Source organism: Sciurus carolinensis, chromosome 18 (assembly GCF_902686445.1).
Source record: "Sciurus carolinensis chromosome 18, mSciCar1.2, whole genome shotgun sequence".
Lineage (NCBI taxonomy): Eukaryota > Metazoa > Chordata > Mammalia > Rodentia > Sciuridae > Sciurus > Sciurus carolinensis.
In genome coordinates, this window is record NC_062230.1 from 5,311,772 (window position 1) to 5,446,871 (window position 135,100).

Consider the following 135,100-nt stretch of genomic DNA (forward strand, 5'->3'; position numbering starts at 1 on the left):
TTTCAAAATTGGGCTCTCCCAAGGCAGCCCCGGGTGAAGGCCCGAGAGCGGTGCCATGCGGAGGAAGGACGAGCCCTCCGCACGCAGGACCCTGCTCAGGGCGGGGGCCCCAGGCGGCGCCGGCTCCTGACCCTGCCGGGCTGGGGCTCCAGGCCTCCAGATGTGCGGCCAGCATTCCGGCGCGGAGACGGGGCGGAGCGGCAGCGGGGCCAGATGGGCCGCGTTAACCCAGCAACGGCACTTCGGGGTCCAGATGCTCTGTGTTCTGCCGACCAGCCAGCTTTGGTCTCCAGATGTGGGCCTGGGCCGGGGTGGACATGCTCCAGATGTGTGCAGTGAGTAGCTGCAGGCCCAGCTGCCGTGCCCGGGCGCCCGCTGGGCTCAGACTGGGGGCCCTCTCCCGCACACCCAGATCCCAGCCCACTGGCCCTGGGCCAAGAGGTTTTCAGGATTCACAGGAGCTCAGACTCAGAAGTCAGTGGAAGCCAAAGGGACCCGAACTGTGGGAGAAGGGACAGAGGTCAGGAACCTGCCCAGGTCCACGCAAACCAGAGATAGGCGGGAGACCCCAGAGAAGCAGAGGATCGGGTCCCTCAGACCACAAGCGACTTCAGATGGGCAGATGCCTCCCTCCCCCAACCCACGGGCACAGGGACTCACACGATCAAGTGACCTAGGTGTCCATGGTCCAGCAGTGGGAGGAGCCACTGGCCTGGCCTTGAGGGGTCAAGGGCACAGTCCTGTCCCGAGGGATCCAAGAGGATACGGCCCTGGCCTGGCCCTCGCCTCCTCGTTCTCCCCCTGCCTCGCCCAAGAAGCAGGCCCCCAGCCCAGCCCCAGGTGCTCACTGGACAAGCTGAGGCGAGAAGGGAGGCCAAGGAGGCCTGCCCGGGACCTGGCCCTTGTCCCCCATAAGCACATAGGTCCCAGCTAGGGTTGGAGAGCATGGCAGGCCCAGGGACACCAGCACGGGCCCTGGGCAGAGTCTGAGACCTACAGCAGTCCCTCCCACTGCCCAGAGGGCCTCCCAGCCCCCTCCTCAATAGAAGCTGCCAAGATCAGCCACTCCCTGTTGCCCACACTGCCAACCCCAGAAGGGCAGGGCAGGGCAGGACCGTAAGAAAGTCCCCTCCTCCACTCAGTCTCCACATCTGCACAGTGGACCCAGCTCTGCCTGGACTCTGATCAGGAGGCAAAGTGCAGCAGGCAGAGGGCAGAGGTCAAGCCCACCTGACCACAGGGCCACTGCCAGCAGGACAGGCCCAGCAGAGGCCTCCGGACAGATGGCAGCCCCTGGACCCGTGGAGGGTGAGCAGGCAGAGCTCCCCCGGGGGCTCTTGGGGTCCTGTCGGCTCCCTCTAACCCCGACCTGGCCGAGCAGCCGGCAGCAGGACAGCAGGCCCAGCAGAGTCTGGCTGGGTGGGGAGGCTGGGGGAGGGGGCTGAGGCCAGAGGCGCTAATAGGTTATGTCAGGCGAGCGCTCTGGGGAGGGGTGCGCCTCAGCCCTGGCAGCCCCACCTGGGGCCCGAGCCCAGAGCCGGAGCGGGGAGAGAGGCTGGCTGAGTTCTGAGCGAGCGGAGGGCCCAGGAGGGGGGCGGGGGACAGGGCGGAGCCCCCAGCCCGTCGGGCCCGTGGAGGGGTGGTGGGAAGGCAGACCCCTCTCGAGGGCTGGGGGCAACCCAGGGGGAGAAGCTGCCCGAGATGATAAGGGATGGGCCTGGTGGGGAGCCGAGCCCCAGGGACCACCCCCATCCTCAGGAAGGTGCTCGTGTCCCCTCCCCCCCCAGGGCCAGGATCCCATCCCTGCACCAGGGGACCCTGATAGCTACCCCCCAGAGTCCCACACTCTGTCCGGGGCTCCCATCCTCCAATCTGCCCAATGTCATTGCCCAATGACCCCCAGTGTCACTGCCTTCATGGGGGGTCGATGGGGTCAGGAGCTGGGGGACACGGAGGCCTGAACACCAGCCCCTCTCCCAGGCTGTGGGCTCAGGAGCCAGGCAGGAGCTCAGGAGGGAGGAGGGGAGCTCAGAACGAGGGGGTCAGTGAAGGGCCAGGGACCCGGGCAGACTGAGGAGGGGCAGCCAGGGACCTGTGTGTCTTGGCCGAGCGGGACCCCTGGGCCGCCAGGTATGTAACCATCCAGCCATTTCCTGCCCTATTAATGAGAAAGGGGCTGATATAAATATACACTCGCATAAATAAATACAGGCCAGGCCCAGGGCCGCATAGCAGACGGATTGCGTGGAGCTGCTGGCCAGACCTCCCGCCAGCCCCCCACCCCACCCACGGCCCCCCCACCGCCCCCCACTTGTTTTCTGCTGGCGGGCCAGGGCCCTCCACGCTCACAGGCCTGAGCAGGACAGACTGACTGCCCTCGCCCTCCGCCTGGGCTGCAGAACGCCCTCCCTGCGGCCCCTGGGAAGGAGGCAGGCCCGAGAGCCGGAGCGAGGACACGGGGTCCTGAGAGAAAGCCCCCGTGCCAGTCGGGGTGCTGGAACCGAGCCTCGGTGACCGAGCCCAGAAACTGAGGCTCGGGGACTAAGTAACTTGCCCCAGTCGCACAACTGAGCCTGTGGATCCAGGATCCTCACCCAAGGCCTCTGCTCTGACGGTTGTCACAAGAGGTGGCGAGGACAGTTCCGGTTTTCCCTCCCGAGGACACCTGGGTCCTTAAGAGGCCCAGAGGACTTTTCAAAGCCTAGAAGCATAAGCAGTGCTTCAGGGATGGGCAGGGGTGGGGACTCAAGGAACCAGACCTGGGCTATGTGAGGGCCTGTCATGCAGCTGTGGACACAGGAGGCCTGGCCTCCCCCGCCCAAGTCCACCTCCCTCCAGAGGCGTTCAGGAGCAACGCCTGAGCCTGGCGTGGCGGTGCACGCTCATAATCCCAGCCGTTCAGGAGGCTGAGGCAGGAGGATCACAAGTTCAGAGCCAGCCTCAGCAACTTAGTGAGGCCCTAAGCAACTCAGCAAGACCCTGTCTCTAAAGAAAATATAAAAAGAGCTGGGGATGTGGCTCAGTGGTTAAACACCCCTGGTTTCAATCCCTGATACCAAAAAACAAAATAAAATAAAAATAAGCAAGTCCTGGGCACTGGGTCCCCACAAATGCTGACTCTTATGAGATCACCTCACACACACACGGAAACTGAGATCCAAAGTAGGGTCTCCTATGTACCACCTGGAAGCAGGGACAGAACCATAGGACCCAAGCAACTGTCCCCTAGCCCAGGCCTTCTTGGGACTGGACCCAACTCAGAAAGGGCTATCTCCTTCCACAAGGGCCCCTGGCTCAGGGGGCCACTTCAAGCTGGACTCCTGAAGTTGGCCTGTGTCCCAGAACCCAGCTGGGTACCCAGCCTGGGGCACAGATCAGCAACAGTAGCCAAGAGCCCTGGATCCAGAGTGGCCACGAACCTGACAACACTCCCCCACACCCCAGAACATTCCTCTGCCCCAGGACCCCATCTTCAGGAAGTCCTCCCAGTGCCCCCAAGGAAGGGTTCCAGTCTGCTCTCAGTCCTTGAGCAACCACCGGTGAAGATTGCCCTGACCCTGTGCCCACTGAAGTCTTCTCGAGTCAGTGTCTTATACGCGGACGCATCACCCCAAGCTCAACCATACTGGCCATTTCCCTGCAGACCCACAGAACACAGGGGCCGCCTTTACCAAGTTGCGTGCCCATCACCACTAACCGCCATCAATTTAGGAGCCACCTTGTGGCCAGGTAAGCAGGTGGGCACTCTCCTCCGGTGCCAGCTGGGTCTGTAGGCACAGAAGCAGCCTCTTTACCCTCCAACCTTAGGGACAACCCTAGAGCCTCCTGCATGGGCTCACTCCAGCTGGGATCCCCAGGAAGTGACCAGAGGGGTGACTGCAGCCTGAGGAGGGTCAGAGGGGAGCTCCCTGGGGCACGGACCCCTCCCGCCAGCACCCCAGATGCCCCCCAGTCTAGAGCTGAGCTGATGACCTCCACGCAGCCATGAAAACAAGGAGGTCTGGCCGCCAGGATCAACTTGCCACAGGCAAGTGCCAGACTGTCAGAGGCAAACAAGCAACTGGCCTAAGGACCTGCCCAGAATTTCATCAGCACAGTGTGGGCTTATCCCGTGGGACCAGCCAGGTTTGCAATATGCAGAGAATCCTGCCTGCCACAGTGCAGGTGGCACATGGGTTGACACTGTTCCCAAGCCTAGAACCAGAGCGGAGACATTACCTTTACACTTCTGCATTTGGGGTCATTTTTAGGCAAAGGAAACAAGCCAAAGTCACATATGCAATCTCACCTCCAGCCCCTACGCAGGCTGGTGTGAGCCTCCAGCCTGTCGCCAGCCGCCTCCTCCGGCATTGCCCTCTCCTGCCCCGCCCAGACACTGGCCACAGGCCTTCCTCTCCCCTCCGGGCCTTTGAGCCCCTCTGTCTTCCCCTCCCCCACCAAGCCCCAGGCTCAGCCCTGCCAGCACCTCCTGGCCCCAGTCAGCTCAAGAGACTTCAGAGGCCCCTGCGCTCAGGTTCACTGCAGGCTGCGTGTGCTGTGGAATCGGGTCCTGTTTCCCCTTCACCAGGATCTTGTAGGTCCCTCCCGAGCCTTCTCCCTCGAGGGTCAGCGGGGACCCCTGGGAGACTCTCCCAGGGCAGACCAAGCTTGCTTCTGGAACTTAGAGGAAGGGCCTGGACCTTCCCCAACCTGGGCCAGTTGCAGGCCCTGGTTGCCTTGGGAACCAGAATGGAGAAGGGGAGAGCAGGAGGAACTGTCTGGAACCTTTGCCCATGCACTTCACCCTCTGGCCTAGACATGGGTGAGGAGTGATGTCTGTCACAAACCAGCCCGTCCCTTCCTCTCAGGGGAATCACCTAAGGGCTGGGTCTGGGGTCCGACCCCTGCATCCTGAGCTCCCCTCGCTGCACCAGCCACCCGCAGAGCAGGACCTTGTCCTCACTCCCAGGTAAGGAGGAGTACAGAGATATTGGAAAGCTTCCCCACTCCCCAGGGAGACGGTGATCCTTCAACACATGGTGTGCTGTTGAGTGGGTGAATTTGTGGATGGATGGATGAATGGATGGACAGATGAATGGATGGATAGGTGAATATGTAGATAGGTGATTGTATGGGTGGATGGATGGATGGATGGACTGATGAATGGATGGATAGATGAATTTGTAGATAGGTGAATGGGTCGTGGATGGATGGATGGGTACATGGATGGCCAGAAGAATAGATGTGTGGGTTTGTAGGTAGGTGGATGGACGGATGAATGGACAGATGAATGTATGGATAGGTGAATATATAGACAGGTGATTGGGTGAATGGATGGAAGGATGGATGGATCAGTGGATGGATGGATGAATGGATGGATGGATGGATGGATGGATGGATGGATGGATGGGTGGGTGGACTGACAGACAGATGGATTTGTAGGTAGGTAAATTGGTGGGTGGATGGATGGATTGACGGATCTGTGAGCAGGTGAATGGATGGATGAATGGTACTGTGGTTGAATTTGGGGATGAGTGGACAGGCAGATGGATGAACAGCTATGAAGGAATGGGTGATGGATTCGCTGCAGAAAGGCTTAAGAGTAACCACTCAAAAAGATGTTTTTTGCATCTCTGAAATGTGAGGCCCTGGCACCCCCCAGAGGCCACAGCCTCTAACTGCCCATCTCCCCTACACAGGGTCCTGAGAACCAGGGGCAGGGAATTAGACAAAGTTAGGGGTTCTGGAAAACAAAAATAATCTAGAGTCCAGTGTTGTCTCTGCCCTTGAGTTGCTCTGTGACCCGGGGAAAGCTGAAGTCCTTATCCATTTTCTCATCAAGCCAGATGCCTGTGTTGCTAGATTTAAATCAGATTCTGTGTAAAGTGTCTAAGATGTTTATCTGACAGCTGAAAGGTACTCGCAGAATGTGGTTCCTTCCCAGGGCAGCCCTGGGTGCACGTCCTGTGACAACAGACACGTACACACACTCACGTGCAGCCTCGGGTACAGGGAAGATCCCTCCAACCCAGTGGGAGGAGAGGCAGTGAGAACCTAGGCCAGGCCAGAGAAGGAGAGGCAGATGGGGGTCACATTTATTCTCCAGGGGTTCCAGGCTCTGGCAGGACGGACCCCGCCTTGGGGGTGGAGGGCTCATGGAACCAGGACCCAGACAAGGGTCCTGGGGCCTCCTGCGGTTCAGCCCCCTGAGCTTCCGCCAGCTGGGCTGTGTGCTCAAAGGCAGCCTGCAGCAGGCAGGAGGCGAGGCAGGTGGTCCAGGTGACAAGATAGGCCAGGTGCCAGGAGGCGAGGGCCACGGTGCTCTCCACCCACCCGTACAGGCGCCTCAGCTTCAGCACGGCCTGGTTCTCCAGGAGGGCCTGGGGCAAGCAAGCAGGTGGCCCCGGGAGACTCACAGTGCGCTGCCTGGCCACGGGCCCCTTCCCAGCCCTGGCCACGCCCAGAACCCCTGGCCTGCCCTCTGCAGCCCAGCCATCCCAGCCCACCCACCTGGCTGGGCAGCCAGCCCAGGCTGAAGCGGTGAGCCTTCTGGAACAGCCTCCAGGTCAGCAGCAGCAACAGCAGGGCTGCCAGCATGAGGCTGTGCAGGCAGGACAGCAGCAGCTCCCCCGAGGCGGCCAGAGACAGCCCCAGCCACGTGCAGGCCCCCAGGCGCTGCAGGGCCAGCCCCAGGGCCCGGGCACAGTCCAGCACTGCCTCACGCGCCAGCCTCGGTGCCCACAGCAGCAGCCACACCGGGACCCACAGCAGAGCCCACCCTGCCCGCAGAGCCCGGCCCAGGGGGCAGGGGGCAACTTCCGTGGGCCGGCGGGCCTGCCTGCTGCAGGAGCCCTGGGCCTCCTGGGTCAGTCCTGACACCCAGTGCCGGAAGAGGCTGATCTTCAGCAGAAGGAAGCTGTACAGGTGAACACGGTTCTGGACCAGCTGCAGGAGGAGGAGGACACCAGAGGCACCAGTCACCTGGGGTGGACCCAACCTGTGCTTAGATGTGGAGACCCCAGTCACGGGGGGGCTGGGTCCTCCCCATCCCCAGGCCTAAGGGTGATCTTTGTCCACTTGAAAAGTGTCTCGTGTTAGGACTGGGGTGTGGCTCAGTGGTAGAGCACTTGCCTAGCCTGTTCGATCCCCCAGCGTGGCAAATCGTTCTCAAGTGCCTTGTGTTATATTCGCTTCCTTCCTGTTGTATTTGAATGATCACTTACAATGCTCCAGGTGAAGCAGAGGACGTTGTTAGGATGACTGTTATTGTAACACAGTGTGACCCACCCCCCTCCCATCCCACAGGATTTGAACCCGGGTCAGTTGTCTTTCCCCAACACCTGGGCCTGCCTGGGCACCAGTGGCCTCTGGGATCACAAGGGCAGCAGGGTAGCTAGGGTCTCAGGGACAGAATTAATGATGGATCTAGAGAGTGGGGTGCAGGAGAGGGAGGAACCCAAGATTTCCAGATTGCTGGCATGAGTGGCAGATTGGACGAGAGTGTCCCCCATCCACTGAGGAGTGGGGTTGGCTGGGGAAAAACCCCTCAATAGAGCCCAAAAGTCCCCAACTCCACCAACCTGGGTACCCCAGATCCTGAGACCAGCAGAGCCCGGGTCCTGCAGGCTCTGGAGACCAGGGTGGCGGAGCCACTGGGGGTCAGCTGCACATGCCCCTCATGGGCTGGTCTAGCAGAGCCAAGAGGTGGAGCTTTGGTGGGGAAGGAAGGGTGCCTGAGGTGTCTCTCCAGACAAGAGGAGGTGCAGGTAGAAGAATCAGGGTGCAGGTAGGAAGTCGGGGTTCCCCCCGGCCCATGATGCTGAGGTGAGCAGGAGGGAAGCGTGTGAGAGTCTATATGATCCTATGAGATTCGTCCTATAGGAGAGGAAACAGAGCTCAGAGAGGTAAGGCAATTTGCCCAAAGTCACACAGTTAAAGGTTGGAGCAGCTGAGATTCCAATTCACTTGTCTCTTTCTCCTGTGCCCTAGTCTCTCCCCCTTCTGTGGCACAGAAACAGACCCAGACTGACCACCCAGCCCTCTGAGGGGTTGTAATTTGGAGGTGTGGTCCCAAATGCAAGTATCTGCATATTTTTTAAAAAATGGGTGTGGGGTGCCATGCTTAGCCCACTAGGGTGACCCTCCATAGAGAAATCCTGGCACTGCAGTGCAGGGTGCTGCTTCCGGAAGCAGTCGGATTATTCCCCAAGGCAGGCGGTGGCCTGGTTCCCCTGGTGGGACAGGCTGGCGATCAGCAGCTCAGAGGTGGCTGGGGAGGGTCAGTGTGCAGCCCCCTCCCCCACCCCTCTCACCAGCACTGTCAGCCTCACGACCTGCAGCAGAATCCCCAAGAGGCTGGATCTGACTGGAGGGGCAGCCTCCATGTCTGGTCTCCCTTCCCTCCTCCAGCTGGGAGAAGTGGGATGACCTCACAGATGCCTCAGGGTGGGGACCAAGTTACCACGGGGACCCGGTTGCCACAAGAGATCCCCTTTCCCTGGTTTCTGCCCGTCCCTGCTCCTTCTGGGTCCTCAGTCCAGGTCTGGCCATGCCACGGTTGGGGAGGAGGACCTGAGTCCCCTGGAGCTCAGTTTTGTTTGCCAGAAGGAGACCCTGAGTTAATTTGGGAGAGGGTTTCTGCAGGCATCCAGAAGGGAGTAAGAAATGGAGGCGGGGGCGGAAGGAAGCCCGTAGCAGCTCTGTTAAGGAGCCGGGCAGACTCTGGGCAGCCCCAGCCCAGCTGGGGACCACAGTGTGCAGGGCCAGCACACTTGAGAACCGCCCCACCCGAGGAGTAGGGAAACTGGGGTGCTGGCCTCCAAGTGCCGGGTGCTTCCAGCGGCCCCCTGCCCAGCACCAGGGCTGGAGAAGCCCAGGGGCCACAGCCTCAGGCAGAAGGTCAGTCAGGGTCTCCGGCTGAAATGCCCACGCGCAGGGAGACAGGCGGAGGGTGGAGTGGGGGCACCTTCCACACCTTCGCACATCCCAAAGCAGCCAAGGCCTGGGAAACAGAACCTCCGTCCCCAGGGCCACAGGGCAGAACGTTCTCAGGCAGCAGGTGGCTCGGCCGCCCAACCAGCAGCCCTGCCTGTGGTTATTTTTGCAAAAGTTGGTTTTTGCTTTGCCAAAAAGCAAAACGAAGGGAAGAGACAGCAACCTCTACTCCAAGAGCTCAGGGACACCGCAGAGGGCTCTGGGAACATGCTGGGGAGGACGGGAAGAGGAAGTGAGTGGCAGTAGAGGCCTATGGGTACCTGGAAGAGCTGGGTAGGGCAGCAAGGGGGATCCCTGAGCCACCCCAGCCCTAGGGCCACAAGAGGCTCCCAGGAGGCCACTGGCAGCTGAGCCTCTCAGATACGTGGCCAGACTGTGCAGAAGGGGCAAAGGTTTGGAATTCTGGGAGAATCCAGAACTCCAAATGGTGTTTCTTTTCTTTTTTCAGGGCTAGAGATGGTGCCCAGGGCCCCACCCGTGCTGAGTACCAGCTCTACACTGAGCCTCACCAGCTGTAGGGAAGGGTTAATTTTGCTCTTCTGAAGTTTCGTGGATTTTCTTCTTTGACATCAACTGACAAGAGACACGCTGACGGGAAATACCATAGAAAAGTTATTACCCGTCCCAACGTTGCAGCCACGCATGCAGCGTGGGGCACGGCCCCCGAGTTCCCCACACTGGGAAAGGGTTGTTCCAGGGGCAGTGAGGATGGGGGACAGACCCAAAAAGGAAGGAGGGTGAGGCGGGGACAGCAGCCAGGGGAAGAGGACACAAGCACCCCCCCCCCCAGGCTGCAGGACCAACACCCACATTTACATTTTAAAACAGGTGCTCCAGTCCAGTGCAGGTGCGCATGCCTGGGAACTCACAGCTCTGCGGGGGGAGGGTCCCTTTGGGAGGTTCAGCAGAGCGGGTGCCACTCTAACCCTGGCACACAGCATGGTTTCAGCCCCACTCACCCCTCAACCAGGAATCCTTGTGCAGGACACACCTCGCCCAACAGGACATGGCCAACTGCCTTAAGGAGTCCCCGGAATATCCACCCACGCTGGCTTCTCCCAGGGTGGTCCTGCTCACCAGCTCAGTCCTCCCAGGAAGGGAGTTGGAAAGAGAAGCCCCTCTTCCCCATGCTCAGCCCTGCTCCTCCTTCCACTCTTGCCCCAACACATGGCCCAGAGGAGCGCCTCCTTGAGCTGGGTCTGAAGGGTGGCTAGGTTCCCACAGATGCGGCGGGGAGGAGAGACCCGCGGGAAGGCGCTTTCCAACAGTCCACCAGAACATTAAGTGGGACTGGGGAGGGGAAGCAGGGGGAGCGAGGTCAGCAGGGACCACAGGTGCCAGGGAAGATCCATTAAGCCCTAGGGACCACTGTGGAGCAAGAGTGAGACCCCAGAGAGAGCTGGGGTCTTCCAGCTGCACAAGAGCCGGACCAGGGTAGAGGAGGAAGGGTCTCTAGGAGACCTCGGGACTCTGCAGGGCCAGCTGCCTGTCTGTCCGTCGGCTGGTGGTATCCAAGCACTGACAGAAAAGAATCCAGAGCAGTACGTCCCTCAGGCACAGTCGCTGGGAGACCCGGCAGGGCTGTAGGGAGCAGAGGACCTGCTGCAGGAATTAGAGAAGGTGGGCTTTATGGTTTGGATGGGGTGTGTCCCCTCCAAAACTCACATCAAGGGACCGTGGGTACAGCCAATGGTAGAGCACTGGCCTAGCAAGCACGAGGCCCTGGACTCCATTGCTAGGACAGGAAGAAGAAAAAACTCATGTTGAAATTTGGTCCCCAGTGTAACAATGGTCTTGGGACCTTTAAGAAGGGATTAGGTCACGGCTGCACAGGCTCACGAGTGAATCAACACTGCTTTCTCAGGACTGGGTTAATTCTTGCAGAAATGAGTGGGTTCTTTTGGTGTTTTTAATTTTATTTATTTCACAGTGCTGGGGATTGGACCTAATAAGTGAGTTCTTACAACCCACGGAGGCTGCTTCTGTTTTGTCTCTTCTGCACATGCCCGTTTGCTTTTCTGCCATGAGCTCAATCAGCATAAGGCCCTCTCCAGATGATGCCACCAGATCTTGAACTTTCAACTCCAGAACTGTAAGCTTAAATAAACTTCTTTCCTCTCTAAAGTTCTCAGTCTTAGATATTCTGTCATAGCAACAGAAAACGGACTAAGGAGGACCGACAGCATTGAAGGAATCGAGACATCCTGACATGTTACCTTAGTTGCCAGCCAAGAACTCAGCCTCCACAGAGGCTGGGAGAGGGCACGAGACTTCAGGGTCAGAGACAAAGGATGATTTGCTACTGACAGCAATAGCAGGGGACTACGGTGTGAGCATCATGCATTCCTTCCTTGAGTCCAAATCCCACAGGGTCATGAAGAGGATCAGATGGCACCCATGTGCCATCTAGTGACAGAGGTCAGGGGCCCCACCTGAACTGTGATCCACTGAGGACTTTGCCCTACGCGACCCCAGCCCTGCAGTCCTGCCAGCCCAAACCTCATTGTATTGTCACCATGGTACACACAGCGGGTGTGGTTCAGGAAAGGAGGTCAAACCTTAATAATGAGCAGAAAACAAGTGTGTTCTTTGTCCCAGGAGGAGACTCCCTTCCAAGGTTATTTGATAGACAAAGTCCAGGACAAAGGGCCATTAATTATGCTTCACTTGCAAGATGTGTAAAACCAAAAGACAGAGAATTGGGTTCCAGCCGAGGAATGACTAGGAAGAACACAGAGCGAGGCAGGGATCCCCCGGAAGGCTAGGTGAGGGGTGATGGTGGTGCTGTCCACTGAGATGGGGCAGAAGGGAGGAGTGGGGCGGGAAGAGGGGCGCAGGGGATGCTGGGAGTATGAAGGTGGTGGCTGAAATCAGGATTTGAACTACTCCCTCTCTCTCCTCCCTGCTCCCCTTGTTGGCCTGCCCCCCACTATCGCCCAGCGTCCTCCTACCCAGAATTCCACCACACCTCTTATGTAGAGATCAGTCTGCATGTGGTCAGGGCAGGAGCCCCCAGGGGTGTCCCATCTGGTCTCAGTCTCAGCTCTGCTCACACGCTGCCTTCTGCGGCCCCTCACCCAGCCCCAGAGCCCTCGTCTTGGTCCCCAAGCAAGATTCCAGCAAGGCTTCTCTGTGGCTCTGTGGCTACCCAGACCACAGAAAGGAGGGACAGGAGGGGTCACAAGACCTGGGCATCTAGTGACAGAGGTCAGGGGCCCCACCTGAACTGTGACCCACTGAGGACTTTGCCCTACCAGCGACCAGGAACTGCGACCCCAGCCCTGCAGTCCTGCCAGCCCAAACCTCATGGTCACCCTGCCGACTCCTGCCTTCCCTTCCTGCAGGCCACCTCTGAAAGCAAGGACCATGCCCGGGATCGTGCCAGCTGCACAGAACGCTCCATAAATATGGTTGAGTTGAGAAACGAATGAAGGGCTTGACGGTGAGACCTGTGCACTGCTTGCAACAGGCCCTGGTTTCTGTCCCAAATGCCACAAAAAGGACAGTAAATTGAATGAATGAATGAATGAATGAACGAAGGGCCCTACCAGCAAGTGGGAGCCTGAGGGCAGCAGAAGCCCTCAATTTAGAGTCTCCCTCTGGGAGTCCCTCTGCCCTCAGTCCAAGTTCCCTCCCTGTCCCTTCTCTTTGCCACTCAGCACTGGGTTCAAGGCGGTCCATGCAGGATTGCACTGTGCGACCTTGGAGTTGCACCTTCGAGGTAACCTGCTGGACCGGCTGGGACAACCCAGTTATCAGCAGCCGCTGCCTTGCACACGCCAAGAAGTGCCATTCCCAGGTCCCTGTCCCGCGGGGTGTCCCAGTCCCGGACAGAGGACCTGCCTCGGATCTCCTGCCAACCCCGAAGCCCCGCGCCAGCTTTCAAGCGCGCTTCCCTGCGGGTGCAGGACGGCCGCGCGGCCGCGCGGGGGCAGCAGACACCCGGGCGCGGGCCCTGCGCGGGGCGCTTAGCTGGAGGTGGCCGGCAGTTTCCAGTTGTGTGTTTGGCTCCCATCCGCCCGCGAGGCCGGATTTCCAGCGACAGCAACATGGTGTCATCCCCAGGATCTCGCTTTGTGCCGGTCCCGTAACTCCTGGGTTGCAGGAGGCAAAACCACCGAGAAATGATCAGGATCCATATTCTTTCCTGTATCCCATGTCTCAATATTAAAAACTTAATTCCTTATCTTCACTTTTTCTTCAGGGGTACACAAAAATGATCCATGTGACACCATAGTGATGGGACTTGCACTTTTTGATGCTAAAAATGGCTTTATCCGAGCTGCACACATGTAAAAATGATGATTATAAACTATGGAAGTCTCGGAACCCTATTCTGGTTAGGAGAGCAGGTTTTGGATTTGGAAAGGCCTGGGTTGGAACTGACCTCTGCCGCCTGCTTACAAGCCCATGACCTTGAACACGCTGCCCAGAGTTTGCTTATCTATAAAACAGGTAATGTACTTAGAAGAAACTGCCAGAGAGGAGAAGGGAGGAGTCGGTGAATTAGGGTCTGTGATGTGCTTTGGGACAATGCTTGGGGCTTGGGGGGGGTCAGCCTCTGATAAAAAGGAACTCACGAAATCTTGGAAACTAAGCAAGCTCCACATTGGACAGAATTTCTTTAAAATGTGTGCAAGTTTACAAAAGGAAATTACCTGGGGTGCTCAAATTTTTGTTAGTTCACAAACTGAGATGTGAAAATAATCATTTTAACCAAACTGCTTTCAGGCAATTCACTTGGAGCCCAACATAATACTGAAATTTCAAAATAATTTTTTTTAAATCTGCAAAATACAAATTAGTATCACTGCAACCTTAAAATTAATGCAAAAAATTTAACATAAAAATGAAGGAAATGCTTTTTAAAGTTCTTTAAAGAGATATAAAGTAGCCATGCCTGATGGCCCACAGCTACTCAGGAGGCTGAGGCAGGAGGATGCAAGTTTGAGGCCAGTTTCAGCAATTTAGTGAACCTAAGCAACTTAGCAAGATCCTGTCTCAAAATTAGAATAAATAAGTAAATAAATAGGACTAAGGATGTAGCTCAGTGGTAAAGGGCCCCTGAGTTCAGTCCCCAGTGCCCACACACACACACAAAGTCATACTTAGTGTTAGCAGGTGTTCAGTACATATTTGTCAAATAAATGAATGACTTAATTGCTGAGTTAAAAAGAAAGTCAGCCAGGCAGAGTGGTGTACCTGTAATCCCAGTGACTTGGGAGGCTGAGGCAGGAGGATAGCAATTTCAAGGCCTACTTCAGCAACTCAGCAAGAACTTGTCTCAAAATAAAAAGGGCTGGGGATGTAGCTCAGTGGTAAAGGGCCCCTGGGTTCAATCCCCAGTACCACAAACTAATAACAATCATTATTATTGATTATGTTATTGTTGTTGTTATTATTATTATTATTATTATTATTATTATTATTAAAGGCCTGCCTGGAGGGACAGAGACACACACATGGGCCATGGAAGCCCTTTATCCATCAACAGGGAAATGGACATATAAACTCTGCGTGTCATTTGAGGGATGACTTAGGGGCAATTTAAGCAGGTGAGATCCAGGAGCATAGGGGTGGACAGGCCTCAGGGACAAGGCTAAGTGGAAAGGAGACCCGCAGGGTGGTAGCTTCGGCGCGATGGATTCACATCCGCTTCTCCAAACCCACTGAGGAATGTCCTGTGTGGTTCTAGATACCTAATGCACATAGTAAAAATAGAGAAACAAATCCTGGAAGGTTCCTGCCCATGCGTGGCAGTAACTGGGACAGCAGGTGGAAGCAGGAAAAGTCAAAAGAAAACCTTTTTCACTTCCTACTTTCAAATCCCTGGAGCAATGAGAACAAAATGCTCACATTTGTACATTCCGAGTGGTATGCCTGAAGGGTGAAAATAAGCCAGTGGAGCAAAGATCTCAAGAAAGAGTGGTCCAGAAAACAGAAGTGCAAAGGTCCTGGGGCATACCAGAAGGAGGAGAGCAGTGAGAGGGGAGAGGGTATGGAAATTGGACTTGGGGTTTTGAAGCAGGTGAACACACTTGCCAAATGTGTACTGTGAAAACATCCTTCTGGTTGGGCACAGTTTGTTAACTGCTGAAATTGAGTTTGAACAAATACAGGCAGAACAAGGGACATGATATCGCTTTGTTCTCTCATGTGTGTTTTGAAATTTAAGTCTGAAAACATTTTAAAATTATGACTTAGAGGCAGAGGTGTAGCTCAGTGGTACAGCACCTGCGTGGCACTCGATGCCCTGGGTTCACTCGCGGGCACCACACATAACGATAATCATCTGCCTCTGGCTATTGTGAAGAAAAGGCACTGTGGATGGGACAGAAGAGGCAGGGAGGCCAGGAAGGAGGCTGCCGCAGGGTCTGGGCAGGAGAGAGGGCAGATGGGACTGGAGTGGCCGAGGTGCAGAGAAGGAAAGGCGTGTTTCGCATTCACAAGATTTGCTGAGGGACAGAACGGGAGGGACAGGGCTTGGCTGAGCCTCAGCATGAAGATGGCTCTGGCCTCTGCTGAGATGGGACGGGTTGGGGGTGGAGGAAGAGCAGACCTGGGAGTGGAGAGAGGAGCCAGTCAGGCGTGGGCACGTCACTGGCCCAGGCCTGTGATCTCCAAAGAGGAGACATCAGGTACACAGCTGTGTAGAGCCCCGCTCAGGGGATCCTGGGGCAGTGAGCCCTCAGCAAGTTGGGAGTCAGTGGCATGTAAATCCTCAGGACTGGACGAGGTCACCCAGGAAAGGAGAGGAGAAGGGAGGCACAGGACAGCCCCTGCTCCGTGGGTGTAGAGGGGAGGAGAGGAGAGGAGAGGAGGAGCCAGACAGAAGGAGGGGACCCATCGCACCATCAGTCTGGACGCACACATGGGCACAGCCCAAGGAGTAGGTGCCATAGCCCCACTGAAGGCCACTGCCCTGTGCCACCCCCCTGGAGGCAGCGCTCACACCCGGGCCTGAGCCTTAAGGAGCCGGCTGTGAGCCCCTGGGATATCACCTCCCTCACAGAAAAAGAGAGAGGAGCCGGGTGCGGGCACACACATCTGTCATCCCAGCCACTCCGGAGGCTGAGGCAGGAGGATCAGAAGTTCAAAACCAGCCTCAGCAACATAGTGAGGCCCTAAGCGACTCAGTGAGACCCTTTAAATAAAATTCAAAAAAGGGCTGGGGATGTGGTTCAGAGATTGAGTGCCCCTGGGTTCAATCCTCAGTAGTCCCCCCAAAAAAAGGAAAGAAGGGAAAAACTCCCTACCCTCCCTGGTCAGCCTGCAGGCTCGGAAAGCAAGAACAGAAGGGAGGCTGCAGCTGTGGCCTCCTCCTCCTGACCAGAAGCATCAAGCAGTGCAAACACAGCAAGACACCCGAGAGCTGGAGCCTGGGGCCACCCACCCGGGACATGGCTTGGCAGCGAAGGCACCCTCCCACCTCCCGCCCACAGAGGAGCCCTCCGGACCCCCTGGGAGGGAGGTGGCCTAGAAGAACAGCCTGCGCATGGGCTTCGAGGACACAGCACGGACCCTGCCTGGGGAAGCCACCCCTCCCCCAGGCCCCCACTAGGCTGGGGTGGAGGCCGTCTCTGACTCACCTCTGTGACTCCAGCGCCCAGATGCTGGCCAGGAGTGGCCCGAGACCCAGTCTGGCCGTCAGGAGGAAGCAGAGGCCCAGGGCGGGGCTCCCTGTGTGCCTTTCATTTTTATCTGAAGGACCAGAGTCTACTGATGGCCTTTTAGCCTTTTGCCTTCTTCCCCTGGGGACAGTAGCAGCCAGGATGAGGTGACAGCCTGAGGACAGAGTCTGCATTGAAAAGGGGGCAGAGAGGAAGGGCGACAAGAACCCGGAGCCGATGGGTGGTGGGGCCCGGACCACGAGGGCAGCCTGGGCTTCTCCCAGCAGACTGGGGCGCCCTTCTCCATGGGCTGGGGAGCACAGGGTTCGCCACCTACCCCCGTGCCTCTGGGTGTGGATCTTGGCCCGTGTGGGGTCAGCTTTTTTTGCTGCTGTGACCAAAAGACAGGATGAGAATGATGAGAGGAGGAAAAGTTTATTTGGGGCTCACAATTTCAGAAGTCTCAGTCCATAGATGGCCAACTCCGCTGTCCTGGCCCAAGGTGAGGCAGCACATCATGGCGGAAGGGCATGGCAGAGGGGAGCAGCTCAGGACATGGCACCAGGCAGCAGAGAGTCTCCCTGCCATATAGATAGAGAGACTCCATAGCCACACCCGCAATGAACCCCCCTCTCCAGCCACACCCTCCCTCCCTGCCTCCAGTCACCACCCAGTTAACCTGTCGGGGTTAAAGCACTGATTAGGTTAAGGCTCTTGTAACCCAATCATTTCGTCACTGAACTCTCTTGTATTGTCTCACACGTGAGCTTTTGAGGAACCCCTCCTATCTAAACCAAGCAGCTGGTGACCTCTGAAATCTGGGCTTTCCCCACCGCCCCAGAACTGTTCCCACGACCAAGACTGTGCTTACCAAAATCGCCGTTTTGCTGTGGAAATCCGTACGGAGGTTCCTCAAAAGACAAGGCAGGGAACCACAGTACAACCCGGCAGTGACTCTCTGCAGTATTTATCCTAAAGAATTAAAGTCAACATACCATAGTGACCCAGGCACACTCATGTTGAGAGCAGCCCAGCTCGCTCTGGCTGAACCGCGGAACCAGTCCAGCTGTCCATCAGGGGATGAATGGGGTTAAAAATGTGTATACATACACAATAGAGTCTATGCAACAATAAACATGAAGAATGAAGGTATGTCATTTACAGGAAAATAGATGGAACTTGAGAGCATTTTGTTAGGAATAAGCCAAACTCAGAAAGTCAAGGGTCATTTGTTTTCTCTCCTACGTGGAAGCTAGAGAGGAAAAAGAGAATAAGAGTGGGGCCAGGCACGGTGGCGCATGCCTGGAATCCCAGCGGCTCAGGAGGCTGAGGCAGGAGGATCATGAGTTCAAAGCCAGCCTCAGCAACTTAATGAGGCCCTAAGCAACTCAGCGAGACCCTGACTCTAAATATGAAAAAGGGCTGGGGGTGTGGCTCAGTGGAAAGTGCCTCTGGGTTCAATCCCTGGTACCAAAAAATAAAATAAACCCTTCCAGGCATGTTCCCAGGGACCCATCTCCTCCAGCAGGGTCCTGCCCCAGGAGTCCCTTCAGTTGTCAAGGGTCAGAGTGCTCAGGGTCCAGCCATTGGCTGAAAGGGCTGGGGATGTGGCTCAGTGGTTCAGAGCCCCTGGGTTCAATCCCTGGTACCAAAAAAAAAAAAGAAAGAAAGAAAGAAAGAAAAGAAAAAAAGAGTGGGGGGATCTCATAGAAAATCAAAGCAGTAAAGCAGAGACAAGGGACCGGGGGAGGGAAGGGGAAAAACACTGCGAAATGACTGTAGCCAAACTGTGTTGTTACATTGTACAAATATATACATGTACAAATATGTAACAATGATCCTACCGTTATGAAAAACCACAAAGCACTGATAACAAAATGAAAAAATAAAAAGCCTATGTACTGTACCATTGCAACTCCGTGACTTTCTGGAAATGGGCAAACTATGGACACAGTAAGGTCACTGGGTTGATCTAGGGATGCGGGTCAGTGGGGAAGACTTGCCCAGCATGTGTGAGCCCTGGCTTCAATCCCTAGCATGGTATATAATAATAACAATAATAATAATCACAGTGCTAATCAAGGCAAATGATGTGATCTTCGGTATTAAACAAATCCTCAAATCTCAGCATCTTAACACAATAAAAGTTTATTTCTTGTTCCCGCTAAGGTCCAGTGAAACTTGCTGGGAGGGCCCTGAGCTGGGCCATCATCCCGGGTCTCAGGCACCTCATCTTGCAGCCCAGTCTCCTCCTCTGGTGGCTAGAGCCCTCTCCAGGGAGGATCCCACAGGGGATCAGTATGGTCTGGGTCTGCAGATGAAGCATCCCATTTCCAGCCACTTCCTGTTGACCCAGGGTCCCCCATGTGGCCGTGCCACATGCTAGGAAGACCTCCCTGGCTCAGTTCTTAGTTCTCGTTTTCTTCCACCTCTCTGCAATGCCAGGCAGTGTGGGCCTCCCCTGTTTTGTTGAGAAGCTGTTCTTGGGGCCTCCTTCCTGACTTCTCTGGTTTTCTCCAACACTCCTCTCCCCACAACTTCCCTGAAGGGCTAGGAGTCCCCTCCTCCTTCTCACCCTTTCTACTCTGCACAATCTCGCCTTTGCCAGCTGCCTTGATGACAAATACACTCAGGACCCTCAATCTGTCCCAAGCCTAACCTCTCTCCTGACCTTAAGGTCTGGCACCAAAGAACATCTTGGAGGTCTTCAGCTGCGCACATCACGGAAACATCCCCACACTGTTAACATCCTCGTCGTCCTAACCCTGCTCCTCCTCCAGGGTTTCCTGATGTGAATGGAGCCACCATCAATCCAGGGACTGAAGCAGAACGTGGGACACCATTTCTTATATCTTGTTTCAGGGTTCCACATTCATTGAAGCCCCCCCCACCACCACTTTTTTTTAACTGTGAATTTAACCTGGGGTGCTCTACCACTGAGCTACATCCCCAGCCCTTTCATTTTTTATTTTGAGACAGAGACTCACTAAATTGCTTAGGGCCTCTCTAAGTTGCTGAGGCTGGCCTTGAACTTGCAGTCCTCCTGTGGCAGCCGCTGGGATTACAGGCCCCTTTGTTTCAGGTCCTGAAGACCTCTGAAATTCATCCACTCCTCTCCCAGACATGACTTTGACCCAAGTCCATGCTGCCATTGCCTCCCACCCAGAAACTTGGGACAGCCTTCCAACCTCTGTAAGCCTAAACCTTGATCCCTACACGGGTCCTCTAGACCAGGGCTTCTTTTGACCATTTCGCTGAATAGGAACCACCGGAAGAGTTTGGTTGAGATCCAGAAATTCTGGGTCCCGTCGTCCCAGCAACCTGACGCTGATTCAGAAAGAGGGCCAGGAGCCAACTGAGAACTTACATTTCTAACAGTCTGCCCTAAGCGACTCCTGGAGGAACCCAAGCTGCCACGGGGGTAAATACTTGCAAATCTGTGAACCAAACTGAGCGGTAAGACTTCCTGCGCTGTCCAGTGCGGCAGGCACTGACCACGTTTGGCTGTTTAAATTTTGAAAACAAACTAAAAGATGAAGTTCAGTTCCTCGGACGCGCTAGCCACGTCAAGTGCTCAGCGGTCACAGGTGACCAGTAGCTACCCCACTGAGCAGGGCAGATTACAGAATAATTCCATCCTCGCCGGTGGCCTTGAAAACGTCCGGGCAGAGTCTGGGATCTCCGCAGGCTGGAGGACGGCTAAGAGCCTTGAGCTCATTGGCTGGGGAAGTGGGCGGGGTGCCAGCGCTTTCTTTTGATTGGGTATTTTGTCTTAGCGGAAACCCAATCATCAAAGGCGGTGGGGGCGTAGCCAGGCTCGCCGTCCGTACCTGCCCAAAGCTCCCGAGCCCTCCCGACAGGTCAGATTAGAGGTGAGTTCTGACCCTCTCGCTCCATTCTGACCCTTCTGTTCTGGGTGCTTCTCCACCCCACGATCGGGGGACGGGGTGAGAGGCACGTCCCCGCTCCCGCGCGCCCCCAGCCCTGCAGTCCCAAGGTGTAACAGGTTCAGTCTCACCCTCTGCGCTCAGAGACCATGCCTGTGAAAGGGCATGGCCCTGGCGATTTGACAGACTCCTCTGCTGGGGAGTGCGAGGGGGAACGAGAGCCTGAGGTGGGATCGTGTCCTCACAGGAGAATGGCTCAGGAGAGCAGTGGGAACCTGTCCGAGGTGCGGGCGCGGATCGGGGCCTCCCACAGCATCACCGACCTGGCCCGCAAGCTTCAGTTCTATGACGGCTGGGCTCAGGACTACGACCAGGTAAACCCATCTGGATCCTCGCCTCCACTTGCCCGGTCTGATTTTTCTATCAGTAAAGTGGGAATACCCTTTCATCCTAGGAAAGCTGTAGAAATAGAGACACAGGTGAGAACTCCGCAGTCCTGTCCTCTCACTGACCCCTGCTTTCTCTGACCCATGACTGCATCCCTAACCTCTGAGACGCCCCACCCAACCCCCTGAAGTGCCACTGTGGGTTAAGCACAGAGGGGCCTCTGCCAGCTGAGTCGGAGAGGTGGAACCCCAGTCCTGGTCCCTTGGAGGTAGAAGGCACCTCATGCTTGGGATTCCTCTCATTCTAGTCCCAGTAGGACCCCAGCACACACAAGCTTAGCCTGGCAGGCTCCTGGACCACCCTACACGAGGGTCCCCCGAACACCAGCGCGCCTTGTTGTTAGGCCCAGCACTCTCTCTGCAGGATGTCGCTGCCCTGCAGTACCGAGCCCCGAGACTCGCAGTGAACTGTCTCACCCAGGCCCTTCCAGGCCCACCCCATGCTGCGCTAATCCTGGACGTGGCCTGTGGCACCGGCCTGGTCGCTGCCGAGGTGAGACCTCCCTCAGATCCCCTCCATTTCCTCAAGCGCCCCAACTGCTCAAATTTCCTGCCACCACCAGACCTAGAACTCTGGGTCACTGGCCTCAAACATATCTACGGCCTCAAACATATCTAGAGGCAGGACATGAGCAGTGACTCATCTCCCGGGCTCCAGCTGCAGGCTCGGGGCTTCCTCCAGCTGCATGGAGTGGATGGGAGCCCAGGGATGCTGGAACAGGCCCAGGCCCGCCGCCTCTACCAGCACCTCAGCCTCTGCACCCTGGGTCAGGAGCCTCTGCCCAGCCCCACAGGTACCACCCCTCCTGCCCCAACACCCCCAGATCTACCCACTCATCTGCCTCCAAAAGAAGAGAGCTCCCTTCTCTTGTTGAACCTCCATCCCCCTTACTGAGGTCTCCAGTAGCCCTTCTCACTGGGTCCTCCACCCCAGGAGCTGATGTCAACCCCACACTGGGCCATACCCCCTCCCCATGGGATCCGGGTCCTGCCTGGTGTCAGGCCTGGTCCCTCATCAAGCCCCACTGCCTCCAGGGTTGTCTAAGGTCATGCCATGGACAAAGCACCCCACCTCATCCCCACCCCACGCTCCCCCGATGCAGGGACCTTTGACGCGGTGCTGATGGTAGGTGCCCTGAGTGACGGCCAGGTGCCCTGCAGTGCCATACCTGAGCTCCTGCGAGTCACTAAGCCAGGTGAGCCCTGCCAGCCCACCTCCATGCGCCCACCTTCCTGTCTGCATACCACACACACAGGCCTCAGCACCCCTTAGGTCAAGTGAGAGCAGGTCCTGCTCAGGAGCCCAGATGACACGCCAGCCCCCAGCGGCCAGCCCGGGGTTCCACTCGTTGCCGCTGACACACACAGGTGCACAGGTAGGGCTGGCAGTGGGTCAGCTGGCCTCAAGTTTGTGCAACCAGGAGCGACTCCACCCTCCTCTCTGGCTCTGTGCCCTCGCCTTGGGGAGGGTGGCATGCTCCCACTGATCCCTTCTCCCTCAGATTTTAGTGCTGATTGGGTGAAATCAGGCCCCTAAGGCCTTTGCCTCAGTCCTGGCACAGGGGAGAGGCTCTGCAGGTCCCTTGTGGTCCAGCTTCCTGGTCACTCCTAGATGCCCTCAGGTGCGTCCCTGGCCTGGTCTGTTTCCTCCTCTGGGAGACGAGTCTGCTTGGGCAAGGTGAGAGGTGACTGTGAGCACTTCTTATAAACTCTGCACTCTGGGAAGATGCACCAAGAGAGTTGTCAGTGCTCCTACTGTGTGCTCCTACTGTGCGCTCCTCTGCTCTGGGCAGAAGATACAAGCCCTGCCCTCTGGGCCTCCACCACCAACGCACAGAACCTGGGAAGGGGCCAGAGGGGGCCCCAGGAGGGCTCAGCTCTCCCAGGGTTGAGGGGAGAAGCATTCCAGGGGCTAGGAGGAGGCGTCGCACCGGGAAGCAGTCTGCAAGAGGTCACGAGGAGAACGGCATGCGTGCAGGCCAGCGCCTAGCATGAGGACCAGGAGGCTCTGGCTGGCCACAGGACAGAATCAGGAAGTAAGGAAGCAAAAATGCTTCCTCTCCCTCTGCCCTCCACAGCTGGGCCTCAGGACCCTGCAGTGACTGTGGTTAGCCCTGGGCAGGTCTGGGCAGACCTCAGCTTCAGGAAGTCCCCAGCCCGACCCAAGAAGGAACATCAGTAGAGTCATGGGGGAGAGGTGGAGATTGGGCTCAAGAGGACAGGAAATTCCCATCGCATGAACCAGCAAGGACTGGGCCTCCTAGTTTAGCCTGGGACTGCCAGGCTGCTCAGTCAGTGGAGCCCTGTCCACTGGCCCAAGGTGGCAGACACCCTGCCCCAGGGCCTTTCCTCTCCTGTGCCCCACCAGCAGCTCCCCGCTCCTCCCCAGCCCCTCCTCCAGGAACTGTTCCCAGACATGGCCACTGGGTCTTCCGCTTCTCCCCTTCCAAGTGCATCCAAGGACACACTGGGCACCCAAAGGTATCTGGACCGAGGGGACAAGATCCCTTGTCCCTTCAGCCAGCACTTACTGACTACTGGGTATTTTGTACACACACTTCCTGTGAAGCCAAATAGCCAGCCTTTCTCCACCCGCTGGACTCTGAGGCTCAGAGAGGTGAAGGGACCTGCCCAAGGTCCAAACCCATGTGCTTCTTTCCTGAGCAACCTGACACAGCTGTGTCCCCAGCAGAGGCGCTGGGTGAGCAGCAAGCAGAGGCGCCCCTTGATCCAAGGATGAGGTCAAGAATTCCTACTCTAAAGGACGCTTGGGCCGGGAGGGGTGCGTGGGAGGCTATCTAGATGAGGAAGCTCAAGGGCATACCTGGAGGAGGGACACCAAAGCCATGGAAGGGGGCAAAGCCTGGCCTAGGAAGAAGCCAGAAGAGCTTACAGGCTTGCAGAGGCCAGAGGGGAGGGATGGGCCTCCCTGGCAAGGACAGGCCCGGAGTGTGGCCACGGTACTGACCCAGCTCGCCTCCCTCTCCCTGCCCTTCCACAGGTGGGCTGGTGTGTCTGACCACCAGGACCAACCCATCCAACCTGCGATACAAGGAGGCACTGGAGGCCACCCTGGACAGGCTGGAGCAGGCTGGGGCCTGGGAACGCCTGGTGGCCCAGCCTGTGGACCGCTGGGAGCTGGCTACCTCTGCACTTGAGGTGGCACCTGGCACCTCTGCCAAGGATGCCTTCATCTCAGGCATCATCTACCTGTACCGGAAGCAGAGTCTCCCAGGTAGAGGGAGTGAGGCCCAGTCTCCGCTCCCAGCTGGCTTCCAGCCTTCCAAGTGACCTTAGCCAGGCCCACCTTTGTCCCATGTATAAAATAGGACCATTGTACCAGACCTGCCCCTTAGGAATGTTCTGCCTATTAAATGAACTCCCAGAAGTAGCAAAAAGACTCGTGGTTCCGCCCCAGGTCCAGCCCCCAGGACAGGGGGATCTCTGTTGCTGGGTTACAGAACCACGGACCTTTTGCACCCAGAAGGCCAATCCCTCAGTGGCCAAATAGGAGGAGGCAGAGCCTCTGGACTTGTCTGCCTCCCCTGGACCAGGTGTAGAGATATTGATGGAATGAAAAAGAAAACAAGCCCAGCTGTGTGAGCTGCCAGGCAAGGTGACTATTGGAAAGCAAAGTGGCACCGCTGTGGGGGGGTGCGGTCTCGGCAGGTGTAACCAGATGTCACAGGTTTTGTTGTTGTTTTGAAGCACCCAGGGTGCTCTGCCACGGAGCCACATCTCCAGCCCTTTCTATTTTTTATATTGAGACAGAGTCCCCCTGAGTTGAGGAGTCTGGCCTTGATCTTCGATCCTCCTGCCTCAGCTTCCTGAGCAGCTGGGATGACAGGTGTGCGACACCACACCTGGCCGTCATGGGTCTTGATAAGACACCCGATTGGGCAACAGCAGCCTTAGCGTCATCTGAGGGTGGGGTTTGGGTACTTTAGCATCAAAAGGTCACCTGTGGAACACTTTCGCAGGTAAACCGAAGGGTTCTGTGGCTTCAGCCACTTTGAGTCAGACAAGGCAAACTCCAAAAGCCTAAAAAACAACCAACCTAAAACAATGGTCGCCAAGGTGACCGTGCTAACCGGTCCATTCCGGTTTCCTCTGAGTTTCAAAAGGAAGAACCGTGCTCTTTGATTTAAACTAAGAGACTCAGTTGAGATCTCATCCCCAGTTCTACAAAGTAATATGAATTATTATAATCATAATAATAAATGCTAACCAGTGACCAGCCTGGGCAACACAGTGAAACCCCACCTGAAAAAAAAAAATTAATTAGGGAAGGAAACGGACCAAACGCTGTTATAAGAAAAAAGTCTGTTCCTTTCTCCACCTTTCATCACCTGGGTCACACCCATGGGTTCAGGAAGAGAGAAGTGGCACAAAGGTCCCGTGTAGACCACCCCTGAGCCGGGTGTGGCGTGGAGACTTTTCCCGGGTTGCTGGGCCACCGGGAACTCACCCCTAACTCGCAGGCAGGGAAACTGAGGCCAGAAAACATCAGAATGTGCTGGAAGGATCCAAATCATGACCAAATAGCTGCTGAGCACTGGCCCTGTCCTGAGGTCCCCAGCTGTGGGCCTGGGGACTTTCACACACCTGGGGAAAGGGACTGGTATGCTAAACTCAGGGTGTGGCTTGGAGGCTGTGCTGAGCTGTGGTGGGTGAAAGGATTTGATGAGAGTCAACAGCCTGGGGACTTGAATAGGGCTAATGATGATCCCTCCATTCCCTGCCAGGCTGTGGGAAGGCTCCATCCGGGAGGATGCTTGAAGCTGGGCCGTGAGGACCAGCAGGATTCAGAGGGTGGAGAAAGAAAGAAGGATATTCCAGACCTTTGGTAGGGACTCTGCAGGTGGGCAGGGGTGGATTCTGCAGGGCAGCCCAAGGAGGACAGCAGACCAGCCCGGCTGCTCTAAGAGGGGACGAAGAGGGGAGGCAGGGCAGGTGGTGCTCCCACCCTCCTCCCTCCTGGAGTCCCCTTCTGTAGGGTCCTGGGTACACCGTGTGTCCTGTGGACGGGGCTTCCCCTCCCTCCAATGAAGGGCTTGAGCGAGGCAGGCCCGGGGTTGGGCCGGTTCGGGTTTCCCACAGTTCCCTGACACCGGGTCTAAAGTGCTCTGTGTTAGCCACAGCTCAGTGGTCCTGACCTTGCCCTCCGGCCCGCCCTGCCCACCTCCACAGCTGGAATCAGACAGTACAGTCTTCCTGTGCACAGGTCCCTTTTATTGTAGAAAATAATAATAACAGTGATGAATCATCTCTTAATTACAAAACAGAAACATCAAAGGAGGTAGGAGAAAGGCCAGGACTCCCTTGGGTGAGGCCATTCCCCTACCCTCCCCAGGCCGCCCAGTTCCTTGGCAGGGGCAGAGGACTCCCAGGGGCCAGTCTCGAGGGTCTTAGGGTCCTTCTACCGAGAGGGGTAGACAAAGAGCCGGAGGCAGCAAGGCGGGGCCGGAAGGGGTGAGGGCAGCCTGGGCCACCTGTCTGTCCCCCTCCCTGCCACTACCCAAACCAGTTTATTCCTCCTTCACCCGCCCCTCAAACCCGTCCATCCACTCTGTGTTCCACTCCGAGGGCAGGTGGGCAGGAGGCCCACGCTTCTCTACAAACCCTGGTTTCTGTGACACAGCCAAAGTGGCATTCCCGGGCCCACGCAGTCCCCCACCGTCCAACACACCAAGTCCTGGGCAGGGTCAGGGGTGCCGGGGAACACAGGAGACAGTGGCAAGAGAAGCGCTGGCGTGACAGAAGAGGCGGGCAGGGGAGCGAGGAGGGTAGAGAGGGACAGTGGGCAGTGCCCGCGTGGGCAGGGCACTGGCTCAGAGGCAGAGCCCAAGGTCAGGGCCGAGCTCTCCTGGCCAGCAGGAGCCCGCTCCCCGTTCCACCAGCACACCTGTGGCCTCTGCCAGCTCCGTAGCTAGGGTTCATGCAGAGGAGGGTGGCGTGAGATCCGTCCATCCTCACCAGTGAGAGGCCTCGGGAAGGAGCCCCAGTGGGCCAGAAGAGGCTGCCCGACGGCTCAGTCCTGCTTGCCCATCCCCGGCAGCCCACGGCAGGGCCGTCCTGGGGTCACGGGCCGCACTGAGCTCAGTCCAAGAAAAACCAAAGCCAACAGGGGCAGGGTGGGGGGGTGGCACCTCACACGTAGTTGCTGGCCGGGGCGGAGCGGGCGGCAGAGTACTTGGCGGAGTAGGGCTTGTCGGCCCGCGGCGGGCAGTTGCAGCAGAGCAGGGCCCCTCCGAGCAGCAGCAGGCCCGAGGCCGCCCAGCCGATGTAGAGCGCGGCGCCCATCTCCCGCTTCTGCCCGGCGGCCACCAACGGGTTGTAGAAGTCCCGGATGATGTTGTGGGCCGTCCAGGACACGGGCACCATCACCAGCAGGCCGGCCAGCAGGAACACCACGCCCGCCACGATCATGGTCTTGGCCTTGGTGGTCTCGTCCTCCACGCAGTTGGTGCACTTGCCCCCGACCACGGACAGCAGCATGCCCAGCGCGGCCACGATGATGCAGATGACGATGAGCGCGCGGGCCGCCTGCAGGTCCTGCGGTAGTGCCAGCAGGGAGTCGTACACCTTGCACTGCATCTGGCCGGTGCTCTGCACCACGCAGTTCATCCACAGGCCCTCCCAGCTGGTCTGCGCCGTCACGATGTTGCTGCCGATGAAGGCCGTCACCCGCCACATGGGCAGTGCGCAGCTCAGTATGGCCCCCAGCCAGCCCAGCACAGCCAGCGAGATGCCCAACACCTGCAGCCCCATCGAAGCCATGGCGCGGCTATTGCTGGGGTGGAGCACCTGGAAGACACCGGGATCCGAGTCTGCGAGCTGAGGATGGAGGATGGGTGGGGGAGGCAGACGGAGGCAAAGCCAGCAGACCCCCCTCCAGAAAGCCAGGTGCCCAAGCCTAGCGGTGTGACCAGACCAGTTCCTTCCTGCCGACGCAGGGCTCGGGCCCCAGGTGGAGCAGTTATATGACTCTGGCGGAGGGGCGGGGGCAGAAGGAGGGGTTTCAGCAGCTGGGGCCACCCCCTGACCAGTTTCTCTGGATTCCTGAGCCCTGGCCAACAGAGACACCCAGCCCTGGGCCCCTGAGTCACTCTCTAGTCTCAGAGGAAACTGCCCTCTCTCCCTGCCCCCAGGCCCATGCTGAGGTCAGCCTGGAGACAGACACTGAGTCACAGCCCAGGGACACCTGGACCTTCGCGGGGTGCAGGTGTGGGGGAGGAGTGGCAGCCAGACCCAGCCGGGTTCAGGGCCTGAAGACCAGGGTCCTCCTCACACCAGGCCTGGCTGGGAGGGGTGGGTGGAGACCAGACCCTGGGGTGGGGGGGAGAATCTGAGGTGGAGTCCCGGCCTCGTCCAAGAGGGACTCCACCTGGTTACTGTTGCTCCTGTCCTTATCACTTTCATTATCCTCGTCATCTCATCCTCGTGATGTGGCCTCAAGGCAAGCTCTGGGCATGGACCAGAGGAGGCTGCAGTTGGGGGAACAAGGAGCGGAGGGTGGGGACTCCTGGGTCCCCCGCGCCCTGTCCCCATTTCTCTCACCTGGCTGAGTCCGTGGAAATGACCTTGGAGGTGAAGCCCTTGTGGCCCTCTTCCCATCGGGGTTGAGCCTGCTCAGCCAGAAGTGGGTGGAAAAGGAGCCACAGGCCAGACCCTGGAGACATCACTGGCCCAGTAAATGGGCGTTGGCTCTGTGGAGACGCACCGGGGACATCGATAAAGCCAGTCGGTGCAAAGTCCCACGAGACTTCAAAGGGAAGGGAGTCACTCGGGCCGGATGGAGGCCGGTGCTAGGGAGCTGAGCAGTGGGGGGCTGCTGCTGGGCACAACCCAGGGGCCCTGTACCCCTGGGTTGCGCCACAGAGGGCACTAAGGGACACGAAACTCCCATGACCAGGAGTCGTATAAGGCCCCAGGACTGGGTGAAAGAGGACATTGCGGAGAGGGGACAGTGGGGAGGTGGGGAGGTGGGGACAGGCTCTTTCTGGGAAGTGAGGAATCCAGTCTGACCAGAGACGGGGCTGCTGGGGGAGGAGCCAGATGGAAAGGGCCAGAGAGCGCCAGCTGCTGCCCAAGCTCTGGCCTGGGCACAGAGGACCGAGATGAGCAGGGGTATCCCAGGCAGGCGGAGAGCCATCCACGCACCTTCCAAAGGTGCCTCTGGAAACAGGAAGGAGCCAGAGAGGAAGGGCAGGGTCCGGGATCAGGAAGGCCAGGCTTAGGGTAGGGTCAATGGGGACCTGAAAGAAGGGGTGTGTGCCTGGGGGTGAACGGGGGCTAGATCGAGGGACCTCAGCCTCTCGGAGGTGGCTTCCTGTCTCTCCCCCACCGTGCTGGGGAGGCGCCTCAGGAGCAGAGCCCCCACCTCTATCCAGCACCATGGCTGGAGTCCTGGGGTGACTGACCAGACAGTCCTTGAGCTTCCTGAGAGTACTCAGCTCCCCTAATGCACACGGGGGCTGGTAGGACTTCGTGGGGTCCACCCACATTACAGATGGAGAAGTCGAGGCCTCGAGGGGTGGCTAATAGTGCCCACCTCTGTGTCCCCACTGGCCTGGGGGCTGGCGGGACACAGCAATGGCTTATTTCACCTCAGCGCCCGCATGCGCCTCCCCACAGAGCAGGTGCACAGGGATGGAGCCACGGGACATCCGCTCTCCAGCCACCCCACACACCTCCTCGTCACCCACAGGAACACACACCAACACAAACAGGGACAGTTTCTGCCTGGACCACACCTCCCGGGGCTTTCCTTACAAGGCCCTGAGCAATCGCACCGAGGTCTGCGAGCTGAACAACAGCAGGGGCCAGCGCCCTGCCTCCTTGGCTTTCCTTCTGGCTCATGACCTCACGGTGGCCTCCCTGTCCGTGCACCCCACAGGGCAGAGACAGCAGACTGCTGGCCCTTTAGCCAGGCACCCCTTCCCTGCAGTATAGCCCCGACACTTTCTCAGGCTGAGCACAAAGAGGAGATGGCCAGATGGCCAGGCCTCCCCACACCCTCCCCAACTTCCTGCTGTCACCTCCTGGGACTCTGCCAAATGGCACTTAGAGAAGCTGGAGCGGGGGAGGGGAGCATGCAAGCTCTAGAACTTTCCACCTGTAGCCCAACAGAAGTGACGGAAGAAGCCGTCCTCTACTGGACCCAGCCGACCTCATCAGGAGCAGAATCGGGAGCCCAGAGGCCAGGGGAGCTCCAGGCAGAGGGCAGGGCAGCCCAGGGCAGCAGGGAGCAGGTGGGGCTGGGGTCCCCGCTGTCCTGGGGAGCACTGAGCAGCTCAGGGAGAGATTGACAGGTGCTTGATTGGTGCCCAGACAGAGGCTGGGCCCCACCCACCTGCTGCAAGGAAAGCACCTGCCGGGCCAGGTGGCTTCCCCAGCCCTAAGGTGGGGGAGGCAAGGAAATCGCCCCCTGCCCTGCGCCTGGCCCTCTCCCCAAAGCATGCACGACCTCTCACTGGGATGCTCTAGCATGCAGCTGCCATTGGTCACCTTTGTTTCCGGTCACGGAGGGCACAGCCGATGCTCACTTATTTTCTCTTTCCTCTTCATGTATAAACTTCTTCACAGGCAGCACACGGAGGGATCCGCCCGGCTGCTTTCCACCCAGGTGGCCCCTGCCAGATCAGCTCAGTCAACCCCGCGCATGTCACCCCACTACCAACCACCTCCCCCCTCCTGTGACTCTCCTCCAGTTTCCACTCCCCCCTTTATCACATAGGGCCCTCCCTGGAGGGAGGTGAGGATCTGCCAGTGCTCCCAAGCCAAAAGCTGACGGGCAACTGCACATACCTGACTGTCCTTCAACCTGCGTTCTTGGGAAATCGACTCCATCTCTGAGCTCCAATCCCCAAAAAGCGAGAACTCCCATTTCCCGGCCCCAGAGAGGTGCTAAAGCAAATGGATTGTGAGGAGCTTCCGGCCCTGAAATGCCTGGGACCTCGACCGGGAGAAAGGGAGGTTCCGGCACATGCCCAGCGCTCAGCTCTGGTCCCTGCCTGGGAGCTGGGACTTCTCAGAGCCCTGTCCCTGGAGCCCAGGGTCACAGCACCCCCTGCCCTGAGCCAGTACCCTCCCTGGCCATCCCAAGTAAGGGGCATGGACAGTCCCCCGCACCGCCCTGCCGCCCCGTCCAGAGGCTGGAAGGGCCTCCCTGAGCAAGCCCCCACAGCTCCTTTCGCCCTCTCCCTGTGTCTTCTGGGGACAGGAAGCCTAAAGCCAGGGAAACCGGGGTCAGCTTAAAATCATTCCTCCCACCGAGCACAGCATCTTGAGCCTCATAAAATCAAGCAGCTTTTTAAAAGGGTTTGGGAGACTTTCTCAGCTCAAAAACTTGGTCTAGTTTGGAAATTGGTTCAAAACTATTTATTTTTGTAGGAATTGGCGAAGTGCTCAACCCACGAACACCCCCAGCCACCGCAGACAGAAGTCTAAATCCTATTTCTTTTTTTAACCACAGACAACACCCTAAGTTATAAAAATTTTTAAAGTAAACGATGCTCGAAGGGATGTCACAAAACCTGTCACAGACACCCACCCAGTCACTTCAAAGCAACATCCCTGGATTGTTCCAGAAGGAGGTCAACATGGAGGGTGATAGCAAATAGGCCATCGCTTCCAGACACCAGCCAGGGTGGACTGGCCACTTTCTACGTGGCTCTGTGGGCAGCAGGGGGGATTTGCCGGAGGTGAACCCTGGGCTAGGAACTTTAAGAATCTGGGTGGCTCTCATGTGAAATGACCAGCCCTCCCCAGATGGAGCCCAAGTTCTGGTACTACCAGTAATGGACATTGGGCAATAAAATCAGACTCTCAACCAATTTCCTCATCTGGGACAGGAGGATGACAACTCCTTGCTCCATGTCACAGGAAGCTCGGGAAGGCATGAGGGAAGGTCTGGAAGCTGGCCCCTCACGGCCACTGAGATCCTTCCAGTCACCAGAAAGGGAGCTGGCAGGCCCACCAGAGCCCCTAAAAGCCACAGCACCTGAGCTTGCAAGTGAAGGCCCAGCCCAGGCTAGTGGGGAGCCCTGGCCCTCACCCTGGCAGCCTGCACCCCTGGGCCCTCCAGCCACCTGGGTTGGGGCCCAGCCTTGGATGCCCAGCCTGGCCATGCTGCCTGAGCAGGTGCTGCCCCAGACTGAGCCCCTCAGAGGCGGGGGAGGGACCCCACATCCCAGCTGCCTTCATGCAGGCAAGGAAAGGTCACCCAGCTGCCTCCTGGCTCAAGTCCCAGGGCCCAGGCACAGAAGGCACTTCAGAGGAAGAGGGAGAGGCAGGGGCTGAGAGAGGGGCCTGGGGCCTGGGAGGATCCAAAGACCGAACGGACGTTAGATTACTTTCCCCAAAGCAATTAGCACATCTGACTTCAGCTTCTACCTGCCAGTTTCATGAAGGCCCATGTTTGTGTGTGACCTTGGCCAGTTCCACGGTCCCACCCACCGTCCAATCCTTTAGAGCTCACTCCCTTATTTCACAAAGAGACCCATCAGGTTTCAGCAGGAGAACCCCCTCCCACTCTCTCTCCTGCTGCCCCAGAACCTAAAGCCCATGAGGTCCCAGAAGATCCGCCAATCAGATGCAGCAGTCCCTGCTGCCCAGCCTGGGGCCTTCCCAACCAGAGAGGCCAGCGAGGCAGCAAGTTCGTCAGAAAACCTCTTCTGAGCATCTGCTAGGCATGGGCCAGGCCTGGGCTGGGCGCCTTCTCATAACAGGAAATGGCCTTATCTCACCACAAAACAACACAGCATTAATCGTTGTTCTCAGCGTGGAGATGAGAAAACGCAGGCTCTGGGTGCTGATATGACATTCCAGGGCCACCCAGAATAATGACCAGAGCAGGATCCACGCCCAGCCTGACGTCTGATTCTGGGCCTCCCCTCCCCCACGCTCTCACGAGCTGCTCTTCCCTGATTGATTCTTCCATGAAGGGCCCAGCTGGGCAAGGGGCTCGAGGGGAGTCGGGCCAGCGCCTGCCCCCAGGGCCAACCCCAAATCTAAATAATGGTTCCCTGCACAAGGAAACCACAGGGCCAGCTTCCTGGAGGGGTGCCTGGGAAGGAGGACGGGGCGTCTCGGAAAAGTGGGCTTCAGAGGACCAGGGCTGGTGAGGCTGGGTCTGGAGAGCAAGCCGGCCCCTCGCCCGGGGTCACGGAGGGGTCTGCACAAGGACATGCCTGGCCAGCTGTGACTGGCAGAAGGGACTGGGCCAATGTGGCAGGTTGGTTTGTTGGAGGGCTGCCATGCTCGGGTGGGTGATGGGTCCTCAGGAGAGGGAAGGCAGGACTTGGCTGGGGCGTGTCCCCAACCGAGAACCAGCCCCGACCTCCAAGGAGTCCCCTAGCCCTGGGCCAGGACAGGTCCCATCTCCGGCGGAGGGGACAGGAAGCTGCTTCCTCTTGGAAGCAGGTAGGATGCGGGGACCCAGCACCCTGGGCAGGGCACACGCCTGATGATGAGCTTACAGAGACTCTGCTTCTGAGACACCCCCAAGAGCTGAGAGAAACCAGCAGCCGATCCCAGGACTCCCAGGTAAGTGGCGGTGAGTCAGTGGTGACAGGGCCAGGGACAAACCCCAGGAGTCCCGGGATCAGAGCACCAGCTGGCCTCAGCCCCAGGTGACTCAGAGATCACATTACCCATCCCTCCTCCAGGAGCAGAGGCCCGGGGACCTTCCTCCTGCTCCACACTCCCCCACCCCAGCTCCAGCCTGGATGGGCAGACGGCACCCCACACGGATCCTCCTGGGGGCCCCGGAAGTCCAGCAGCCGGGTCTTTGCCTTTCACCGGATGCACTGCTGTCCCCGCTGGCGGGCAGCCCTCATTCCCTGCCGGCTGGGAGAGCTGGAGCAGCTCGGGCCAGGGACGGGAACACCCTGCTCCGTGCCGCCCATCCCCGCAGGGCCAGGGGCAGCCACGCTGGTGGTTGGTTTTGAACTTTTTAATTGCGGAACGCTCTTTTTATATCAGGACCTGCAGGAAGCAGGCCAAGCGCACCTGCTCGGCCCCAGGCACGCCCTCACTGCGTCCCTCTTTCCAGTTGGAGGAGCGTGGTCGCCCAGGGGACTGGCCAGCTGCCAGCCGCCTCTCCCCGCCTCCCTCCATCCCCCAGCCCCACTGCCACCCGCCCGCACCTGGTCTGCAACCCACACCCCTGTCTCTGCATTTCCTCTCTTCCTGCTCCTCGGCCACCTCTGCAGGTGACAGGGGACTCAGGCCCAGTCCTCTCCTCTTCTTCCTCTCTGACCAGGGGTCCCTGGTCCCTTGTCCCATCAGCCACTGCCAGACCCTGGCAGCCCTAGAAACCTCCAGGACTTAGTGTCTCAGAGCCACACAGGAATCAGGACTCACTGGGAAGCCTGGCCCTGCCCGAGTCACGGTCTCCTGACCCGGGAGGGCAGGGGTCTCTGGTCCACGTGCACAGTGCCTGGCTCGTGCTGCGAGCTTCCTGGGACAAGGGACACAGCACCTCCGTCACTCCCTCCCCAGTAGAGGACCCTCTCCCTTTTCCTTTCTCTCTGTTGCCACTCGGGGACACTAAACGCCAAATTTTCTTTCTATTTTTGGGTACTGAGGATTGAACCCAGGGATGCCTAACCCCTGAGCCCTTTTTATTTTGAAATAGGGTCTTCCCAAGTTGCTTAGGGCCTCACTAAGTGACTGAGGCTGGCTTTGAAAGCATGATCCTCCTGCCTCAGCCTCCTGAGCCGCTGTGATCACAAGCGTGTGCCACCGCGCAAGGTGCCATCCCTTCCTGAGGTTGACTTGGACCTCAGGGTCAGGTGCAGGGAGAGCTTTTGCCCAGCCCATGCCAGGGCCAAACCCAGCCAGTGCCCGCTCCAGATGAGATGTGGCAAGAGGACGGGACCAACGGCAGGGCCAGCAGAAGCTCCCAGCCCCGCCCCAGCCCCTGCTTCCTCAGCTCCCAGTGCCCCCCGCTCCCCAGGACCCTGGTCACCCACACACCCTCCTTGCTCTCCCACAGAGGTGCTCCCAGGTGTCCAGGCGTGGACACTAAATCCCACCCAGGTGTGGCCGCTCTCCTCTCCCAGTGCTCAGGCTGGACACTGCACTCCCAGCCCCTGTCCCTGGCCACCACGCGCTGAGCACCCCTTGCACACGGAGGCCTCTGCAGACTGGCCGTAGCTCCGCCTCCAGGCAAGTCCCTTCCATCCTGCAGGTCCCAGCTCGCGGTCACGGAGGGCCCGTCCGGGCTCTCCCAGGTGGGGTGGCCCTTGTGGTCTCACCTGAGGCACTGAAGCTGCGATGCCCGTATGACCCTGCCCTGTCACTGCACCGAGTCCCTCCAGGGAGAGACGGTGACATTTTCCCCTGGCATCCCCAGGAACAGCCTGCTCGGATGACAGAATGCGCACTGGTGACCAGCTCTGGCATTTGATTGTCTGGATTATTATCACCATGACCAAACAGGGGTCAGAAAGAGAGGAGCTGCCGATATGCTGATAGGAATAAAGGTTTGAATGAACAAATGAAGAACTTCAAATAATCTGCAGTCCGGCCTCTCATCTCCGGCGATCAGCTCCAGAATCCCCCGGACGCCCCGACCAGGGGACGCCCAGGCGCCTTGCAGAACGTGGAGTAGAATCTGCACGGAACCCACAGGCACCCTCGGTAGTCTTCAGCCAGGTCTGGACCACTCGCGGACTTACCACAGTGTCAGTTCAAGGTCAATAGTCACGCGCTGTCTAGCGAAGAACCGCAAGAATCTGTACGTGTTCAGTAGAGGGGTCATTTTTTTCTGAATATTTCCAGCTGGAGGTTGGTTAGATCCACAGAAGTGGCACCATGGATGTGGGGTGCTGGCCACACGTGGCTGCTCCATCTTCACAGAGGCAGAACGTGGCACCCCTTTTTTCTATTATTATTATTATGATGATGATTTTGGTACTGAGATTCAATCTAGGGACACTTTACGACTGAGCTACCTCCCCAGCCCTTTCCATTTTAATTTTTTTGTTTTGAGACAAGAGCCTAAGTTGCCTAGGGCCTCACTAAGTTCCAAGGCTGGCCTTCACCTTACAATCCTCCTGCCTGGGCCTCCTGAGTCACTGGGATTACAGGAGTGTGCCACCATGCCAGGCTGTAACTGCCCATTTCTTAAGTGCAGGCTGCACGTGGTGACTTCCCTCCAGAGAAAGCAGTATGGGAAGAGGGAAAGCAGATTTTCGGTGGAGAACCAGACACACACAACCTCGTCCTGGGGATGGCGGTCAGCATCGGTCATCAGAGATCACGATGTAGTCTGTGCCCTCGACACCATGTGCAGGAAGGGGCGGCTGGCCTGTGGCCTCCCTCCCCAGACCCTCAACCCCAGGGACTCAGGGCAAAGCATTCCAACAGGAGAGCTCCCACAACACCCGCCCGGCACTCTCCAGTACTGTGACGGCTCGGGCTGGGGATGTGGCTCCAGGTTGAGCACCTGCACGTGCACACGCGGGTCCTGGGTTTGATCCCCAGCCTGGGGGCCGGCTGGAGGTGGGGCCGGAGTTCTGACAATGACCAAAATCAAGGAAAGTCTGAGAAACTGTCACAGACGAGAGGATCCCAGGAAGACGCGATGACATGTGCAGCGCCGTACACTGGGAAGAGCATGGGACAGAGAGGGCAGAACACAGAACACAGGCGGCCGGGAGATGTGCTGCTAGTGAGCCAGCATTGTCAGCGTGCCTTCCTCCAACTCTCAAATGGCTCCGGAAAATCCAAACTGTGAGTGAAGGGAGAGGAGTCTTTGCAAATGCAGCAAAAACGTGACTAATTGGTGAACCTGGGCAAAGGGTTTGCTGGACTCTTCTTGACACTCAAAATATAAAATTGAGGGAAAATTAAGAGATCACTCCAGTGAATGGGTAAAGGAACTTAGCTTCTAAGTGGGAGAATAGCATGTGCAAAGGCCCTGAGGCACAGGGGAGCTGTTGCAGGAGCAGAGGCCTGGGAGGCAGAGAGAAGGGAAGGGTGGCCAAGGAAAAGGTAGGGGCAGGAGAGGGTGGGATCCTCAGGGTAAGATGCAGAGGAGAGCTGAGCAGGCGCAGGAACCACAGGGGACAGCAGTGTGCAGCAGGCAATCTGTAAAACAAGACAGGAGCTCTTCAGACTGGCTTCTCAGCCAGCCCATCCTACCACCGTGCAAGCCAACCTGTCCTTGCCCAGACCCTGGACACAGACCTCCTCACAGGCACACTTGGCTCTCCTGGTTCCCATGTCCCCAGCCCCATGCCCATGGAAGCTTCGGTTCCCTGGTCTGTCCCCATCATCTGCCCCAGTGCCCTGCACGTTTATGGGGAAGCAGTTCCTCCTGCCACTCAAGACCCAAAGCCCCACTTTGAATGAGTCTGGTCAGAACGACCCTCCCGACTCTCCCTGGACGAACCCGGGAGCTCAGACCTCCTTATCTTGGAGGACACAGCCAGTGACGTTAATAACTTCTCACATGTTCATGGCAGGACTGTTCACCACAGCCAGAGGTTGGAAAAACCCAAACACCCATTTACCAACAAGTGGATATGCAGAGCATGCCCCAGCCATGTGACGGAGTAGTATTCTGCCGTAACAAAGATCAGCGCTGACCCACGCCACGGCCTGAGGAACCTGGAAAACATGCCGGGGTAGGGACACCAGACCAAAGCGCACTGTGTTCTGTGGTGCCATCTCCGTGACACGTCCCAGATAGGAATCCAGAGACCGGAGGCACACTCGGTTGAGGGGAAGGAGAGACGTGCGGTGTGGGGCAGAAAGTAGGAAAACGTGCAGAGCCGCCAGATGGTGCACTTTGGGAACTGTGTGCCTTAGCTCCACAAAGCTGCTCCGAGGTCCCCATCCTGGCACTTCTGGAACGCCTGCCCAGTGCCAGGCCCCATACACGGTCTCTGTCAATGCTCCAGGCACCAAGCTTGGAGGTTACTGTGACTTACTCACCTGGGGTCACAGAGCTGGAGGAGTTGGGATCCGAACCCAGGCCCGATGTAACCAAAGCAGGAGCACAAAGCCCTGAGGAACGCCTGGGTTGTTCCGACTCAGCTGCAGGACGTCACGGAGCCCCCAGGCTGCTCCAGCCCGGAGAAACTCAAAGCCCACAGGCCAGATGGCTGGGGCTCCTGTTGGAACGTGGACAACCTGTGAGACGGTGCAGGGCTGCAGGTGAAGGGCGGGGCGAGAGGGTGGTGGAACTCGCACGCCTGTCCTGGGAGCCTCAGCGGGAGGGCCGCAGCTCCTACCCCAGGCAAGCAGCCCCATCCCAGGGTGCCCTCCACCCCAGCCAGGACTCCCTGTGCAGAAGAGGCTGGGAGGCTGGCCCGCAGAGGCCAGGGAGGCTGGTGCCCTGGCTCTTGCTGGTGTCGCCCCCACCTGTCTGTTTGTGGGAACTGCAGTCTCCGGGTTCCCCACCAGGGAGCGCGGTTCCTCGGTGGAGGAGGGTGGAAGTCCCAACAGTCCGCTAAAAGGTCCCTTAACTGAGCCATTGGTTATTGCTGGGGTGGCACAGGGCCCAGTGCATGGTGAGCAGGTCGCTACCTCCAAGCTGCCTGCCCAGCCCTGAACTGGCTGATTCAACCTAGTTAGGATTCTTAAGTTTTCCTTACCAACTGCTCATCAGGATGCAAAGCAAGAGCCACCAGGGTCTGAGTCTGTCCTCTGTCACGCCCTGGGGTCCGGCGGGGCAGGCTTGATGGCTGCCAGCTCCTGGGCTGGGAGCAGTGGCCCTTGGATAGCTGCAGAGGGTGGTCACAGCAAGTGTGGTCAGGCTGTGACACAGAGGCCACAGAAGCCACCCCAGGAGGGACTGCAGGAACCTGGGAAGACCAAAGGGAAGCGGCTGCCCACCCTGGAGGGCAGCTGTGCCCCAGGAGCAGGCAGGACCTCCCCACGCGGGGCTGGCCCTCTCGCCCTGGAGGAAACCCCCCCACCCCAGGCATCCTGCTGGGGGCTCCAGACCTGAGGGCCAGAGCCTGGGCAGGAGGGGACTCCACTGAGCGGACCCTCCTGACCCTCCTGGAGTGGGGGGCAAGGGAGGGTGTGTGAGGAGGGAGCGAGAAGCAGGACAGGAGCTGTTCAGAGCTCCTGAGGTGGCTTCAAAGTCACAGTCCCCACCCTCGGCCATCCCCCTCCAGGGCGGAACCCCACTCATATACTCTCAATGGATTTGGAATGGACAACCTGCTGGCCCCAGATTGCCCTGGGCACCGCCCCCCGCACTGGGGATTGAACCCAGGGACCGTTAACCACCAAGCCACATCCCCAGCCCTTTTATTTTTATTTTGAGACAGGTTCTTGCTAAGCTGCTGAGGCTGGCCTCAAACTTGCAATCCTCCTGCCTCAGCCTCCTGAGCCACTGGAATTATAGGCGTGAGCCACCAGGCCAGGCTGGACCCCTTTCTGTCTCTTAAGCCCCCTCCCCAAGTCCCTGCTTATCTGTCCCCACCCACAGCCTCTCTGACGTGAGGAGGGAAGGTCCGGGGAGGGAGGGCGGGAGGAGAGGGCTCTCTGGAGGGGAGGGGGTCTCAGGGAGGACCAGGGACTCTAGGAGGGGTGGGGCCTCCAGGAAGGGCTTAGGGCCTAGCAGGTTCCCGGAGGGGAGGGGCTTGGGTGGGCACGGGCAAGCCCTTGGCTCAGCTCCCAGGCAGCCCCCAGGCTGGGTTTCAGCAGACCTGAGCCTGGGCGGGGCCTCTTTATGGCTACTGGTGAAACCTGGCCCTGGGGACAGGGAAGAAGTTTCTCCTGGGGGAAGGGGGTGACTCACTCCTTCCGTCCCAGCTCAGTGACACCTAAGAGCCTGGGAATTACCCGAAAGCAGTCAACCAGCCAACCAGGTTGCGGACAGAGAAAACAAGTCCACCCTCCCCTGGCCTCTCTCACCTCGCACCTTCCCACTGCCCCCGACAGGGAGGGACAGGCCACACCTCAAACTGGGGACACCCAGAAGAGAAACACACCTGTCACACAAGCACAAACCCACCTGTCAACACACACACGCCCACCCGCCCCCAGAGCCCTCTGGTCCCCCGCAGAGGACAGCCACAGGGAGACCTGCTCCCAGCCAGGGCCCACCCAGCCCTCCGGCTCCAACCTGTTTTGCTTCTCCCATGGCCCTTGGGGGCTGCGGGGGTGGGGGAGAGGGCAGGTGCCCTGGGACAGCAGACGGGGGGGGGGGGGGGGTAGATACCAGGCACCCCAGGGACACAAGGACCCGAGCTTCACCAGAAACCCCATCCCAGCTCCCCATACTCCTGCCTCTGCTGCCTCCTGCCCCCTCACTGCCCAACAACACAGAGATCTTGGCATCCCCAATGATGTAGGTATGGAAACACCGCATGGTCCCCATAAATATGTACAATTTCTCTCAGGAGGCTGAGGTAGGAGGATCAGGATTTGAGGCCAGCCTCAGTAACTTAGTGAGACCCAGTATGGAAATTTTTAAAAATGTTTTAAAAGGCTGTGGATGAAACTCGGTGGTAGAACACTGGCCTAGCATGTGTGAGGTCCTGGGTTCAAGACCCAGCACAGGAAAAAAAAGAAAAATTAAACTCTCAAAAAAAAAAAAAAAAAAAAAGGGACACCAGGTTTGACCCTTGCTCCCTAGCTTTACCCTGGAGAGGGCACTCAACTACCTTCTACTTCATTTTCCTCCTCTGCCACACAGAAGTTATGAGGACAGAGAAACCCATGAGCAGGAAGCGCCCCCAGCAGGCCGGGCCCTAGAAAGTCTCTTTCCGCACGAGGGCCAGCGATTCTCCAGTCTCTGGATCACGCGGACAAAAGGGCCAAGCAGCTGAAGAGTTCATACTAAACCCTCCAACAGCAGAAGCCAAATAAAAGTATCCTCCTACTTCTAAAGGAAGTCTAGGTATGCTGACCGGATGTCAGGATAACAAAAGCCAGCTGGAAAGTCCCCTCAAGAAGTCCCCAGAATCCGCAGCACCTGTCACACTGCCCAGGCCTGCGGGAGCAGCTGCTCCTGACCTGCAGGTGGCTTCCTGTATTGTGATTGCCTCTTACTTTCTGCCTCCAAGTAAGGCCTCACAGGGCGGGAACTGTCCCTCTTAGAAGGATCCATGGAAAGGCGCGGTCACATCCAAACAGCACCTGGCAGCCGTCAGCAGGTACACTTTCTATCTGCCAATTCAAAAATTAAATCTGGGCTGGGGAGAGAACTCAGTTGGTAGAACGCTTGCCTCGCACGCATGCACAAGGCCCTGGGTTCAATCCCCAGCACCAAAAAAAAAAAAAAAATCAATCAATTAATTTAAAAAAATAAATCCTAGCCAGGTGTGGTGGTGCACACCTGTAATCCCAGGGATCAGGAGCCTGAGGCAGGAGGATCACAAGTTTGAGGCCAGCTTCAGTAATTTTGCAAGGCCCTAAGCAACTCAGTGAGACCCTGTCTCAAAATTAAAAAAAAAAAAAATTTAAAGGGCTTGGGGATTAGCTCAGTGGTAAAGTGCTCCTGGGTTCAATTTCCAGCAAAAAGGAAAAAAAAAATCCTATGAATCAGTAACAAAAGGATGAAAAACCCAACAGAAGACAAGGCGAACTCCATCGCTAAGTAGCCTGTTGGAGAGACCATCCAAGTGACGGACGGATACACCTAGGAAGGATGTCCCGGGTCACTGATGGTCAGAGAAATGCAGACTAACACAGATGCCACTCGCCACCCACAGAATCAAAAACCACTCTCCGCAGGCCCGACAGAAGCTACCCAGCTAGGGACCCATGCGGTGCATCTGGCAAGGTGGAAGGTGAGCTCACCTTATGACCCAGCGATTTCACTTCCAGAGAAACTCGCGCCCAGGTATGTTTTGAAGACATAAAGCCAGCAAGTGGAAAAAAAAGAAAATTGCAGAACCACATTCAGAGGACAGGCGTTGGGGGACAATCTCAGACTCCCATTGTTCCTCGTAGAGTCCCCTCACATGGCAGGGCACTTCTGACCCCAGGTGTGTGCTGGGTTTACCCACACAGCAAGCCAGCAGCTTGTCCACAGTGGACACCAGCTGGGTGTCATCTACCCCAACTCAGGCCCCAGGACTCCCAGCTCCCACTTCAGATGCCTGTCGCCAGCCCTGCCAGGAGGGTTCCCAGAGGCCCTCACCCTGCAATCCCCGTTCCTCTGAAGACCGAGGCAGGAGGATCACAAGTTCAAGGTCAGACTCAGCAACTTAAAAAGACCCTGTCTCAAAAGAAAAAATGTAAAGGGCTGGGGATGTGGCTCGATGGTAGAGCACCCCTGGGTTCAATCCCCAGTACTAAAAAAAAGAGAAAAAAATGAGGGATCCCACGACCTTCCCAAATCTGATTAACTTGCTCAAGAAGTCACCGAACTCAGGAGACACTGACTTCTGTTGACCAGTTTGTTATAAAGGATATCACAAAGCGTGTGGATGACAAGTCGCCCGGGGAGACGGGGCGGGCAGGGATGCAGATCCCCCTTCCCCTCTCCTAGTGCGCTACCCTCCAGGACTCTCCGCCTGTTCAGCTGTCCCCCAGAGCGCTCTGAATCCTGCCTTTGGGGACGTCGTTGTGTAGGCATGATTGAAACATGGATGTCCTTAGAGAAGTGTGATCAGACAAGAGGGCATGTCCTCATGCTGAGAGACCCAGAGTGGAGACCCAGCAAGGCCTGTCTGTTCAGATTCTTCTTGACCTCTGTGCAGATTTCCTTCCTCCCAGGAATGGGGCAGGAGACCTCTGGAATGAGGGTCTGGGATTTCTTATCAGATGAGGCAGGTCAGAGAACCTCCTTATGGCCACCTCCAAGAAAGGCCGGGGAGACTGGAATTTCTATGACCTGCTTTGGGGAGGGTGTTATCAGTCAGAAAGCACGGACAAAAATCATAATGTCACAGATACGAAACTGTAAGACCATTTATGCAAAAAACTTTAAATGCACCACATGGTTCTCTGCCTTGTGAATGGATGTATATCTAAGTAGCATTAATATAAAACATGATGGGCTGGGGATATAGCTCAGTTGGTAGAGTGCTTGCCTCAAAAGCACAAGGCCCTGGGTTCAATCCCCAGCACTGCAAAAATAAAAAAAAAAAAAATAAAAAAAAAAATAAATAAATAAATATATAACATGAGACTGAGGGTGTAGCTCAGGGGTAGAGCACATCCTTAGCCTGAGCCAGGCCCTGGGTACAATCCCAATGCCACATATATTCGTGCAGGTAGTTGGCATGCCAACCGCAGGACAGTGTTACTTCCTGGAGGAAAAGGAAGTGAAGGGGCGGGAAAGGGTCCCGCAGGGGCTTCGCTAAATGTTAAGACTGGTTAAATCTGAGTGGCGGGGCCCATGGCTGTTTCTTATATTATCTTTGCACTTTCCTATGCATTTGAAATATCTCCTAATTTTAAAATATATTTTTAGAAGGGGGGAAAGGTCAATTTGGCGGCGAAGCTATCAGCAGCAGGCCGCCATCTTGGTTCCTGAATTGGTTCCACTTGGGCAAGCCCAGAGGGTCCTTGAGCTGCATACACACAGCCCAGACTGCTGTCCAGTCCCTCTGGCTTGATTTACGCTTCATGATCACTGCAGCGATTCCCTTTGTAATCCCTATGCTCTTATAATAGAGGCATAAGGAGCCCAAACGGGCCAAGAGGCCCCTCCTTCCCAAGGAGGACATCTGTTACCAGCAGTCCCCCTAGAGAGCACCCTTTCTTTGACAGCACTCTTAGAATCAGGAAGCAAAACTCTGAGGAGTGGGCCATTGGCTGGACACAGGGTCAAAAGGCTGTGATCCCAGGGGATTGGGAGGCTGAGACAGGAGGATCTCAACGTCATCCTGTACAACTGAGGGAGGCCCTGAACAACTTAGCAAGACTGTGTCAAAATAAAAAATAAAAAGGGCCGGAGATGTTCTTCTGTGGGAAAGCACCCCTGGGTTCAATCCTCAGTACGATTAAAAAAAACAAAGGCCATTAGCTCTCGCAGCCCCAATTTGGCCCCTCAGTTCCGGGATGAACAAGTAAATCCCACGATCTGGAGATCTAATTCAGGCTCCGTGTCACATTCACAAAGTACAGTCCAGCCGGGAAGATGGGATGAAAGGAATTCCCCACCCCACACTTACCTTTGAAAGATGTCAACATCCCAGACAACTGAAAAAATACATAAGTGTTTTTTTTAAAGGTGTCAAAAAGCTCCAGATATATAGTGCACTGCTGGTCCTCTCTTCTCCCTCATGCCATGACGGTTCTAAGCCACCTCCGATCTCTCCCGCCCCCAGCTGAAGACCCCCACCCTTCTCCACACCTCTGATGCAGATCCACGCTCTCCTGCCTCCCTCCCAGAGGTGTGGGGGAGGAGCCCAGTGCCATCGAGGACCCTCTGTAGCTGACCAGGGGAAGCGATGCACCTGTGTTCTGGCCACAGGCGAGGCAGCTCGCCACCAAAGATCTCCCGCAAGACTGCGGTGCCGCCTCCCAGGTAGAGCCACCACGGTCCTCAAAAGGGCCTTTCCTTGCCCCACAAGGCCCCGTGCCCCCAGCTGGTGCAGCTGGAGATAAGGGCAGTTTCTCCAGACATCACCCTGCAGTTCTTTTGCTATAAGGGGCCCGTAGCCCAGGAGTGACAACGGAGGTTCATGGGAGCGGCCAAAGGGGTTTCATGAGTCCAGGAACAGTGGTAGGAAAGAGGCATGAGAGGCAGGTAATGGGAGTCCAGACCTCCGCTAAACCCCTCTCTCTGGAAGAAGGTCGCCCACTGCTGGCTGGTTCCTGGGGAAGGCGGGTGCCATATTGGATTCTGGACTGCTGCTCTTTTGAGGGCAGTGGATTCTGGGGGCAGCCTTGGTAAGAGAAGTCTGCCTGATCAGACTTCAGTCAGGCCCCTGAGCCTTTTCCTAGGACCTCCTTGTGAAGGCTGTTTTAGCAAAGAACCTGTCTAGTCACTTGTGCCCTAGTCCCCATATCTGGTCACCCTCAGGAGCTGATCAGATTCCTGGTCCTCCGTCCTCAGGAATCCTGCCAGTCGGCTTAGCCAGGATCCCCTCGCCCCTGAGGCCCGCCCTGAGTCATTCCCCACCCGCTGCGCCCGCCTGCTCTTGGGCTGTGAAGTCCCACTCGCCTGGGCTGTAATGGAGTCGAGTCCAGTCCCTCCACAGCAAGGTCCCATTGCAAGTGCTTCCCATACCTATCATGGCAGTCCTGAATAAAGTCTTTCTTATTATGCCTTAATGAGTGTCATTGAATAATTTTTCTTTTTCCTTTTCCTTTTTCTTTCTTTCTTTTTTTTTTTTTTTTTTTTTTTTTTTTGTACCCAGATTGAACCAGGGGCACTTAACCTCTGAGCCACATCCCGAGCCCTTTTTTATATTTTATTTAGAGACAGGGTGTCTCCGGGTTGCTTAGGGCCTGGCTAAGTTGCTGAGTCTGGCTTTGAACTCTCAATCCTCCTGCCTTAGCCTCCAGAGCAGCTGGGATAACAGGTGTGCACCCCTGTGCCCAGCTCCTCCCTCCCTCCCTCCCTTCCTCCCTCCCTCCCTCCCTTCTTTCCTTTTTTCTTTCTTTCTTTCTCCCCAGGGCTGGAATGGAACCCAGGCCCCAGTACGCTAGGCAAGCGCTCCACCACTGAGCTCCACCCTCGCCTGAGTATTTTCTTTTAACAATTCCCTCTTGCCATTATGGCCACCATGGTCACAAATCCACAGAGCAGGTACTGGGCCAGCTAGAGAGGAGGCGGCTGCCAGCCCTCGGGGGGCTGCTCAGTGGCCCGCGAAGTCACTGGAGTCCCTTCAGCAGCCAGACCTGCCTTTGGGCTGGAGCACAAGAGTCAGGCCATGGTGCCGCCCTGCAGAGGGAGCGAGGCCTTGCCAGTGATAAGGCCCGAGCCGTGGCCCTTGAGTAAGCACTGATAGGCCCTATCTTAAATCAACTTCTCTCTCCTTGGGCCTCGGAAAGCGGCTGTGTTTAACTTTGTGCTGCTTGGATGAAGATATGATAAGGTCCCCAAGGTTTAAATAAACTTGAAAGTCAACAGAGTCCACCGTTTCCAATCCCGGAGGACGCTTAGGGACATGAGCGCAAGTGGCCCTGCAGAGGCTGGAACCCCAGAGGCCTCTGGTCTCCCCCTCCCCTGCCGGCGCTCCCCACCGCCAGCCCAGCCTCAATCCACACTGAGCTTCCCTCGCTCTCCTTCTTTAATCCTTTTTGTTTTTCTACCATTGCAAATAAAGGACCCGGGGCCAAACACCTAACTAGAAAGACAGGCCTGAGGTCTCAAACTGAAACAGTCACAGGAAGGGAATAGGGACCTTGAATGTGTCCCCTGAGACAGCTAGAAGTCAGTAGATGGGCATGGGATTGTCATATAATAAGAAACATATCTGGCCTCTGTCTTTGTCCCTGGTTCCTGAGACAGAGCTCCGAATACCTAACACCCTGCACCAACCTGCAGGTTAGGGTATAAGATGCCTCGTTCTGATATCTGGCTTTTGACCCCAGTTCCTAACACATCTCCTAAATTCCTTGGAAGTTCCTTGGCAACAGGAGATTGCTTTTTTTTTCTTTTCTTTTTTTTTGTATTCCAGCCCTTTTTATGTTTTATTTACAGACAGGGTCTCACTGAGTTGCTTAGGGCCTCACTAAGTTGCTGAGGCTCCTCTAAATTCACCATCCTCCTGCCTCAGCCTCCAGAGCCTCTGGGCTATAGGCCTGCGCCACCGCACCTGGCTGACAATCTTTGGTTGTAGTGAGGAGATTCTTGGTGGGATCCTGGGTAGCATCAGGATGAGGACCCCCCTCCCTCAAGATCAGAGGATTGGAGCTTTCAGTCCCAGCCCCTCAACCTCCCAGGAGAAGAGAGACTGAAGGTAGAGCTGAGGGCCACTGGCTGATGATGTGGTCAGTCATGGAGGCCCAAGTCATGAAGCCACCGCAGGACCCGGAAGCTCAGGGATCGGGGTCTCTGGGTTGCTGGTCCCCTGGCAGTGCCTGGAGGGGTGCACTCAGGGAGGCCTGGGGGTCACACGCCCCTTCCCACCCACCTCGCCCTGCGCGCCTCCTCCAGGGGATGTTCCTGCATCCTTCCTAATAAATAAGTGAATGTGAGCCAAATATTTCCCAGAATCCCTGGAGCCACTTCAGCGAATTAATCCAACTAGAACCGAGTTGGACTATAGTCAGCTGGTATCTGCAGAAATGACTGTTGGTGGGACACAATCCCCGCCCACCCTGGTGACCGCACGTGCAGGGCTGGGTGGCCGGTGCTGAGCACACAGTAGGAAACAGTTCGGTGCTCCCCATTTCAAGCGGCAGGGACTTCCAAATGTGAGAAGAGAGACAGACACGCGTCTCCCTCTTCCTCCTGCCAAATAAAACAGAACCCCTGGACTTCACAGATAAAACACGCCAGCAGACTGCAGCCGAGGCAAGAGCAGGTCGGCCGGGGACCTCTGGACCCAAAGACACGGGTCAGCCTTCCGCCGCAGCACGCGGGCGCAGACCAGCCAGGAGGGGATGGGGTGGACAGCGGGCGCAGACACTGGCCAGGTGCGGTGCATGGCATCCAGCTCGCCGCTGGACCTGCAGGCAGCCTGGTTGTCCTGGCCACCCTGTGGGCTGCCTGGACCTCCAACATCATGAGACTGTAACAGAGCCCCCAGTACCTCCAGCAAGGAAGGGTCAGGGCCCTGGGCCCCCTGCAGAGTCCACAAAGCCCACCTGGGGAACCTGGCCTTCTTCCTGTCCCAGGCAGTGGTGAGACATCAACCCCACTTCCCACTGAGTCCCGGTCAGCGGAGGCCACTCGAGAGCAGGAACCCCACCCAGGCCAACAGCAATCAGAAGCCACCTCTCCCACTGCCCCAGATGTCGTTCCAGACTGAACGGGGGAACCTGGACTTCCACCTCTCAGTAAGGAGGAAGCACCTTGACCTTCTCCTGCCGGAATGATGTCACAGTAAATCGCTACAACAAAAGCCTGGAAGAAGATCCAGAGGCTCCAAACACAAAAGGAAAGGATTCCACTGGAAATCACTCATCATACTAGAAGGAGGAGGGTCTCAAACTGAATGAAAAGAGAAAAAATAGACAATTATAGACGCCAACGCCAACATGATAGATGTTAGAATCACCTGACAAAGGCCAGACATGGTGGTGCACACCTGTGATCCTGGCTACTTGGGAGGCTGAGGCAGGAGGATCAAGGTTTTGAGGCCAGCCTCAGCAACTTGAAAAGGACCCACACAACATAGAGAGAACTTGTCTCATAATAATTTTTTTTTTTAAAGGCGGGGGCTAGGGATGTGGCAAAGTGGTAAAGCATCCCTGGATTCAATCCCCAGTATCCCCCCAAAAAAATTACCTGAAAGATCACTTTAACCACCATGATAAAACGATTCAATGGGCAACTATGAACAAATTTGAAACATGGAGGGGAAAAAAAACCCAGAATGCCTCAGCAAAGAAACTTCAGTAAAGAAGTAGGAGATATAAAGAGGAGCCAAATGGAAATTTATAACCGAAAAATACAATAACTGGAGGCTGAGGCTGCAGCTCAGGGGTAGATAGAGCTCCTGCCTAGCATGCTGAAGGCTCTGGGTTCAAATCCCGGCACTGAAAAAATTTTTTAAAAAAACAATAACTGAAATTAAAAGACTGAATGGACAGTTCAGTAGCAGAATGGAGGAGACAGGAGGAAAGAGCCAGTGAGGGGGAGATAGAACCACAGAATCTACCCAGGAGGAACACCAATGAGAAAACAGGCTGAAAAGAACCCAGAAAGAGAGGTTCAGAAGTACGGGACCAAAATGGGAGATGTAAACTTTTGTTTTTGTTTTCTGATTAGTTTTGTTAGTACCAGGGGTGATTGAACCCAGAGGCACTTACCACTGAGCCACACCCCCAGCCCCTTTTTCATATTTTATTAAGAGACAGGGTCTCGCTGAGTTGCTTAGGGCCTCACTAAGTTGCTGAGGCTGGCTTTGAACTCATGATCCTCCTGCCTCAGCCTCCTGCGCCGCTGGGATTACTAGGCGCGCACCACCGTACCTGGCGTGAAGTTTTGTGTCCTCAGAGTCAGGGAAGAAGAAAGAGAGCCAGGTTTGAAGAAAGGATGGCTGGAAACTCTCCACATTTTCCAAGAAACAAACCTACAGGGGCAAGAAGCTAAGAAAACCCCGAAGAGGAAAACCCCAAAGACAATCACGCCAAGATATGCCATAATTAAATTTCTGAAAACAGAAGTCTGAAGGGAAAACTTGAAAGTAACTGCGTTACCTAAAAAGGGGGAAGCAAAGCGGTCAGCAGAAATCACGATGGTCAGGAGAAAGTGACACAACACACTTCAAGTACCGAAAGAAAAAGACCCAGAAGGGCTGGGGAGATAGTTCAGCTGGTAGAGTGCTTGCCTCGCAAGCACAAGGCCCTGAGTTCGATCCCCAGTACTGCAAAAAAAAAAAAAAAAAAAGAAGAAGAAAAAGAAAAGGACCCGGAAAATCCTACATTCAAGGAAAACATCCTTCAGAAGGGAAGAAAGAAGACATTCTGAGATAAGGGAAAAGCAAGAGAATTTGTCGCAAGCAGACTACACCTAAAGGGGAGTCTCTAAGCAGAAGGAAATGATCAAACAAAACTTAGGACATCAGAAAAGAAAAATACATAAATTAGACCTGAATAGACAAAACAATTCTGAAGGACCAGAGTTGGAGGACTCGTACTTCCTGACCTCAAAACCCACCGCAAAGCTACAGTAATCCACACTGTGTGGTAGTGACATAAATACAGACATAGAGACCAGCAACACAACATGGACAGCCCAGAGGACTCGCGTAGGGAAGAGAACAGACATAACAGCCTTGGGACCAAATGATTGTCAATAAGAGCACCAAGTCCATTCAATGCAGAAAGGACAATCTTTAGCCAGACACGGTGGCACATGCCTGTAATCCCCGTGGTTTAGGAGGCTGAGGCAGGAGGATCTCTAGTTCAGAGCCAACCTTGGCAGCTTAGCAAGGACCTAAGCAACTCAGCAAGACCCTGTCTCTAAATAAAGCATATAAAGGACTGAGGATGTGGCTCAGCGGTTAAGGACCCCTGGGTTCAATCCCCAGTACCAAAAAAAAAAAAAAAAAGAGAGAGAGAGAGAGAACCATCTTTTCAACAAAGCAATAATGGGAAAAATGTAGATCCATTAGAGCCTTACCTAGTACCATGTATAAGAATTAATTCAAACTGGATGGAAGGGGCTGGGGAAATAGCTCAGTCAGTAGAGTGCTTGCCTTGCAAGCACAAGGCCCTGGGTTTGATCCCCGAAGACATAAATATACCAGGCCTGATGGTGCACACCTGCAATCTCAGTGACTCAGATGGGAGGCTGAGGCAGGAGGATCATAAGTTGAGACCAGCCTCAGCAACTTAGTGAGGCCCTGAACAACTCAGAAATCCCCTGTCTCAAAATAAAAAATAAAATGGGCTGGGGAGGTGGCTCAGAGGTGGAGGGCTCCTGGCCCCATTCCCTGTGCCCAGGCGTGACAGGGACGACAAGGAGGGAAAAAGCCGTCTAATTAGGACGGGAGCAAAAACATGAAGAGCCGTTTCAGTGAAGAAAATTCACAGAGGGCAAATGAGTACCTGCAAAGATATTTAACATCTTTAGCCACCGAGAAAATACAGATTAAACACGGTGAGAGGCCACCTCACAGCTATCAGAATGGCTGAAGAGAAAAATAGTGACAAACTAAATGCTGGTGAGAGTGTGGACAAACCACAGGCTTCACACCACTCACGAGGCCAAGTGGTCCAGGTCCTGGAAAACAGTTTGGAGCTTCCTAAAATGCGAAACACGCAACCACTATGCAACCCAGAAATGACATTTGGCATTTATCCCCTTAAAAGGAAGACTCATTTTCACACAAAACCCTGTGCATGGATGTTTACAGCCCTTTTTACTTATCATAGCCTCAGGAGACTGCCAGATGTCCCTAGAACAAAAGATGTCTACCCAGACCACGGAATACTACTCAGCCATGAAAAGGAATGAATTATTGATACAGGTAACAATCCAGATGACGCTCCAGAGGATCATGCTGAATGAACAAAGCCAGTCCCAAAAGGTACAGACAGATGATCCCATTCATGTTACATCCCTGAAATGACAGAAGTACAGAATTGGAAAACAGATTAGTGGCCCCAGGGGCCAAGAGGGGCTGAGGTTAGGGGACAGTAGGTGTGGCAGTGCCAACATCCCAACTGTGTACTATAATTTTGCAAACTGTTACCATTCAGGAAACTGGGCAAAGAGCAGTAGAACCTGTGGGATTTTTTTTTTTTTTTTTTTTTTTTTTTTCTTTCTTTCTCCTAGTGCTGGGATCAAACCCAGGGCTTCAAGCATGCAGGGCAAGCAAGCACTGTATGGCTGGGCTACACCCCCAGCCCTAGATGACTTTCAAATCGTATGTGACTCCATAATAATCTCAAAATAAAAAGTGTAATGAAAACAAAACAGTAGGTGTGCCGTACCAGCAGCCAGAGAGTATGCGCACCCCACTTACAATACTCTACTTCAATTTTTAAAAAATGTTTACTTGTTCTGTTTAGATACACAGGACAGTAGGATATATTTTGACATATTATACATACACGCAGTGTAACTTCTAATTAGATTCTCATTCTGGTGGCTGGACAGGATGTGGCGTTCCACTGGCAGCGAGTTCATATATGAACAAGGGAAAGTGACCTCCGATTGGTTCCACTGTCTCCTCTTCCCGTCCCCCTCCCTGCCCTTCAGTCCCCTGGTCCAATCCAGTGAGCTCTTCCTCCTCCCTCCAGGCACACTTCAAGTTTGAGAACAACCTGATCCTCTGCAAACAAGACTCCTGCAGGCTGAATTCCGCCCGGAGCTGCAAGTCACACCCGGTCCGAGCCCTGGAAGCACAGGAGTCGAGTGAGAGACACTCACGTTTGAAGTGCACACTGAGCGCCATGCACCCAGCACCTCGCCCCTCGGTCGCCGGCAGAGACCACCACAAAGGCCCTGTGCTGGGATGCCCGAATCCGGTCACGTCCCAGCCGCACCCACCTGCGGTCACGCACCCTGCAGTGCAGGCAGGGACACGCACACACAGCCCTGTGTTGACACCCAGGTGCTGCGGCCAGTTAAAAGGGAGCCAGCTTGAGGGCAGTGTGCGTGGGTGGTGCGCTGAGCTCCTCACCCCGGGGCTCCACACGGTCTGTCCCCGCAGCCGGGGGCCCCTGGAGCCCCCGACAGACCCAAGCCCCTCCCACCCTGCACCTCTGACCTCCTGCAGCCCTGGAGACCCAGGATTCTGACGCGGGTGGAGACGGCCTGCTGGGGAGACGGTGGACAGGCTGGGGCGGAGGAAAGGGGAGGCGTCCGGAGTCTGCCGTCTGGGGAGCAGGCAGTGGAGCCCAGGGGCTGCCTGTTGAGGAAGGACCCCAGGAGGGAGGGAGGGCGGACTGACCTCCTGGCTGACCTCTGGGTGCTATTCTCTCTCTTCCCTTTTCCAGCCCCCTCTCTCTAAGCGCATGCAGACCGGATGCCCTGGTCACCCCTTCTGCCAGCTCCTGCCCCAGGCTACAGGAAGCCCTCCTGAACCAGCCCAGCCCTGGAATGGCACTTGCCTGCAGTCACACAGGACCCGCCTCAGGGTCCATTCCTGAGGCAGCCATCACGCCTTGGGTCCCACTGCTGCTTTGGGACAGGAATATTGGGGGGGACACTGGGTGGGGTGTCCATTGTGCCTGAAGATTCCCAGCCTCACCCCCTTCCAGCCCTGACAGCATCTTCCATTCCTAGACACCCTGACCCCACCCTGGCGATACACCCACTCAGACAGACACACACCACCACCCCCAGCACTACAATGGCTTTTATTTCAGCAGCTTTATTGAGGTATAATTTACATACCATTGAGCTCACCAATTCAAATTGCACAACTCAATGGGTTTTGTTATGTCTCAAGGACTTAGGCAACCACAGCGCGATCAGTTGAGAAGATTTCCATTGCCCCAAAGAGAAAAACTATACCCTCATCCGTCACTGCCCACTTCCTGACCGTCCATACAGATTTCCCTCATTTCCATATTGTTTATAAATGGAATCATACAATAGGAGCTCTTTTGTGACGGGTTTCTTTCACTCACCATAATGCTTTTGAGGTCCATTCATATTGTAGTGTACGATATTCTTTTTTTGGTGACCACATCATATTCCATTGTATGGATATGCTCCATTTTTTTTATCCATAGTACATCTGTTTCTCCATTCAGCAGCCGATGGACATTGAGATTGTTTCTACTTCGGGGCTATTACGCAAAACACTGCTATGAACATTTATGTACAAGTTTTTCTATGTGACTCTACGTCTCCATTGCTCTGGGGTAAATACCTGGAGTGGAATTGCTGGGTCATATGCAAACTCTACATCCAAACTTTTGAGAATCTGCCAGACTGTTTTCAAGCACCATTTTACATTCCCACCTGCAGAGTCTGAGGGTTGCAATTTCTGCACATCTTTGTCAACACTTGATATTGTCAATGTTTTGACTACAGCCTTCCTAACAGGTGGGAAGTGGTATCTCTCTGAGGCTTTGGTTTGCGTGTCCCTAGTGGCTAATGGTGTTGAGCAACTTATTGTGTGTTTATTGGACACTTGTATATCTTCTTGTCTATTCTGAATATCTGTCCAGATGCTTTGTCCTTCTTTTTCTTTTCTTTTTTTAATTGACACACAAAAATTGCACATACCGGTAAGGTACCACATGTACGCCATACATGCATATATTGCGTAACATTCAAATCAAGGTAAGCCTATCCTCTTCCTCAAACACTTACCGCTTATGGTGAAAACATTCAAAAATCTTTTATTCCAGCATTTGAAAAATATATCCAATATATTATCATTGTCTATAGTCACCCTCCTGTATCATTGAACACAAGAACTTAGTTCTCCCATCTAATTATAATTCAGTAGCTACTGACCAACCTCCCCCCATTTTCCCCTATTCTCTGCAGCCTCTTTACTCTCAACTTTTATGAGATTGACATTTTTAGATTTCACATATAAGTAAAATCATGAGATATTTATCTTTCTATGACTAGCTTAATCATTGAACATAATGTCCACTAGTTCCACCCACACGGTCACAAATAACAGGAATTCATTCTTTTTTGTGACTGAATAATATTCCACTGTGTATGTACCACAGTTGCCTTTATCCAGTCATCAATTGATGGACACTTAGATTGTTTTCACTTTTTTTTTTTTTTTTTTTTTTTGTACCAGGGATTGAACCAGGGGCACTTAATCCCTGAGCCACATCCCCAGCCGTTTTAAATTTTGAGACAGGGTCTCCCTAAGTGGCTTAGGGACTCACTAAGTGCTGAGGCTGGCTTTGAACTAGAGATCCTCCTGCCTCAGCCTCCCGAGCAGGCGCTGGGATTACAGACCTGCACCACTGCGGCGGATCGTTTCCATTTCTTGGCTACTGTGAACAGTGCTGTAACAAACACAAGAATGCCAACGTCCCTTCCACATCTGCGTTCACTTCCCCCGGATGTACGCCCAGCGGTGGCGTTGCGGGTCCTAGGGCAGCTCTGGTTTCCATTTTTCTGAGGGGCCACCATGCTCTTTTCCGTCATGGCCGTACCAACACTCGCTCCCGCCAACAGTGCGCAAGGGTTCCCTTTCCCCACGACCTCATTGGCGCCTGTTATCTTTTGCCATTCCGATTGGAGCGAGGTCACCGCTGGTTGTGGTTTTGATTTCCTTTCCTCATTTTTCAATTGGGCCATTCGCGCTCCTATATTGAGCTGTAAGAACCCCGGGAGTTATCGAGCTCAAAGTTGATTGGAGCTCTGTTTGTCCAGAACCAAAGTCTTATTTGCAGAGTCCCTGAAGTTTGGCCCCTGGGCATGGAGCGCTGGTGCCGCTTGCCTCATCTCTCAGCAGCCCTGCCCAGCAGGTCTGTCTCACCCCGGCTCAAAAACAAGGCACTTCTTCCTGCCCATCCCCCCAACGCTAGCAGCACAGAGTAACCCCCTTCTCACGGAGGAGGAAGCTGAGCTCGGGATGGGACAGGCCAGTTCAAGGTCCCCTGACCCGTGAGACCGCAGCCAGGGCCCAGCTCGGATGGGTGTGACCCCACCCGCCCTCTGCCCATGCCATTTCCCTGGACTCGTGCGCACCCTGCGCTGGACGTTTTCTGTTTTGCAGTACGCTCAGGTCATTTCTATTGTCACTGCGATCCTGAGAGGTGAGTCACATGGACATCATTTTCCTCACTTTACAAGGGAGGAAACTGAGGGTAGGGGTGACATGACTCTCCTCAGCCAGGAAGTTAGCAAGCCATGGTTGCTAGCGCCGTCCAGGGAGGAACGTGCTATGGCCAAAAGCAAGCGCCCTCCACTCCCCACATGCTGCCTGGGGTGGAGGGGAGGGTCTACCATTTTTTCTGGTCCAAGTCCACCCCCACTAAAGAGGACCTCGGCTACATGAGGGCCACTTCCACCGAGCACCCAGCTGGGTCCTCTGGCACGCCCAGCCCTGCCCAACAGGCCCAGCCCAAGACCTTTGCCCTTGCAAGAAGAAGGACCCTGGTTTCTATGGGCCTCTGGCCCTGTTTACCTTAATCTTCTATTGCCCCAGGCTGGGGCTTTTAGGAGTGGAGAGGTGGGAAGCAACCCTGGAAACCCCTGTACCCAACTCAGTGGTCTTGCAGTTTGGTAGAGGAGTCCTTGGCCTCTGCCAGATTACACATCCCCACCACCACCTGCCCAGGGAACACAGTAGTGGGAGGGCCACAGCAGGCCAGGATGCAGGATCAGAGAAAGTGAGATCTTCTCTCACTGAAGTCGCTAGATCAACAATCAACTGAGGACAGTGCTGGGCTGCAAAAGAAAGGGGCTGTGGGGCTGTGGCTCAGGGGCAGAGTGCTTGCCTAGCATGTGTGAGAGACTGGGTTCAATCCTCAGCACTGCACGAAAACAAGGAAATAAAATAAAGACATTGTGTCCATCTACAACTAAAAATATTTTAAAAGTAAATAAATGAACCTGGCAAAAATTTTTGCCCCTCTTGAGACAGGCTGGGGAAGAGAAAAACAAATAATAATAATAATAATAATAATAATAATAATAATAAAAATAATAAAAATATAGAGCGTGTCAGAAGGTGTTCAATGCTAAAGAGACCAACAGGCACCTGATGTGAGCCTTAATCCTAGCAATTCAGGAGGCTGAGGCAGGAGGATGCAAGTTCCACACTGGGTGACTTAGTGAAATCCTGTCTCAATTAAAAACAACAACAACAACAACAATAGAAAGGGCTAGGGGTGTAGTTCAATGATAGAGCACCCCTGGGTTCGATCCCCAGTACTGCGACGTCAATAAATTCTAAATTTTTCTTAAATTCAAGGAGACCCTAAGATAGGAAAAGGGTCAGGCCATTGTGAGATAAGAAGCTGCAATTTAAATAGGGTGGTCAGAAAGATCTCATTGAGCACAAAAACCTAAAGGGGAAAAAGAGTAAGCCGAGTGGAGGACTGCCTGAGGGTCCATGCAGAGGGCGTGCAAGCAGAGGGACCCGCAAGGGTGGGGCCCTGAGGCAGGAGCCCTGCCACACCCGAGCCAAAGCCAGGAGACCCAAGCTCTGCAGCGAGGGGAAGATGCGGGGGTGGCAGACCCAGCAGGACCTCTGAGGCCCAGTCTGAGAGGCTCCCAGCCTGCGGGGAGTGCCCAGGGCTGGGAGCAGGGTCTGTGCGGGTGCCCTGACTTTTCGGTTTTGCCTGCATCAAATCTCTTTCACCACCACTTCAATAAAGTTCACCGTGGAACTCGCTCGAGGCCCAAAGGAGGAACGAGGACGCTCGGTAGGGGAGGGAGCTCGGTGGCGGAAGGTGGCCTCGAAGAGGGGAAAGGCATCCAGGCTCACCGCCAGCGGAGGCGCTGGACGGAGCTGGAGAACTGGAGTTCGGCAGGGGTCTTGGTGATCCGGGTGTGTCAACAGGCAGTCCCCGGCTCCTGAGACCACCTCCAGGGCTGGGTAACCCCACCGGCCACGACGAAGCGAGCAGGTGCAAGACTGGTGGGCTCCCCGGGCTGGAGGGACCCGGAGCAGGTGCGCAGCTCCAGCGACAGCCACCCATTCCAACCGGCAGCCTCGGCCACGCCCCCGCCAGGCCCTCCCAGGCGCAGCCCTCCGCGAGAGTTGGCCGCGCCCCTATCCCACGCCTCCCGCGCCAGAGGCGCGGAAAATGGCAGGGGTGGGTAGGGTGCGGGAAGTCAAGCCGTTTGTGATTTGCCCCCCAAATCCTTGAACCACCCCTTCCCCCGCCTGCCCCAGAGAATTCGTTTCTGAGCTTGAGGACAAAGAGCGAGGAGCCGGGGTGAGGGAGAACCCGCAGGTCCCGCCCTTGGCACCCCCCACCCGGGCGCACGCCGCTCCTGGCCAAGTCATCCCTCCCAGGGCACTCGGTGAAAGTGGGAGGGGGGCCACGTCACTGTCCCCGGGCCTGGGAGACCGCGGCTCCGCCTCCCCCCGCCCCCGCCGGAGCTCTGGGCACCAGGCTAAATGTAACCGGCCCCAGCCCAGGGCCAGCCCAGTCACCGCCGCCCGCCCACAAAGCCACAGGCAGGTGCAGGGGCAGCCGCGGCGCGAGCGCGCTGAGGAGCCGTTAGCGCGCGCCGTCGGTGAGTCGGTCAGTTCGTCCGTCGCTCCGGGCGTTGGTGTGTCAGCGCGCCCCGGCTCCAGCCCAGGTCCAGCGGCACGGAGCCTCTTGTTTCCCAGCACCTGGAGCCGCCGGCAAAGCCGGCTTTGGCGCAGCAGCCATGTCCATGGGCCTGGAGATCACCGGCACCTCGCTGGCCGTGCTGGGCTGGCTGTGCACCATCGTGTGCTGCGCGCTGCCCATGTGGCGCGTGTCGGCCTTCATCGGCAGCAGCATCATCACGGCGCAGATCACCTGGGAGGGCCTGTGGATGAACTGCGTGGTGCAGAGCACCGGCCAGATGCAGTGCAAGATGTACGACTCCCTGCTGGCGCTGCCGCAGGACCTGCAGGCGGCCCGCGCGCTCATCGTCGTGTCCATCCTGCTGGCCGCATTCGGGCTCCTGGTAGCACTTGTGGGCGCCCAGTGCACCAACTGCGTGCAGGACGAAACGGCCAAGGCCAAGATCACCATAGTGGGTGGTGTGCTCTTCCTGCTGGCCGCCCTGCTCACCCTCATACCAGTGTCCTGGTCCGCCAACACCATCATCCGGGACTTCTACAACCCGGTGGTGCCGGAGTCGCAGAAGCGGGAGATGGGTGCCGGCCTGTACGTGGGCTGGGCGGCCGCGGCGCTGCAGCTGCTGGGCGGCGCGCTGCTGTGCTGCTCGTGCCCGCCGCGCGAGAAGTACGCGTCCACCAAGGTTCTCTACTCCGCGCCGCGCTCCACCGGGCCGGGCACCGGCACCGGCACCGCCTACGACCGCAAGGACTACGTCTGAGGTGGCAAAAGCAGATTCCGCCGCCACCACCAGGAGCTGGAGCTCCCACCAGTCCAGCGTGCAGTCTTGCATTGGAGATCAGCCCACCCCCAGATGCCAGGCAGCCCTCTTGACCAACTGGGAGAGGCCGACCCGGTGCCCCCTCCTGCAGCTGCCACCCCTTTTCGGACCAGAGAGCCGGACTGCGGGACCCAAGGACCCGCCCGCTTGGACAAGGAAACCTCACCTTTCTGGAGCGCCGGGCGGGGGTGGGCGCCGCTACTTGCCAGCCCCATCGGGCGCGACCCCGAAGCCCGCGTTGGGCAGGACCGGCAGCCACGAAACGGGCCACTTGATATTTTTCAATAAAAGTCTTTCCTTTTGCAGTTGCTGGCGCCTCCTTGTCCTGAGCGCCGACGGTGTTCCACCTCCCTGCTGAGTACCCCTCCTGGGTCGCCCAAAGCTGGACACCCGCTCTCCCGCTGGATGAAGCCTAGAACGGGACAGAGGTTCAGTAACGCGGAAGTGGGGGTGTAAATTGAGCTTGGTGGTCCCTTGCCGAATCACTGGGGATTTGGGCGCTGAACCTACCAGACACAGCCTGTGCGGCCAAAGCCCAATCCAGAGTGGGGTGCGCAGCAGGCTTGACTGGGGGAGGTGAGGGGAAAGTGGCAGGGACCCTCCTCTCCAGGATGTGCCTGTTGGTTGTGCTTGGAGCTGGATCCTCCCCAGTGCCACTGTGTGAAAGAGCACATTTGATAATGTGATTTTATATTTGGAAAAATAAAACAAAAAGACCTATTGTTCGGATCCAACTCACCACCAAAAAGAAAGCTGGGCAAAATCTCACCTGGAGGAGAGAGGAGAGCGAGACCCCATCTTCTTGCTGGGACCCTCCAGAATGGGAAAGAGGGAGGACTCAGAATATACATCTCAAAGGGGCTAGAGGTCGCCAAGGTCGAGAAATACCTGTGTCTCTGAGGCAGTAAAGGGTTCAGGGCTCAGGCCCAGGGCTAGAAAAGAACCACTCAGAAAAGGTGGAGAGAGATGGTAAGGAGAACTTCTAAGAGAGTGGCAGTCATTCCTGTGAGATAGTGGGGGAGAAGTAACCCAGGGACAGGACAGGAAGTGCCCCAGGTACATGGTCTGCAAATGTCAGCGTGTTGTGTTTAATGTTAAAGAATTGGGGGGAACCAGGTATGGTGGCAAAAGTCTATAATCCCAGCAGCTTGGGAGGCTGAGGCAGGAGGATCTCAAGTTCAAGGCCAGCCTCAGCAACTTAGTGAGGCCCTAAGCAACTCAGTGAGACCCTGTCTCTAAATAAAATATTAAAAAGGGCTGGGGATGATGTGGCTCAGTGGTTAAGCACCCCTGGGGTCAATCCTGGTACCAAAAGTAAAGGATTTGGGGGGAAAGAACATGGATGGGGTGGAGGGGGCAAAACCTGAGTGGAGCTGTTAAGGAAGTAAGATTTTCAGGATTTGTGAGCCACTCAGATGTGCAGGAGGGTGGACAGAAAAGGACCTAGGATAACCCCCAATTTTCCACCTTAGACCAGTGACTGGATGGTGGTGCCATTTACCGAAAGAGGAGCCCAGGTTTCTGGGGGAAGCTGATGGGTTTCGTGTGGGGTTTGGTGAACCTCCTCCAGGACATTCAGGTAGAGACACCCAGGAAGCAGGAAGCAGGAGGGCGTAGGCCCAGATCTGGTAAACTGGGAATGGTTAACGTACGTACAGTTGGCAACCGAAACCAGGGGAATGCGTGAGGTCAGTCTGGAAACCAAAAAGAGAAAGGAAAAGAGTGTTTCCGGGAGGCGGGTGTTAGCAGCCATGTCCGAGGCTACCGGAGTGGTCAAGCAGATGAGGCCTGAGGAATAGCCATGGGATTAAAAGCTCCAAGGTGAGCATGGGTGGCCTTAGCAGAAGGTATCGGGGACAGAAGCAGCTGAGGGAAAAGGGAAGGAGCCATGAGAAGTCAAGGCGGAACATGTGGATGGTGTGTCCAAGAGGCCTGCTCAGTGGGACCCTCGGCAGGGCTGGCCACTTAAGGGGGAGCCAGGGTCGCACAGGTGTTTGGAGATTGGGGAGACTTGAAATGATTTCCAAACGATTGCACGTCAAACTTGTTTTAGCCACAGCAAAGCGCTAAAGCTAAATGAAATCCTCCAGGCCCACAGATTTCTAAGGAGTACACTTAACTGCAGAAATAGTCTCATCTTAGTTAAGGACAGCGCCAACATGTTGTCACCTCCATGACCCAAGGAAGAGGAAATGGGTTACTATTAATAGCAAGTGACCCTAGCTTAGGATCACTCCCAATAAGATCCTAGGAAAGGCCTGGATGGTTGGAAGACTGTCTACAGCAGATTCCACTTAGGGAACCACTGTTCCCGAGAGGGCGGCGCAGAGGAAGTGTGAAAGTGAACAGGAGGCTGATTGACAGAGATGGCTCCTGCAGAGGGGGGGTAAGGGCGGGGTAAGAGGTGCAGCTCAGTGTAAGGGAGGGCTCTGTGAGGAGGGGCTTAGAGATGGGAGGGGCTTGTGGGAGGGGTTCAGAGGTGGGCGGGGCTTAGGTAGGAGAGGCTTAGGGCTAGGGAGGCAAAAGGGAACTGAGGGGAGAGTTTTCTCTAGGCCTGTCTGGGATTTGGGACAGTGGACAGAGGGCCAAGGGGTTGCCCCTGCCTCCACCCCCAGCAAACCCCAGCCAAGGGAACCTGATTGCACCAAGCCAGAACTAAAGGACACTGAATGGTCTCTCTGTCCTGGTTACTCATTGACTATCAGCTTCAAGAGGGCAGCTGGGACATACCCCTGCCTGCCGCACTGAAGGCCAGGGCCAGCCTGTTGTGTAGCTCACTCAGTTCCCCCAGACCAAGGGGATATGACGGAGCAAGGAGACAGACACAGTCCTGTGTGGGGCGGGCAGGGATCGGGGCCTCAGACTCTCCCCTGGCTACCTGCCCGGTCTCCCCATGCCTAGGTGCCTGGGACCTCCTAAGGAATGGGGGAGGGGAGTAGCACAGTACCTTGCTCCATCCTCCTCCTCCCCCACCCGCACACGTATCCTTGCCTGCCTTCGGGATTTGTCCTAACTCAAGGCTTTTTAAACGTCTCTGGAGTCTAGGGCCCAAGTACACACAGACCCCAAGCTGAGGACAGTCCCGGGTGAGGGGTCTCAGGAAGCCTTCGGAGAAGAGACAGACGTTTGGTATCTAGGAACACACCCTGGATTGGGAGTTAAGAGACCTCATTTCTAGGTCCCACTGGCCACTCCTTTCCTGTGTGGTCCTGGCCATGCCTGTCCCCTCCTGGGGCTCGGTTTCCCTGTCATTTCAACAAGGGAGCTGGATGGGATGCTCCACGAGACTGCCATCTTTATTCTCTTCACCTCCCGCAGAGGAAAATTAGCCAGAACCAAACTAACCAGGTAAATGGGGCACTCCACTCCTCCAAATCCTCTTTCCTCATCTACAGAATGGGTATGATAGTAGCACTGAGTCGTGTTAAGGATTGGTGGAGCGACCCCCAGGGCGACCATTAGCCCCTCTCCCCCATCACACACATACTGCCCATTGCAGGTGTTCTGTTTGTCAGACTTCCCCACCAGAAGGTCATCTCCATGGTCAAGGGTCATGTCCTGAGCTTCTCTGACTGCAGCACTCAGCAGGTGGCCCAGGGAGGCTGGTCAGAGAAGTTTCTGGAATGAAGGCAGGCAGCCCGTGATACTAGGCATACAGTAGGAGCTTAATTAAAGTGTGCTCACATGGTTAATATTTTGGTGTACTCATCCAGGCAGGAGCTCGGGGACATGGGGGAGTTGGCGGGGTTTGTGGGAAAGTCCCTGGGTTTCTTGAGTCCGCAGCCCTGGAAGCCCCTGCCAGGCTGCCCAGGGTTCCGCCTCGCCCACTTCCCACTTGTGCCCTGGGCCATCCCAGTCTTGCCACACCTGTTTCAACTCTTCTTCCTGCTCAGAACAAAAGCCAAGCGCCTGGTCAAACAAACACAGCATTTACTGTGGCTCCCTCAAGGTCTGTGGCAGGCCTGGAAGGACAGGCAGCGCCTCCCTTCTCTCTTCCCTGCAGGTTCCAGCAAAGGTCACCCATGCCAAGAGGAGCCGCGGGGCTAGCCAGCAAGAGCACCGGCCTCGGAGCTCATGGAGGGGCCTGGGCAGGCCGCCAGCCCTCTCCAGTGCTCATCTGCGAACCGGTGATGTTGCCTGGCTGTTCTTATGCGAGCTCTACGATCTCAGTGTTACACCAAGGCTCCTGATGAAGGCCACCGAGGCTCCTGATGTGCCGGGGCGGGTCTTCAGGTCCTGCTGCCCACTGCAGATGACCTGCCAACCTTCTCGTAATTTCTACGTGAATCCACCTGTCTTCACTCGTATGGACACAGCTCCCGCCACAAGCCACCACTGTTTCTGTAGCAGCCCCAGAGGGTCTCCCACCTCCAGGTTCCCTCTCCACACCCCTGGCCCAGTTCTGCTCCTTTCCAAGCCGTTCACCACAGAACAACCCTGAATGTGACCGTGTTGCTCCTTTACTTAAAATCCTAGGGGCCCTCTTACCTCCAGATGGCTCTTGGGACCTACCCAGACTCTGGGGCACGCCTTCAGAGTCCCTACAGGGGCAGGCCACACCTGTCTCTCCATACTGTCCCACCTCCTGCCCACACTAGCCGAGAAGGCCGACCCCACGGCCATCCTCCCTTTCCTCCAAAGTCCTGTGTCCACTGCCCTGGGTCTCAGCACAGACTCTTCATTCTTGGTTTGGGCTCCCAGTCTTACTTCCTGTCACTTCATGTCTCAGTTGAGGGAAGGTTCCCTGATACCCCCGCATCCAGAACCACACCAAGCATGGGTCACACTGGTCCTTTATCACCTCTTAGCTTGTCTTCCTCCTGCGCCCGCACTCTCCATCTGTGGGGGGCCCTGGGCATCCTGTTGACCTTTGTATACCCCCTGGCCAACGCTGAGCTGGGGCTCAGTAAAGAGAAGCCAGGGGCGGTGGTGCCAGCAACTCAGGAGGCTGAGAAGGAGGATCGCAAGTTTGAGTCCAGCCTGGGCAACTTAGTGAGACCCTGGGTCTAAATGAAAAATTTGAAAAGCTCAGTGGTAGAGCACCCCTGGGTTCAATCCCTAGTACTGCAAAAATTTAATTAAAATATGATAATGATGATAATAATAATAGGGAAGCATTGCCACCCAGCCTAGAAAAGCACAGGAGAAACGGAGCCACAGGACCTGAACAGAGAGCTGGGGTGAGGGGAAAGGATATTCCACAGCAGCGACATCTCTACAGGGACACCACCTCTCCTGGAAGGGCAGAGCATAGAGTTAGGGACCTAACTAGTAACTTCTTTAAACATTTTTTTAGTTGTCAATGAACCTTTACTTATTTATTTTTATGCAGTGCTGAGAATTGAACCCAGGCTCTGCCCCTGAGCCCCAGCCCCAGCCCCAGAACTAGCATTTTGATGATATCCAGGAGGAGAGAAAATGATAATCCCTGACAACTGCTGGGTGCAAGGGTCGCATGAACTTTGACATCATCGCGTCTGACCCACTAGATCCCAAGTTCACGATCCACTCCACGCCCCTGCCTCTCGTCGACATCTGCCTGTTGGTGCAATACCTATCAGTGCAACAGTTCCAGAGGACAATTTGGCCACTTCCATAAAAAATAAAGCCCCTGAGGTCGGGGAGTATAGCTCAGTGGTAAAGCACTTGCCTGGCACAGCTGGAGGCCCTGGGATACATCCCCAGAGCCACCAGAATTTTTTTTAATTTTTAAAATAAACCCTTAAATATTCTGAGACCCTGCAATTTCCCTTCTAGAGAGGGCTGTCCAGAAGATACCACAAGCAAGATGGTAGCGATTCATTGTGTGCAACCAGTAATGAGAGGACCAGGGCCCCGATCCAGGCGTAACTCCAGATCAGACCAGGCCCTTCACGCCCGCACGTCCCTTTGCCTCAACAGTGATTTGCCTAGAGGGGGGTTGTGACAGTTCCAGTCAGACAGGAGGGAAGGTCTGCGGGGAATTAGGGTTCCTTCTAAAGAAGAGAGGGCCTCCTCCTCTTGCCCTGGGTGCTGTCTTGTCTGATGGGGACGCCTGAGTGCTAGGATCAGCTTGAACCCCAGAAGTAATGAGCCCAAGCACGAAGCCAGAGACACAGCCTGGAGAGGAGGAACCAGGAGCCCCAGAAACATTTTCCACCCAGTGACGGTGCTCTCCCTGGGACCTCGGCTTCCTCTAGATCTCTGCTTGTGGGAGAGGCAGCTCATGGCTCAAGCCCCAGATTGACTTGGGGTTTCAACCCAAGGGGTGAATACAAGTCAACCACCGTAAAAAGGATCAGGTACAACAAATCCTATGAAGTAGGCTTGCAAAAATAAATAAATAAAATGAAGCAAGCCTGAATCTTGGGGCTGGGGGTGTGGCTCAGTGGTAGAGCACCTGCTTAGCAAGGCGGAGGCCCTGCGTGCCATCCCCCAGCCCGGAATTTGATCCGTTTTCCAGATCCAGTATCAATTTATAAGATACAAGAAGGAGAAGGGAGCGCATTAGACAAAGAATTGGCGAAATGGAGAATATGAAGATTTCTGATGGGCAAACACCTTCAGACCCTCCTACCAGTTTTTTTTTTTTTTTCCAAGAAGAAAATGAGATGTAGGGGGACCCTCAGATCAAAAGCGCCCTTAGACACACACACACACACACACACACACACACACACATAAAATCTCAACAAACCACAGCTGCAAACCTTATTTGATTCCTAATTCAACTGATAACCGTTGCAGCATATGTGAAACAGCTGAAAATTTGAGTACTGGTGCATACCTGTCATCCCAGCGACTTTGGAGGCTAAGGCAGGCGGATAAAAATTGGAGGTCATCTTTGAAGGCCTAAGCAACTTATCGGGCTGGGGATGTGGCTTATCCTTGCTTTCGTTCAATCCCCAGCACAAAAAAAAAGAGTACCAAGTGGATAAATTGATAATATTAAGGAATTATTTCTTTGTAAAGTGTATAACGAATGATATGATGGTTTGTGAGGGTGTTTTTGTTTTTGTTTGTTTGTATTTCCTTTTATTTTTGTTTGGTTGGTACCAGGAATTGAACCCAGGGGACTTAACCACTGAGCCTCGTCTTCAGCCCTTCTTATTTTTATTTATTTATCTGAGTTGCTTAGGGCCTTGCTAAGTCACTGAGGTTGGCTCTGAACTCGCAATCCTCCTGCCTCAGCCTCCTGAGCAGCTGGGATTACAGGCCTGGCCACCGCACCTGAGTTTTGTTTTTTTTTCCCCTAAAGTTCTTACCTTTAGAGGAACATACTGAAATACTGACCCATGAAACCATATAACGTCTGGGTTGCACCTCAAAACAGTGCTGTAGGTGCAGGGGTGGTGCATGGGTGCAGACGGAACAAGATTGCCGGGTGCACGGGGCTCCTTCCCAATATCATTCTCTCTCCCTCAGTATATGTTTACATATTTTCGTAATAAAAGCTTTTTTAAAAATAGGTTTATATCAATAAGAAGCATATGCATCACTCAGAAATCCCTTTTCTCCGTGTGATCAAACTCCACTCCCTGTCTGCTGCACCTTAAACTCGACAGGACAGGGGTGGATCAGGCACCGCCCAGGTTCCCCGACTCCCTGAGGTTCTAGTTCCTTCTGCGAAACGGCCGGTATCTACATGTAACCTGGGTTCCCCTCCCTCCATCTCTGAGTGATGTATCAATACTAACACGATGCAAATACCATCGCTTAGGGATTCAGGGCAAGAAAAAAGTCCGTCCATGTCCAATACGGACACAATTTTTTTCCAGATTATTTTCGATCCAGGTTTGGTTGAATCCAAGAGCTGGAACCCGCGGATGCAGAAGGCCGATTGCATGGCTTGTTGCTTGTTGTTTGTTTGTTTGTTTGAGACAGCGTCTTGCTGCATTGCTGAGGCTGGCATGGCCCACCGCCCTGCCTGGTATTTCCTTCCCTTCCCTCCCCAGCAGCAGCCACCCAGTTCTCGTCTTTTCCCCGCCCTCCCCGGTTGGCCACTCCCACCTGCCCATGCCCACATCCAGGCTCCACTCCAAGGTCCGGCAAGGCCACCTGTGCCTCCATGTTGTCATGGCCAACGGTCGCTCCTCTCCCTCAGCAGTGTTTGCCACCGTGAACGTCGGGCTCCTCTTCCCTCCCTTGGCCGGCTGCCCTGTAGGATCCACCCCCACCTGGCATCCCGCCTCCCTCCGCCCCTTCTCCCTCCCATGCAGGTCTTCCTCTGCCACTCCAGTGTCCTCTGTCTGACCCTCTTCTCTTCCTCCAAGGTGGTGTTCTCTTTGATCATCTCCCCACTTCCAAGCTGTGTGATCATGGGCAATTAATCAGCCTCTCTAAGGTGCCCTCCCCCCATCGGTAAAGGGGGATCTCAGTGACAAGGTGCCCTCTCACTGTCCTTAGGAGGATTAGCTGGGCTCACGGATATAAACCACTGCGAAGGGTGGTCGGCACATGCCAAGCCCTCCATAAAGGTTAACTATTTTGAGATCTCAGGGACATTTCAGACTAAATATGCCCCAGGTGGAACTCTAGAGTCTCCCTACCACCAATCCCCTAGAGATGAAAGCCGGCACTTCTCCATCCTGTAAACAGAGCAACAACCCAGCCTGGACGCTGTCCTCGGGTTCTCCCCACTCCTCATGTCTCCCTTCCTACCCACCAACTCCATCAAGACTCTAAACTCTAGCTCTAAATTACGACCCAAACCTCCCCACCTCCCCATCTCCACCTTCACCTCCCAGTCCAGAGTCACCAGGGAGCGTCAATTGCAGGCTGAGGATGTGGCTCAGTGACAGAGAACCTGCCTTATTCATGCAAGACCTGGGGTTCCATCTCCAGCACACCCAGAAGTCCCAACCCAGTGTCTACATTCACCCCCTAACTCATGTTTCTTCCTCTCTTCCATTTCCCCTTGAATCTGGTTAGCCAAGCAGTCCTTGGCTAACTGGGGAGGCTGGGGCAGGAGGATCAGCTCAAGTTCAAGGCCATCCTCAGAAACTTTGCAAGACCCTGTCTCAAAATAAAAACCAAAAAGGGCTAAGGGTGTGGTCCAGTGGTAGAACACCCCTGAGGCCAATTCCCAGCACTGAAAATAAATAAATAAATAAATTGAATTCGATTCAATTAAAAATCATACTTGGTAGCAGGGCAAGGTGGCATACACCTATAATGCCAGTGACTCAAGAGACTGAGGCAAGAGGAGGCCAGCGTGGGCAACTGAGGGAGATCCTGTCTCCAAATAAAAAATAAAAAGGGCTGGGATTCCTAGAAGAAAATGTCAGCTCAACACTCCAGCATAGAGACCCAGGCAACTTTCTCAATAGGACCCCTAGAGCTCAGGAAATAATGCCAAGGATTAATAAATGGATGGCATCAAATTAAAAAGCTACCGCACAGCAAAGGAAACAATTAAGAATGTGAAGAGAGAACTTACAGAATGGGAGGAAATCTTTGCCAGCTACTCATCTAACAGAGCATTAATATCCAGCAGAGACAAAGAACTCAAAAACCTTGCCAACGAAAAAACAAATAACCCAATTAAGAAATGGGCAAATGAACTAAACAGACACTTCTCAAAAGAAGAGATATAAGCCTGGAGCCACCAGGATTATGCCTGTAATCCCAGTGGCTTGGGAGGCTGAGGCAGGAGGATGGCGAGTTCAAAGCCAGCTTCAGCAAAAGCGAGGCACTAAGCAACTCAGAGCCATCCTGTCTCTAAATAAAATACGAAATAGGGTTGGGGATGTGGCCCAGTGGTGGAGTGCCCCTGAGTTCAATCCCTGGTACCGTCCCCCCAAAAAGAAGAAATACAAATGGCCAAAAATACATAAAATGTTCAACTTGGTGAGCAATTAGGGAAATGCAAATCAAAACTACACTGAGAGGTGTCGTCTGGGAACTAGTCAGAATGGCAGTCATCGAGAACGCAGACAAGGGGCTGGGTTGTGACTTGGTGGAACAGCACTTGCCTAGCATGTGTGAGGCACTGGGTTCAATTGACAGCACCGCATATAAATAAGTGAATAAAATAAAGATCCATCGACATTGAAAATACATACTAAAAAAAAAAAAAAAGGATAGAAACAGAGCCAGACACAGCTGTGTACACCTGTAATGCCAGCAGCAGGGGAGGCTGAGGCAGGATTGCAAGTTTGAGGCCAGCCTCAGCAACTGAGTGAGACCCTAAGCAACTCAATGAGACCCTGTCTCTAGATAAAACATAAAAAGGGCTGGGGATGTGGCTCCGTGGTCAAGCACCCCTGGTACCAAAATAAATAAATAAATAAAAGCTGGAGAGGATGTGGAGACAAAGGAACTTCTACGCTGCTGGTAGGATTGTAAACTAGTACAACCACTATGGAAATCAGCATGGAGGTTCCTCAAAGGACTAGGCGTGGAGTGTCACAAGCAGTGAGTAAGAGAGGAATCGAGTTTGGTTCCAAGAAGTGGATTTTATTCATGCAATGCACACTCAACTTAACATCCCTAATAATAGCAAGTCACAAATACATTGAAGATTCACTCCCTCGTTCACCTAGAGTCCAGTCCCCATGGACTTACTCAATGCAACGTCTCTTAGCCAAGAAGTCAGTCAGCAAGACCGAGGGGATCTTCTCAGCCGTAGCCTCTCTCAGCAACTCGGATGTCTTTGGCTAGCCTCTGGTGTCCAATAAACCGGAGGCTAGGTGGCAGTCGTTGCGTGGGAGAGGTGGTCAGTCGTCTGGCCTTGGTGACAACAGTCCATCAGCAATCAGTGATGGGTGGACAGCAGTGGGGGCAGTCATGAGACAGAGCAACGTGGAGTCCTCTGGTCACGGTGCTGCTGACAGTTTGCTCCAAAAGTCCAGGGGTTTAAGTAGTGATCTTCAGCCAAGTCACACTCTGGTCTTCATTGACAAAGACCAGATCACGACTGTACTCGGAGCCGCCACTCAAATCATAGACAAAGGTTCATATCGGCATCGTTCAGGAGTGTCATCCTGCCACACAGCAAGTTTGTCACCAGGCGCCTTTATTTTAGTTTCACAAGTTCAGGCAAATACCAAATACAGCTTATTATTACTACATAACACACAACTAGAGCAATTCCTATTATTTCCTTGTCTGATTACATGGAGCTACCATGCGACCCAGCTGTATCATTCCTCGGTATTTACCCTGAGGACTTAAAATCATCCTACCACAGTGACACAGGCAGACCCATGCTTATAGCAGCGCAATTCACAACAGCCAAGCGATGGAACCAGCCCGGTGTCCATCCATGAATGAGTGGGTAAAGAAAACATGGTCAACATACTTCAAGGGAGTTTTTTTCAGCCATAAAGAAAAATGAAATTATGGCATTTGCAGTAAAATGGATGGAACTAGAGGCCATCATGTTAAGTGAACTAAGTCAAATTCAGAAGGTCAAGGATCATATGTCTTTTCTCATATGTGGAAAGTAAAGGCAAAAGGAAAAGACGGGGCAGGGGGTGAATCTCCTAAACATCAAAGGGAGATCAGTAGAGGAAAGGGTGAGGAGCGAGGGAGAAGTGCCGGGGAGGGATGCTGGCCAAAGTGCATTGTTACATTGCGTGCAGCTACAAGCATGTAGCAAGAAACCCCATCATTAAGTACGACTATAATGCACCAATAAAAATTGTGGAAAGAGAAAAAAATTCCACTGGTACAAAAAAAAAAAAAAAAAAAAAAGGCTGGGGATGTAGCTCATGGTAAAGTGCCCCTGGGTTCAGTCCCCAGTTCCAAACTAATAATAACAATAACAATAACGAAGTCGTTCGCAGACTAATGCATACATGTGGGATGCTGGCAATGAGTCCACACATCAGTGCATGATGTCATTCTTTTCTGGAATTCCTCTTCGAGTCCATCCTTAATGCTCCATTCTGCTGAGGCAGCAGGTAACAAGTGCAGCTTCAAAGTCCCCAAGATTGGGCCACAAAATCCCAGGATATTCAGCAGGACCAAATACGGGGGTGAGGCTGAAGAGAGGGCAAGCTGGCAGCAACTCAGCAGCCCCTTGGGTTCGGCAGTTGGCACTATGTCTGCTTTGGGCTTCAGGAGGGGGACTGCTTTGTGAGCGTCTACCGTCCTGCCCAGCTGGCAGGCTCAAGAGCCATTCCTGGGCTGGGGCTGGAGCTGGAGCTCAGTGGCAGAGCGCTTGCCTAGTGTGTGTGAGGCACTGGGTTCGATTCTCAGCACCACATATAAATAAATGAACAAACAAACCAATAAAATAAGGTATTGTGTCCCCCTACAACTAAAAACTTTAAAAAAAGAGAGAGACAGCCATTCCTCAGTCAGGCACAGTGGCACACGCCTGTAATCCCAGTGGCTTGGGAGGCTGAGGCAGGAGGATCACGAGCTCAAAGCCAGCCTCAGCAATTTAGTGAGTTTCTAAGCAACTCAGTGAGACCCTGTCTCTAAGTAAAACGTAAAAAAGGGTTGGGAATGTGGCAGTGGTTAAGTACTCTAGGTTCAATCCCTGATATGCATATCCTCTCTGGGGACCTAGCCAAGACACAGGGGCAGCTCCCCTCCCATCCTTGGCCCTTGGCGATGTCTCTACTGAGGCATTCCATTCCCCGAAGGTCTGCAGCTTTGGAAACACATAAACCAGCTTTTCTACTCTCAGGGCTGCCACATGCATCCCCTGGGGCAATAAGCACAGAACCCAAAGCACAGAAAAACAGGAAAAGGTAGGAAAGAACAAGACAGACCAGAACATCCCAGCAGCTCAGGAGGCTGAGGTAGGAGGACTAGAAGTTAGTGAGAACCTGTCTCAAAAATAAAAAAGGGCTGGGCCGTGGCTCCGTGATAAAGCGCCCCTGCATTCAATCCCCAGTACCATGAAATTAAAAAAAGAAACACTGTGTGTTCTGAGTAGATCCTGCTGATTGCCTAGTGGGGAGGTCACTGGAGAGGCCAAGATGGACGAGTCCAGCAAAGAGGCAGCAGTACAGGGAGGGAAATCAGAGCCACCAGAAGGAGAGCTAGGTAGGGACTGGGCTGGGGAAGGAGAGGTAAGGAGGGACGTCTTCCTGAGGAGGTAGGGTGGCTGCCCCACTGCACTCGGTGCTCTAGCTTCTGGAACACTCTCTTTCTCTGTAACCTTTCTGCCTGGCCAACTCCTACTGAGCCTTCAGACCTTCACTCTTTCAAGCATCTCTGTGCAGAGCTGCCCTGCCTGCCCTAGGGCCAGGCCTGGCCCCCTGGGGAGCCTCAGTGTGCCACGGTACGTCCTCCAGAGTCTGTTGGGTCTGAGTTGATCTGGGCTCACTCTTGCATCCCTACTGCCCAGCACTTGGTAGGTGCTCAACAAAGGCTCCAAAACGCAGGCAGAAGAGATGGGACTATATCCTGGAGGCTGGCCTTTCTCCAGGGGAGTGTGGTTCCCGGTTTCCAAAGACCCAGACTCCCTCCACATCCCCCTCAAGTTCACTCGCCCTGATTGTATAAGAATCTGCGTGTGTGACCAGTGTCCCTGAGGGACACAGGGATTTGCACATGAGTCCAGAGGCAGAAGACAAAGTGTCACCCACTGCTGTTAGCAGGGGCCCATTCGGTGCCAGTGGATGAAAGCAAGCGATGAATACGGAGGCAGGGCAGAAGGTGCAGGGTGGGGCCCAGAGATGTCCTTGACGCCAGAGCAGCAGAGGGTGCTGGGCAGTCCCCACCTCTGTGGGCCTCCCTGCTTTTTTTTTTTTTTTTGGTACTGGGCATTGAACCCAGGGCGCGCGTGCTAAGTACATGCTCTGCCGCTGAGCTACACCCCACCCACCTACCCTGCTCTGAGGAAAGCAAATGCTCCCACAATCCATTGTTCATTAATTTGCTGTTTGTTCTTGGGTGTCTGGGGAGGTGCCTGGCCAGTTGAGGAGGCTTCCATTCTCTGCCAATTGTTGCAGGAGGAAGAGAACATTCTCCAGAGCTCAGTGAGTTGTGGGGAGGCAAACCAGGTAACCAACCCTCGGGGATTACCATTTCCCGCTGGGAAAAGCTGCCGTGCGGATTAAACCAGATACGGTATGTGAAAGTCCAGGCAGCTTAATAAACCCGGGTTCAGAATCTGGGAAGAGAGAATTCTGGCTGACGGGGACCAGGACAGGAGGCGGTGCCGGGTGCAGAGACAGAAGGGGCCCTGGAAAGGCAGCCCCACCGGGAAAACTCAAGGGACCTGGGGGAACCCCCGAAGGCCCTCAGCACCGTGGACACCCCTGCCCCACCCAGCCAGCTGGCAGGAATTTGCCCTGGTGACCTCCCCCAGGCACACTCCTGTCGCTATGGAGACAGGCTGCGGAACAAGCGGTTTGATTGTCCCTGCTCAGCGGGGCAGGTGAAACCCCGGCCACGTGACCGATACTGGGCCAGGTGCGGTTGTGGGACACTGGCCACCTCCCACCTTAACCCATTCAACACCGCCACCACCAGGGTGCAGTGTCCCTGCTGCTGTCGGTCACACCCCTTTGGCCCTTGGTCCCCATCCACAATAGCAGTGATGAAATCCAACAGCATTGCTCTAGGGTCCGTGGAGGGCGGATTCCAGGAAGGAATCGGACTGGGCCATCCACCGGCTGAGTGACGTGGGGCTGGGTCAGTTTGCCCCCCCACACCAGCTTTCTTTGTGGATAAATTAAGAAGGTTGGGATCAGTGGGAACAAGATGTGGAAATGCACGCTTCACCTCGCTAGCTTGATATTCCCACAGAGAGGGAGACCCTCACCAACCAACAGCAGACTTGCAATAATGGGGAGGGGTGGGCAGCTCTGGAGGACTCTTCCTCGACACCATCCGTGATCTTCCCAAGCACCTGCGTCCCGCCCACCACATTCTCTGGAATGTTCACACGGAAACCTCAGACCAACAGGTTTTTCTGCTTGCCAGGTCCAACCCTGACCAGCCAGGTGACAGGGCTGGGGATCCGGACTCAGGACTCAGTATTTGTCTCAAGGCTGCTGTGGCCCCTAACTCCCAGCTCTTTGGCTCCAGGGTGTAGAGGTCAGGCCAGACTCAGTTTAGACGGTAGGGTGGGGGAACACCTTTGAGAACACCTTTGAAATACCCCCTTCTGAACCAGGATCCTCCTTTCCTCCTTCCCCAGCTCTAGAAAAGTGCCCTCCAATGAATCCTCCCAGGTCTCGGACCAGCCCCATCCAGGGCTCAGGTGTCCCCATCGCTCCCCTAATAATTATGCTGGCAGCAAATGAGCACACCACCTGGTGTTTTAGAGACCCCATGGCCCCAGGGCCCTCCTCAGATTAGAACAAAACACCTGCTGAGAGCCCCAAGGCAAGGAGAGGGAGCCTTGGAGAACATAGCTTAGCCTGAAGGAGGTAGCAGAGGGGCTGGGGTGCCCCTGGGGGCTCAGGTGTCATCATCTGGAGGAAGCACTGGCCTGGCTACCTACTGAAGCTTTGTGTAAGCACTTGCAGGTGCTCTTGAACCCCTTGATGATCATTCAGTAAAATTACTATTGCACCTTGCACCTGGCCTAGGGCAGACACAGGGAAGGCCAGTTCTAGAGTACTGTTCAGGAGCTTGCTAACTCTTTGAGAACATGGCATAGAAAAGATTCATTTCAACTCAGGAAATCTGGGAAGAATTGAGGAGGAGGTGGCAGTTATCCTGTGCCCTGAAAGATGAGAAAGACTCTGGAAGGCCAACACAGCCCCAGAAAGGGCCTGGTGAGGGAGTACAGAAGGATCCCACTGGGGGAGCGTGAGAGTGCTTTGATGACGTTTCAACTCCTAACTTTAAGGACAGGGAGTCCCTGAAGGCTTTTGAGCAGAACCCCTTAATTACGCCAGCTGGGAAAGAAGAAGAAAAAAAAAGAGCAGCTACTCTTGAAACTGCTGAAGGATGGACTGCAGAGGAAGCCAGCTGAGACCTGAAACAACTTACCCCAGACTAGGAGAGACCATGGCAGCTGGCCGGGATTCCCAAAGGAAATGGTTTCCATGCAAGATGGGCTAAGTTCTGGGGATGGAAAGATGAGGATTGCCTGTAACTCTGCTGGTGGATGGCAGGGTGTTGATCTGGTCCAGCAAATGCTCCCCAACAGTGCAAACACCTGGCTGGGGTTTGCCTCTGGACTCTTACCCATCAGGAAGGAGACCAGACCGAAATTCTGGTTCTGCCTTTTGCACAAATCATTTATCCTCTCTGCGCTTCAGTTTCCTCTTCTGTAAAGAGGACAGAGTTGAAGGTGATCTCTAAAGCTCCTCCTGGCTCTTTCTAGAGGGGACTTCAGGATGGATAAGGTGCTTGCGTACCGTCGAGCCCCAGCTGTGGAGCATGGCGCCACCAAGCTGGCGCCCGGACGACAGGAGCCACTCCTGGCGCCTCTCGCCCGCGCCGGCGGCACAGAAAGAATGGCAACCACCCAGGGCTGTGCGTGAGGACGGATGAACAGGCCAGGTGGGGGACTGGGCGCCGGCTAAGGCAGAGCCTCCTTGGCTTGCCAAGGACCCGCCCCGAAGCCGCGTAAGCTCGCGCTCTGAAGTGGGGGCGTCTGCAGCGGCGTGGACCAGACTCCCACATCCTTGTGCCACCAGCAAAGAGAGCACGGCGGGGCGGGGCGGGGCGGGGCGGGGCGGGGCCAGAGCCGTGAGTGACTCCGCCCAGGGCGTGACCAGCACAGCCGAGTCGAGCCTGCGGAGATGACGTAAAGGCGCAGGGGGCGGGGCCAGGGAAGGACGGGTCTCTGGGATTACGTAGGGGACACGTCGGGGGCGGGGACTTGAGGGCGGGGAGAGGGGCGGAGCTCTAAACAGAAATGGGCCGGGCTCCGAGCGGAGGCCGGAGGCGGAGCGTGGGCGGACCGTCCTCCGCGAGGTGCGCACCGGGAAGCGGCCGGCATGCTCTGCTGGGCCCGGACCTGCAGGCTTCCCCATGGGGCGCTCGGTCCCTTCGCTCCCAGCTTCTCGAGGGTGCCCGTCGCACTCAGCAGCAGCAGCGGCCAAAGAGAGGTCAAGCCGAGGTCAGTCAAGGGCACTGGGAGGGTGGTGCCCTCTGCTCCTCCTCCCGCCCACCCCCATGGCCCCGACGGCCCATCTCCGCCCCTTGGGCCCACCCCCTCTCCGTTCTCCCTTCCGCCACCCTTCCCGCCTCTCCAGCTCAGGCCCTCCCCTCATCCTGCACCCTCCCCCCAGGCCGCTACCGCTGTCCTACAGGCTTCTGGACGGGGATGCGACGCTCCCGGCCATAGTCTTTCTGCATGGGCTGTTCGGCAGCAAAACCAACTTCAACTCCATCGCCAAGGCCTTGGCCCAGCAGACCAGCCGAAGGGTGAGTTTCGGGAGGGGCGTGGCCGGGCCTAGAGGGCGGTGCTTGGGGCGGGGCCTATGAAGGTGCCAGGGTGGGGCCAGTTTCTCGCGCTCACTTCTGGGCCGGTGGTTGAGGAGTGGCAGCTCTCTAGACACAGTAACCCTGAAGCAGAAATGCACGAACTTCTTCCAAGGATGGAGGCTGCTCGGGCGAATCCAAGCCCTGGATGGACCCCGCATTTCTATTCTGTCATGCTGCCACCTATCCAGTCCTTCGTTCATGTTTTAGATCTCCACTCCCCTGCACCACCCTGAGCTAACTTCCACCAACGCCCTCCCTATGAAGGTTCCAGCTTGTTCCCCAGGGACAACAGGGAACTCCCTGTCTCTTAACATTCTTCTTTGGAAATTTTTGGAGTCTCCTTCTGAACTTTCTCTGGGGTAGCCACCTAGCCAGCCCAGATCTTGAGATGTGACCACACTCCTTGGGCCTTCCCTTTTCTAACCCAGTGATACCAGTTCTTCTTCTGGGCCTCCTGGGTCTGGGCACGGGGCCCTCTTACAATCTGAGCGCTTCCCCTTCATCAAGATCTGTCCCCAGACTCACCCACCTTGATCTGCAATCCCTCTTAGGACATTGGATACCAGTGCTCCCCCATCTCCCCGCTCCCCAGGTGCTGACAGTCGATGCTCGGAACCATGGTGACAGCCCCCACGGCCCAGATGCCAGCTACGAGGCCATGTGCCAGGACCTGCAGAGCCTCCTGCCCCGGCTGGGCCTGGCGCCTTGTGCCCTCATTGGCCATAGTATGGGAGGAAAAACAGCCATGCTGCTGGCGCTACAGAGGGTGAGCCGCCCCTCTCTGGGGCCTCCTCCATCCCGCTTAGACCCTAGGTGCCCAGCAGGCAACCTGGGACTCATAAACCTTAGAGGGCCACATCTGGGCTCCAGGAATTGGGCCTGTCCTGAGACCGGTTCCAGTCCAGTTCTCTGCCACAGCCAGATCTGGTGGAACGACTGATTGTAGTGGACATCAGCCCAGTGAAGACCACAGCCACTTCAAATTTTGCAACCTACGTGGCAGCCATGAAGTCCATCAACATCCCAGATGAGATGCCCCGCTCCCAAGCCCGAAAACTGGCTGACGAGCAGCTCAGCCACACTATCCAGGTGATGCACCCAAGCTCTCTGATGGTTTTGTAAACTAGGACCTGTCGAGGGCGGAGTGGTGGCCTCACAGGGGGCCCCCACCCCCACTCAGCTTCAGACCCCACAGGACATGGACGTGCGGCAGTTCCTGCTCACCAACCTGGTGGAGGTAGATGGGCGCTTCCAGTGGAGAGTGAACTTGGATGCCCTGGCTGAGCACTTGGACAAGATCATGAACTTCCCACCACAACAGGAATCCTATTCTGGGCCAGCCCTCTTCCTCCTTGGAGGAAACTCCCAATACGTGTGGTAAGCCAGCCCCGGCCACGGGAGGGCCGCGCCTTACTCCCCCAGCCCCCAGGTAGGGGAGGGCTGAGGGGTGGGCAGAGGGTGCCTGAGAGCTGAAAATCACTGGGCACGTGGGCTCATGCGGCTCTCCCTCTCTCCCCACTCCACCCCTGCCTGTCCCCTTCTGTCCTCGTCCACCCCTTCTCAATGACTGCCTCTGCGATGGACAGTCCCAGTCACCACCCTGAGATCAGGCGACTCTTTCCTGGTGCCCGGATACAGACTGTGCCTAACGCTGGCCACTGGGTTCACGCTGACTGCCCGCAGGACTTCATGGCTGCCATCCAGGGCTTCTTGGTCTAAGAGCTGCTGTCTGCAGGAGGGGCAGGAGGCCCCAGGCTTCGTGTCCTTGCAGCCCATTCCACATTTCCACGCAGGACTCAGGCGGCACTGAGAGAGCGCGAGGGTGTGGAGGTGGCCAGGCCAGGGTTTTAATGAATAAAGACAGTTCTCCACGATCCTGGGATGAGTTCTCACCACCAACGCCCCAGTCGGGCCCAGGGGCTCCTGGCAGCACCAGGGTCCCCAGGGGTGCCCAGAGCACCCCTGGATTCTCTCTGCAGCTGACTCTGGACCCGCTGCCTCACCATCTGCTGCATGTCCTCCTGGGCCAGGAGAGCAGGTTCAGGACTGGCACTGGCCCAGCTCCCCACACCGCCCCAGGCCAGGTGGCGTCCCCACCCTACCTCCCAGGCCTCCACCTCCTGCCTCAGCCTCAGTTTCTCCTCCAGGACCTCCAGCAGCTGGGCCTCCACCGCACGCAGCCTGGCCTTGCATGTGTCCAGCTCGGCCTCCACTGCCCGCTTCCTGCAGGCAGCAAGGACCGCAGCCTGAGGTCCAGGTCCTGGGGGTGGGCGAGTGTGACCACAGCCCCAGCCCCACCATGGAGTGGCTTTTCTCCAGGAATGCCTGACTCCCCCGCCCCTGTGGCCGGGGCCTGTGGATGGCCCTCGCCCCCGCCCACCCCCAGCCCTCACTTGGCAATGGCTTCATCCCGCTCCTGCAGGACTCGGTCCAGGGAGGGCTCTGTCTGGATGTCCCCCAGTGCTCCAGCTGCTTGGGATTCTGGGCTCTGTTGTAGGGCGACAAAGGACGGGGACAGTGATCTGGGGATTGTCAGAATGAGCTGTCCCACCCTGGGCCCTTCTGCCCTGGCCTTGACCCTGATGCTGGTGTGGGGAGGGGAGGAAGCTGAGATGTTTTGTCCCCTGGCCTTGTGACTGCTGGAGAGTGGAGCACAGGAGGCCTGCCTGGCCCGGGCCTTGGGGCCCCAGGGAGGGAGGAGTTCTCACCCTCTCCTCAGGAAAGGTAAGTGGGTTCGGGACACTTACCGCTCGAGAGCCCTGGATAGAAAGGGTGGCCTGGTGACGGGACTCTTGTTGGCAGGGTGGGGCAAGGAAAGGACATGGCCCTTTGCCCTCCCTCCCTCCCTCCCAGGCAAGGCACTTCCTGGCAGGCCCGGCCCTGCCGCGGGGCGGGCCCAGGACAAGGAGCCTGGGGCCCCTCCCTCCCGTCCTGCATGGTGCCCAGGCACAGGCCTCCCTCTCCTGCTTCTTGTGACGACAGAGTCAGGAAGATGCTGCAGCCCCCCAGAATGAAGGGCCTGTCCCCTTGACACCTGGAGTGGCGTCGTCCACACACAGCTCTGATCTCACCTCACAGGAAACAAGAAAAAGTTAATTCGTGGCAGACTTCTCCAGACTAGTAGTCCCTTGATACATTGCTGAGGCTGGCTTTGAATTTGCGATCCTCCTGCCTCGGCCTCCGGGGTCCATGGGATTGCAGACGGGCACCTGGCCCTCTAGACAGCTTGACCGTCCCTCCTCCCTGCCGTCTTGCACCGTTCTCTGACCCGAGAGCATGGCTGCAGGTGCTACCCTCTTGGGGGCAGGTCTCAGGACCCCACACCACCCTCGGTGACAGTCTCTCTGTGGGCACACTGAGGGGTATACCAGGGATATGAAACTCAGAGACTCGAGCCCACTGAGAGGCCTTGGCAGTGAGTTTGTGTCCTGGGGATCAGGTCTCCAGCTCAGCCCCAAGCAGTAAATGCTTCCTCCAAGACCCTCCAGGAAGCCCTGCAGCCATGACTCCTGATCTCCCACCCCACCCAGCCAGGTTGGCCTCCAATGACCAGCCTCAGTGAATTTTTAAAGGGCTGACATTGAGTTGTTTTTTTTGTTTTGTTTTGTTTTGTTTTTTGGGTGCTGGGGATCGAACCCAGGGCCTTGTGCTTACAAGGCGAGCACTACCAACTGAGCTATCTCCCCAGCCAGCCTCAGTGAATTTTATGACCCCAGGTCAAGAGGTGGGCTTGAGCTTTACCCTAAACACAGCTCTGCCATTACCCAGATGGGCCCTGCTCTCGGGGTGCTCCAGGGTTAGTGGGGGTGAAGCACAGTGATAATGGTAAGAGGGTGGCAGGGGTCCCCAGATTGGGGGCACAAAGGAGGCCCCTTATGCCCATCAGTCAAGGGGGTCCTGAGGAACTTGGCCAAGGTGAATTCGGCAGGCTGTCAGCAGTCAGCCAGAAGGGCTAATGCTTGCCAGACATTTAAACTTTTTTTATTTTGAAACAATGTCAAATTGCTCTTTGATAGCAAAAAAAAAAAAAAAAAACTTTTGCAGTTAAAAAAAAATTCTATTACGGTGTCAAACATTATGCCCCATGGTCTCAGCTCGCTGGTCTCCCTCAATCTAGAACAATTTGCAGCCTTTGAGTTTCACGACCTTGACATTTTTGAAGTTTACAGGGAAGTTATTTCCTAGACCGTCATTTGTCTCCATCTGATCCTTCCTCTGATTGGACCACGGTTGTGCGGGCTGAGGCAGAAGGGCGCTGCCATCTTGTATCCAGCAAGACTGGTGGTGGTAACATGGACCAGGTGATCAAGAAGCATAAAAAGGTGGCGCACGCCTGTGATCCCAGCGGCTCAGGAGGTTGAGGCAGGAGGATCGCAAGTTCAAAGGCAGCCTCAACAACTCGGCAACACCCAATCTTCAAATAAAATATAAAAAAAGGGGTGGGGAGCTGCGGTTGCAGCTCAGTGGCAGAGCACTTGCCTGGCACATTATGAGGCACTGGGTTCCATCCTCAGCACCACATAAAAATAAATACAGGTATTGTGTCTACCTACAACTAAAAAATATTTTTTAAAAAAAGAGGCTGGCGGGCTGGGAACATAGCTCAGTCGATAGAGTGCTTGCCTTGCATGTACAAGGCCCTGGGTTCAATCCCCAGCACTGCAAAAAATAAAAAAAAAAAGGGGGGGTGGAGGGGCTGGGGATGTGGTTCAGTGGTAAGTGTCCCTGGGTTCAATTCCCCCATACCCCAAAAATAAAAAACAAAAAGGCTGGGCGTAGCAGTGCATGCCTGTAATCCCAGCAACTCAGGAGGCTGAGGCAGGAGGATCAAAGGTTCAAAGTCAGCCTCAGAAACTTAGTGAGGCCCTAAGCAACTTACAGAGACCCTGTCTCAAAATAGGAAATAAAGTGGGCTGGGGATGAGGCTCAGGTTGAGCACCCCTGGGTTCAATCCTTGGTGGATTTTAATCCATCCTACCATTCACCTTGGACCTTGGATTGTCCCAGATCTGGTCAGTGGGTGCCTCCTGCTGACTTGTTTTGACCTGTCCCATCATTCTGTCAACACTCGCTTTCCTTCTGGATTAATACTCTATTCCAGGCTGATCTTTTTCTCCCCTGATCCTCCCCCTGTAATTAGTCTTTTCTTCAAGGATACCAAGTTATTTTTAGTGGGTAATAGTTGTCCCTCTGTATCTGTGGGATCTTCATCCTTGGATTCAACCAGCCACAGGTCAAAAATATTCAGAAAGAGTTGGGCACAGTGACACACGCCTGTAATCCCAGCATCTCAGGAGGCTGAGGCAGGAGAATCCCAAGTTTGAGGCCAGCCTCAGCAACTTAGCAAGAACCTGTCTCAAAATAAAAAATGAAAGGGGCTGGGAATGTGGCTTAGTGGTTAAGCACTCCTGGGTTCAATCCCCAGTAAACAAAAAAAAAAAAAAAAAAGAAAGAAAGAAATGAATAAGTACATCAATGGTAAGGACTGCTATGGAGAAAGATTTCAAGGAAAGGAAGGAACAGGAAAGAACCATAAGAACCATCTTACATAATACTGCAGTTACCCTGAGGACATCCCAAATATTCACATACCTAAGTGTAAAACAACCACCTTGATCATGCTCAGGACTTGGAATATTATTCTCAGTGAGTGACAGCTTCGTTCATGGGTTTAAAAGCGCTGTGTTTCTAAGCAAGAGTGACAAAGACGGGTTGAGACAACTGACAGGGACCCCACAGGATGCGCTTGGGTGACACGTGATTCCATCAATGTCAAGGGGAGGCAGAAATGCAAGGGAAGGGTTTGGGGAAACCTCACAAACCGGGAGAGTGGAAAAGCTTTGTTTCTACATAAAATTCTCCCTTGAAATAGATGACTTTAAATATTTAAATTTTCAATATTTGAACCATTCATCGCAAGTAGGCAGTCAATTATTCATCTCCATCTCTAAATATTTAAATTAAAATATGAGGCCAATTCTCTTTTAATCTCATCATTAGAAAAAAGAATAGAGAGATTTGTATTCAGGCATATAGTGAATTCCATCCCAAAGTGCTGTCGCCAGCTTCTCACACAACTGCCCACACCCCCCGCGTCCTACTCCCCATAATGGCTGAGCCCAGGAAGATGGTTCTGGACTAATGATGGAGTGGGCTGGGGGAGGACAAGGTGGCAGGGAGAGCTGCCCCTCGAACTGGGGACTGAACTTCATGCTTCAAACAGCAGGGATTTGCTGGGGTGGGTGGTTTATAAAAGCTGTCACTCAGTCCGAACATCCTCATCTGTGGGTACCTCCCTGAGCCTCATTGTCCTCATCTGTAAAATGGATCTAGTAAGGGGGCCTCCCTGAGAGGGTCAGGGTAATGGTTAAATAAGACCCCACTCTGTGACCAGTGCTTTGTACCGTAAAATGAGTCAGGACCAAGAAAGGAGATCACAAGAATAGACCTGCAGGACCCAAGAAAGCAGCAACAGGAGAACCTGAACATCAACAGCAACAACATGCTTTGCACACACACACACACACACGCACGCACGCACACACGCATGCACGCACACACACATGCATGCACGCACACACACATACTGACACGTGCTTGCAAACACAAGTCACAAAGGTTTAGCTGCCCTTCCTGTTCTCCACCCCCCATGACTATGCCCAAGAATGTCTGTTCCTGACTCTTTTACAAGTTTCCTGCTCCAGACCTCCCGTTCCTGTACCTCCCCATCACTGTCTGATCCTGATTACAGCGTCTTCTCCCATCAGCTGGAGGGCTTCTGCCAGACCACCCAGCGCACAGGTGCAAGGCAGTAGCGGCGGAGACGAGGCAACACCAGTCTTGTCCAGCAGGTGGCAGCAGCCCCCAACATCAGGATTCCAATTGCCCTGGGCTCGCCCCAGCCCAAGCCCCTCTGATGGAAAACTCAAGCTGTGCCCAGGGCCTGGGAGAGCTCCCAAATTCCCAGCCTCCCCCAGGGCTCCTTTAGAGAAACACTGTTCATTCAAATGTGCAAAATTTTAACACTCCATCTGCAAACACACTGGGACTCAGACATGACCAGGTTCCTGCCCTAAAGATGTCCTGAGTCTAATGAGGGGACAGACACTGTAGCCACACATGACAGTAAGTGCTATCATTAGGTCTTCATGGAACATGCAGAAGGAGCCCAAAACGCATCCTTGGGCGCTCCCAGAGGAATGACTGGAGGAGGTGATGTCCAGGAGGGAGGGAGTAGCAGTCACAGCCAGGTGCATGGGGAAAGGAGGGACACAGGCTTGGGATACTGACATTGTGAAAAACCCAAAGAGGGGCATGCCGTGGCTGCAGGGACTGTAGTGGGTGGGCACTGTGCCCAGCTGCTCAGGGAGGTAAGGCAGGGCCAGGCCACAGACGACACGGCAAGTCACGTCGAAGTACCAGGACCTCCTATTGCCCAGGCCACAGGAGACCTCATTGCTCTGAACACGGGGGAGTGGACAGCAGGCGTGGGGGTGCTCGCCCGGAATCCCAGTGCCTCAGGGATCCGAGGCAGGAGGAGGAGGAAGAGCCTGGGCAACTGAGTGAGGCCCTGTCTCAAAATAAAGGATTGTTCGTGGGTTAGGGTGCAGCTCGGTAGTAGAGTGCCCGGGTTCCCTCCCAGTGTCACACACACGGGGGTGGGAAACAGATGCCAGCATTGGGGCTTCCAGCTGCCCTTCTGGTTTCCCAGGGGGAATAAGCCCCGCCCTCCCACACATCCCCGCCTTCGTCACGCCCCCACGCCCACCTGGCCGCTTCCAATTCAAATATCCACACCTCTGCCCATGAATGCCCATGGCGACCTGCCCAGCAGCAGGGTCTCACGCCCTTGGCACCGGCCATGTTTCTGCTCCTCTGTCTCTGTCCATCCCTGATCTGCTGGGAAACACTTTGCGTGGATCCTCAGCCCGGTCTGCACGCACGCACGCACGCACGCACGCATGCACTTCTGGACGGCAGCCCCTAACTTCCACCTTCACCCAAGCAAGACTGCTCCTGCCTCCCACGTCTCCAGCCCCTGCTTCACCTTACTCCATACTGGCCACCCAGGGGACCCCTGCGTGCCAAAGGGACACCTGATGTCCCAGTATGGAGCCATCTCCTTCCCATTCATTCTGGTAGCTAATCCTGCCAGTTCTCCCTGGGGTGTGACTGTCCCTCAGGGCCACCTTGCCCAGCCTCTGTCATCTCACCTAACTGGCGCCCCTGCTTCTGCCCTCAGCCCCTGTCCATCCATTTTCAACCCAGAGCCAGGCTGTCCCAGTCAAGGACGGATTTCATCCCTCCTGGCTCAAAACCCGCCTGTGGTTCCCAGGGCCCTTGGCCTGAACTCCAAGGACAAGCCTCCCACGACCCACCCCACCCTGCACTGCTTGGGCTCTAGCCCTTCTGGGCTTGTCCTCCCCACCCTGGTCCATCGAGGTCCAGGCTTCCTAGCCTCCTTGTTCTTTCCTAGGTGTGCTAGGCAAGCTCCCTGCTCATCCTCACAGGAACTGTTCCCTCAACCCAAATGCTCCTCCCGCAAACCCCGACCAGGCTCAATCTCACCTCCGCTGACATTAGCTCACAGGCCACCTGCTTAGCAAGATCCTGCCCACCAGCCAACGTAACCTGGATTTCCCCCATCCCGGCCCTGGCAGTCCCTATTCCTTTTTTCCTTCTTTATCCTTTCTGTAGCATATTATTGTCACCATGATGTCATAGACCAAGGACTCCACAGGGGCAAGGACTTTTGTCTGGCTTGTTTTCTCCATATCCCCAGAATCTAGAGTGAGCAGTACATAGTAAATGCTAATGAATTGAATACCTTTCAAACAAAGGAATGAAAATCTAACCCACAAGGCTCCCCCTTCTCTACACAATAAAGTTTAGCATTCAAGGCCTCCCTCCCTCTGGCCTCATCCGTCACCTATACCCACTGAGGCTCACTTGAGTATCACAACAGACCCTGGAAGTTTTCCAAGTACAGGGTTCTGTTTGACAGCATGCCCCACTCACCCCGCTCCTGGGTCTTACCTTTTTTTTTTTTTTTTTTTTTTTTTTGGTAGCAGGGATTGAACCCAAGGGCGCTTACCACTGACCCACATCCCCCAGCCTTTTAAATTTTTTTTTTTTAATTTTGAGACAGGGTCTCCACTAAGTTGATTTAGGCCTTACTGAGGTTGGCCATGAATTTGCAATCCTCCTACCTCAGCCTCCCAAGTTTCTGGGATTACAGGTGTGCACCCCTGCGTCCAGCTTCCTGCATCTTTCTTTTGTCCATAGTGCTGCGACCTCACTCCTTCAACACCCCACTTGGATGTCAGTTGCTTAGGTCAAAATCCTTGCCTCCAGTCGCCTTCTGGGAAGGCACTCTGGCTCCCTATCCTACTAAAACCAGATCTATATCCAGAGCAGTGGGCCCCGCAGAGCTTCCCCTCGGTATTTGATGAAAGAATGAATGTATGAATGAATGAAATATAAAGCTTACATCAGAAAGAGTTTAAGGTGAAGGGCACACATTCATTTCTTAATTTTTTTTTTTATACTACCATTTCATGTGTCTCATGACTGATGCGGGGTGACCCTGGGACTCTCTGAGGGCAGGAGCTGGAACTTCCTCCCTCTCCCCAGACAGCCGGACTGGTCTCCAGGGATGCACTGATGAAAGCTCAGGGGACCAGGAGCCAGGCAGCCTCCCCTGCCACTGGTTCCTCATAACCCTGGGCAAGTTCCCCTAGCCGGTGTGACAAACGGGGTGCCACCAACCCCAGCTCTGCAGGGCATTCAAGGTTGAAACCTGGACAACTGGAAGCAGCAAGCCTGTCTCCAATGCCAGGTTACATCTTTGTGCCAGATTTTCCAGGGAAGAAGGGAAGGCTGGAGTGTGGCCCTAGCCTGTCTCTCAGCCAGCTAACCTGTGCCAGAAGTCTGGGAGAGGTGCCAGGCCCAGAAACACTGGGCAGCAGGAGTTGCATTGGCTGCAGGGTAATGCCTTGGCAGCCCTGGATAAGGCAAAGGGGAGTGGCTGGCCTGAGGTTAAGAGGGTCTGAGCCACAGCACGGAGGGGATGCTGGCACTGTGTGTATCTGTGTGTGGGGGACCTGAAAGTTACATCTGTTAGGACTAGCCTCCACTCTCAGCCCTCCACAGGTGCTACTAAGATCTTCCCATTGGTCCAGCAGGAACCTGGGCCCCGGACTGAGCTGCTCCAGCTTCTCCATAGGAACTAGGACCTCAGGCCTGGGGCCGGAGCTCAGGGTTGAGAACGTGGGAAAAGGGGAAGGAGGAACCTGTAACTTAAATCTCCCTTTCCCAAATATCAAGGGGTTCCTGCATTTTGCTAGGTATGGAAACTAAAGGGAAAAGTGTGGTCACCCAGCATGGGACAAGAACACTGAAAAGTTGGGGGCTTAGGGGGCCGAGATGATGGAGAAGTGAGAAGAATAGAGGCTCAGAGGCTGGAACTCTCTGGGGTGAATTTTGACTAGGGGAAGGAAGGGGCGTTGGGGGTCCCTGGTCAATAAAGCCAATAGGGGGGATATGAAGAGCCCTGGGAGTGAGGACACAGGGTCCAGACCGAGCAGCAGACTCGAAAGGGGGTTGGGGCAGGGAGGAACAGGGTCTGGGATTCGCGCCTCTGAAGAGAGCCCGCCTGCAGAGGGTAGGACCCACGCCCGGGTTTGGGGCGGGGCCGGGGCGGGGCCAGCCGGGCACGGACGGCGCTGGGCGGGGCTGGCTGGGGCTGGGCCGGGGTCCCGGGGGCCGGGGCGGGGCCGGGCTGGCGCTGCGCAGCCGCGGGGCGGCCGCCGCGCATGCGGGGCTCACACGGCTGCAGCCGGCGCCGCTGCCACTCCCGGGAGCATGAAGGACCGAACCCAGGAGCTCCGCACGGTGAGTCCGGCCCCGCGCGCGGCCGCCCTCCGCCGGCGCCGGCGCGCCGCATACTCCCGCCCGACTGGCGCGGCCCTGGGACGCAGCCCGGCGCCCGCAGCCGCGGTGGGGGCGAGCCTGCCAGCCGGGACCCCGACCCCCTCCGGGTCCCGCCCCTCGGACCCACTTGGGGTCACGGGCTCGCGCGAGCTCGGCCGCGTTGACCGGCGGACGGGAGACTGGAGCCTGGGGTCCTGGACAAACTTTCCGGCGGCCCCTGGTTTTGGGGGGCTGGAGGGTTAACGTGGGGGTTCGGCGGCGGGACGAAGGCTGACCTCTCCCCCGCCCGCGGAGCAGATCTCGCCTCTGCAGCTCCGCTGCCCCTCGTGCAGCGCCTCCGGCCCCCTGGGTGGAGACCCAGCCGGGACTGCGGCGGAACCCGCCCGGGCGGCCCCCCGCACGGAGCCCGGCCCGGGTGGGGGCGGCCTCCTGGGCGGGAGCCCGCCTCCGGGGCGCCGCGCAGCCCGGCACCTGTGGCTCCCGCCCAGCACCTGTGGCTCCCGTCCGCCCGGTCGCGGTCGGATCCTCTGGCCACCCCGGATTTGGGAGGGGCACACCTTGTCCCCCGTCCACCTTTGGGCTTCCCAGGAGCTCAGCCTGGCGTTTCCAGACCCTCCCCGGGCTCCCTTGGTCTGCCTGCGACCTCAATCTGTTTTTCCTCCTGTGTTTCGGAGGCCCCTGGGGTGTGGTTCCAGGGGCGGGGTTCAGGGGAGTAGGAGGATGCACAGAGTTTCAGACTCGGAGCCCACCGACTCTCAGGCCGGACAGGGGTCTCCTGCCACCTGCCCCTCATCATCGGGGCTTCCCTTCCCCTGGCCTCTCACATAGGGATGGCAAGGAGGGAGGTGGGGGGCAGTGAAGGAAAAGAAGCCTGCCTAGGGCAGGCGCGGACCAGGCTCAGTACCAGGCTGTCTCATCTGCTCCCCGGAATGGCCCCGCCCATTGATCTGGGGGAGCCACCCAGTTCGTGGGAGAATCCTCCTGTGCCCCCATTTAAAGCCAGAACCCTAGGTCCCCTCATATGCCAAGTTTGAAGTGTCCTTGAGCTTTGGACCCCGTGGCTCTTGCTCTGCCAGAGGCTGGCTGGCTTTGTGCCTGGGCTGCCCCCCATTGTACCAGTCTTGTCTCCTGGGCAGACAGAGCCACGGGTGTTCGCCCACCTCCACCTCCCTGGCTCCTGCGTGCCACCCCTCCTGCCTTGTTTCTGGATGGGTGCCCAGCCCCACTGTGAACCCCAGGAGGTTTCAGAGGAAGATGCTCTGTCCTGTCATCTCCGGTCTCTGAACACTTCCCCCGCAGCCCTGCGGTTGCCCTCGAGTTTCCTATGCCGAGTCAGGTCTGCAGCGTGTCTGCCCATGACGAATGCCGCGTGCTGTACGTCCGTGTTAGGGCGCCTGCTGGGTCCCGAGAGGGATTGCGTGGGAACTGAGCGGTTGGGGGAACAGAGTCCCACACGCCTGCTGGCGGCCCTGGCTCATCAGCCTTCACTCCTCTGCTGAGGAGGAAACTGAGGCACAGAAAACCCAGTAGATGGAGAGAGGGGTGATAGAAAGGGGCCTTGCCTGGTTCCTGGCTGGGACTGGGGAGCCCCCAGGAGAGCTCGGATTGAACTTGAACCCAGGTCTTTGCCCTGTTTCCAGATTATCCTGGGTGGTCCCTTGGATGGTGGGACTTGACTTGGCTCTGAATTGTCTGCGCTGTCTCCAGGCACCCCAGCCCCACCCCAGGCACTCGGAGCCCGTGAAGGCTGACCTCACTGTGGCTGGCCCTGCTCTGGAGGTTTCCTAGCAGCCGCCAGGGGCAGCCGGTGGGAGCCCTCTCTGGCTGGGGTGGAAGTCGGTCCTTCCTAGAAGTCCCTTTCTCTCCAGGCCTGGGGCTTCCACCCATGAAGTGGAAATAGGAAAACCTAGAACCCAGCTTTTCAGGGCCAGAGGTGTGGTCCCCAGTCCCCTGACTTCGACTGCACCTTTGGGGGAGTCTTTGAACCCCAGGACCTCTAGGAATAAAGAGGCCAGTGGTGGCAGGGCTCGACAGAGGCAGCGCTCAGGACAGCAGCTGTCACTGCCCCTGCCTCCCCCCTCCTCCTCCTCCCTCCTCTCCCCCACCCAACGCCACCACATTTGGAAGGAAGGCGAAGGGAGCTTATTTATAAAAGTCACACTTGGAGAAGGAGCTGGCGCGCTTCCTCGGCTCTGCGGGCCAGGCCCAGCCCTCCAGCCTTCTCCAGCCCCACCTCTCATGGGCAGAGCCTCCCTGTCCTACAGACCGATCGTGAAGGGGACCTTGGGGACCAGTGTGGGGGCCTCAACCCTGCAGCAGGTTCTCAGAGATCAGGTTAACCCTGGGGTAGCAGGTGACCTCAGAGGGGAGACAGGTGACAGAGCTGGGGAGACTTTGGGGGCAGGGTGTCCCCAGGCAGCCACACCCTGGCATGTAGCTGTCCCCTCCTCCCAACTCAGAGGCCTTCCTGACTTGCTTCCTGGGGACTCCCTGGGGCGGGCCACCTGCCTTCCTGCACACCCTGGGCCACGTGGGTCATGTGGGAGCTGCGGTAGGAGGCCGAGGGTGACCACAGAGGTCTGGACCCAGCCCCCAGCTTGCCCCTTGCCGCCTCAGCTGCTCAGCTCGTGTCCCCATCTGTAAAATGGACCCAGTGTTCCTTGCCTCACAGAGGAGGTCAGAACCGGAGCAGGGTGGAGGCTGCCTCCTACCCTCCCATCAGCTCCTTCGAGGTTCTCAGAATGAACAGTGACTTTGGGCACATCCCCACTCCAGGGTGCAGATGGAACAGGCCTTGCAGGGCCACCCAGTCTGGCCTCTGTCTTAAGCATCACAAAATTGAGGTTCAGAAAGGGGTTTATCTAAGGTCACACAGCAGAGCCCAGCCCCTTTCCAGGGCCGGAAGCTGCTCCCTGGGCTCTCTGAGGCCCTGTGACGGGGCCTCAGCTGCCTGGGGACCTGGTGTGGGAGGCACATGGTGTACCCGGGCTGCAGACCCAGAGATGGAGAAGGGAGAGACCCCGACCTCGGAGGGAGCCTGCTTTCCTGGAGACCCAGAGTGGCCTCTCCTTCCCCGCTGACTAGGCTCCGGGCCTCTCTGCACTAGTGATATTGACTTTGATTAGTCATTAAAAAGAGGAAGGGAAAAAAATAGCCCTGGAGGCAGACAACAGCGGGCTGGGCTGAGCAGTGACGAATCAACCTGCTGGCTGGCCTGGCCATCGCCCGGGATGGCTGGAGGCTGCCGGCCATGGAGTCAGACTTGTGTCAGGAAGCTGTCCTGGAATCCGGGAGCCTCTGCCAGGAAGACCGCCGGGGCTGCCTGTAGCTGTGCCGGGAAGCTTGGGGCTTTCTGCCCCCCGGTGGCTCCCGAGAGGGCTCTCGTGAGGCCTCTTTTTGGGGGCTGCACCCGCTCCCAGCCCTCCAGCTTCCCGGGTTGTGCAAGCTGGGGTGATGAGGCTGGACGGGACCGGCAGCCGGGAGCGGGGAGCAGACCAGCCTCCGCTGGGGGTGCAGGGTGCTTTAAATCACTGAGCCTCACCAGCCCACCCCACCCCACAAGTCCCCTTCCAGCCTCTCTGGGTGGAACCTGGGAAGCAGATTTTTAGAAGTCCCCTCCAGGGGATTCTGGTGCTGGACCAGTGTTGAGAACCCCAGAAAAGGGGGGAACCCCACCCAGACAGATGGGAGGTTGGTGGGATGCGAGGACGGAAGAGCGAGATACCCCAGACTTCTGGCTCGGGGACCTGGGGCAGAGGGGGTTCTGGCTGGAGGTTTAAGGAGGGGGCTCTGGAGAAAGGTGGAGCCTAGCATTGGCCAGGTGGCTGGCAAGATGCCCACGTGGTACTGGGGCACATCTGTCCAGCTCATTTGGGCCTTTGGGCCTGTGGCTGCCCATAGCTCCAGCTGTCACCTCCACGCCCGAGCTTCTGCTGCCACTCAGAGGGCTGTAGATTCCCAAGGGAGCTGGGGCCCTAATCACCCAAAAGACACCTGGATGCCCACTTCCCGAGCAGGTTCAGTGCCCACTCTGGCCAAGACGCCAGGAAGACAGCAAGCCCACCTCACCACACCATCCCGTTCCGTCTTGGTCAAGAAAGTATCAGGGTGGGGAGCCGAGAGAGGCAGGTGGAACTCTGATGTCTGCCACCCCCAGGCCGTGGAAATGGATTGAAGGTCCGAGTTGGTCTGGAGGATGTCTCTAGAAGGTGCCACAGGGCTCTGGTGGGGATGTACTGGAGGTTGCAAAGAGCATCATTGGTGAAGAGCCACCAGCATCTCACAAACCACAACGAGGATCAGAACATACACGAAGACACAAAATAAGAAAAAGGTTCTTGGCTTGAGCCCCAAATCCAACACACACACACTGGTGGGAAAGGGATTAGGGTTTTCCTTGTCAGGAGGCACTACACTAATGTGTCTCTGGCCACATTAATAAAGGTAGACCATTTAGAAAGAGGAAGGAGGCAGGACACAGTGGCACATGCCTGCGATCCCAGCTACTTGGGAGACAGGAAGGCAAATCACAAGTTCAAGGCCAGCCTGGGCAATTTAGTGAACCTGGTCTAAAAATAAAATGTCCTTGGCATTCCACCTTGGGCCAAACCACAGGAAAGGGAAAGAATGTCTAACGATGGAGTCTGCCCAAGATGTACAGAGCTGCCCAGGGAAGCTGCTGAGCTCTCTGCCACAGGAGGCATGCTAGCTGAGGCTGCAAGTGGAGGCCACAGGGACTTCTTGGGTCTTTGGGGGCCTGAGAGTCTACAGCTGTGGTTCCTGTAGGGCTGTGAATAGTGGGGACCAGAGGAGGGACGCCCTGGTTGGGAAGGAGACCTCCCGTTCCAGCACAGGAGTGCGCTCAGGTCTCAGGACGGGGCAGTGGGACAGAGTGGGGACTGGGAGTGGGAGGTCCTAAGGAGGATGATGCCCCTGTCCTTGGTGCATCCCCTCCCGGTTCTGCAGGGACCACAGCTGGTTTGACCGCAGCCGTGAGGCCAGGCCCTAAACCCTCTGACTGGCCTGAGTCCACCCTGAATGCCATCTGTAGGGTGGACCCTGGCCCCTTCCCGTCTCCCCGCCAGCCCTGTCTTGGAGAAACTTCCTGGCCCAGCCCTTAGCCGTCCGGGAGTCGTGGTGGCCGCAGGCTGGAGCCCCCTGGACAGCGGGGAGAGATGGGAGCCTGTCTGACAGATGGGCAGGCTAAGGCCCGGGTCCCAGGGGTCTCTGAGGGCACAACAGGGACCCAGCAGGGCTGGTGTTGCCTGTCCCCTCTGGACATTCTCCTTGCTGGGGAAGGAGCTGGAACCCTCTCCTTCACCCCTTCCCATCCTTGTCCTTCTCTGAGCAGAGGGTGCATGATGCTCGAAGGGCAAGGACCCCTCGGGCCACTTCCCAACCTGCCTGGCCACCCAGGACAGAGTGGGACCTGGGTTTCCCTAGAAAATGCTCTGACAGTCCCTGAGCCTGGCATGGTCCAGCAGTGTGAAAGTGGCGCCCAGATTCTGTGTCTGGGGTGGGCTGGAGGGGGAGGGGCGGCCACCTGGCAGCAGCCGCACTCCCCTGTGGGGAGGGGCAGGGGTTTATTTTAGCAGCTGGGGGAGGAGGTGTGAGCTCCATGGGAGGAGCCCCTGAGCTGCTCCAGAAAAGCTCCAGCCACCCTGCTCTCCCGGTGGGTCCCCACTTGGCTGGGTAGTGGGCCCCTGAGCATCTCCGCTGTCCACCCTCCCCCATCCTCCCTCCTTGAAGCCAGGCGTCAGTGTCCCCATTTCACGGAGGAGCAAACAGACAGAGGGCTGTCCCTCAGTGGGCACTGTCCTGGGCCCAGCCCGATGGTCCCCTCAGCTTTCCTAGCCCCTGACCTCCACCTGCTGAGAGAACCAGGCAGGGCCTGTCCCCAGGGGGCCCTGAGCTCTGAGGTGTGGCTGAGCCCTAAGCCCCAGCTTGAGAGGCAGCACCCCCTGTCCTGGGCAGCTGCCCTGCTTTGCTGTGGAGAGGGACCTTGGGCAGCAGCGTGGACTGATCCCAGCTGACTCAGGTGTGGGGTGGACAGTAATGACTATGGCCAGCATACCAGGAAGTCAGAGGCGTGATCACTGTCTGCCGTGGTGACAGGTGGCTTTTGTGCAGGTGCCCTTGGGGCAGTTGGGCGGGGCTGCACCTGTGAGCATGGTCTAAGGGGCAACGTGACCTGCCCCTCCTGCCCACTGGCTCTGCTCTGTGCTGTGAGGAAGGAGCAGCAGGGTCCCTTGTGGAGGCTGACACCCGCAGAACGCCACACAGGCAGCATTGTGCAGGCCCGTCTGGGTGCTGGGAGGCGGTCCCACGTCTGAGCCGTCCACCTTGTGGGACAGGGTTCAGTGACGCCAGGCCTGAGGTTGAGAAGGCAGGGGTCGCCTAGGGGGCCCAGCCTGGAAGGGAGCTCGGGAGCTCTGGGCTCGCTGAAGACCCCGGGGCCTGGAGACAGAGCTCTGCTTGCAGGCAGTCTGTCCCAGCCAGCTTGGGGGCCGGAGGGGTCAGCCAGAGGCCCGGCCCACCTGTGGGCTCTCTTCAATTTGGGGGCCACTGAGTGGGGGACCATGCCCGGAGCTTGGCTTACCTGCCTGTGGCCCGGCCTCCCAGCTATTGGGAGGGAGTCCCTAACCTGGAGAGGGAGACCAGGTCCCGTCACCAGCTCGACAGCCACCACCTCTGTCCTTAGGCTACATGCTCTCTGATCTTCCAGGTCTCACTGGCTGAGAGACGAGGGCACAGGCAGAACTGTCCCTGTCCCTGCCCAGAGGCCCCCCTGAGGGAGTCACGCTTGGCACTGCCGCGTTCATACACATGCTGTGCAGCTTGAGGTCTGGGTTCAGTGGGGCTCGGGGGTCCTGCACAGGTCCACTCATGTATGCACGACCCTGAGCAGGCCAAGGACAGCGACGATGACGATGACGTCACAGTCACCGTGGACCGAGACCGCTTCATGGATGAGTTCTTTGAGCAGGTGAGAGCCATCCCTGTCTCCCTGCGCCCTGGCAAGACACAGTGGCCTCTCTCACCCCTGAGCTGGGCCCAGGGACACCCCGAAGGGCCCCATGGGAGGGGGAATGTGCCGAAGTTCAGAGTGGAGCAGAGCTCACGCCCAGAACCCACCTCGGGGCCCGGCGCAGCCCTGATGCCCATCTCCTGGGGTGACCCTCTTCTGAGCAAGCCCGGGGCCCACGCTGCCCGTCCCCGGCTTTCCTCCTGATCCCCTGGCCTTGATCCCCAGGTGGAGGAGATCCGAGGCTTCATTGACAAGATCGCAGAGAACGTGGAGGAGGTGAAGCGGAAGCACAGCGCCATCCTGGCCTCCCCCAACCCTGACGAGAGTGAGTCTGGGGGCCTGGAGGCCAGGCTGGCCGGGGAGGGCTCCCAGACCCAGCATCCGGCACTGCTGGGACTGGCGGAACAACTGTCGCGTCCTGCAGTGGAGGGGCCACGCTGTGGCCACCAGTTGGACCTGAAACTCTAGGGAGACTTGGGTGGTGGGAGGGGCACCCTCCTGGGGTCTGGGGGTCATGTGAGCAGCCCCACCCTCCCTGGGCACCCCGGCTTTTTCCTGAGGCCACAGGTCTGGGATTCTGGGAAGGAGGGAGCTGTCTGATCAATAGGAGGTGGCCCTGCCAGTCCCGCCCCTGCCGCCTCCCTGGGGAGCAGATGGCCGCTCCGAGACGTCAGCGCTGTGGGAGGGCAAGCCGGCCAAGCAGGCAGCGCTTCCGGCAGGAGCTGGCAGCCCTGGCACCCGGCCACTTGGTACCCAGGAGCTGGGCATTCTCACGGCTCCAGGAAGCCACCTCTGTCCCTGTTCATGAGGAGCCGTGTATACCTGGATTCCACTCTGTCCCCAGACGAGTCCCATGACCCGGCCTCACATTCCTTTTGAGATACTGATTAATACACCAGCGTGTACCGGGCTGCCATGAGCAGATCCACCCAAGGTCGTCTCTCTGGAGCGGGGGTACTCACCCCAGACCCAGGGAGGTAGAGACTGGCCCCTGTGGCGGGACCCCGGCGGCCACCTGGACCCAGAGCCCGCTGCCTGCCTGTGGGTGCTCTGCTCCTTGCAGCTGGCTCACCTCTCACCCCTCCAGCTTCTCTGGAAGGTGCTAGCCCAAGAGGCCTATGAGGAGCACAGGAGAGGGACCGCCAGGGCAGGGACACGCCAGTGCCCATGTCACACTTCACCCCCATCCCAGAGATCTGTCACGACATGTGTCTGCCATCTGTATCTGGGTCACCGCATGACCCCGTGTGGTTGCTCCTGCTGAGGGTCGGGTGGCGGCAGCGGGTGAGAGCAGAGTACTCGCAGCTGCCTCACGGGGTGGCACAGCAGCAGAGCCTCCCTCAGGCCCTGTGCCACCATCTACTTCTCCCACTGGGTGCCACAGAGGGGGGACTGTGTGCGCGAACTGAGCAGTCGCGACCTGGCTGAGAGCCAGGCGTGCAGCAAGGGGAGGGGGCTCCCATCGGGCGCCAGGCCGAGCAGAGTGAAGTCAAGCTGGCAGTAGGTGGGGGGCTTTCCTGGGCAGAGCTGGCGCTGCCTCCTCTGGGGGCCGCCATCCGGCTGCGCTATTTTGGGTCTGAGCAAAAGAGGCTGAGACGTCAGAGCAGCTGGTAACCAAGTTTTCCTTTGTTTGCACGGAGGCGGTGCCCACCTCCATCCACTGTGGAGACCCCACTCCACCCCACTCAGGTTCCTCCTGGGAGTGGCCCACGCCCAGGCCCTGCCTGATACACTACCGTTGACACCCCTTTCCAGCCCCAGAGCATATGGGTGGCAAGGTGACAGCCAGGAGCCCAGTCCTAACTTCTGGGGACGTCCTAGGGGCTGTCTGGGGCTTGGGTGTGCCGGGAGCGCCCCAGCAGAGGCAGCTGACCCCTCTCAAGGAGGGGGCAAGCTGAGCACCCTCATGGCCTCTGCCAGCCTAGGAGGAAGGTCCTAGCTGGAATGAGAGCCACAAGTACCATGCCGCTGCCCTCCTCTGCCTTCACCCTGTGGCCGCAGCCACCTGTCACCTCCAGGCCAGCTGTGCCCAGGAGGCCTGCCTCTGAACCTCCTCAGCTCCCACCAGGCCAGGTGTCTCCTTACCCAGCTGCTGCTTGGAGCTTGGCACCTGGGGTGGGGCAGCTTTGCAAGGAGACCCAGGTCTGCCCACCAGGGCATTTGCAGTCGACACTCCAGGGAGTCCGGGGTGGGTGAGGCTTCTGCCCGCCTGGTCCCTGTCAGCCCACTGGCTGACCATGTACCCTCTGGAGCCACCAGGTACAGTACAGCTAGGTGAGCCTGCATCCCTGCCTCCGACTCAGGCAGGCATCAAGTAAATGTTCCCCGGTGCCAGCTCCAGCCTCGCCAGCTGCTCCACAATTATTTCTGCCTTAAATTTAGCCCCATCTGTTATCTCCAGGGGGTGAGGGAGCCAGCGAAGGAGGAAGGAGGCGCCTCGGAAGCAGTGCAGGGGGCGGGAGGCACAGCTGCCAGGCCCTGGCCCTGGACTGGGGGTGCAGGCAGAGCCTTGGCCCAGGGGAGGGGAGACCTTTAACTCTGGGTCTGCCCAGAGGCCCCTGCCAGGCCTGCAGTGCCAGAGGTGGAGCCAGCGTCAGGCAGGGGTGACCTGGGTGTCCACACCCTGCCCATTGTGCCTCCCCAGAGACCAAGGAGGAGCTGGAGGAGCTCATGTCCGACATCAAGAAGACTGCGAACAAAGTTCGGTCCAAGTTGAAGAGTGAGTCCCAGGCGGGGCTGAGACCTGGTGATCAGGGTCTGCTTCCTGCCAGCTGCCCTTGGGGTCCACTCCCATCCCCCCAGGAGCCACTGCGCTGGATCTTGTCTTCTCTTTCACTCACATGCCACCTGTTGCCCCCCACCCTGGGGATGGCCCTTGTGCACAGCCTTCCTGGCGGAAAGGGAGCAGCAGGGGCAGAGGGTGGCCTGAGCCACCAGACCCAGCACCCAACAGAGGCACAGATACTGGGATGCGCCCAAGGCCCCACAGGTGGCCCCTTCTGCTTCCTTCCCATTCAGGTCATTCATAGACCACCCCACCCCCACCCCTGCTGGCTGTGGGAAGCCAGATCCTGGGCGTGGGCTGGGGGCGGTGGTGAGTGGAGCAGGCTGTGGCTCAGCGGCCATATGTCCCCCAAGGCATCGAACAGAGCATCGAGCAGGAGGAGGGCCTGAACCGCTCGTCCGCAGACCTGAGGATCCGGAAGACACAGGTGCGCCTGGACTCAGGGCGGGTGGGCACCCGAGGCTCTGGGTCGCGATGGGGCCTGACACTTGTCTCTCTGTCTCGGACCCCCAGCACTCCACGCTGTCCCGAAAGTTTGTGGAGGTCATGTCGGAGTACAACGCCACGCAGTCTGACTACCGCGAGCGCTGCAAGGGCCGCATCCAGAGGCAGCTGGAGATCAGTGAGCGGTGGGCGGGGCCTGTAGGGAAGGGGCGGGGCCCAGAGGGACGGGGCGGGGCCGGGCTACCTGTGGGCTGCCTGGAGCGGCTGGCTCAGTGTGACCCCACCTGCAGCGGGCAGGACCACCACCAGCGAGGAACTGGAGGACATGCTGGAGAGTGGGAACCCTGCGATCTTTGCCTCCGGGGTAAGTGTGACCCACCCCTCCTGCCACCACTAGCAAGGCCCCACCCGGCTGTGTGCGCAGGGCGCTGGGCCTGGTCTGTTTGGACGCAGCCGCACTGGGGCAGGTTTTAGAGGAGTGTGGGGAAAGTGGACCGCAGACTTGTGTCCTTGGTGCCTCGGTTGGATCCACTTCCTTGCTATCCCTGGTCATTTGCCAGGGGCCTCTCCCATCATCCCTAGGATTGGCTTCCTCTCATGGAGGACATTTGACCATCTACTTTCTGGTGAAGCTCTGTGCCCTGCCGAGCAGGAAGAGACTCACCAAGGAGGTGGCAGAGGCTGTGGGTTCCAGGAGGAGAGGGAGGGTGTGGGGGAAAGACGCTCTAGGCCAGGACCCGGCTCCGTCAGCCGGGGCTAAGGATGGTCACCTACTGTGCGGCAAGCACAGGTGGGGAGTGTACTGGCTGTGTGTGACAGGTAGCAGTTGAGTCACAAAGAAATCAGGTCACATCTCGTAAAGTGGAGGGCCGAGCAGGAGGCAGGGGGCTGTGGCCAGAGAGGAAGCCTCCTGCCTGGCTTCCAGACCCGCTCTGCTGGTCCCTCTGCCTTCCTGTGTGGCCTCAGCCCTCCTTGTCCTGGTCCCCACGCCTCAGCTCACTGATCTCGCCCTAGATCATCATGGACTCCAGCATCTCGAAGCAAGCTCTGAGCGAGATCGAGACCCGGCACAGTGAGATCATCAAGCTGGAGAACAGCATCCGCGAACTGCACGACATGTTCATGGACATGGCCATGCTCGTCGAGAGCCAGGTGAGTGCCCAGGCCCACCGCCGCCCCAGCCCACCATGGCTCCCAGGGCTGCACTGACCTTCCCCTTTCTGCCCAACACGCTGCCCGCCCCGGAGGACCGAGTCCTCAGGTAACGGACCACCAGCTGTGGGAGGCCCTGCAGGACCCTCTGCTCCCCACGCGCCCTCCCTCTGCATGGCTCTGCTTGGCCTTTCAGTCCCCCAGACCCCGCATGCCCCCCAGCCCTGCCCTCTGTTCATCAGCTGTCTATCAGGGGCCACTGTGGACCAGCTGCTTTTCTAGGAGCTGGAGGTACAGCCGTGACCCGGAGAGGGAGGGCCCTGCTTCCTGTAGCCCTTGGCTCTGGAGTGGAAGGGCAGCTCCGGTAGAGAGCTAATGGAGTGTCCTGGCGCCAGGTGCTCTGGAGCCGCCAGGGGGAGGCAGTGTGCCATGCCAGGGCTCAGGCTTGGAGTACCTCGGGTCACCTGGAAGGCTTATTGTCAGTCTCCTGGTCCCCGTGCCCAGGAACTGAGAGGTCGAGGCAGAGGCCTGGACATGCCATGGCACTCGGTGCTTCTGGTCTGAGGGCCGCACGGGGGAGCACTGGTGCGTGTGCTCTGTTACCGGGTATCCGATGAAAGGACTTCCCCCGCAGGAAGAGCTGGCCCCAGGCGCAGGGACCAGCACTGCCCAGGTCCCCGGCCAGGCAAGAGCTGGACTTATTTGAGGAACAGAAAGAAGGCGGGGTGGGGCAAGAAGCTGCTGGATGCCGAGGCCTCAGCGGGCTGTGCTGGGCACCTGGAGGCGCCTTTGCTTGGGGGGTGGTGTCCAGCATGAGAGTGACGTGGCCTCGGGAAGGGAGGAAGCCGTGAGGACGCTGCTGCTGCTTCCTGGCGACTTGGACGTGGAGAGGGAGATGGCCTTTTGTTCCTCCCCCTTGCTTTTTCTTGGTGATTGTAGTTGTAGGTAACAGTGAGGTGTGTTCCCTGTTCACAGGAGCCGGCGTCCTCCCTGCTGTCCCTCTCCCCGCCCTCCTCCCCTGCTTCCTCTCCCTTGGCTCTTGGTGAGATCCCACCCCTGCCTTTCTTTTTCTTCTCCAGCTTCCTCAGGAGAGAAAACACCTTTGACCTTCTGAGTTTGGCTGCCTTCACTTACTGTTCTTAAGTTCCATCCATTTTCCTGCAAATGACATAACTTAATTTTTCTTTATGACTGAGTAAAATTCCATTTTGTATTTACGCCACATTTTCTTACCCATCCATCCATCAATGGACGCCCAGGCTGGTTCCTTGGCTTGGCTGTTGTGAATCATCTGTGTCACTGGAAGGAGGACTTCAGCTCTTCAGGATACAGTTCTGAGGAGCAGTATGGCCGAGTTAGGGTGGTTCCGTGCCGTCTTTTGAGGAACCTCCCCGCTGGTTCCCACAGTGGTGGTACTAACGAGCAGTCCCACCGCCGGTGTCCGGGTTCTTTCTGTCCTCGTCCTCTCCAGCGTTCGTTTGCATTCTCGATGACTGCCATTCTGACTGGTGCGAGATGAAGTCTCAGTGTAGTTTTTTTTTTTTTTTTTTTTTTTTGGGTGCTGGGGATCAAACTCAGGGCCTTGTGCTTACAAGGCAAGCACTCTACCAACTGAGCTATCTCCCCAGCCCCTCAGTGTAGTTTTAATCTGCATTTCCCTAATTGCTAATGATGTGGAACATTTTTCATATATTTGTTGGCCACTTGCATTTCTTCTTTTGAGAATTATCTGCTCAGTTCATTTGCTCACTCAATAACTGGGTGGTTTTGGTTTTTGTTATTTCTGGTGTGAAGACTGAGTTCTTTATGTATTCTGCATATTCATCCTCTGTCAGAAGACTAACTGGCAAAGATTTTCTCCCATTCTGTAGGTTCTCTCGTCCCCACCTTGTTTCCTTTGCTGTGAGGGCTTTTTGACTTGATACCACCGCATTCATTCATTCTTGTTAGGAGTCCTGTGGAGTCATTGCCTGTGCCTGTGTGCTGGAGTGTTGGCCTACACTCTCTCCCTGGAGTCGAGTCGTTTCTGGCCTGATTCCTAGGATGGCATACCTTTGCCTGGAGTTTCGTGTCCCAGTCAGATTGGCCCCTGGAAGGAGCATGAGGCCAGACCCCAGGGCCCAAGAGAGCTGTAGGGCTGGGAAAGGGATCTTAAACTAGAACTGGATGGAACCATCGTATCTGAGGAGGATGGAGTGGGGGACTTAGCAGTGGTCCCCTCGTGAGCCGTGGCCAGGGCAGGGTCAGACTCCAGCCCACACGCTCCTGCATGTGTCTTCCTCTGCTGGGCACAGGTGGGGAGGTGTCAGGGTCCTAGTTGAGCCTTCTCTGCATGGTCCCCACCCCTTGGCTGAGACTGCATGGCTGGTTCCAGCCCCAGGATGGCTGCCCCAGGATGGGAAGAGGTGGGAGCTGCCCCCAGGAGCCTTTGTGCCTGGCCAGGGTGCCTTGCCTGGGGGTCACAGGTGAGAAGTTGCAACTGGGCCTCCTCAAGCCCCCTTCTTTCTCTCTCTCTCTCTCTCTCTGCCCCTTCAGGGTTTTCTTCTGGGGCCCTCTCCTGAGCCCCCTCCTTGAAGAGGGAGCCCTCTGGAGTTTGGATGCCCCTGGCCCTACAGGGGGAGATGATTGACAGGATCGAGTACAACGTGGAGCATGCAGTGGACTACGTGGAGAGGGCCGTGTCTGACACCAAGAAGGCCGTCAAGTACCAGAGCAAGGCGCGCCGGGTCAGTAGCCAGCACCCGTTGGTGCCTGGGCCCATCCCACACCCTTCCCATCCTGCAGCTTCCAGGGGTTCCCTGCCCCCACCAAGCTCCTTCACCTCCCGTTACTACACACTCCAGGCTGTCGCCCTTGCCCTTGGCTCTCCCAGATCCTCTGGCCCTCAACCCTCTTTCTAGCCCCTCTCCAGCGATGACTGCTCCATAGTAGCCTCCACGCTCCAGCTGAGGCTCTCCCCCCGCCTCTTGCAGAAGAAAATCATGATCATCATCTGCTGTGTGATCCTGGGCATTGTCATCGCCTCCACCTTTGGGGGCATCTTTGGATAGAAGCCACCCACCTGCCACTCCACTCTGGACGGGCCATCCCGAGCAGGCCCTGGCTGCTGCTGCCTGGCTGGGCCGCCCTCCCACCCGCCTCCTGGCTCGGAGCCCCCTCCCTCCACCTGTCCTGCCCCTCTCTGCCCTGGGCTTCCCTCTCCCCTCTCTGCCCTGAGCCGTGTCGTGTGCATGATATTTGTGACAGTGTGTGTCTGTAGAGGCGGCAGAGGGGAGCAGGGCAGGGAACAGCTGGGGGCCAGGAATGGGACTGTGGGGGAAGATGCAGGTCCTGCCAGGCTAGCCAGCTGCCACAGGCCATGAGGCCTGGGATCTAGGCTGCTTCTGAACCCCAACCTTGCTTCCACCTCAGCTGACCATCTTCCCTATCCTCTGGGCTCTCCAGTTGCTCTCCCAGCCAAGCCCCCTGAAGGGTGGGGACCAGCTGACCACATGGTGCTGCTTTTTGGGTTAGGGGAGGGGTTCCCTCGGGGGATGGCCCAGCACTAGGCCTCTACTTGCTGACCACTGCCAGGAGGCTCGGGGCTATGGCTGCTGGCCTGCCGAGACCAGGCCCCGTCAGTGAGGCAAAGCTCGGCAGGTCCTCAGCCTCAGCCTCAGCCTCAGCCTCCCTTCACACAGCCCCCGGACCTGGGAGCAATTTCGTTGGGCAAGACCTGACCCCAGGTGACCCACGGGAAGAGGATGGCTGGTGCCCAGTTTCCAGGGGCCCTCAGAGCTGGGAAGGCCCTGGCCTCTCCCTGTGAAGGCTGCAGCGTGGGCTGGCCACCGTACCAATGGGCCTCATCAGCTGGGACCTCAAGCCAGCCTGCATGTTGGAGACAGCAGTTCCTGCTTTCCTGTTCCCAGAACCAGACGTCACTTCAGCCCTGCAGGCTCACCCTGCCCTTGCCGTCCCCACTGATGTGCCACATGGTGTCAGGGTCCCAGATGCAGTATTCAGCAGCCAGCCATGGAGGGCTCCCTCCCTCCCCTGCCATCTTGGGGCTTCAAGTCAGAAACATGCCCCCAGATCCCCTTCTTGTGGACCGGCAGGGAGTGTGCATGCGAGTGCATGCAGCAGGGACGGGTTGTGCGGGGTGCCCGCGTCCCTCGGCTTTGCTCCTGCCCAGTGACTGTGACCACTGTCCGTGTTGCCTTCTTGAACTGCGGCTTCTCCTCCACCCCTTCACCAAAGGTCTTGGTACAACCAGCTGCCCATTTTGTGAACTTTTTATGTAGAATAAACATTTGTATCTGTACTGTAGGGCCTGTGCTCTCCATTTCTTACTGGCTGCAGTGACCCTGGGCGTTAATAGAAGGGGCTCAGCCACCAAGGATCCTAGCCGCCCCTGGCTCACATGCCAAAACCGCCGTCTGGCCATTCACTGGGCAACATCCAGCCTTTCCTGTGAGGACAGGTCCAAAGTCCCGCCCTCACTCCTGGTTAGGTGGTCAGGGCCTTTGACAAAGGTGAGGCCTACAACCTGATCCCTGGGGGAGATGCCACTAGGGTTGAGCCTCCCGGGCCCTAAGCCGCCCCTAAAGGGCTTGGCTCCCGCTCATGCCTGTGCCTGTCCCTCCACCCCAGCCCAGCCCTTCAACACTGAATAGCCTGCCAGCCTTGCGCCTCACACCCCAGAACAGGGTCTGCCCCTCTGACCACTCCCAAGTGGACAGCAGATGGCCCCCAACCACTTCCCCAGGACCTCTGGCCATTTCCAGTTGGACAGGAGATGGCCCCTGAGGCAACCAAAACCAAGGAGGCAGAGGCCTGGGCAGTGGGCGCCACTGACACATGCTGCCCTCACCACCCTGCCCAGCTCGGCAGGTCACACGTGACCGGGGCCGAGTTCAAGAAGCCTACCTAATCTTGCCGATCAACAGAACGCTACCGCCCGGCTAGATCTTTAGACGAACTCTCGCCTGGGAGTCATGCAGCCCCCAACAGAGGGACCAGGGTCGTTGCCAGAGCTGGAGTTCCACACAAAGTGGTTTACTGCTTTTAGAACAAAACAAGAAGTCCTTGTATTTTTAGTGAAAATAATTTTAGAACTTTTCTAAAATACTCTGTTGTCAACTGCAGAAGTAAACACTTCAAAACAGAAAACCTCCGAGGCGAGCGCTGAGCTGACGGCACTGCTCCCGCTGCGGTCCCAGCCGTCCCGCGGTGGTGGCCACTCAGAAGCGGGGCTTGCGCTTGCGGCCAGTGTACTGGGTGTCGGGTCGAACTTCCCTGTGAAGATGGCGGTCTCAGAATGAAGAGCCCTGCAGCCTTCCTGGCAGGTGAGCCCTCGGTGGCCGCCACCCCTGCCCACTACTCACTTGCCCTGACGCCGGCGGCGCTCCTTCTTCTCCAGCACCCACTCTCGGCTCTTCCTTACCAAACCTCGCCGCGCCATCCTGTGCCGAACCCTGGGCCAGAGACGTGGCCATGAGCGATGGACGGAGCTGCCAGTCAGCACGTGCCGGCAGTGTGGGAGTCCCCTGGTTAAGGTGGCCTCCGTTACCCCTTCCTGAAGTACTCTCCCTTCCAGGGCAGTGTGGTCCTGACAGCCCCCTTCCTAGTAGCCGGCGCTGGGCCAGAGGTGTGTGGCCTTCGCCTGGGCATCGCTGTGGCAGATGAGCCGGATGCACCTTTCCTGCTTATAGGGGCTGCACTACTTTGGCCAAGAGCAGGTCACAGAGCTGGCAGTGCCCGAGGAAAGCCAGAGGCACAGGGTTGCCACACAGAGCCCTGGTCAGGGTCTCAAGTTAGCACGCCCGGAACAGACCAAAGGGGCTCCCAGCAAAATGTCCGAGGTAGGAAAACAAGACTGCCCAGCTCCAACCAGCCCTGACGATGACCCTCGAAGGCTAATCTTGGCCCCCAGCTCTGGCTGAGGAGAAGGGAACCCCACAGCACCATGGGAGAGAGGCCATGAGGCGAGAGGAAGCCCGGGCTGGTCCAGCAAAGCTACATCCCCACCTGGCAGCTGGATCAAACGCTTCCACGTAACACAGGCCCTTCCAGAGCACCTACAGGGACAGCCCCTGGAACCAGCCTTGTCCTCCAAGCACCCAGGAGCCCGCGGCAGCACAGGCCACCCTCTCTAGGCAAAGCCTGCGGACGCCCAAGAGCTGCTCAGGGTGTGCAGGAATAGGGGCCCAGGAGGGAGGAAGGATGGCCAGAAGGGCCCAGAAGACCCAGAGGGTCCAGAGAAACAAGCCTGATGAGAGCCGAGAAGCCCACTTAACCCATCCTGTCATGTGGCTGCCCAGCAGGAGCAGAGCCCCGGAGACTCTAAAGCAGCACAGGCAGCTGCGGGCAGCAGTGGGAAAGGCCTGGGGGATGTAAGGGAGCATGAGGCTGAGGTGTGGCCCACAGGCCAAGAGAAAAGCAGGGGAGGCAAGAGGAGAGGGCGGGGCCTCTGGGGGTTTAAGAGGGAAGCGCAGGGGCGGACTCACTTAGGTAAAGGCTTCAACTTGTTCCTAATCCACCTGTTTGTAATTATCCTCCATGTGATTAGACAGAAGTGACAGTAACAGAAGAAGGCAGCAGCCCACACTGAGGAACGGAGCAGGAGCCTGCAGAGCAAGGGGTCCACGAGGGGCCACAAGCCCTCACACCTGCTCACTGTGCTTGACGCTATGCAACAAGGTGGAATCCCCCAGCTCACCCGTTTATAATAAGGACACATGGTCAGCAGACTCAGATGTGAGGAAAAGGACCCTAAGATGCAGGTGGGAGCCAACAAGACTGCACCTCCTCTGCAAAGCAGACCACCCGATGGCAGCCAAGAGGAGTACCACAGAGGGGCCCAGGGTCAGAGGTGTGGTCTCTGGTGGCCACAGGGACACACACGCTTTTCACTACTGCTGGCCTTCCCAAACTCTGACCATCTGCCTATGTTTCCTCTTGAAGGTCTCAAAGGTCTCAAAACCTAGTTCATCACACAGAACTGAGGAAGAGCTTCCTCTTCGCCACCACATGATCAATCACTCCTCCAACGACCACCCAGGTTTCACTATAGCTGGGGATACAAATAACAACCACGGAAACAAAAATGCATGACCAAGAGCAGGGCCAAGTGGAGAACGAAGCGAAGGGAAGGCAACTGCAGACACGGGCGCAGAAGTGACAGGAGATGACGCACATTTTGGAAGAGGGTTCAGTCTCACTGCTGGGCAAAAAAGAAGCAAGAAAGAGGTGAGGACTGAGCGACAGTCCGGGTCAGATTTGGGGCATGTGTTGAGGAAGGAATGACTGAGAAGGGGAGGAAATCTGGGGGTGACATGCCTGTGGCGTCAGGCCAGGGTATGAGGCAGCTGGGAAATCTGCAGCGGGACTGAGACTCAGGATGTGAGCTCGGGTGCCGAAATCCTGGCAGGTGTAAATAAAGCGGCACGGAGAAGTGGGCCAGGCTGCCCCAGCACGCAGCGGGGCTGCGCGGAAGCAGGACAGGGTAGAAAGCCAGGAGAATGTGTTCAGAAGGAGCGGTCCCTGTGTCAGACCCCACTGAGTGGGCAGCTGAGATGAGGACAGCAGGGGACAAGACTGAGACCTGAGGCAGAGCTGGCAAGACGGGATCAGTGGGGAAGCCGATGGCCTACACTGAGCGGGGCACTGGCCAGGAAGCCGCCTGCTAGGATGGCGGAAGAGGAAGCAGGCGGAGATAGGCAGGAGGAGCTGCTTCCCTGGGAAGCAAACACGGCAACAGCAGGCAGCTGATCTGGGATGAGGGAGGATCTTTTCTAAAACAGGAGAGATTGTGTGCGGATGTGAACGACAGGAGAGTCAAGATGAGGATGTAGAAGGAAGAGGAAGCCAAGAGCCAAGCCGGGAAGGGGTTCAGGTGCGTGGAGAGGGCAGCCTCGGGGAAGGGGGGCGCAGTCTGCCACAAGGGGCAAGAGCAAGGGCGTGTCCGGGCTGATGAAGGGATCCAGAAGGCCCTGCACCTCAGTCGAAGCGGGAGCAGGCACAGTTCAGGAGGGATGTCCAGCTGCAGTCCCACCCTGCTGGCACCACTGCATCTAAAGCTGAGGCCCGTGGGAGAGCAGAGAACACCACGGACCTGGCAGCTGCGGCCCGTGCCCCCAGCAGGCTCCACTGCTGCTTTACCTCTTACTAGTGAACATGGACTCGGTGGCTTCGTCTTCCTCCTGATTTTCATTCAGCCCCTGTAAGAACCAAAGTGCTCTAAAGACCACCCTGGAGATCTGCAACCCTCTGCCCCAATCCAGGCCTGAGCCCCTGCAACAGGAACAAGGCCTGTTCCAGAGAGCGCGATGCCCTTCTGGATCCGCACAGCAGGGCGTCTCTGCCTCCGGGTTGCAGAAACAGACATTCCTGGCTCTGGGCTCTGGGGCTCAGGCCACCTTGACCTCTGCTGTTCTCCCAGCACGCTTTTCCGGCTAAGGCCCACAACTGGAGATCCAGGAGACATGGGCCTGCAAGCCCAGGGTCCCTTACCTTTGGAAGGAAGGTGGAAGGCCCAGAAAACAGACAGAGGTAGAACCTGAAATGAGAACAAAAGAGGTCCCGACTCAGAGCCCTGCAGGAAGTGGCGAGTCCTGCTGGCCCTGGGACCCACCCCAGCACCACCCTGGTCCACTCGCTGGCCCAGGCAGCCCACCAGCCCCCATGCTCACTTCTTTGCCTTGGCACTGTTGGGATAGTCCACCACCACGCCACCAGTGAAGCCAGCCTTTGTGGCCTGGGTTGTGATCAGCTCCAACTGAGGGGGAAAGGGTGCAGTTGGGCAGGGGAGCTGAAGGAGAAGCCACGTCCCCACCCCAAGAAGCCAGGGTGCTGTCCCAAGATGGAAGGCCTTTCCCATTGGACACGTCCAGTTAGTTCTGCAGCCCCCAAAGAGTGCAGACACACATCCCTCCCTTGGGGGAATCAGAGAACAGCGACTCCACTGGGTCTCACCTTCCAGTCCAGGAACCCGCCTCCCCACCTGACCTCAATGAATGGCCACGCTGGGAGCCTCTCACTCGAGGAGCTGGGGCACTCGCCACTGTTTCAAAGTCAGTGCTAATTCGTCATTCCTACCCACTCAGCCAAGCAGACACCTGCTCCCGCCCTCGCCCTCCTGCCACTGTCTGGTTCAGGAAACAAGTAACACCACATCACATTACCTGTAAGCCACCTTGTCTGTCAGGAGAAGACAGACGCCTTACCGGGGCCTCTCAGGGTAACAGGTCACCATCAGGGGCCCCGGGGCCACTCTCTGGTACTCATTCCCTTTTCCCACTAATCAGCATGAGGTTCCTTTTCTGTCACCTCCTGGCCGCCAGAGGGCAGCCGAGGGAGCATCAGGCAGCTCCCTGTTCTGCACACTTCACCACCTGCCACCCCCCACCCCCCCCACAGCCAAGGCTCACCTGCTCTGAGTTCTCAGGATACAGCTGCAGGACAGCGCGGGCACCCCGGACCTGGGAGCAACAGAAGTATCACTGCCTCACAAACGCCCATGGGATCAGGAGCAGCCAGCCTTCGCGCCTTCACTCACTAAACGCTCATGGGCTCCCCGCGTGTGCGGGCACTGACTGCTCTCGGGCTGGGGTGTCCTTGTGGATCCCACATTCTGCTGATTGGGGCAACGCACTGACAATAGTGACAAGAGCCAAAAGGAGCAGAAGGACAAGTGCCAAAAGGCTCCTGGCTTTCCTCTCCTTCCAGGCAGGCTCTCCCTGAGGGACCCCAGAGCAGAGTCCTGATGTGGTGGGCAGCTGCCTGCTTGAATGTGTGAGGAAGGCTGAGCGCCCAGGCCCCTGCGGCTTCAGGACGTGCCCAGGGTGCAAGAGGGAGAAACCGCGAACACGCAGACCTCCACGGACCACCACCCCAGGGACCACCTGCCCCAGGAAAGCGGGGCGAGGAGGGAAGACCAGGGAGGCATACACCCCGGTCTTTCAAACTGTAAAAGAACTCATCCCTGAGCATCGAGAACTCCAAACCACTACGGAATCTCAGTAAACAGACATCAACACCATACCAGTTAAAGAGGAAGAAAGCTAACAACCTGCTCCCGCCTCAAGGCCACATCCTGGGGGGGTGGGGCGGGAGCAACATGGGAAGGGCACACCTTCCAGAGCCCTCTGTGCTGGACATGCCCATGTCCCCAGGCCAACTTCTGATAAAAATGCAGCAGAGCAGACCCAGGAACTGTATGCACAGAAGCAGCCCTAGTCCAAGTCAGCACGTGGGGCTCAGGGCAGACGCCGGTGTCCTCTGGGATTGCTTAGTGTCAGCCCACTGAGCTGGACTTCCGTTTAGGCTAAGGGCCTGGACAGAGGCAACCACAGTAAGGCCTGCCACCCCTCCCATCAGGGGACCCCCTCAACTCCACTTGCCGGCTCGGAGGAAGGACAGCCAGCCTGGATGGGGAAGAGACCTCATACTCACCAGAACAGAATAAAGAGAAGAAAAAAAGTGGTAGAGGCGCTTGGCAGGGATGTCGGCCTTCTTGTTAGCGTTACAGAGCCACTGCACGGCAGAGATGCTGGAAAGGAGGGCCCATCAGGAGAGGGCTGCTCTGGCTGCCCCGGCCGCCCTGGCTCCAGGCCTCTGGCACCACCCGCGCAGCCTCCTGCCCAAAGCACCTTTCCTGGGAAGTGCTGGCCCATTCCTGGGCACTCTTATGACAATGGACTAAACCAGCGTGGGAAGGGAGCACTCACTTCCTGAGCCAGGCCTGGAAGGCTCCAGTCTCCACCGCCCCCATTCCCTTCCCAGTCACAGGAGCGTGCCCACCCCACTCACAGTCCTGATTTAAGCCTTCAGCAGTTCCCAAGTCCCCTTCCTGGCCTTCCCTTCACTGACACCCAGCCAGGGGACTCGCCTCTCCCAGCTCACCCCCACCTCAGCACTCAGGAGCATTTCAAATGCTTCACAACCTCCCTTGGCACTGTGCATCCTTCTCAAACAGCCTTCCTCAAACAGATTGGATCCCATCACACCCCAGCCCCATTATCTTCTGAATAAAGCCCCAGCTTTGCAGAATGCTCTTAAACGCCTTCTAGGAACCGACCCCACATGATGATACCATCTCCCATGAAACCCCACGCTCACCCTGTGCTCCATGGTTCCTTCCTACTCACCACTGCCCTCTGCTTGCTCCTCCATCCCGCGAAGGCCCCCTCACTACCCGAATCCCACCTGGCTTCTCGCCTTCAAACCTTCCTGCTCTTCTCCACAACTCCCCAGGGCACAACCCACATGTGGCTTTGTGTTCAGTGGTCTGGCCGTCTATGCCCCTCGCAAAGCACAGACGATCTTAGAAGCAGCGACTGTTTTATTTCTACGTATTCCATAGCACTTTCTATAATGTCTTACGTATACAAATGTTTATGTAAAAACCTGCCATAACACCTCTTTTTTTAAAAACAAAAATGAGCCAGGCATCGTGGCATAATCCTAGCAACTCAGGAGGCTGAGACAGGAGGATTTCAAGTTTGAGACCAGCCTCAGCAACTTAGCCAGACTCTGTCTCAGAATAAAAAATAAAAAAAGAACTAGGGATGTAGCTCAAAGGTAAAGCACCCCTAGGTTCAATCCCAGGTACCAAGAAAAAAAAAAAAAAAAAGTGAAGTCAGTGCAGTGGTCCACACCTCTAATCCCAGTGACTTGGGAGGCTGAAGCAGGAGGACTGCAAGTTAGAGGTCTGCTTTGGCAACTTAGCAAGACCCTGTCTCAAAAAATGCATGAGGCCCAGGTTCTACCCCAGCCCTGCCCCCACGTGACTACTCACTCCTGAAATAGACAGACTACACTGTTGGCCTTTGGTTTTTCACAGCTTAAAACACCTAACCTAATCATCACTGAAAAAAAAAAGTAACTGCTACCCTTGAAATGTCCCCCGACCCAAGTCTTACTCCTACACGTAAGGAAACCGTGAAATTCAAATATTGATTCCTGACCCAGATTCCTACCCCGAAACCTAGGATCACCAAAGGAGTCTCCCCAGCAGAACAACTGTGACTTCTCCTTCACCTGCTTCCACTCCCAGCAACAGAGCACTCCAAACACTAAACAGAACTCAGCTAGGAAGACGAAGAAAAACTTCAAAAGTAAAGACAGGAAACGAAGACCCTTACCTGATACAACCATCAAAAGAGCCTGGTTTGAAGGGGATTCCCTGGCCCATATCCCCCAAAAGCAGGTCTCCCTCTGTGTCTCGGTCCAAGGCTGTATCTACATGGGAGAAGACATAAGGGAAGCAGAAAAAAAGTGCAGGTGCACCACATTCATGAGAGTAGTCCACCCTGGTGTGAAGTAGCGTACTTACCCAGCATGGCAGAGCTGATGTCAATGCCCACCCAATAGTGCCCCTCATCTGAGAGATAATCTCCACTCAGTCCAGAACCACAGCTGGAAGACACAATGGAACAGGGAGGGACTCGCAGTGCTGATCAGCAAAAATGCTACCCCAGGCAATCTGAACAGGCCCCAGGATCTCACCCAATATCCAACAGGTAGCAGGGCTGACCCTCAGGCAGATTAAGGAGCTCCAGTGCTCGCGCAGCCATCTTGGTCTGGACATCAATCATCCGGGAGCTAGGAAGGCAGAAGCCCAAGTAAGTGGTAAAGGAGTGCAGGGTTTGTACCTCACCAGAATAAAACCCCAAAAGAAGAAAGGAACCATCGGCCAGAGGTACTCCTCCCTGACCCTGCTACCTGGTAATTCTAACTTACATCTGTTTAAGAGTGGTCCCAAAAGTTCATGGAATACAGCAACATATTATTTTATTGTGACATAAATTATAAGTACCAGCTGCAAAGCTGATGTGAAGGGAACAAATCCTTTAGAAAATTGCCAGGCAATGACCAGCTGCAGCTCTATTACTTATGAATGTAATCTTCCAGAGAAAGAGTGACTCTCCTATGCAAGGATCAAGAATGCGCAACAAGAACCTGTAGCAGGGCCAGGTATGGCAGTACACCTCTAATCCAAGCATCTCAGCAGGCTGAGATAGGAGGATCCCAAGTTTAGGCCAGCCTCAGCAACTTGGCAAGGCCCTAAGTTATGTAGTGAGATCTTGTCACAAAATAAAATATAAAAAGGGTTGGGATGTAGCTTAGTGGTAAAGTCCATGGGTTCAATCCCCAGGACTTTAAAACAAAAACAAAAAAAACCAAAAAGCTATAGCAGGGAATGGGAATCCCCAACAGTGATAGAGCATGTGGCTAGCATGCACCAGGCCCTGGGTTCAATACCCAGCACCACAAACAAAACAAAACACAAAACAACATCTACAGCAGTGCTATTCATAAGAAACAAAATGCAAGTCTTGTATGACTTTCAGGTAGCCACAGTTCAAAAGTAGGTAAACTGTACTGTTTATTTATAACTCCATATATCAATACTTTATTTAACCTAATATGTTCCAAATATTATTTTGATATATAATCAACATAAAAAATTATAAGACAGTTTACATATCTCCACACCAGATCATTCAGACCACCCACATTTCAACAGATGGCTACAGGCTGCCACAATGGACAGATAGTATATCCAACCTTCTCAAGATGGGGGGGGGGAACACCACCACACTTAATAGTTTTCACAATGCCTAAACATGAAGCTCAGCAGATAGAAGTCTATATTTGATTCGTAAAGACAACTGGGCCAGAGGTTTTGGTGGACCCTCTGTCTTGGACTCCAGTTTGAACACGGAGGAGAACGTGAGTATCTTGTAGAATTTTCCAAAGAGTAGCACATTGGAAAGGGCAGGTTTGGAAGTCCCTGCCTAAGCTTTACCTGCCTAAGCTTTTACTCTGCAGCCATACAAGTCACTGCCTTCTAGGAATTTCAGATCCCTGTGCCAACGGGGTCGGTCGTCGTGAAAATGCAATGCAATAACGAACATCGAGAATGTGAACCTTCTAGACGTATTATTCCCTTCCCCCCAATAGAACCGGCCTCTTACTATACCCTCCGCCTACTGCCTACTTTGCCCCACGCTTGGACAAGCTGTCGCACTGAACTAACTCGGAATGCCACCCAGGGAAGCAGGCACGATCGCACCCTCTCTAGCGCTGAGGTCCCCGAGGCCCACGGGGACGGCTGGCTTAACGCTGACTTTATCAGGGGCAGAGAAACGGGCTCACCCCAGCTCCCTCCTTTCCCCCACCCCCAAATTCTGCGTGTTTTCCAAGTAATGCCGACAATCTGGGCGGCTTGCGGGTCCCCGGCCCCCGACGCCGCGCGATATGCAGGTTCCCCTCACTTGCGAACGTATTTCCGGGCTTCGTTCTGGTCGTAAAACTGCGGGGAAGAGAAAGAGAAAAGCAGGTAGAGGAAAGAATTCAGACGCGGTGGCCCTAGGAGAAGAGAATGTGGTCCCCATGCTTCACCAGCTCCGGGGGTCCGCTGTGCTCGGGTCTCCGGCCGCGAGACGCCATCCTCCCGCCGTCACAACACGCCGGTGCCGGCCCTCCGGAGCCGGGCTTTTATGTCATCAACCCCGCGACCGCCGTGTAACGCGCATGCTCCGCCCCTCTCCCCGCCCCCTCTTGCCCTTGGTTGGCTACCCACCGACGCCGCTGCGACCAACGCGCGGTTCCCATTGGCTCGCTCGGTGCCGCCCACCTCCCTTCAAGATGGCAGCCGCGCACGGGCCTTGGCGGCTGCGGGTATCACCGTGGAGGTTGTGGCAGATCCCGAGATTTCCTCAAAATTCGGCGGTAGGCCTGGGTCTGCGAGCGATTACTCATTCCCGGGGAGACGGCCCATACTCGAGCACGGCGCTCTACGAGCTGCTCGGTGTCCCCTCTACCGCCACCCAGGCGCAAATCAAGGCGGCTTACTACCGGCAGAGCTTCCTCTACCATCCGGACCGCAACTCGGGGAGCGCGGAGGCTGCCGAGCGCTTCACGCGCATCTCCCAAGCCTACCTGGTGCTGGGCAGTGCCACCCTCCGTCGCAAGTACGACCGCGGACTGCTTAGCGACCAGGACCTACGCGGACCTGGCGTCCGGCCCTCCGCGACGCCCGCGCCCGACCCGGGTGCGCCCCGCACCCAGCCGGCCAGCTCCCGGGCGCGCGAGGCCGGCGGGGCTTCTGCCGGCGCCAACCGCACCATGTTCAACTTCGATGCCTTCTACCAGGCGCACTACGGAGAGCAACTGGAGCGCGAGCGGCGCCTCCGGGCCCGGCGGGAGGCCCTTCGCAAACGGCGAGAGGACCAGGCCAAGAAGGGGTTCCAGTGGGAAGAAACCCGAGACACGACGTTCGTTTTCCTTCTCCTCATAGTATTCATCCTCATCGGCCTTCGTATTTAATGGGAGAGAGGAGGAAAGGAGAGCTGTCCAACCAGCCCCAAGAAAAGGGCCTTTCCTGTTCTCTGAACCATTGGCCTTGCATAGTCTACCTCTCTGCTGGGGTTCGAAGGCAAGGTGACCCTTTGCCCTCCCGAACCCGCCCATCCTAACAGGTAACCTGCACATCCTTCCCTGCGGTTCAAAAAAGGAGGATTTTTCCGATACCCAAGAGGCAGGCCCCAGCATGAAAAGTCCCGAAGGCCCGGAAGTGGAGGGTTTTCTGGAGTCCCTTGGTTGCCTGCTTCCAGAGGTTGCCTTCCAGATGTTGTCCACGTCACTTTTGAACACTTGCTCTGGCTTGATGGTAAAGCCCTGAGCAATATTTTTTTGCTCCTGCCCCGTATTTGTGTCTCGGGGCTCCTCTGTAACTTTTGAAACGTGCAATATGTCCAGTTGTTGGCTGCCAAAAGAAAAATTCTGGGACTGTACAAAACTTGTCTTTCTGTGTGTCCCCCACACCACAGATGTGAACCATCCAGGGTAAGAATGTGGTCTGTGGAAAGCTTGCCATTCCTCAAGGGTCTGCCTGACACCACTTTTCCCTTCTGTTGGTGGCACTTGGAAGAGGGAAAACAAGGTCATCAAGCATAAGGAGTGTGTGCCCGTTTCCATATGTAGCTAGTGTATGACCTTGGAGAAGTTTGTTTCTCTGTGAGCACAAGAGCAAAGGAGTGAATCATTCACCCTCCTGAGGTCTGTCACCCTTTATTAACCACAGTTCTGGCCCATAGTGATTATAGCATGATGGTAGCAGGGCAGAGTTCACCTTGGGACCATGTGCCTATCATGCCTTTATTAGCCAGTCTATTCGCTAAGTGTGCAGCCCATCTCCTCCAAAAAATAGAGACTGAGTCCCTGGAGGATGACCCATACTCCTGTTGAGCTTGCAATGGTTATCACAGACCCCACAAGCCATATCCTTAAAACCAAGCCATTAGAGGCTGTGGGAAACTTTGGGGGTTTGGAGTAGCCAGGCCTACTGGGGTCACCAGGCTTGCTGGTCAAGGTGGAGAGTGTGCCTCGTGCACAGCTGGATGAAGGGTTTTCTTGGGTATGTGGTTTTTCTCTTTGGCACTGAGCAGCTGGGCAGTAAGGTTCCTTTGGCTCACCACCTGTGGGGAGTGAGAAGGCAGGGTTGGGGAGCTTTTATGCAAGGAATTGAGTATAACTCTGTGGGAGAGGAAATCCCTTCCAGGACACCTAGGCCAGGAGGGCCCAAGTCTAGGGTTTAAACAAAGCCCAAAGTGCTTACGTATGTTAATGGCAACTCCTGCTCTTGATGTTGTAAGAGCCCTGTATAAATTGGGGTAAACCCACACAGTCCAGCTTGATCTCATGAAAACTATTTGATTCTTTTGTCCTGGAGGTGGGGGTAAACTAGTCAGCAGGTTCCCAGTGATCATGACTCGTAGTAAAGATTGAAACCCATGGAAGCTCTGAGCTGCTTGGCTCTGAGCCTTGGTTTTCCTGGTAGAGAATATATGTACTTTTTAAAAAGAACATTTAGTGTTATTATGTTTCAAGTTTGGAAAACAAGAGGGGAAGTCTGTTCTTTTTGAAATATAAACTAGGGGAAGCAGAGCTTAGCAGAAAGTGCACAAGTTAGTGATTTCCCAGCCCAGAAAGCAGGCCTGACCGTGCTTGAGCAGGGGCATGCTTGAGCAGGGGCGTTCGGTTTCCATCAGAGGGGTTTGAGCTCCTTTGTTTGGGTTTGTAAAAGCACTGGTGATCTATAACAGCATGGACCCTTGACATAGACCTCACGTTTGTTTTCTCTCAGCCAAGAATGTTTCCTGTGGCGTAGAACCCATAGATACATAGAATGTTACAGGTTCAGACTGGGGGATGGTTTGCTACGTGAAAATTCTGGGACTTTCCATAACATTCCACGCATCTCTGAACAGGGTAGTCTATAAAGTTTATTAAGCATTGTCCAACTGTAAGCCTCTCTCTATGTCTTGCAACAAGGACCACTGCACTCTGAGAGTGTCCATCCCCACAGGCTTCTGGTCTTTTTTTAGGCCATAGCAGAACTCCAAGAGGCTCTACTCCCTATTGTCCCTAAAACTGAGTCCGAGCCCTTTGTGCAAAGGGAGGTGTATGGGAGAACTTTTAAAGGATCACCAACTGGTTCCCATGATAACATTTGTCTCCCCCATCCCCAACTTTCCAGGCCTGTCTATTTCCCTGCCCTGGCAAGGGGAGGCTGCCATGGATGTTAGCCCCTGCCTGGTAGGGCTTATTGCCCAGTTCCCGATGCTGCAGGCTCAGACGTGTCCAGTCTTAAGTCGTTTTTCTTCTCTTGGTTGCAGAAAAAAGACAAAAATCCTCAGAACTTTGGACCTAGAATGGGAAACTAGCAAGAAGGGCCCAGCCTGCCCCAGGCTGTGCTCAGGGGGTCGGGAAGGGGGCGCAAGTGCAGTAGAGGGGGAGCCAGCAGCAGGCACTGTGCAGTCCCAGGTGGGAAGACTCAGGCAGCAAGGCAGGAACCAAAAACGCACGTGTGTAGGCAGCTCTGGATTCGATGTAAACTTCATTCCTTTTGAGCCAAACCGCTCCCCCCTCGTTGCTCTTTTATTTATTGCTGGGTAAAGTAACACTTTGCAGACCCCAGTGTTGACAGTGGGATTTCTCCCTACTTTCTTCTGAGATTCCAGCATGTCATTCTCTGGGTGCACCGTTAGCCTCTGTCATGGTTCCAGAAGGAGTTGTCCCGAGGAGTCCTCCACTGGGTCACGATTGACTCAGTTCTTCACAGGTGCCAAGTGAGTGGCCACCAACACTCCCTTTTTGAGAAACGGGAGAAACCTGTGTCTTGAACCTTTGGGCTTTTGGGGAGGTCACCAGACCCCATGAAAACAGGCCAAGAGATGGACACTGGTCAGAGGTGGTACTCCTTCAGTCCTCTCCCTCTCCCTCCCACCCCCTCACTTAAGGTGCTGAGGATTGAACCCAGGCCTCACACCCAACTCACACTTGACACTAGACACATGCCTTACCACCGAGCTACATCCCCAGCCTCAACCCACACTCTTGAATTCAGTGCACAAAAAAGTGGACTCTGACCTGACCTTTGCCAACTCTTGATTCATCTGCCCATGAGCAAGAGCATGGGGGACGACCTGCCTCTCCTGCCCCCTACAGCTCAGCTCTCAGATCCAGCTTGCAGCCCAGGTGGAGTGCAGGGCAGCTGAGTGTCCCACTGTTAATGTGTTAGAACCCTGGTGAGATCTGAATGGACCTTGTGACGTTGCTTGTGCCAAGAAGGCTCAGCCCATGCAGGAAGCCCACGCGGAATTCATCTCCCACTGGCGTCCTGAGGTCACGTGCTCCTTGATCGAGACATCTCTCCAGTCTCCAAGGCTGCCACAAACCTGGGCTCCTGTCACTAGTCTGGAGGCTGGTTGACCTCCCCCTCACCTGCCTTTGCCCCTTTGACATTCCCATGGCAGACCTGGGAGGGACTGCATTAGACAAAAGAAGGCCTGTTTAGAGGACCAGGAGCAGATTTATGGTTCACAGGCCACAGCCAGCCTGTCTGACTGGGATGTGCCCTAAAATAACTTAGGCCAACATTCAGAACTTTGGAGATTCTTTCAGAAAAATACAGACTGCTGACCTCTTGAAAAATGAAACTGTCTGCCACCACAGCTCACTTAACGGCCCAGCCCCGTGGGAGAAGCCGAGTAACAGCCACTTGGAGATGAGACGTGGCTCCCCAGGCTGCTGCCTGCCCACCAGCTGAGGAGGTCAAGTACATAAGACCTTGATCCACACTCTTGCCCCATTTCCCCCAGAGTACAGAAACATCTTTCCCCAGGTCCACCAAGAGGGAAAAGCATTTCTAGAGGAAGGAGGCAGGCGTATTATGTATTTGTGGAATGGACTGCTTTGCACCCGTGTCACATCCCTGACCCCTACGTTTGAGTTTGCACATCCCTAGGCCTAAAGTGATGTCTCTGCAAGAACACACACTTTATACAGGCAGGCTAAGTGGAAATCTACTTTTTTCCAGTGCTGAGGACAGAGCCCAGGGCTTTGCATGTGCTAGGCAAGCACTGAGCCACATCCCCAGCCCCTGAGTGTAAATATTATTTTCACTGTGGGGCAGAAGAATCTTTTGAGAAGTCTACAGCAACGGCAAGGTCTTACACAAAGCCACAGTCCTTTAGTAGAGTGACACCAATTTCTCCACACAGTCTTCTGTTGAAAATCCTTGTATAAACTGGGATAAACCTGCAGTGAGTCCAACCAGCTTGTCCTCTTGGAAACCATTCACTTCCCTCTCATCTTGGAGGTCAGGGGTGAGCCCTTAGCCAGGCCTTTGCAAGGCCACATTGGCTCAGGCCTGCTTAGCTCAGTGAGCCTTGATCAGTTGTCTCTAGGCAAGAGGGGAGGCCTAGGAAATCATGGAAGCCAGTGATTCCCAAACCAGGAGGCATATGCAAGACTTTCTGAGAAAACAAGAACTGTTTTTATCCCAGAGGGTGGGAGATTTGTTATTTGGGGGGATTTTTTGGTTTGGGTTTGTAAAAGCACTAGTGGTATATAAAGGCCCTCGATGTAGACCCTCAAGTTTGTTCTCTTTCACAGAGGATCATGGTCAGAGGATCATTCCCTCAGGCCTCAGAACCTGGAAGCGGAAAGTCTCAGGAAGGAGGAATGGCCCAGATTGCCTGAACCCTTCCAGAACATTCCAGTATATTCCATGTGTCTTCAAGCCAGGGGCTTTCTGAAGTTTTTTTAGCCATCCAATTCTTAGCCTCTAGCATGGCCCACCAGGGCCCACTCCTTCCCCACCTGCTTCAGGTCTTATCCAGGCTTGAGCTGAACCCTAAGGGGCCTCACTTCCTGTAAAGGTGGGTCTGAGCTCTTGGTGGAAGGTGAGGTGTATACGAGGCCTTTGGAAGGACCTCATCTAGTTCCCCTGGTAACGCTCTTCTCCCTTCCCAGTCCCTCTCTTACCTGGGTCTTGTCTTTGCTGCTCACCTGCCCTCTCCTAGCTGCTGCCTCTATGTTCCCCAAGTCATGATGGCAGAGAATCTTGGTCATGCCCAACCTTGGCCCCTTCTCTCCTGATTACCAACAAAACTTCTGGAAGCTGGGACCAGGAATGGGATGCCAAGGCAAGAGAGGCCCAACCTGCCCCTGGCTGAGCCAAGAACAAAGAAGTTTCCCTCTATGCTCAGCTGTTGTCATCTCAGCAGTGGGGTGACAAGGCCAGGGTGGAATGGGGCTTCTCAAGTGGACACTCAGGACTTTTAACTGTGACCCTACCAGGGGCAAGCGACTGGCCCAGAAGGGCTCTCCAAGGTTCACATGGACCAGTTCCTCCAGTTGTTGCCTAATCCCTAAAGGTCCCACCAAGCACTGCACACACATCTAGTGGGGGTCCCCTACACGTAAGCAGCACCAAGGGCCTCGCACCAAGCCCAAATCTGGCTCCCCACGTTCTGCCTCCATTGGTCTTGCCTCTGACTCTGGCTCCACACGAAACAGTCCTTTAGAAACTCCAAAGCTAAACATCGCACACGTGTATTTTTAAACAGATCCCTCCTGGGACTTTGTCCCACTCTTCCCCATCCTTATTACTCCAAAGGTGCCCTTTTGGGGGATCTCATAGCGTCAAACTTCAGCGAGATGTAGAGCCAACCCAATACCTCCCTCGTTCAAGACGGTGTTATTCCTGGTCACGTGAACTGGACCACGCCAGCTCTGCAAGCTTCCACGGCACTGAGAGTCCCCCGTGCCTGCGAGAGCTTCCGTTCTCCCTCCCGATGTCATCCATCTCCTTGGACAACCCACGCTGAGCCGGGGCATGTTCCTGCTCACCCATCTTCCTGCCCCACACTCACAGGTCAAGCTGACCACCAGTCTTGACCTAGCCGAAGACACAGGCCTTTGTCCTACAGACCACAGGGAGGTGGTCATCTGGCAGGCCCAAGGGAGCAGGTACCATGCTGACCGGGCTTACAAGAGACCCGGAGAAGGAAGGTGCATATGGGTGAAGCAACTGGAGACCGCAGCGGAGCCGAATGCGCTTCCCAGAAGCGCTGGGAGGTAAAATTAGGAAGGGCTTTCATGGGTTGGTGACCAGAGGAGGCTTGGCAGAGGAGGCGGCAGTGGTGCTGGACCTGCCGGACAGCTGGGCTTTGGATGGGCAGAGAGGAAGGGAGGGCATCTCAGGAAGAGGAAGCGCAGGCTGAGCTGTGGAGGCTGTGCCGCAGAGCAGCTGGCGAGGGAGCAGAGAGGAGTCTGGCAGCATGTCATCCTCATCATCACATTTATTGACGGCCCCTAGGAGGCGGGGCTGGGGACAGAACATACAAAGACAAGGACCTGCCCTCAAAAAGGTTCCATTCTAAGGAGACAGGGACAGAAAAATACAGAATGGTCTTTCCTGGGGATGGCCCACTCTCACCTGCGCAGGTCAGAAGCCCTGGCCTACCTTGCCCCAGGGTCTGGAGCATGAGCGCACGTAGCAGCCCCAGGGCGGTGGTGTCCCTGCCCCCGCAGCTGGGCCATTGACCACCTGGCTCCTAGGTGGTGGGCCCCAGAACGGGGAAGGTAGGCTCAAGACGTGCGGGAAACATCCCCGTCGCCCTGGTATTGTGCACGCCCAGTGGAGTGGTAGGGTGCGACAGGCCCTGAGGGGAAGGGGGCACCTTCCCAGGCCTCATCGGGGCTGGCCCATCACCCCAGAGGCCCCAGCCAGGGAGACAAAAAGGCAGAGTTTCCTTAGTGCCCGAGGCCCAACACCCTGCCCACCCAACCCCAGCCCTCTGTGGGCCTCTTGGGGTGACCCTCCTCCCCAGCTCAGCCTCCAGGGCCAGGGCCTGCCTGAGGCCAGGGGGAGGGGCCTGCCCCTCCCCCCACCCAGGCAGTGGGGGAGGAGGAGGAGCCACGAATCAAGTTTGTCTGGGCCCCCTGCTGGGGGGCCGCACCCTGGATCCTACCGGTGGGGGGGCTCTGGCTGAGAGGGCCGAGGGCTCAGCAGAGGGGCTGGGCCAAGAGGGCACCCGGGGGAGCCCTTGAGCGGTGGCACTGGGCGGGAGTCCAAGGGGGGCAGGCTCCGGGGCACTGATGGTGGCCCCCGGGCAGCCCCAGTGGGCAGGACAGCTGCAGCTGGGAAGGGTTTGGGGGGGTCCGTGGCAGCAGGGGGGGCTGGCTGGGCAGACCGCTCACGACGCCGCAGCAGCTCCTGCAGCTTCTCGGCCTGGGTCCGCCTCAGGTGCGCCAGGGCCCGGCCCCGCTGGAAGGCGGGCAGGAAGGCCTCCAGGCTCTGCTCGCCCAGCAGCAGCTGCTCCATCTGCTCCTGGAGCGAGGAAGAGAAGGCTTGGGAGGAGCATGACCAGGGACCCAGGCTGGCCCTCTCCCACCAGAGTCCCTCCCCCCGCGACCAGCCGCTGGGCCCGCCTGACTAGCTGAGGGACTGCGTAAATGTCCTCCTTACTTCCAGGAGGATGCCATCACCAGACCTGCCAGGTGGGAGCTGAGGCAGGATCAGAGGTGGGGACAGACAAGGGTCTCATCAGGACACCCAGCAGGGCCCTCTTCCCTGTGTCCTTCACCTCACTGAGTGCCACACTCAGGTCCTCTGCAGACCCCTCCCGCTGTCACTGCTCTGAGACAGAGACATTCACAAGGGAATGAGGGCAAAAGTCACAGGTGGGACAGTGAACCCTTCTATCCAGGACTCGGGGCAGGGCCGACAGCCACGCTGGGCTCGCCCGTAGCCGGACTCGAAGGGCAGGCTTCCCAGAGGATGACTCCCAAATCTTCCATGTGATGAGCACCGGAGTGGAACAGGATGGGTCTCCCTTCTAGGCCCCACGCAGGCCCAGCCACCTCCCCTCACCTCCGCCTCTTGCTCAGCCTCTTCCAGCTCAGCCTGCAGCCAGCCCAGCGCACAGTGGGGGCTCCAGCGATGCATGCTCTCCTCTGAGGGTCACAGAGGGACAGAGTGACCAGCCAGGATGGACAAGCCAAAGCCCACTGACTGTGACTCCACGCTTCCCATGCCCTCTCTGGAGCCCCAGAGTCCTCATCTGTACAGTGCCCTGTGATTAATCTGTGTGCCCCTCCCCAATAAGGCTCTGCCCTCAGTTCCAGTGAAGAGAAAGCAGCCACGCTGACTCCTGCGGCACCCAGTTCCCCCACTTCCCAGGGCCGCCCTCAGCCTCCCCAAGCAGCTCAACCCACCTAGAGCCCCTTGCACAACTCCATTTTCCAGAAGGCTAGGGATGGCACCCTTAGCTTGGCCAGGAGTAGGTCTGCCCAAGTCCCACCCCTCAGAGCCTAGGTCCATGCCCGGGTCAACTTGCCAGCAAGCCAACGGCTCCCCCACCCCGTCGTCCTTCCAGAGGGCCCCTCACCAAGTCGCTGCAGCTTGTCTGCACAGTTCTCAGCCACCTCCCGGAGTTCCTGGTACTTGATGGCCAGGGCCGCCCGGCCCATCTCCAGGCGGGGCCGCAAGGCCAGGTTCTCCTTGGCCAGGGCGTAGTTGGAGGCCAAGCATGCCTCCCGCTCCAGCTGCAGGCCCTGGAACTGCCAGCAGAGAAGAGCTAAGAGGTGGGCTCCCGGGTCTGCCCAGGCTCACCTCGCTGCCATCCTGGGCCACAGTAGTGCCCATGGGCCAAGCTGAAGGCGCCCGCAGGGTCCCAACCTTCAGGGCTGCAAGCCAACAGGTGGAGGGAGCTTAGTGGCAGGGACTCAGTTTTGCCCTGAGCTCCTCTCTGGACCTCAGTTTCCTCTTCTACACAGCCAGTTCAAAACACCTATCTTACGCGGTCACTGCGAGATTTAAGTGAGCAAAACTATGAAGGCCTCTACAAATGTTAGTTAATTTTTAATTTTTCAATTAATATGTCTGCTCGGGTCCCTGAGGAGTTCCCCTCCCTCCTCTGTCCCATTTTCCATGCATGGGCAGCTTCGCTCTTATTCCAGGCCTTTGTCTGCTTCCTCCTCAGGTGTTGGTGCCGACAACACTCCCACCCGGGCTTACTCTCCGGCGCGCCGTCTGCACCCTGTCCCTCGGCTGCACCCCGTCGGGTCGCCCTCTCCTCCGCTCACACCCCTCCCTGCCCTCCAGTGGAATCCCACGCCCCCGCGAACACACACCCCCTTTTCCTCGGTGCCCAGCACCTGCCTGCGGCTCTCCTCGGGCAGAAGGAGCCCCGGCCTGGAGCGTCCGCGAGGGCCGGCCGCCCGCCCGCCCCGAGAGGCGCTCCCGCCGCTTGTCCCCGGAGGGCGCCCCGCCGCCGCCACACGCTCCCTCCCGCCCGCGCGGCCGCCAGCCCGGGCCTATCGCCGCGGAATAGCAACTTTCTCCTCCGGTGGCCTAGGCAGCGCCGCCCGCCCCGGCGGCCTCGGCGGCAGACACAAAGCCCCCGCGCCCCCAGACGGCGCAGGCCCCCGCGGCGCCCCGCGGCCAGACAGGCCCGAGCGGTCCCCGCGGAAGGCGCCTCCCTCCCCGGCCTCCGGACCGCGGGGCGCGGGCCGCGGGCCGGACCCCGGAACACGCCTCCCGAGCATCCGCCGGAGGACCCGCCTCGCGGCGCCCCGGTCCCGCGCCCCGCCCGCGGCGGCCGGCGCCCCCTCCCCGGGGCGGCTCCGCGGGGCCCTCGGGCGCGCCCGGTCCCGGCGGCGCGGCCTCGGTGGTCGCGGGTCCGGCAGGCCGCGGCCCGGCCCCCGCGCGCGCCCCCCGCGCTACCTTCCTGCTGAGCCGCACGATCCGGTCCAGCTTGGGTTCGTCCTGGAGCAGGTCCCGCAGCTGCCCGGTGCTGAGGATCCCAAAGCGCCCCGGGCTGCCGGGCTCCGGCCCCGCCCGCGCCGCCCGGGCCCGGTACATGCCGCCCGCCCGCGCCCCCAGCTCGGCTGCTGGCTCGGCCCGCTCGGCCCGCTCCGCCCCGGCTCCGCTCCGGCTCCGGGATCCGCTCCGGCTCCGGCCGCGCCGCCGCGCCGCCGCCAGGGGGCGCCCCGCCCGCTCTTAAAGGGACCGCGGCGCGGGGCTGGGGGTGGGGCAGGGAGGGGGCGGGCCGCACCCCTGGCCGCCCCGGTGGCGCCGCGGGACCCACCCGGACACCGAAGCTCGGCGGCGGGCCCGAGATCCGAGAGCCTCTCTCCGCACGTCTTCGCCCGGCCACCGGTCCCCACACCTGCAGGCAGGCGTGGACCGTCCCACCCCAGTCCGTGGCTACAATTTGCAGGGCTATTTCTCATTTTCCCCTTGGATTTACACAATTTTGGAGTTCCGCAGGGCGCCAGGAGCTCCTGCTCTGCTGCCAACTTGGACCAGTCACTCGCCTTTCCCGACCTCAGTTTGCTCTTCTGTAAAATGGGAAGATGATACACAGCGAGCATTCGAGATCGCGGATGTTGATGCCTTAGCGTAGTAGGTGGTTAGGTACCTAATATGAGCTACTGTTAACTCCCTAAAGGATGTCAACTCCCTAAAGTCCCATTACAGGTGAATGATAGACAATCCAGTTCTTCCCTCTTGTGCAGGGTCCAGAGAGCACACGATGCCTGTCTATGTAGGACACTGAGCTATACACCCTGGGGCGGGGGGAGAGGGGGGGACACTGTCCCTGCCCTTGGGGAGCTGTCCGATTAAGGCAATCACATTCCCACTCAGCTTACTCTAGTGCAAGACAGAATGGCTTCCAGTTCCCATGTGATACCAGAAAGATACCCTATCTTTACAAGTGGGCTTGGCCGGGCTGGGGTTTGGCTCCATGGTAGAGCGCTTGCCTAGCATGTATGATGCGCTGGGTTCGATCCTCAGCCCTGCATATAAATTAATAAAATAAAGGTCCATCGACAAAAAAATGAACACTACAAAGAAAAGGCTGGCTCGGCCACTGAGGTTCCCCGTCTCAGGAAATAAACACTCAGAGATGAAGTCGCTTGTGTCGAAGCGCGATGAGTGAGCTTGTTGCACATCACCTCATCAGAAAGTTCAATCGGAGGAGTGGACACTGAGCTGGGTTTCAAAGGATGAATAGGAGTTCTGAATCTTAAGGAGAAAATACTGGAACCAAAGAGAATTCCATAAACCAAGGAACGGGAGCCTCCCCAGAGCTCCCCTATCTCCAAAAAGCTTTCAGGGGTTTCCTGGACACCACGCCGTCCTTGGCCTCACGTTCTGGGCAGTCAAACTCCTTCCTCCTAGGAGGCCAAGGGAGGACCTGAAGGCAGTGCCTTCCTTGTCTTGCCCTGTTGGCAGAGCCCCAGCGCCCACAGTCTTGCCCCTGTTTAGCCTTCCCCCACTCCTCAGACCCAAAGCCCTCTCCTCCCCAGCTCAGAGCCAACTCCACCGCGCACAGCGGGGAGAAGCCTGTCCTGCCTTCCCTCTGGGCGTGCTGAGCACCAGCCCAGGGCCCTGCTTCCCTCCTGCCTCCTGGAAGGGGCAGCTCTCTTCATTCCAAGTGCTTTGCTTTGAGTTGCACATCCATCGGAGCCCTCTAAGGCACTGTCACTAATATCTCTTGTTCTCTCTTCTGCCCTTAATTTCTGCCTTTAGACTTACACCTCCCTCTCACCTCCCCACCGATATTCTTCAAGTTCCCTCTACACTCTCTTCCTCCTGCCTCCGTTTCCTCCCCACCCCCACCCGCCCCATTACTTGATTCATTCTCATTTCACCACCATCCCACCACTCCAAGGTCATCTCTCCAGCCAAGGTCATCCGCTCCTTACTTCCTGCCAGGGAGCCTCTCTTTCGCATGCCAAACCATTGACCCCCACTTTTTTTTTTTTTTTTTTTTTGACACATAACCACCAGAAACCAGGCATTTCATACCTATCAGGCTGGTGAAAGTTAAAAAGTCAGATACTATCCAGTGATGGAGAGGACGGGAACACCAGGGTACCCACAGGGCTGGTGGGAGAGAGCATCTGCTCGCTTTGGAGAGCAGTTTGACAAACAAGAAATTCAAAAAGAAGCTGGGTGCAGTGGCACACGCCTGTAATCCCAATGGCTCTGGAGGCTGAGGCAGGAGGATCGCAAGTTCAAGGGCAGCCTCAGCAAAAGCCAGGCGTTAGGCAACTCAGTGAGACCCTGTCTCTAAATATAAAATACAAAATAGGGCTGGGGATGTGGCTCAGTGGTTGAGTGCCCCTGAGCTCAATCCCCCATATCCAAAAAAACAATAACAAAAAACAAAGAAGAATCTTGTATCTCCCCCTCCCCAGCAATTTCTCTCTATAGTGGACAGAATAATGCCCTCCCCCCAAAGCAACCCCTGGAACCTGTGAATACGTGAACTTACACGGCAAAAGGGCCTTCACAGATGCCACTGGCCTAAGGATCTGGAGATGGGGAGATGACCCTGGATCACGTAGTCACAAGGTTCCTTATAAGAGGAAGGCAGGGGGGTCTGAATCAGAGAAGGAAGTGTGACAGTGGAAGCAGAGGTCATCGCCAGAGAGAAATCTAAAATGCTACATTGCAGACTTTGCTCCCCTGGACTGAGACAAGGACAGGAATGTTCACAGCAACAGTATTTGTAAGAAAAAACTGGAAGTGGGGTGGCAAGTGCCTGTCATCCCTGCAGCTGTGGAGGCAGAGGCAGGAGGATCCCAACTTCGAAACCAGCCTCAGCAGTTTAGCAAGGCCCTAAGCAACTTAAGGAGACCCTGTCTCAAAATAAAAAATAAAAAGGGCTGGGGATGTGACTCAGTGGTTAAGTGCCCCTGGATTTGATCCCCAGTACACACACACACACACACCCTGAAATAACAATCCATTCAGTAGGATACTACTTTTTCTTTAAAGTTCAGGAACAGGCAAAAGTACATATTGCTTACAGATAAGTACAGAGTAAAAATGAAGCAATGATAAACATCAAGTTCAAGAGCATGGCTACCCTATGGAAGGGATATGGAATTGGTGGTAGGGATGGCAGTGGACACTGGAGATGTCAGTGGCAAGGATGGTTTGATCTCTCTCACTCTTTCTTAAATTTTTTTAGTTTTATTTTTTCAGTGCTGAGGACTGACCCTAGGACCTTGCACACACTAGGCAATTGTCCTACCTCTGAACTACATCCCCAGCCTTTAGTTGATTTTGATCTTGTAAGTTGCGAGAGGGCACATACACAGGTGCAGACTGTATTATTCTTTAGGCTTTGGGGTAAGTCTGAGAGTTTTCATACAAAATGAATGAAGAATTTTTGAGGGTCTGTTCTTAGTTCTCAGCTTTGGAGCCAGGCAGATTTGGATCCCATCTGAGCTTTGCCACTTCCTGACTATGATCAAGAGAAAATCTGTCATTCCCAGAGCCTCAATTATATCCCCCAAAAAATGGGTGGATGGGAGATCAGACAAGGATGAGCATGATGTCTGGTGCTTAGGGTTCCGTAAACAGCAACAGGAGGCTGGGGCTGGGGCTCAGTGGCAGAGCGCTTGCCTAGCACATGTGAGGCACTGGGTTTGATCCTCAGCACTGCAAAATAAATTAATAAAATTAAGATATTGTGTCCATCTACAACTAAAAAATAAAATAAAAAACAGCAGCCAGAGAGTGCTTCTCCTGGGAATTTCCCTCAGCTTTTAACTTATGAAGTACCTACTCTCTGCCAGGGGTTTCCAGGGGTTCGCCATGCAAAAGACAGACCTCGTCCACAGGACTCCGCCGCCTGGTTTAGTTTTTAAGTGCATTGTTCTCCAGGGATCTATTCTTTGCTTTCTCAAAAAAGAAAGAAAGAAAGCTTTGTTGAGCTATAATTCACATGTCATACAATTCAACAACTTAAATTGTACAAATCAATGTTTTTTTTTGTTTATTCGTAGAGTTGTGCGACCATTGAACAATGAATTTTAGAACATTTCCATCACCCCAAAAGAAACCCTGTAGCCATTAGCAGTCACCACCCAATCCCACCCACCCCAGGCCCCCTAAGCTATTTTCTTTCTTTTTGGATTTCTCTACTTAGTTCCTCTATTCTGGACATTCTGTATAAATGGAATTATATAATATATGGTCTTTTGTACATTGCTTCTTTCATTTAGCATGTTTTCAAAATTCATTCCTATTACAGCATATATGGCTACATGATTTCTTTTTATTTTCTCATTGTGGTGGAAATTTATAATATAAAATTTGCCATTTTATCCATTTTTTATTTTTTTATTTTATGTGGTACCGGGGATTGAACCCAGGGACACTTTACCACTGAGTCACATCCCTCACCCTTTTTATTTTTTTATTGTAAGACAGGGTCTCATCAAGTTGCCTAGGGCCTTGCCAAGTTGTTGAGGCTGGCCTTGGACTTGTGATCCTCCTGTCTCAGCCTCCAGAGCCACTGGGAGTACAGGCATGCACCACTATGCCTGGTTAGTATCCTTTTTTAAATGTACAGTTTAGTGGCATTAAGTAAATTCATGCTGTTGCCCAACCATCACCACCATCAGCCTCCAGAACTTTCCTGTCTTCCCAGCCTCAGTCAACCACTAAATTCCAGTCTCTGTGAATCTGACTACTCTAGGAAACTCATGTGGGTGGAATCATATCATACATGGTGCAGCAATGCCTTTGAAGATTCATCCACAGTACGGTGTGTGCTGGAATTTCCTCCCTTTTTAAGGCTGAGTACTATTCCATTGCCTATCGCTCCTTTTTAAGGATGAATGATATTCCATGTTATGTATACCACAATTGGTTCATCCGTTTGCTTGTTGATGGATATTAGGGTGGTTTCCACTTTTGGTTATTATGAATGAAGCTGTGATGAACATCTTCATGTGAGATTTTGTGTGACTTTAAAAAAAAAATTCTCTTGGGTGTCTATGCCAAAGAGTTAATAGATGATAACATTTCCCATTTTTGAGGAAAGACCAGTCTTTCAAAGCTGCCACACCATATTAAACATGCACTGGCGATGTAGGAGGGTGCCAATTTCTTTGCCCACACTTATTGTCTGCCTTAAATAGCCACCCTAATGGGATCAAAGTGGATCCCGTGATTTGATTGGCATTTTTTTGATGATATCAAGCACCCCTGGGATTATTGGCTGTGTTAGTCAAGTTTTTGTTGCTGTGACCAAAATAACTGACAAGAACAACTTAAAGGAGGAAAGGTTTACTTTGGCTCACAGTTGCAGAGGTTTGAGACCACGGTGAGCTGGCTGCGTTTCTCTGGGCCTGAGGTGAAGCAGAATATCACAGTGGAAGGGTGAGGGGTAGGAAACTGCTTAGCTCATGGCCTCCAGGAGGCAAAGAGAGGAGAAGGGGCCAAGGAGAAGATGAACCCTTCCAGGAGCTGGGCAAGGCGGCACACTTCCGGTCGCTGGTCTTCCAGCTGATGGACAAGTCTGTGGAGGAGCCTCCCTTGGCAGGATCAGGAGGGGGGTGGAGTCACAGGCCTGTGGCCCCGCCCCTCTTACATCACCCAGGAGGGAACCAAAGGCAGTTTAGGGTCCCGGCTGGGGCCTGAAGAGGCAGGTGGCAATGAAGGAGTGGGGGTCTGAGGAGCAGCTGGCCAGAAAGTAGCAGGAAGTCTTTGGAGACCTTTAGAGGGTGACACCATCACTGTGCATTTAGCTGGGCACAGTGGTGCACACCTGTAATCCCAGCAGCACGGGAGGCTGAGGGAGGAGGACCGCAGGTTCAGAGCCATCCTCAGCAACTCAGTGAGGCCCTCAGCAACTCATTGAGACCCTGTCTCTATGCGAGACCCTATCTCTAAATCAAATATATAAAAGGGCTTGGGATGTGGCTCAGTGGTTAAGTGCCCCTGGGATTAATCCCTGGTACCGAAAAACAAAATAAATCCTTCCAGGCCTGTACCCAGAGACCCATCTCCTCCATCCGGGTCCCACCGCAGTAGTCCCTTCAGTTGTCAATGATCCAGCATTGCCTGAAAGTGCCACCTCTGTGTGTGTGAGACTTTGGGGGACATTGCACATCAAAACTCTAACCCTGGTCAATTTTATACCTTCTTTGGAGAAGTGTTTATTCAGATCCTTTGTTTATTTTTCAATTGGATATTTGAGGGGTTCTAATCATTGAGTTATAAGAATGCTTAATGTTTCTGGGAACTAGTCTTTTTTCAAAAACATAATTCGCAATTTTTCCCCATTCTGTAGGTTGTTTTTTTATTTTCTTAATGGTGGTCATCCTTTGAAGTACATACATTTTAAATTTTGTATTATTTTACTATTATTTTGATGAAGCCAAATTTGTCTATTTTTTCTTTTGTTGCGTGTCCTTTGGCATCATGCCTAACAAACCATTTCCTAACTCAAGGTCACAAAGATTCACCTTTGCTTTGAAGAGTTTTATGTCTTCAGCTCTTACATTCTGATATGAATCCATTTCCAGTTAATTTTGTATATGGTGTGAGGTAAGGATTCAACTTCATACATGCGAATGTAGAAATCCAGTTGTCCCAGCAGACACCTCTTTTTAAAATCTGAACCTTGACACGCAGAAATAGATGAATCCCAATTCATGTGTGTGTGCGCGTATTTTAATACATTCTCATCTTTGATCCATATGTCCCTACTTTCATTTAATTTATTTATATATTAACTGGGCACAGTGGTGTACGCCTGTAATCCCAGCCACTCAGGATGTGGAGGCAGGAGGATTGCAAGTTCAAGGCCAACCTCAGCAATTTAGAGAGACCCTAAACAACTTAGTGAGACTCTGTCTCTAAATAAAATATAAAAAAGGGCTGGAGATGTGGTTCAGAGGGAGAGTGCCCTGGGTTCAATCCCCAACACTGCAAAAGATTATTTATGTATTTATTATTGTTTTAGTCAACTTTTTCGCTGCTGTAACTCAATAATCTGACCAGAACAATTGTAAAGGAGGAAAAATTTATTTGAGGACTCACAGTTTCAGAGGTCTTAGTCCATAGATGGCTGGTTCCATCCCTTGAGGCTCAAGGTGAGGCTGAAAATCAGGGTGGGAAAGGGAAGCAGCTCACATGGTGATCAGAAAGCAGAGAGAGACTTCATTCCCATTTATAAATACATACCCCAAAGCCACACCCCAATGAACCACCTCCTCCAGCCACACCCACCACTTCTGTTACCACCCAGTTAATCCCGATCAGGGGCTTAATTCACTTTTTTTTTTTTTTTTTCGTTGCTGGGGATTAATTCACTCATTAGGTTAAGACTCTCACAACCCAATCATTTCTCCTCTGAACCTTCTTGCATTGTCTCACACGTGAGCTTTTGGGGGAACTCTCACATCCAAACCATGACATTAATCTATAATGAATACCAGCTCCACCACGGAAACCTCAACCATAATCCCTGGTACCGAAAAACAAAATAAACCCTTCCAGTCATGTCCTACCAGGTGCCTCTGTCCAAGGCTGTGCCTCTGTCCACACTCCTGAATTTGGGAGCGATGATTCCCTGGCTTTTAAAAAACAGCTATATTGAAGTTCAATCGATGCACAATAAAGTGTGCTTATTTAAAGAGCACAAACTGAAGAGCTGATGTGTCCCTTTATTATCCCTTCTTCTGTCCCTTCTCCCTCCCTTTCAACCCCGTCCTCAGCATCTCTGATCCGCTTTCTGTCACCGTGGGTTGGTCTGCAGTTTTTAGAACTTATGTAAATGAAATCGTACGTGGCTGGGGAGATAGCTCAGTCGGTAGAGTGCTTACATTGTAAGCACAAGGCCCTGGGTTCGATCCCCAGCACCCCCCTCCCCCAAAAAAGAAAAGAAATATAATTGAAATCGTACGTGTATTCGATTTTCATTTGGCTCCTTTGGCCCAGACTTACTTCTCATTTCCCATGCCATTTCATCTGGCGACAGTTTTTCCTTTTTGGTGAAGTATAGTAGTTCGTTGCACAGACACACCACGACGTGTTGATCCATTCACCCGTTGATGGATATTTGAATTGTTTCCCAGTTAGGAAAATAAACAAAGCTGCTATGGACAGTTATGTACAAGTCTTTGTTTTGGTTTGGTTTTCAAACTAGGGGTTGGACCCAGGAGCACCTACCACTCAACTACATCACCATCCCTTCTAACTTTTGATTTTGAGGGAGGGTCTCACTAAGTTGCTTAGGGCCTAAGTTGCTGAGGCTGTCCTCAAACTCCTGCCACGGCCTCCAGTTCCACTGGGATTATAGGCGTGTGCCACCGTGCCCCAGCTACTCTGTCTTTTTGATGTTAGCCCTTTTGACTGGGGTGTAGGTCCTTTTGCATGTTATACGTTCACTAACAATTTGCTGCCTATTTGTGGTTGTTTCAAAAAGGTATTGTTAAATTTTAAAAGACACAAACTTGAACATATTTTTGCAGTACAGTGTGATATGGTCAATACTTGTGTACAATGTGTAATGATCAGATTGGGGTAATTGGTGTATCCATCACTTCACATGTTTATTATTTCTTTGTGTTGGGAACATTCACAACCCTCTTTTAGCTATTTTGAAATATACAAGTAATTGTTGCCAACCATAGTTACTCTAATGCACAATAGAATCCTAGAAGGTATTCCTCCTCTTTATTTATTTATTTATTTATTTATTTATTTATTTATTTATTTTGTTTTGGCACCAGGGATGGAACCCAGGTTCCCTCTACTACTGAGCCACATCCCCAGCCCTTTTTAATTTTTATTTTGAGACAGGGTCTCACAGAGTTGCTGAGGCTGGCCTTGAACTTGCAATCCTCCTGCCCCAGCCTCCTGAGTTGCTAGGATCACCAGGTGTGCACCACCATGCCCCGATAATAACGATCATCCTTTGACTTCTAGCTTTCACATATAAGTGAGAACATGAAATATTTGTCTTTCTGTGTCTGGCATTTCACTAAACATCCTGTCCTCCAGTTTCCTCTGTGTTGCCACAAATGACCAAATTTCATTCTTCTTTATGGCTGCGTAAGATTCCTCTGTGTACATATACATTTTCTTTACCAATTCATGGAGGTATCATTGGCACTCTAGGTTGATTCTAGTGTTTGTATCTGTTTTCGTTTTGCACTTGTAAAAAATGAAAGCCATTCTTCTGTTGAAGGAGCATCCTTTCACCTCGTGATGATCACATTCTCCCAGCACAGAGCTAGGCACACAGGAGGCAAGATACAGAACAAGCCCACAGCCTGCACTCTCAGCTTCCAGGGCTTTCTGCCATCTGCTTTGTCAGAGGTTCAGACCTGACCTGCCATCCTGAGGACACCAGCCTGCTGGACATCATCCCTCTCCGACCCCTTCAATGCAGTTCTCCCCACTATGCCCAGGGTCTTCCTTTTACCCCTACCAGGCACTTTGACTCAAACCAAGAAAGCCTTCCCTGAAACCTTCACATTCCCCTCCTTCCCTGAAATCATTTCCTAACTCAAGGTCACAGAGATTCATGGTTGCTTTGAAGAGTTTTATATCTTTAGCTCTTATGCTTTGGTTGTGAATCCACTTTGAGTTAATTTGTGTATATGGTGTGAGGTAGGGATCCAAATTCCTCATCTGTCCCTAAATCCTCCTTATGAAATTTGGCTGATCTGTCCATGATATTTTGCTCAAGATTCAGAGTTAATAAAGACTTTAGACCTTTGTAGAAGCAGATGCAAGCAGTATGGCAAAGTACGTGTCTAAAGCTCCCAGAGTCCCTCATGCATGTCCCCAGTGGGTATCAGCAGCCCCAGGCACTCCAGGGCTGAAGCACCCACCCCATGGGGATCCCTGGGCATTGCCCTGAAGTGCATCTCCCTTTGTGTAAATCAGGAGGGTCCTGTGTTCCTCCACAATTCTCTCCCCCGTCCTGTCTCAAACTTGGAAATCTCCCAGACAAGCCAGACTCCTGACCAGTCCCAGTCCTATGCTGCATTTTCTCCCCTCTTCCATCTCTGCTCAGAACACCCCTCACCCAAATGCTCTTCCTCTCAAGACCTTTTCCTAAAGCTGAAAGCTGTGGAAGAACTGACCCACCCTGGCCAGGTTAGCATGCACCTCCCTCCCTCACCAGAGTATGAGTCCTTCCTTCCTGACACACTCAGGCAGCCCTATCCTCACTGATCTGTTTCGGCATCGCTTAAGACTCACCTGTCCCCCTGTTCCATGAGAGGTCCCCTTGGTGCAGGGAGGGCACAAGATCTGTTACATGGCGGGAGTGGAGCCGGGGCACCCAGCTCTGGCACCTACCACCTGTAAGAATCCCAGATGAATTAACTAACCTCTCTGTGCCCCTGTTTCCTTGTCTATAAACTGAGGAGAAAACACTCACCTCTTCCAACTGTTGAAGGGGTTAACTCATGAAGTCCCCAATTTTCAATTCTGCAAATATTTCAATGAAATCGACACAGGTGCCTTAAAATAGGTGAGAGATCATAATCCAGACAGAGTTGATATATCCTTCATTATTAATAAGAATGAAAATACAGATTGTCCTATAAATAGGACACTGGAACAATATAATATCTAATTATTTGAAATACAATGAGGGGCTGGAGCCGTGGCTCAGTGGTAGAGCGCTTGCCTGGCAGGGCGAGGCCTTGGGTTCAATACTCAGCACCACACATAAAAATAAATAAAATAAAAGACCTATTGGCAACTAAAACAAATATGAAAAATAAAAGTAATACAATGAATTCCTCAAAATAAATTGAAAACATTTCTAGAAAATGCTTTCACGAATGTGTTTCTTTTCTTACATATTGGTTACGTACTTAATGTTTTATCCAGTCCAACATTTAGTAGAAGTAACTTTCGCAGTAAAATTTGTGCCATCTTTACCCTGAATTTTAAAATATTTTCAAATGCTCGACTCATTCACCTATTGCTTTTCTAAACAAACAAAAAAAAGCCCTGACCTTTTAAACCAGACCACCCCTTAATCCCAGCAACTCAGGAGGCTGAGGCAGGAGGATCACCAAGTTCAAGGTCAGCTTCAGCAACTTGGTGAGGTCCTGTCTCAAAATAAAAAATACAAAGGGGATGCGGCTCAGGGGTAACACCACTGAGTTCAATCCCCATTACCAAAGGCGGGGGGAAAATAGATCCCTAACAGCATAAAAATTACCTCCAAGTTACCCTAAGTACATATTTGTATATTTGTTGCTCATTTTAAGTTTCCATAGGGTCTACATCTGGGACAATAGAACAAAATGAGTTAATGAATTAACTCACAGGAAGGGTTTGGAGGGGAGGGAAGGACCCTGGGAAATGCTAGTCAGCAGTGCAGCAGTGACAGGCCCACTGGACTCTGGAGAATCTTTCTGGACCTTTCTGTTGATCTCCAGAACTCTTGCTAACAGGAGGAGGTGCCCTGCCTCTCCAGCTTCCGTGAAGGAGGGGGAATGATCACCAGAAGCCATCGAACCCCCTCCCTTCTTCCCAGCATCCAAGTAACCACAAAAGTCTTCCTCCTTCAGGAAGCAGGCCAGGATGGCGCTGCTTCTAGAAACTTCTCCCTTCCTCCGCTTCTTCTCTCTGTGTGAGGGCCCTATGATGGCAGCCCGCCCCCCCCACACACCTGCTCCCATCTTCACCTTGCTGCCCCTGCCTCTGCAAGGAAAGCAAATGTTTCTGCACCCCTTCCAGGTCCACCTGAGGGTTTCCCAGGAGGTAGTGGAGCTTAGAGGCTCCCGAGAGAACTCCTCAGTTCACAGGTGGAGCGTCAATCCCAGACGCCCCGTTAAGTCTGAGGGTGTGTTTATT

The 135,100-nt window shown here is 55.6% G+C and overlaps 11 protein-coding genes, 3 long non-coding RNA genes and 1 other non-coding gene across 19 annotated transcripts; 6 read left to right on the forward strand and 9 right to left on the reverse strand.

Annotated features, from left to right (window-relative positions):
* Window positions 1-6,074: 6,074 nt before the first annotated feature.
* On the reverse strand, window positions 6,075-8,363 carry Tmem270 (transmembrane protein 270). Its single transcript, XM_047534123.1, has 3 exons — window positions 8,292-8,363; window positions 6,490-6,924; window positions 6,075-6,359 (listed from the first exon to the last, which is right to left on the reverse strand). Exons 1-3 carry the CDS (start codon window positions 8,361-8,363, stop codon window positions 6,075-6,077), a joined length of 792 nt encoding a protein of 263 aa, XP_047390079.1.
* A 2,732-nt stretch (window positions 8,364-11,095) lies between these two features.
* LOC124970799 (uncharacterized) lies at window positions 11,096-17,203 on the reverse strand. The gene is made up of 2 exons (XM_047534396.1): window positions 16,563-17,203; window positions 11,096-13,067 (listed from the first exon to the last, which is right to left on the reverse strand). The coding sequence occupies exons 1-2, from the start codon at window positions 16,775-16,777 to the stop codon at window positions 12,641-12,643; spliced, it is 642 nt and encodes a 213-aa protein (XP_047390352.1). The 5' UTR covers window positions 16,778-17,203; the 3' UTR covers window positions 11,096-12,640.
* A 3,288-nt stretch (window positions 17,204-20,491) lies between these two features.
* Mettl27 (methyltransferase like 27) lies at window positions 20,492-25,147 on the forward strand. The gene is given in 7 exon segments (XM_047534395.1): window positions 20,492-20,537; window positions 20,718-20,844; window positions 21,281-21,409; window positions 21,575-21,710; window positions 22,020-22,112; window positions 23,918-24,038; window positions 24,040-25,147. Coding segments are annotated over 6 exon segments (990 nt in total). The 5' UTR covers window positions 20,492-20,537; window positions 20,718-20,721; the 3' UTR covers window positions 24,428-25,147.
* A 980-nt stretch (window positions 25,148-26,127) lies between these two features.
* Window positions 26,128-27,884, reverse strand: Cldn4 (claudin 4). The gene has a single exon (XM_047533627.1). The coding sequence runs from the start codon at window positions 27,694-27,696 to the stop codon at window positions 27,067-27,069; it is 630 nt and encodes a 209-aa protein (XP_047389583.1). The 5' UTR covers window positions 27,697-27,884; the 3' UTR covers window positions 26,128-27,066.
* A 23,596-nt stretch (window positions 27,885-51,480) lies between these two features.
* LOC124970158 (uncharacterized) lies at window positions 51,481-53,358 on the reverse strand. Its single transcript, XR_007106081.1, has 3 exons — window positions 53,047-53,358; window positions 52,182-52,322; window positions 51,481-51,807 (listed from the first exon to the last, which is right to left on the reverse strand). It is a non-coding gene; the product is annotated as an uncharacterized LOC124970158 (long non-coding RNA).
* A 4,052-nt stretch (window positions 53,359-57,410) lies between these two features.
* On the forward strand, window positions 57,411-58,755 carry Cldn3 (claudin 3). Its single transcript, XM_047533296.1, has one exon. It carries the CDS (start codon window positions 57,731-57,733, stop codon window positions 58,388-58,390), a length of 660 nt encoding a protein of 219 aa, XP_047389252.1. The 5' UTR covers window positions 57,411-57,730; the 3' UTR covers window positions 58,391-58,755.
* A 1,436-nt stretch (window positions 58,756-60,191) lies between these two features.
* Window positions 60,192-63,504, forward strand: LOC124970160 (uncharacterized). The gene is made up of 3 exons (XR_007106082.1): window positions 60,192-60,271; window positions 61,629-61,798; window positions 62,454-63,504. It is a non-coding gene; the product is annotated as an uncharacterized LOC124970160 (long non-coding RNA).
* Window positions 63,505-70,815: 7,311 nt separating this feature from the next.
* On the reverse strand, window positions 70,816-75,432 carry LOC124970157 (uncharacterized). The gene is made up of 3 exons (XR_007106080.1): window positions 74,707-75,432; window positions 74,534-74,616; window positions 70,816-74,410 (listed from the first exon to the last, which is right to left on the reverse strand). It is a non-coding gene; the product is annotated as an uncharacterized LOC124970157 (long non-coding RNA).
* On the forward strand, window positions 75,210-80,227 carry Abhd11 (abhydrolase domain containing 11). 2 transcript variants are annotated; one of them, XM_047533294.1, is made up of 6 exons: window positions 75,210-75,413; window positions 75,586-75,721; window positions 76,374-76,547; window positions 76,700-76,870; window positions 76,962-77,158; window positions 77,368-80,227. In XM_047533294.1, the coding sequence occupies exons 1-6, from the start codon at window positions 75,292-75,294 to the stop codon at window positions 77,498-77,500; spliced, it is 933 nt and encodes a 310-aa protein (XP_047389250.1). In that variant the 5' UTR covers window positions 75,210-75,291; the 3' UTR covers window positions 77,501-80,227. The 2 variants fall into 2 exon arrangements, with proteins under 2 accessions (XP_047389250.1, XP_047389251.1); XM_047533295.1 differs by having other exon boundaries at window positions 75,215-75,413; window positions 76,977-77,158.
* LOC124970637 (uncharacterized) lies at window positions 77,607-84,427 on the reverse strand. The gene is made up of 6 exons (XM_047534132.1): window positions 84,350-84,427; window positions 83,072-83,241; window positions 78,529-78,661; window positions 78,175-78,269; window positions 77,884-78,004; window positions 77,607-77,802 (listed from the first exon to the last, which is right to left on the reverse strand). The coding sequence occupies exons 1-6, from the start codon at window positions 84,425-84,427 to the stop codon at window positions 77,671-77,673; spliced, it is 729 nt and encodes a 242-aa protein (XP_047390088.1). The 3' UTR covers window positions 77,607-77,670.
* A 2,142-nt stretch (window positions 84,428-86,569) lies between these two features.
* Stx1a (syntaxin 1A) lies at window positions 86,570-102,421 on the forward strand. 3 transcript variants are annotated; one of them, XM_047533566.1, is made up of 10 exons: window positions 86,570-86,674; window positions 93,621-93,698; window positions 93,966-94,065; window positions 96,385-96,459; window positions 96,879-96,952; window positions 97,039-97,147; window positions 97,260-97,333; window positions 97,984-98,121; window positions 100,737-100,847; window positions 101,094-102,421. In XM_047533566.1, the coding sequence occupies exons 1-10, from the start codon at window positions 86,645-86,647 to the stop codon at window positions 101,169-101,171; spliced, it is 867 nt and encodes a 288-aa protein (XP_047389522.1). In that variant the 5' UTR covers window positions 86,570-86,644; the 3' UTR covers window positions 101,172-102,421. The 3 variants fall into 3 exon arrangements, 2 of the variants coding, with proteins under 2 accessions (XP_047389522.1, XP_047389521.1); XR_007106100.1 differs by having other exon boundaries at window positions 86,571-86,674; window positions 100,657-100,847; XM_047533565.1 differs by having other exon boundaries at window positions 86,571-86,674; window positions 100,657-102,421.
* A 782-nt stretch (window positions 102,422-103,203) lies between these two features.
* Bud23 (BUD23 rRNA methyltransferase and ribosome maturation factor) lies at window positions 103,204-112,626 on the reverse strand. 2 transcript variants are annotated; one of them, XM_047533563.1, is made up of 12 exons: window positions 112,507-112,626; window positions 112,380-112,417; window positions 110,608-110,703; window positions 110,435-110,517; window positions 110,244-110,340; window positions 108,553-108,649; window positions 107,529-107,579; window positions 106,791-106,876; window positions 106,612-106,657; window positions 106,261-106,319; window positions 103,485-103,574; window positions 103,204-103,395 (listed from the first exon to the last, which is right to left on the reverse strand). In XM_047533563.1, the coding sequence occupies exons 1-12, from the start codon at window positions 112,552-112,554 to the stop codon at window positions 103,341-103,343; spliced, it is 846 nt and encodes a 281-aa protein (XP_047389519.1). In that variant the 5' UTR covers window positions 112,555-112,626; the 3' UTR covers window positions 103,204-103,340. The 2 variants fall into 2 exon arrangements, with proteins under 2 accessions (XP_047389519.1, XP_047389520.1); XM_047533564.1 differs by lacking the exon at window positions 112,507-112,626 and having other exon boundaries at window positions 112,261-112,382.
* Window positions 103,951-104,079, reverse strand: LOC124970850 (small Cajal body-specific RNA 20). Its single transcript, XR_007106221.1, has one exon. It is a non-coding gene; the product is annotated as a small Cajal body-specific RNA 20 (non-coding RNA).
* Window positions 112,627-112,722: 96 nt separating the features above from the next.
* Window positions 112,723-115,409, forward strand: Dnajc30 (DnaJ heat shock protein family (Hsp40) member C30). The gene has a single exon (XM_047532731.1). The coding sequence runs from the start codon at window positions 112,753-112,755 to the stop codon at window positions 113,431-113,433; it is 681 nt and encodes a 226-aa protein (XP_047388687.1). The 5' UTR covers window positions 112,723-112,752; the 3' UTR covers window positions 113,434-115,409.
* A 4,329-nt stretch (window positions 115,410-119,738) lies between these two features.
* Vps37d (VPS37D subunit of ESCRT-I) lies at window positions 119,739-123,395 on the reverse strand. The gene is made up of 4 exons (XM_047533639.1): window positions 123,185-123,395; window positions 121,848-122,019; window positions 121,331-121,413; window positions 119,739-120,787 (listed from the first exon to the last, which is right to left on the reverse strand). The coding sequence occupies exons 1-4, from the start codon at window positions 123,320-123,322 to the stop codon at window positions 120,425-120,427; spliced, it is 756 nt and encodes a 251-aa protein (XP_047389595.1). The 5' UTR covers window positions 123,323-123,395; the 3' UTR covers window positions 119,739-120,424.
* Window positions 123,396-135,100: the final 11,705 nt, after the last annotated feature.

Coding starts and splice junctions, on each gene's coding strand:
- Vps37d (XM_047533639.1), bottom strand. CDS start 123,322: ATGTACCGGGCCCGGGCGGCGCGGGCGGGGCCGGAGCCCGGCAGCCCG. Junction 122,020..123,184: donor TCGTGCGGCTCAGCAGGAAG/GTAGCGCGGGGG, acceptor CTCTGCTGGCAG/TTCCAGGGCCTGCAGCTGGA. Junction 120,788..121,330: donor AGGCTGAGCAAGAGGCGGAG/GTGAGGGGAGGT, acceptor TCCTCGCTCCAG/GAGCAGATGGAGCAGCTGCT.
- Cldn4 (XM_047533627.1), bottom strand. CDS start 27,696: ATGGCTTCGATGGGGCTGCAGGTGTTGGGCATCTCGCTGGCTGTGCTG.
- Bud23 (XM_047533563.1), bottom strand. CDS start 112,554: ATGGCGTCTCGCGGCCGGAGACCCGAGCACAGCGGACCCCCGGAGCTG. Junction 112,418..112,506: donor ACAGCGGACCCCCGGAGCTG/GTGAAGCATGGG, acceptor TCTTCCCCGCAG/TTTTACGACCAGAACGAAGC. Junction 108,650..110,243: donor TCTTTTGATGGTTGTATCAG/GTAAGGGTCTTC, acceptor CCTCCTTTCCAG/CATCTCTGCCGTGCAGTGGC.
- Cldn3 (XM_047533296.1), top strand. CDS start 57,731: ATGTCCATGGGCCTGGAGATCACCGGCACCTCGCTGGCCGTGCTGGGC.
- Stx1a (XM_047533566.1), top strand. CDS start 86,645: ATGAAGGACCGAACCCAGGAGCTCCGCACG. Junction 93,699..93,965: donor TGGATGAGTTCTTTGAGCAG/GTGAGAGCCATC, acceptor CTTGATCCCCAG/GTGGAGGAGATCCGAGGCTT. Junction 97,148..97,259: donor CCAGAGGCAGCTGGAGATCA/GTGAGCGGTGGG, acceptor CCCCACCTGCAG/CGGGCAGGACCACCACCAGC.
- LOC124970637 (XM_047534132.1), bottom strand. CDS start 84,427: ATGGGGGAAATCCAGGTTACGTTGGCTGGTGGGCAGGATCTTGCTAAG. Junction 78,005..78,174: donor CGGGATGAAGCCATTGCCAA/GTGAGGGCTGGG, acceptor TGCTGCCTGCAG/GAAGCGGGCAGTGGAGGCCG. Junction 77,803..77,883: donor AGGAGGTGGAGGCCTGGGAG/GTAGGGTGGGGA, acceptor CTCCTGGCCCAG/GAGGACATGCAGCAGATGGT.
- Abhd11 (XM_047533294.1), top strand. CDS start 75,292: ATGCTCTGCTGGGCCCGGACCTGCAGGCTTCCCCATGGGGCGCTCGGT. Junction 75,414..75,585: donor CAAAGAGAGGTCAAGCCGAG/GTCAGTCAAGGG, acceptor CCCTCCCCCCAG/GCCGCTACCGCTGTCCTACA. Junction 75,722..76,373: donor CCCAGCAGACCAGCCGAAGG/GTGAGTTTCGGG, acceptor CCCGCTCCCCAG/GTGCTGACAGTCGATGCTCG.
- Dnajc30 (XM_047532731.1), top strand. CDS start 112,753: ATGGCAGCCGCGCACGGGCCTTGGCGGCTGCGGGTATCACCGTGGAGG.
- LOC124970799 (XM_047534396.1), bottom strand. CDS start 16,777: ATGCAGACTCTGTCCTCAGGCTGTCACCTCATCCTGGCTGCTACTGTC. Junction 13,068..16,562: donor TGGGCGCTGGAGTCACAGAG/GTGAGTCAGAGA, acceptor CCTGCAACCCAG/GAGTTACGGGACCGGCACAA.
- Tmem270 (XM_047534123.1), bottom strand. CDS start 8,363: ATGGAGGCTGCCCCTCCAGTCAGATCCAGCCTCTTGGGGATTCTGCTG. Junction 6,925..8,291: donor TCGTGAGGCTGACAGTGCTG/GTGAGAGGGGTG, acceptor CTCCTCCTGCAG/CTGGTCCAGAACCGTGTTCA. Junction 6,360..6,489: donor TGGGCTGGCTGCCCAGCCAG/GTGGGTGGGCTG, acceptor TGCTTGCCCCAG/GCCCTCCTGGAGAACCAGGC.